The sequence below is a fragment of the Ammospiza nelsoni genome, chromosome 8 (assembly GCF_027579445.1).
Source record: "Ammospiza nelsoni isolate bAmmNel1 chromosome 8, bAmmNel1.pri, whole genome shotgun sequence".
In the NCBI taxonomy this organism is placed as follows: Eukaryota; Metazoa; Chordata; class Aves; order Passeriformes; family Passerellidae; genus Ammospiza; species Ammospiza nelsoni.
This window is the reverse complement of record NC_080640.1, coordinates 8,458,389-8,601,761: the sequence shown is the minus strand read 5'-3', so window position 1 is coordinate 8,601,761 and position 143,373 is coordinate 8,458,389. Positions and strand designations below refer to the sequence as shown.

General features: G+C 40.6%; 4 protein-coding genes across 9 annotated transcripts; 3 read left to right on the top strand and 1 right to left on the bottom strand.

The window, feature by feature from the left end:
• The first annotated feature begins 28,312 nt into the window (after positions 1-28,312).
• HABP2 (hyaluronan binding protein 2) lies at positions 28,313-52,023 on the top strand. The gene is made up of 14 exons (XM_059476824.1): positions 28,313-28,431; positions 36,741-36,777; positions 41,627-41,761; positions 42,827-42,934; positions 43,346-43,462; positions 43,788-43,907; positions 44,553-44,724; positions 45,159-45,247; positions 45,377-45,608; positions 46,498-46,643; positions 46,982-47,116; positions 48,629-48,774; positions 49,640-49,840; positions 51,443-52,023. The coding sequence occupies exons 1-13, from the start codon at positions 28,363-28,365 to the stop codon at positions 49,814-49,816; spliced, it is 1,683 nt and encodes a 560-aa protein (XP_059332807.1). The 5' UTR covers positions 28,313-28,362; the 3' UTR covers positions 49,817-49,840; positions 51,443-52,023.
• NRAP (nebulin related anchoring protein) lies at positions 51,087-99,292 on the bottom strand. 4 transcript variants are annotated; one of them, XM_059476823.1, is made up of 43 exons: positions 99,108-99,292; positions 98,754-98,870; positions 97,643-97,737; positions 96,839-96,926; positions 94,552-94,656; positions 93,924-94,028; positions 93,137-93,244; positions 92,157-92,261; positions 91,498-91,605; positions 90,424-90,528; positions 87,505-87,609; positions 85,660-85,776; positions 84,188-84,292; positions 83,138-83,245; positions 82,332-82,436; positions 80,145-80,243; positions 79,536-79,640; positions 78,207-78,314; positions 77,277-77,378; positions 76,570-76,767; positions 76,247-76,351; positions 73,896-73,994; positions 72,808-72,912; positions 72,267-72,374; positions 71,336-71,647; positions 70,204-70,308; positions 68,081-68,179; positions 66,150-66,254; positions 65,643-65,750; positions 65,097-65,210; positions 63,622-63,819; positions 62,025-62,129; positions 60,906-61,004; positions 59,982-60,086; positions 59,508-59,615; positions 57,596-57,907; positions 56,663-56,767; positions 55,898-55,996; positions 55,676-55,780; positions 54,051-54,158; positions 53,078-53,389; positions 52,682-52,834; positions 51,087-51,502 (listed from the first exon to the last, which is right to left on the bottom strand). In XM_059476823.1, the coding sequence occupies exons 3-43, from the start codon at positions 97,696-97,698 to the stop codon at positions 51,401-51,403; spliced, it is 5,103 nt and encodes a 1,700-aa protein (XP_059332806.1). In that variant the 5' UTR covers positions 97,699-97,737; positions 98,754-98,870; positions 99,108-99,292; the 3' UTR covers positions 51,087-51,400. The 4 variants fall into 4 exon arrangements, with proteins under 4 accessions (XP_059332806.1, XP_059332803.1, XP_059332804.1 ...); XM_059476820.1 differs by lacking the exons at positions 98,754-98,870; positions 99,108-99,292 and adding an exon at positions 98,005-98,246; XM_059476821.1 differs by lacking the exons at positions 98,754-98,870; positions 99,108-99,292 and adding an exon at positions 98,005-98,246 and having other exon boundaries at positions 96,848-96,926.
• A 6,086-nt stretch (positions 99,293-105,378) lies between these two features.
• On the top strand, positions 105,379-125,605 carry CASP7 (caspase 7). Of its 2 annotated transcripts, XM_059477481.1 has the most exons (7): positions 105,379-105,491; positions 109,260-109,313; positions 120,426-120,574; positions 121,448-121,576; positions 122,047-122,222; positions 123,612-123,750; positions 124,305-125,605. In XM_059477481.1, exons 1-7 carry the CDS (start codon positions 105,379-105,381, stop codon positions 124,526-124,528), a joined length of 984 nt encoding a protein of 327 aa, XP_059333464.1. In that variant the 3' UTR covers positions 124,529-125,605. The 2 variants fall into 2 exon arrangements, with proteins under 2 accessions (XP_059333464.1, XP_059333465.1); XM_059477482.1 differs by lacking the exon at positions 109,260-109,313.
• A 1,694-nt stretch (positions 125,606-127,299) lies between these two features.
• Positions 127,300-143,098, top strand: PLEKHS1 (pleckstrin homology domain containing S1). Of its 2 annotated transcripts, none has more exons than XM_059477166.1 (15): positions 127,300-127,400; positions 128,977-129,111; positions 129,531-129,622; positions 129,714-129,820; positions 131,207-131,341; positions 132,520-132,595; positions 133,254-133,361; positions 134,005-134,100; positions 135,758-135,868; positions 136,833-136,948; positions 138,248-138,457; positions 138,683-138,784; positions 139,164-139,299; positions 140,019-140,114; positions 141,799-143,098. In XM_059477166.1, the coding sequence occupies exons 2-14, from the start codon at positions 129,081-129,083 to the stop codon at positions 140,085-140,087; spliced, it is 1,389 nt and encodes a 462-aa protein (XP_059333149.1). In that variant the 5' UTR covers positions 127,300-127,400; positions 128,977-129,080; the 3' UTR covers positions 140,088-140,114; positions 141,799-143,098. The 2 variants fall into 2 exon arrangements, with proteins under 2 accessions (XP_059333149.1, XP_059333148.1); XM_059477165.1 differs by having other exon boundaries at positions 135,755-135,868.
• The last annotated feature ends 275 nt before the right edge of the window (positions 143,099-143,373 follow it).

The following is a 143,373-nucleotide window of genomic DNA, read 5'->3' as shown; positions in this document are numbered from 1 at the left end:
AAAAGAGCTCTGTTATCTTTGACTTGCAGGCAGAGAGCTGAAGTGGGGAGCAAGCAGGAGACCCATCCCAGTCCCTGGTAGCAGTGATCTGGGCTTCCCCAAGCCACAACCCCTTACCCCAAGCACCATTCCCTCCTCTCATCCTCAACTAAACTCTCCACCTGATGCCTTTTTCTTACACAAAGAGAAATGTTTCATCAGATTAAAATGAAGAAGGATGAGAGTCGTGGGTAAGGAGATCTAAGAAGGACTTACTAGCAAAGAGCAGCTGTTAAAAGTGAAAAATCAAGATCTCGCCAATCTTTCATACAAAGATGACATTGTCCAGCCTGTGCCCACAAACACCATGTGGGAGGTGAAATTAGTTGAATGCATCCTCTTCCTCAATCTTACAGCACCCTGGGTGCCTCCCTGGTGGTTATGCATCCCATTCTGCTGTTCCCTGAAGCACAGCAGCGCTCAGTCCTGTGTGGTCATGTCTCTGCTGAATGCCATTCCCCTGTGGAGCATGGCCGGGTGTTGGTTGACAGACTGGGGCTGCAAAGACCCCCATCTTTCCTGCTGCACCCCATATAAAGGGCAGCTGGGCTCATTTCATCCCTGTACATCCTTTGTGGTGCAGCCCCAGGAGCCTGTTTAATCCTTCTTCCTCACTGGGATGGGACTCAGCAACCCCTAAATCCTTTCTGGTATCTTCCCCAACAGCTCCATCGAGGGCACACTGCAGCTTTCTGCTGCTCCAGGGGGCTGGTGGCCCAGACTCAGCATATCTTTATGTCTCTGTGGAGCACAGAGGGTTGTTACTCATTCCTCTCTCACAACAGCCATTCACACGTCAAGGATTTTGCCCTCTCTGCCTTTTTTCTTTAGTTCTAGACTAACCAAACCCATGGGGCTTTTGTCTCTGGTGTGGGTGGGGATTCTCAGAGCTCAAGTGCTTCCACATGCCACCTCTCCATCACCACAGAGCCCATGCCCCACGTGTGCCCTTCCTGTATCTCCCAAAGAGGTTAGGATCCCCCCACCCTTCCCATTTTGGAGATGCCACCAAGGATTTGTGGAGAGGCCAGTGAAAATGTTTCACAGTTTGGAAAAACAGTGAATAAACAGCATTTTTCAATAGGAACAAAAGCAGAATGTGGTGTTCCTTTTCTCTATGGGTGTGGAAGTGTTAAAGGCTGTTAAGCTCTGCTGAGGACGAGGTAAAAGGAGTCCCCAGCACGTCTGTAGCAGTTGCACCGATGCCTGCAGGTACATGTGTTATCTGTAGCAACACAATACTTCTGCAGAGGGCTTTGGGAAGTGTGAGAATGAAACAGACTCTTTTTAATCTCATTTATTTCCTCAGGCCATCTGGATTTAGTAAACACTCAAGACGACTGACAGGAAAAAGTTGAACCTTAGCACTAACAGGTTCATATGTGCATTAAAAGCCAGGACTTTCTGCACTCCAAGCATTGGCTGGATCATTGGCTTGCTATGAAGCCTTAATAGCTTTTCTGCAGTTTATATGTCTTAAAGTAGGCCCAGCTCTGACTCCTTGCCTCATGGGGTGTTGGGAATGTTTATTACTTATTGCTGAGAGTGGACAGCATTACTGAAAAAAAGCTCTCAGACTTATCCAAGGCTCATTAAACCGTTGCGAATTTGGCTTGTGCAAAGTCATTCTCAGGAGTTACCTGTTGATGTTGCTTTACACCTTGTGTGAGAATGGCAGAGCTGAGCCTTTCAAATGGTTTCCAAATGAATCTGCTCTCAATGTGGTCAGGAGAATCTTAAACTGGCTTCAGTGGAAGCATGGGATGTGGTCCAAAGTAAAAGAATCGGCGCTCTGGGAGTTTGAATGAAAACTAGTAACTAATAAATGAAAAGTACTTTTGTTTATCCATGCTGGCAGGCAGCCTGTCTGTAGTGGGAACACCAGTGCCCAAGTATGTTCTTTATCCCTTTGGATTTATACGATGCTAAAATGGGAGCCTGGCCAAGGCAGGAGGTGCCCCTGCCACAAAAAGCGAGCTTAGCTCTGAGAGCCATTTATGAAATCTGTGTGAAACAGAGCTCCCAGCTCCATGAAATCTCCCTCTTTGCCTGCTCCTGTTTGTGTCTGTCTAGCACAGATTTCCATTAAAGAGGCTGCTACGTCGCTGACCTCAGTGCAATGCTGAGTATGGAGGGAGTATTTGGATGTAAATTCTGCAAAACACCAGCTAGAGGCCTAAATGCTTTTTGGTCTCATAGTCCTTAAAGTTCCTTCACTGGGAGGATTCTCAGATGGTTGATTCCACTTGGCTCTTGGCCTTGAAGTAGCACTAGGTGTCCAACCCACCAACCCTTGTGTGACCCTGTACCTACCCCTCTACTTGCTGGTGTCAGAAAGGGGATGAGTAAACCATAGGTTCACTTATGCTCTCTGGGGTTTTAAAGTAAACTTGTAAACCTTGATTTATTTTGATGTGAAGGCAGCAGAAAGGTTAAAGTGGTATTTTTTCTATATTGTCACCTATCTGATGCTTATCTATAGTCCTGCTGTGAGTCTTGTGTAGTTTTATTGACATTTGTTATGGTAAGTGTTATGAGAAGGGAGATTTTCCTCTTTATTGTTCCTGATCCAGAAAACTGACGATGCAAATATTCTATTTAGACTTCAACGTGTATTTTAACATTAGGAGTGTATTAACATTAGGAGAAAGAGCTATTTAATGCCTTTTCTTGGGATTTACACCCAAGATACTGGGTTAAATGATGAAATTGGGTGTAATTATTGTATGAATGAAAAGCTGCTGGAGGGAGTTTTGAGGAATCATTCAGCTGAGCAACACCTTAAATATGTTCCTGATTTTTGTGCCTGAACACACTAATTACAAAACCCCCCACAGCTGAAACTTGTGTAGGACATTTTATTCAAGCCAGGCATATATTAATAGCTGCTACAGCATGATACAATGCAATGATAAAACAATCTTTAGCTGCAGCATCATGGAGGGGCTTTTTAAATTGCAGACAAAAAGCTCCCACCTATTGCAAGGCATCTTGGCCAGCTGCTTCATGTCTTCCACTGGAGGTGGTTTCATGCAGGCTGGTGAATCTGAACCCTGGTTTGACACCACCTCAGTCTGAGGTTGAGCCATTTGAATTTCACGGGTATGCAAAGTGATTGGGATGGAAGGTGTGGGGGGAAGAGGCTTTCAGCTAGTTAGAGCCTTACACTGCTCTTGGTATGATGCCTCCTGATGGGAAGCAGTCTAATAAAGCTTCCATTTTCAAGTTGAGATAAAAGCATTACCTATCCAATAGATCTGTGTGTAGAGACTAATGCCTCCGCACTTTGTTTTCACGTATTATATGTACAACTGGCATTAATTGTTACATTTTCCTTATGTTTTTCCAGTATGTTTTTAATCTCTGCAGGCTGTATTGATTTTTTTCCTGTGTTGCTTCTACACTTGCCACCAGGACCTCCTTGTAGATAAGGTGTTTCAATTCAGCGTGTGATATTTCTTGGGAAAACACTCTAAAACACTTTTTTTTCTTTTTAAATGTGTTTTTTTTTTCTTCTCTCCCCCCTTTTGCGATGTATTAAAAGGAAGATGTTGGAAAAGAATTCAGAGCACAAAGCAGGGACTTGGAATGCCCTTTCTCTTTCAGCAAACCCTTTTATTCTACTGTGAGGAATGAAACGCTCCTGTTACAGCAAACACAGACTTGTGTTTTACAGCAAAAGCTGTTTAAAAGGTTATACACAGACTGTACACAGAGTTGAGCTTGGTAACAAGAGCGTTTCTGTGTTGCTAATATTGAGAAGAGAGCACTTATTCTGAAGTCACAGTTGTTACTGAAGGAACCTTCCTTTTAGTGCTTCTGTCATCTCTTTAATTCAGAGCTGAGGGGGTTCTGGTTGGAGAGCTAGGAGTTAAGGCAACATATTAGGATGTCACAGAATATGGCTTGGGGGCTACAAAAAGGGTGTCCTTGTTCCTCTTGCCTGATGGATGATGATGGGGCATAAAGTTTGACGTGGGGTGGGTAAATCCAATGGTCCCAGATAGAGAAATCACAGTATTTTTTAGGTTGTTAAGGTTTATGATGCATTCCTTAAAAAAATTAATTAAAATTCATCATTACCTCAGCGCATACAAACAGCAGACATGAAACAGTCTGAAAATACTGTGGAGGTGGACTCAGCTGCCATCTCCAGGCAAACAGAGCTGCCAGAGATGGCTTGTGGTGAATTGTGATCACCAGTGCTGTGCAGATGTGATTTACGTCCCTGTCACGCATCTCCCACCCTCCCAGCATCCCAGGCAATCCGAGTGGCTCTGCCAGAAGGCAGCTTTTCCCTCAAGCATGCTGCCCTCACCTGCCCAACCACAAACTGAGTTGTTGGAACTTGGTATGAGCACAATTCTCCTTGGCACAGCACATCTAAAACAATGCGCCCCAAAGTCCAGCCAGAGGCACCCTGTGAAGGCCCCACAGAGGGGCAGGGGTGCTCCTGCTCCCCCACTCTGCTTCCTCAGCCAGCTGCTGTGGGAGCCCGCGGTCACATCATTCAGTGGCAAGTCCTGGGCCATCCAAATCACTGCTGAGCCCTCTTCAGTTATAAATGCAGTGGTTTCATTTGTCTGGGGAGGCAGAACCTTGTTCTGCCCTATGCACTCCCCTGGGCACACAATTGCTGCCCTCTCCCTTTCCTGGTGTGAACTGTGTGAGCCTGCTGCCCTGTCTGCTGCCTGGACAGTACCCTGCTGGTTTCTGGATATGTTATAAACAGGCTAACCCACATTTAGCAGTTAGGAAACTGTGCTTGGAGCATCATGCTGTGCACTTCCCACAGCCTGTATGATGTGCAAGCCAGCAGCCTTGTCTGCCTCAGCCATGAATCATTATCTGGGCCCTTCAGATCCACAGCTGCTCATTAGGTCTCTTTCTTTAGCACAACAGGGTCCACATGTGCACCCCCAGCATGTCAGGGACCCTCCTGGCTGATGCTGCCAGGGTGATCACACACACACACACAAAACCAGGGCTCACCAGAGATGATTTTGGTAGACCACTGGAGCTAGTTCAGCTCCAGACTGATGCTGCTCTGGGGAGTGGAGGACAGGGAAATACAAGCTACTCTTTTTATCAGGTGCAGTAAAGACTCAAACCTGTTTCTCTCCTATTTATATATGCCCTGTGTTTGGGTGTGTTTGGCTGCTTATGGACCCCCCACAAAGTGTGCTGGGAGTGACTGCACTGCATTCACTGCTTTTGCCAGCACTTATGTGGTGATCTCACTGCTCTGGCAAAGTTCTCAGGGCAAGATAGAGCAGAAGAAACTCCCCTTCAAAGCTCAGGGTTCAAAATCAGACCAGTATCTCCCATAGCACTTTATTGCCTGGGGAGCCTATCTCAGCTGTGCCTCCTATGCCATCAGCCTGAGATGCTCCAGCATCCAGCCTCCCACAAGCAGGAGGGGGAGAGGAGATGAACTTCCCACCAAGCACCAGGACAAGGGAAAGAGCAGCAGCCTGAGCCTTTCCCAGTGATGCTCATTCTTTCATGCACAGTGAAAGAAATTGCCACGAGCAGGTCAAAGAGCTGTGCTCTGTTGTCATGGGCTGTACCTTGGGCAAAACGCAGCTGAAGGAAAAATCAGACACCTTCCAACCCAGTCAGCTTGGATCTTAAGCAGAGTGAGCAATGTTAGAGCAGAACTGCATTTCCATCTGATGTCCCTAAATACAAGTGATCCATTTAGAAAATAATTTAATAATAAAAAATTCAGCCACCTTAATCAGAAACAAGCCCTGATTCAACACAGATGTACCAAAAAAATGTTTTGAATTTTTAAGTCTACACCCCAACCCCAGAGAGCTAAACACTGAATCGTCACCGCTCTGAAATGCTTGTTGGCTCCTGGAAAGTTCTCCAAAAGGTGAAATGTGCTGTGGTTTGTTTTGCTTCCAGACTGATCTAACTAACTGTTCGAACTTTCAAAGAAACTGTGTAGGAGTCTGACATTTAAAAGAATGGGGAAGAAAAAAAAAAAAAAAGAAGGTGGGGGAGGAAGTTGAATTTGAAAATACATTTTTCTGCCCCCCTCCCCGAAGGAGAGAGTTTCTGGAGCACTACTGGGCTGGCAGTTCCCCCTCTGCTGTATGCAGAATTTCCATGCATGCATACACATGCAGATATATAATAGAACCATATAGAATATATACTATGATATATGCAAAAGAATGTAGAATATAAGCTTATATATGAATACATGAGCTTATATAAGAATATATGAATATAGAATATAAGCTATGATATATGCAAGTGTTTTCCCCATCTGTTTAAGAATTTCTTCTATATTTTGAGACACATCGTGGATGCGAATCAGTTGTCTGAAAGCACAATAAAAAATTTGCCAGAGCCTATGTGTAACTCATAAAAAGGTGCCCCTAGGTACAAGCTTTCTGAAATTTAGCACAAGAGAGGAAAACTTGCTTTTTCCTCAGGAAATCATCACCAGGCAATACATATTCTTAGAGAAAGTTGGTTTTGTTTTCCCTTTCCATACTGGCATAGACAGACTCACATAAATTATCTGGATTTAGATAAAAACTCCAGAGGTCTGAATGTTGGCATACAAATGGCAAAGTTCCCTGTAATGTTGTTGAGCAGGTGACCATGGGTTGCTCAGCACAGCTTCACTCCCAGGGCCCTTGCAGCTCCCAATGGAAGGTGCAGGTCCACACTGAGTGCCACAATGATGCTGTTATGGCTGGTAAGAATTCAGCTCTCAGAAACTGCAATAAATGCCTCGTTCAGGAGGAATCTGGTGGATGTTGCTGAGGCTCGTGGCTGTGAGGTGTGGAAACAAACCATTAGGTTAAGTCCTCTCCCCTGTCAGCACTGGATGTGGGCTGCTGTCCTCCAAAACTGGACTCACACTAATTCTTCTCACTTATGTCATGCTTCCCATTGAAGTAAAATCAAACTCCAACGCTGTTCCTTTCTCTGAGCTTCCCTCTGCATCCTGTCTCTTTTGTTCCCAACAGAGGTTGGGAATGCAGGCTGCTCAGGATCGCAGCTTTCAGCACCAAGCCTTAAACTGAAAATAGTGCCTTACTGGTGAGGTGACAGACAAAAAATATCAAATAGAGGTTAGAAAATGCCTTTTCAGGGGCTTCAGTAAAAAAATGCAATCCTCAGAGGGTATTAACTGATACAACTATCTGCAGAATTTTTTTAAACTAAGTTAATATTTTGATTTATTGGAGAAATACAAATCAAGATCTCTTTTCCTTAAATAATTTCAATTTTAACATTTTTCTTTCATACAAGAAACTTGTAAATCTCCTAGTTTTATTTTTCCTTTTTTTTCCTCGCAGTAAGATGAGCTAAGAATGTTCAACAAAAATTTTAAAAGATACTTATTTACATGAAGTAAAATTAAATATGTTGTGTAGAAACAGGACAGTAACAGGCTCTCTCTTCATTCCTTTTTTGATTTTTGGTTGTCACCTAGAAATTTTAGGGGTATATGCTGCTAAAATTATTTCAGGACTTACATCTTGCATATTCCAGTTATATTTAAAAATATTTAATATTATCTTAGTGGCATATTTTCTGTTATCAAGAATGACAGTCATTCACTTCTGCGTGTTTTTAATGCTGGGGTTTCTTACGTCTGGTTTATAGCTAACAAAAAGGTGTGAACTGATTTGCACCAAATTCCCTCATAACAGCAAGAGTTTATAATAAAAAGTGATTGTGAAAGTGAGGGAAGCATTAAATATAATGGCAGAACAATTCTTTTGATCATTCAGAATAGGATAAGCATGAAATGCAGCTATAATATGAATGATAATCTGAAGGGGGAAGTAGCAGCTGAAAGACTGAAAGAATTTCAATTAAAACATACTAAGATTAACTGATGGTGCAGATAAAGCCCAGAGATACAGCAATGACGGGCACTCCCTACATGCCAGTGCAGATTCCCCGAGCACACCGAACAGTTCAATTAAAAATGAATTTCGATACAATTGTTATTTTACCCTGACAAACAACCGCAACAGAAAGCCTCATTTCACCTTCCGAGCTCCCGGCGCACAAAGCGTTTCCCTGTCGGGTATTTAGGGCATTTACCCGCCCCGGTTTTGTTCCAGAGCCGGTAAGGGACCCTTGGAACGCGCCGCAACGAGCGCATCCCCGCGCTGCTCCTTTGTTCTGGAATTTTATCCCGAGCTGTCACGGGAGGGAAGGCGGCGGCACAGCCGGAGCCGCGCTCGGCGCAGGAGCGCTCCATCCATCCCTCCATCCATCCCTCCATCCATCCCTCCATCCATCCCTCCATCCATCCCTCCATCCATCCCTCCATCCATCCATCCATCCATCCATCCATCCATCCATCCATCCATCCATCCATCCCTTCGGCTGTGTGTCACTGCCCTCTCGTGGCTCCCGCGCCGCGGGGACACGGGGACAGCCGGCCCCACGCGGGGACACGGGCACAGCCGGCAACGCGGGGACACGGGGACAGCCGGCCCCACGCGGGGACACGGGGGACAGCCGGCAACGCGGGGACACGGGCACAGCCGGCAACGCGGGGACACGGGGGACAGCCGGCAACGCGGGGACACGGGGGACAGCCGGCCCCAATATGGGACACGGGCACAGCCGGCCCCTCGCAGGGACACTGCCACCCGCCCATGGTCCCGCGCCCCACTGCGCCTTTGGGCTGCTCCTTCACCCTCCGGCAGCCCTGGGGACATCGCCGTGACCGTCACCCCCGCAGGTCCGTGTGGCACGGGTGACACCCTGGAGCGGGGACAATCCCGGCCGGGGACCCGCACAGCCCGAGCCCGCAGCCGGCGGGATGAGCGGGGACAATCCCGGCCGGGGACCCGCACAGCCCCAGCCCGCAGCCGGCGGGATGAGCGGGGACAATCCCGGCCGGGTACCCGCACAGCCCGAGCCCGCAGCCGGCGGGATGAGCGGGGACAATCCCGGCCGGGGACCAGCACAGCCCCAGCCCGCAGCCGGAGGGATGAGCGGGGACAATCCCGGCCGGGGACCCGCACAGCCCGGGCCCGCAGCCGGCGGGATGAGCGGCGCTGACCCCGCTCCCGTGCCTCGCCGCGGTGCCTCACGCTCCTGTCGCCTACCCGCGACAAAGGATGCTGCAGCCCTGCCTGCATGGGGCTTCTGCAACAGTCAGGGGTTATGGGCGGTGTGATGGTTACTTCAATACCTAACGGAGCATTTCAAAGTTCCCCTGTGATCTATACAAACGTGGCATTTAGAACATCTTTCATGTCTGTTTTGTTCTCATAATATTTTGGTTTTACCCCACCAGCAGCTTCTTCGTGCCCCTTGCTCTGCCCCCAAACCGAGCAGTGCCTCTCTCCAGCTGCAGCGCTCGGCTCAGGAGCAGTCAGGTCGTGGGCAGCTGCCCAGGGAGCTTCCCCCACACACATCACATCACATCACAACTTTCTCTCAGAAATTTTCTACTTTTCTCCTAGTCCCGAGTGTGCTGCCAGTCACACTGATTTGTACCAAACTGTGCAGTACACGTGCTCTGATACAGAAAACTGTGCCTAATTCTGAATCTCAGTCGCTTATCTAAGACTGGTGAGGAGTCAAGCTGTGACCATTACATTCAGATCACTTATGACATAACTTGATTTAAACACGTATCTCAAGAAGCATAAACCCGTGTCTTCTGACTTTACTACAGTTCTAGATGATGGTAAAAGTCAAAACCACCACTGTAATTACCCATCTATTTCTCATTGTGTTTTCTGTAGTGCCCATCACTGTAAAACCTAGGATATGATGTTTGAAAGTTAAATAAATGATGTGGAACTTAGATCTTTGTTTCAGCCAGGCATTTTTTACAGCATCAGAGCTTGAGTGCAGACTAAGCCTTGTCTGTGCACCATGTCTTTTATTGCTTCCTTGCTTGTACAGTGCAGCTTGGGGATTTTAAGGGAGAGGAGGGTGTATGAATTGCACAGCTCTGTACCACAGATGGAACAGATCCCTGATGTAATTCTGCTAAAGTAGGAGAGCTGTAAATGAGAAGGGGTTTTGCTCAATGTTTAGTATATCCATTTCACCAAGCAGTGCTCTGCCCAGCCCCTGAAGCCTCGTGCTGAGAAAGAGACAGCTGGTGGAGAGCACTTGTAGGTTTTAAAAAAAATTAACTGAGCAAGTGTCATGTTTCCTTCTTCTATTTTTTGTGTCTCTGTAAGACTATGTAGACATCATTTTTTATTTTCAGGGACATAGCAAATCAGAACCATAGCAGGTCTGAGTTTTTCCTCTGATGCCCTCCAAAGGTGTGGGAGTCTTCCATTAAGATGTTGTCGAATCACTGGTTTTATCTTCTGCTGATGCTGAACTGATGTTCCAAGTGTAGGGAAGTTTCTTATAAAGATGTTTTTCCAAAAAACAAAATAAAAAAGGAGGAGAAGAGGCACCATGACTCTATGTTTCTGTGGGGTTCTTACTGGTTGGAAATTATGTGTCAGTGGAATTGAAGCAGCTCATGGAGGTAGTTGCTACTTCTGCCTGCTTTCCCAACTTTTCCAGCCATGTTAAGAAGAAATGTATCTGGTCTTGGAAAAGGGTGGAGGGAAGCAGATGGATCACAGGAGTCAGCAAAACTTCTACTGGGACCATCCAACACATCTGGTCAGGCAGCTCTGCTACATTATTAACATAAAAGTGTGCACACACAGTTCTCAGTCTTGTATTTTGTGAATCATTAAATGGTACCTTTCAATACAAACTAGGATACCTCATTTTCAGTCTTCAGTATTTCAAGTGCCTCTAGCATTGAGTATAAAGGTGTGGAGAGAGGAGTTACTCGCCTGCTTTGTGACTAAAATCCCAAAGGACCAAGGGCTAAGGGATGTTGAGCACCCATTTCAGTCGGTGTTCCCATTGCGGACCACAGAAAGTTGCAGTTGCTGCCATAGAGATGTCAGGTGCATGTCCAGTGGTGGGAAAAGCTGAGGGACTTTGTGTCTGCAGCCCTTTGCTGTGACTGTGAGTTGAAATGCAGCTCCCTTTGCACAGAAAAGGCAGTGAGAGGGGCTTTCTTTATTTGCCTAGACTGGAGTAAATTCTGTGTTGCCACGATTTTGCTTTTCTGTGATTCCTGTCCTACTGAACCCTATCTTGCTACTCACTGACATTTTCTTGAATACAACTGTTACAGTCAGAACAAAAGGTGAATACTCAGAGATGTTTTTGGAAGCTGGTTGCAAAGGCCAGGTTAATGGTTATTGTGTGCTAACACAGACTCTGACCCAAATGGTGCAGCCAGAGCAGTGCAGAGCATGGCTGTCATCTGCTCACACAGCACAGGATGGCACAGCACAGAGACAACCTGGAGTAGTGCTGTCTCCTCACTGCCTCATCTCTCATTAGCAGCAGCCTCTACAGCCAGAGATGCTTCTTTGGAAACTTAAAAAGTGAGCGTGAATGCTGTTCAAAAGCCTGCTTGTTAGAAGACTAGAAATGAGTGGCAGCCTGAGCCAGAGAGATATAGAAGACTTTAAATACATATATATGAATCATATATGCCAGCCTATAAGCCAGGGTGTAGAGAAACTGACCTTTCTCTTTCATCACTGCAGAGCAAACAAACTGCAGAATTTGCTCCATCCATGTGTACTTGTCCCCTCTGTGCTGTCTGTCCCAATGTCACACGCTGCAGCTGCATTTGGCAGCTTGACTCCCTCCCTCCTCCCTCTACTCCTTCTGTCCTCTGTCAGCCAGCACAGCAGGGTACCCATTCCTCTATCCTCCCTGTTTCTTCACCAAAAATATGATCCAGTTTGTTCAGGTGCAGGGGTGAGTCCTGATCAGTTGGGCAGGGGCAGGGTAGATCAAAAGGCATAGGAGCACCTTGTAGGAGAGCTGTCAAGGCAGTCCCAGTTTTACTGGGACAGACAGTACATCTGTCTCAGATACAGAGGTTTAGGTGGCTGGATGCTTATCTGGAAAGGCAGAGATCCTGCTCTTGGTGGAAGAAAAAAAGTTGTGGCCAAGGAGAGAAAGAACAATGTAAAGATCTACCACTAAAAAAAGGCACACGAATGGAGTGCTTAGACCTGGTCTAATTCATGTTCAGGTATCAAGATTTGAGGTCACACTCAATGTCAACACATTTCCACAGTCTTTTTTGAGGATATATCTGCTCCAGCTTGAAGAAATTCCTCAAGAATTTCTTGACCAAATTTCAAATGCTTTTCCATTTGGATTCCCCAATGTTGGGGCACTTTAATATTCAGCTGGAAAGAGTGCTGGGGCATGTTGTCTAGGCTGTGCTTTTGCCAAGCAATATTGGACCAGGCCCTTAATGTCCCCTTCCATCATGGTATTTATGATTCCATGATTTTGTGATTTGTTAGCTAAATTGCACAAAAAGTTAATGTTCTCAAGGCTACAGATCTACATTTAGTTTTTCCTTGAGGTAAGCAATCTCCATCAGAAAATATATGGTTTTCACTCACAGAAGCAAACAAACATTCTACATGAAACTGATGCATAAAATAAGCAAAGAAAGCACCCTCCTGTGAGTACAGCAGCCTGCTAGAAGTCCTGAGTAAGCAGCATTAGAAATCTATTACTTCATGGAGGCTGGAAATGGTTTGCTTAATATTTTTAGCCCAGTTGACAGTTTTGCTAACCTCTCTCCCTTTAGAACATTTTTCATGTAAATACTTTTCAACAGTAAGTATAGAGAAGCAGAGTGGTGAAGGAGCAGGGAAATGTAAGAGGAGCACATGAAACTGGCAGTGCAGGAGCTGAGACCTGTGAAATACCAACTCTGCAGCCTGACCTCCACCTGCTCTCTAGTGGATGCCTGCACGGGGAAACTTCAAAATTCCCCTGCCTACAAATAAACCTGATCTCCTCTGGGCTGCACACACATGCTTCATACACACTGTCAGCACACAGCCCACCTCAGTGGGAGCCCTGGCCCCCCAACACAGCAGCTCTGACCCCTAAACATGAGTAAGAGGAGCCCACGTGTTGCAGACAGGCTCCTCAGTGGTGCCTCTTGTGCCCAACTCCAAAAGACCCAGGTGCCACTCAGGATAACAGGCTTCATTTCAGTGTAACACTGAGATCTAGTCATGAAATAGGAGTGTGAGCTCTTTGTTTGTTCTTGACTGCTGATTTCAGGCATTCACTGAGGAATAACGATCCCAGAAGATGACAGGCAGTTATTTAATCAGCCTTTTTCTCATTGCTCCAAAAGAGATTTTTTTCCTATAAGTTTCCAGATAAAGGTGAAACCATGGCCACTGAGAATTACAGATCACAGAAAGGTCAGGCTGCAGGAACACTCCCACCTGCATGCCCTGAATCCTGCACAAAGTATTTCCTGAGCCTAAAAAGCAGGAAGAATGGTAAAGACTCACTGTAATGGAAATTCTGAACGTGCACTAAACCACCAGGCATTAAGGGAGGTTTAGGTGATGGGGCTGGGGAAAAGCATTATCTGTGAGGAAGTGATGTCATAACTGGGAAAACCATCCCTTTCCTTTGTGCTGAGGAGCAGCCTTGCAGGAGATCAGTGCTGGAAGGGGCTGTGCCAGGAGGCTGAGATGCCTCTGCTGTGAAACATCTCTGAGATCCTGCTAGAGAACATTCCAGCTAGGACAAGGGACAGACTGATGAAAATCATGTGAAGTTGTGTGATATTTGCTGTTTTCTGGCAGATTGGGTTGTTGGATGATTCAGCTATGTGCAAACCTCTGTCTCCTCCCTGCTGTAACATCAAATTACCTTCACTTCTCCTCTCTCCCTTCCTGTGCTGCTTATTTGGATGGAGGTTGATGACCTGGCATCCTTTATTCATGAAAGGAGCCCTGTAATATATGTACATTTGTTCTATGTTCATGGGGTTAATTTATTTTTGGCAAAAAGTGCAGAGAAGCAGCACTGAAGATAGAAATCCTGTATTTTCTTCCCCAGAAACTGTGTTGCCCATGCTGCAGTGGTTTTCCTGCAGAATTTCTCCTGCCTCATCTTGAACTCCACAGGGAATTTCAGCTGCTTGTACAGTCCTTGGCCTTGCTGAGATCAGGATAACAGCACCAGCCTGTTATGCTAGCCTGGTAGGTTTTACAGCTTCTCCTACCTCCTCCAGGCTATAAATTGGGTTGGGGGAACCAAATTTTTTTCTCTGGGGAACCTCAGGGAATCACAGCTGGTGACTGATGTCATCCCCTTCTCACTACCCATGGGCAGAGGATCTGTTGTCTTCAGCAATTAAATGGTGGTTTAAAAACTAGCTATCTATCCCTCTTATAACAGGAGGTGTCTCTTTAATTGTGAAACTTAACACCATCAGAAAACTCCTGTTTGTCCCACATGAGCTATTATGGAACTTTTGAGAAAGAAGCTGCATTTGTCACTGGGGAATAATAACTCTTATTTATAGAGTACCCCATGCATGAAATCCTCTGGGCAACTAACAAAATACAGTCTGGCTTTAAAAAAAAACAACAAGTAAAGTCTGAAAAAATATCTCCATGTAGTCCAATAAATGCCAAGAGGGGTGAAACAGTTTCTTAATGTTTTCAGACCAAACATGGTCAGCAGTAAATGAGTGTCAAATGGATTTTTAACAGGCATTTTCTGGAGTTGCTTGGCTATCCTCTTCCAGACAGTTGGTAGCAGTGTGGGATGATCAGAAAATGAAGAGAGAATACAGCTGAAGAGGTGATGATGTCTTGACCTTCAGCTCATCAGAGCACCCCTTCCATCTCTCAGCAACTTTCATCTAAAACTACTGGAAGAAAACTAATACAGGGATGGCTCTGCTGAACACCAAGTGACATTAATTTTACCCTCAGATGTGGCAAATTAGGAGAAAAGGCCACCTATTTAAAATATTTCCGGGTAAAGTCTTGAGATCCCATCCCAAGGGAGGAAATTTGGGGTTTTCCCTTTAGTTTATGTGAGCAGGGCAGGGCCCATTCTCTGAAGGGGCTGAAGTCACAAGGGGATCTGAGGATCTGCTGGGCCACCCTTGAGGATCTGCTGGTCCCCAGTGTCAGGGGTGGGTGTCACTGAGCATTACACAGAGACAGCACTGGGGGAAAAGTGTGAGAAAGGACAATAAGTGTGAGAAAGGACAATAACATCCAATATTCCTTTTTATCCCTGGCTGGAATACATGTGAAGATCCAGATCTGGGGACCAGAGCCAGAGGTGCTCTCCGTGTCAAGGTTCTCATCTCTACCTGCTTTTTAAAGAGAATAAGAATGAATTCAGGATGCTATCAAAAACCAGATGATAATTTATGCAGGTACAATGCATCTCTTAATATCTTCCTTCCAACCACATTTCCTGTATGTTGCAGCTTTTATTTTAATTGTTGCATTCCAAATGACTTGCCTTTCAGTCAGCAAGACCGAAAGATCTTGAAAGACCCCAGAAGTAATTTATGAGCAATTATCTGATTTTCATTTTTAGCAGCCTGTACTGTTTCGGTTTCTGTCACCTTGGAATATTCTTCTCTGCAGTGTAGGTAATTTAACTAATAGGAGGGACACCCATTTAAAAGGGGGCTTTCTAATGACAGGCCCTGCTGAGCCTGCTGACACTGGTGCTGGTAGTTGGAATTATTATGGTGATTCTCAGCATTTTCATTAATCTCTTCTGCATTCTCTGGGGTTTTTGAGTTGAAATTTGCCAGGCAAGGTCTTAGCAAAGTAACAACTTTTATTCTCTTTCCTTAGGGCCTTTTTTTCCTATTGTGGGAGTCTATTAAATAAGTTAAAAGTAGTTCACGAAACTACAAATGAAGATGGTGACAACAGGCTGAAGGCATACATAGGGAGAGCAATGGCTGTCTGCTGGAGCAGTGAATTCCCCCTTCTCAGACTCTTGTCCTGAACATCTGGGTGGAGGAGGGTGATGGAGTGGCAGGAATGAAATGCATGCAAAGAGCCCTGTGAGGGCTGTCAGATGGGTGTCCCCCACCTGGCAGGACACGCAGAGCTGGATGCAGAGCACTCACCTTCCCTCTCTGCTTGTCCAGGCACAGCTGAGGTGTTCTCCAGCAAAAGTTGGAGGGTAGGGTAAGATTGTCAGTGGGGCAGCACAGTCACATCCATTGTTCATGCTCTCTGTCCACCAAGTGGCCACTAAGTGCAGGGAATTCTCTGGTCTGACAGTGTTGACCAGCCCTGAGAGGACAGGGAGCTCATGGAAGAGCTGGTGGGACCAAAGCTGTTGCATTCCTGAAGCACAAGGGCTCCAAAGGGTTCCCTCTTGGACAGACAGCCCCACAGAGGTGGTGGAACCCTCATATCCCTTGTCATCACCTGCTGGGCAGAGGGTGCCCACAGCTCTTGCAAACCAAGTTAACCAGAGATGCCCTGGCAAAATGAGCATTTCCTCATGCTGGTCACTGACAGAAATAATCTGTTTTCATCCTCCTTGTGTTAAGTTTGCTTATTGAGACTCCTAGTGATTGAGAAGATGAGAAAATCCCACTTTTTACCTGTACAGCACAGACTGCAGGAGGTCCCATTTTTGTGTGGAGCATTTGGGAGCTACCACAATCCAAATCACAAATAACATTTTTGTGTTTATCTTGTCTTCCCTTTGATCTTTCCCACACTGTGATTGCTGATAGATTCAGCTAGCTTAGAAGCAAATATTTTTTGCAGCTATGCTCTTCCATAAATAGAAATTGTATACTTTTAATTTTATGTTTTTAAAGTGTATATCTGGAAGCAAAAGGGAAGGAAATCACAAGCATTTAGAGGGGCACAGGATGTATGCATGTGTCCCATGTCTGCACTAGTGCCAAGCTGAGCACAAATACCACTGCTGTTCTCAGCAAACATCAGAGCCTTTAGACATTTAAACATTCAGCATGCAGAGGAAGAAAAGGCATGGCAGCTACAGCTAACTGGGAGGTTTTGTTTTATTTCTCTCTCTGTTCCTCTTGAATGCGCTTAGAGGGGATGGCTCAGAGGATTCAAACTTCCTTGCTTGCTTGTAGGAAAAAAAAATCATCCCTGCTTTGGGAACCCAACTTCTCTACCCAAGTAGGAAGTCACAGATGTAACACATCAGTAGGTAAGAGGAATGCTCACCTTGCCCCCACCCTGGCACATCAGAAGTGAAACCTAGGTCAAATCTTTTCATGTGTTGCTCATAGTTTCTTTAAAATAGTGTTTCCATTGATGCACACCAACGTGATGAAGATTTTTTCATGTATTATTAATGCATTTCTTTGTACCATGTTCCCAAAAAAAAAAAAAAAAAAAAGTTTTGATTTATTCTACACCTTAAACCCAATGTGACAAACTAGTGAGATGGCAGCAGGCTGCCTCTTTCTTTCTCCAACATTTGAAAACTGAACTTAAAAGTCTGGAATTATACTCAGATGCATTCTACTCTTGTAATATTAACATTTTTTTTATTACCTGAACTATTTTCCCTGTCTCCCTTGACTCCCACAGCAGGGACTCTCATATTATTTCCTGCAGTGTTCCACCCCCACTTTCAGAGACCTGGATTTGAGGAGCTGCCCTACCGTTTATCAAAGCTTTTCCCTTGGTCATCAGAGAGAGTCTTGTCTGGTTTGGGCTCTATGAAATTGTCTGCTTCTACTTTTTTCCTTGCTTTTTCTTCCTCTTCTTTGTATCGAGTTATCTGTTCACAGCTGAGTAATCTCAGTAGAACTGCGGGGATGGAGATCTTCTTGCCTCACGTCAAAGATACAGAACCTTTTTCAGCTGAGCCAGGCATTGGCAATACAGACAGGTATTTATAAGTGCTCACACAAAGTAGGCATGAGGTGTCCTCTGTGGCAATTCCTGTGCAATATTGTATTGATCATATATACCTCTGACCTCCTCTCCTGCCCTCTAACCCTGCAGTTCACCTCCAGCAAGACTAACTGCTTTCTGTCTTCTTTACTGCTCAGTGCCTCTCAAGCTGCAACCATCTTTCAGGGAAAAACAAAAGAAAAGAAAATAAAACTCAAACAACACTCTCAAATCAGAAAAAAAAAAAAAAAAAGCTCTTTGTTTCTTTTCTTCAAGATGTAGGATTTTCTCCCAAACCAGGGCTGTAAAATATATAATATCCATTCCTAGCTGAGCTGATATATTTAAATCTCAGTGGATTGTAAAACACATTAAATCATCACTATATTTATCCCACATAGATTTGGAAAGCATTTGTTTGACAAGAGAGAAAAAAATATTAAGATTTAGGTAGGTTGTGAGATAATAGATTAAAAATTGCCAGTATTGTTGTACAGAGAAAAATCACAGATCATTTCTCGGTGAAACCAGTGCTACTAAATTTATAGACAGTGTCCATCATCAGTAAATATTTTAAGGATATGATATTAGTTTAAGTGATCCAACTGCAGAGTGGTGTGATATGACTCTAAGCAAACATTTTTGTTAAACTTGCTTGGGGGCTAAATTCTTTGTGAGCTTTCAGCTCTCCTGTTGGTGATCTTTTCTTCACAAAGCAAAGCCCCTTCCCTGCCTGTGCTTTACTTCTGAAGCTCTTTAAAACCATTTCTCCCTGCGAGCCTTTCTGTGGTGCAGGGATGGATTTCACACAGGTGGAAATTTTCGTTTGTCCCTAATCTCTGTCCATTTGTGTGACAGTCCCCTGTGTGGGAGCTTCTCAGAATAGAAATGAGTCTCTCCTTCCTGAGAGTTTGGAAATCATCTAGCCCAAATCAGCACCTGTGATAAAGATGCTGACACCAGTGTTGCAGATGGCTATTATTTATTTATGTTCTTGTAACAGGGTAATGGAGTGCCCTCACCTAATATTAATAGAAATACCTTTTTACAGCAACTATATATATATGAGTACACATAATGGGAACACTACAAACTTCACTAATTAGGTCCTCTAATATTTTCTTAAACAGAAATCAAAATCTCCTTTATCTCTATTTTTTTCCCAGCTATTTGGGGAAAGAAAATAATTTTTCCCCATAATATAATTGTCACATTTACTTTAAAAAAATAGAGGAAAAAGACCCCTCTTCTGCTGTGTTTTTATGTTGCAGCCCTTTCCGATCCTAGGCACTTGTGGGGAAGCTAACCACTTTCTGTGGCTACTCCAGGTGACAACTGCAATCGCAAAACACTGATGTTTGCTTGAGATCCTGAGATACAGGCAAAAGCAAATTTGGAATGCTAAGTGGAATGCAAGGAGACAAAATCTCATTCTAAGAGCAACACTCGATCTGCTAACCTGACACTGAAAAGGAAACTCATGTGAGCTGTATATACCAAACCAAGATTTACCAGCATGGCTCTCTTACCAGAGGGTTGAAGGAAAGTGTTTTGCTCATGGTTACAGAATACAAAATCTGCAAGGTATTAGAGCACATTTTGTAAACATAAAAAGTGGACAAATCTATAGAATAATTTATACATACTTTTTCCCCCCTTCTTTTTTCTGACAGCATAACTCTGCCCATACTGTGCTGAAAAAAAGGGTTTTCACAGATTTGTGATGTTAACTGTTGAATCTATATTTATGAGTTTCCATGATGTTTCTGTAATAATAAGATTATTAACGTCCTTTTTACTTAGTATGAGGCACTAAGGCAATCAATGCATGAAGCTCACCCGCCTGTAACAGTGGCTGGTTCATTAGCCAGGGACTGCTGTAAAGACTGGGGTGAACATTATGGAATCTGCATTTATTTTTAGCAGGGACTCGATATTCTGTGCAAATCCAGCATGAGAAAGGGGAGTGGATTTCTCCTTGGCAAAGAATCCTTTCCAGAATGGCCTCATTCAAACACTTTATATCTATTCTTTCTAGTCCTGCAGCCTAAGGTGCTGGTGAAAAAGCATGAAAAGCACAGAGAGGGTTTTTTGGTGAAACTGATCCTCTGCTTTGAGTGATGTCCGTGGAGTGTGGTTCTACCAACAGCTGTGCCCATTGAATGCTTTGTCTGGTTGCCATTTTTGGCAATTAGCTCACCAGAACATCATGTTGCGTTCTTTCAAAAGCCTCACAAAATCTTCAGACTTACCTTGCTCGTGTTGAATTCTGCTCTGTCTTTAGTATCTCCTTTCCTTTCAAGTGAGACCAGGTTAGATGGGGAGGCAGCTCCCAAATCCTGGATCTCACACCCTTTTGAGAATCCCCCACCTTGGTGACACCCAGATCCCTTGGTGGGCATTGTGTGGTCTCACCATCAATGTGTGGTCACAAGGGCCCTGATTCAGCACTGGAATCCCACCCTGTCACTGTGTGGGGCAGCCCCACACCAATGGCACAGTGCTGAAAATGTTGCTTTGACAAGGACAGGTTGTGAACATTTTCAGTTTTTAAGCTTTAATTAATCAGATTGGAAGTCGACTTGATCAACTGAGGAGCTTGCAACAGCATGTGAAAGTGACAGCTCTGGAAAATGCCATCATTAGGAGCATTTCCATAGTGTCAGTGGCTCTCCATCAGCAGGCAGACATCCCAAAGCAATGCACACAGTATTTTCAAATTAATATAAAGTGTATATGAGCAGCCTTTGTAAGTTTGCTGTATATTCAAGGGAAGCTCAAACTGAGGCTCTGACCTGAATTTGGAATTGAGTGCTCCTTTCAGTTAAGTAAAAGCTCATTTTTCATGACTAGAATCCATTTATTAGGTGAACCAAAAACCCCATAAGCAGACAGTTTTAGGATTTCAAAGTGCCTTCATACAGGTTCTAGGAAACAACTTGCAAAACATGCAGGAATTTATACAGAGATGTTTAATAAATCAAAGAGACACTTACAACAATGAACATCACTCAGTTTAGGTGATTAGTTCTTTACAGTCATTAGGATTGGAGACCAGAGTGTGTGGACTAGTCTCTTTTTATAGATGATTGATGGGATGAGAGAGATCAGAAACAATATTGTAGACAACAGATGAACAGAGAATATTAAAAAAGCAATGGGGGGAGGATTGAAGCCCTGCTGAAAGATTAAAGAATAGAAAGAAGTACAAATGAGCAAATCAATTATTGTGTGAAGATTTCTAGGATGCTGTTTAATTCATATTGGCCTGTTCTATATTTAGTTTCCTCACAGTTTCTTTTTTTATTGATGTTTCTTTTAGTTCCCTCTCTGGAATCTGATTCTAAGATGCATCATTGAATCATCCTTTGAGGGGAAATGTTACAAAATGAGACCCAATCTAGCAAACATTTTCTGACATGAGCCGTCTTGCCTTAACTAAGCAAAATTCAATGGTGCTGTTTCAGAGTATGAAAATCACTCAAAGAAAAAAGTTTGGAAATATGGGCCATTGAGGGGGGTACATTTTTTTTGGGAGAGAAGGGCAGAGAAGGAAAGAGGAGGGGTAACTTCAGGCATACTTTTTCCTTCCTCTAGAATTTAGTTGAGTAGCCAGTATATGGGGCAGGATCCTGGAAGGATGGACCACAAACGTCCAGAGTAAAGTGGATTTATGTGCAGCATCTGTCTGTCAGACCCCCTTGCTGGATGCAATGCCAGGAGCTGGGCAGCTCCCCCATGGGAGCATCTGTTCAGGACCAGCTTCAGGGGACAGGGAAAATGGGGTTTCCAGCTTCTTCTCCTGCCTGAAACCTTCATTTCCAGAGTATCCTGTACATGCTGTGAAAGATCCTTCCCTCAAGGAGGGTGTTTGCTGTGGTTTTTTGGGGTCCAGCTCAGGTGCACAACTGAGGATGTCAGAGAGGAGAAACATTTGTGCTAGGGAGGCGCCATGGTAAAGAGAAAAGTGAAAATAAATACAGTTTTTAAAAATTATATACTGTTATAACAGACCACAGACTTTAAAATAATGTAACCATATCGCTTTGCTGTCTTCAACATGTCACTAAAGAGCTGAGATCAGGCTGTTCAGGAATCAGTTCCACTTTGGAGCACATTTGCATTAGTTTTAACAATAAATTATTCAGTTTTTCAATGCCTGGCTTAGGAATTATAACATCACTGTAATTACTTTTAATGTAAACACTGATACATGCTGCCATCCAAACTAGCACCTCCACATTCCAAATTTGCAGTGAAAGCTTAGGGGCCATCTAAACCTACTGTATGAGAAGGGCTGCTTTACACACAAAATATAAACTTTTTCTCAGAAGGTTCTTTTTAACAACAGCCAAAAGAATTCACTGATATCCTTCTTGTGAAGTATTTCATAGGGACATAGTGACTCTTGACTCTTTTCTTCTTGCTGGAAGACTATGATGCTTTACAGGGAGATTGTCAATCAAGATGTTCATGTTATTACCAAGGGTTAGGAAAGGAGGAACTTGACAGCTCCTATCATGAAACATTGTCATGGTAGGTTCATATAAAAATTTCTCAACCTTAAAAATGCTCAACTTTTGAGCCTTTGAGGAGTCTGGAGTGAGAAAACCACAGTGAGTTTCCAGTGAGCTGATACAGTTGTTGGCTCTTAAGAGAAAGCTCACTGGACACTGTCTGCATTTCCCTTTATGAACTCCAAACCCTGATTTTTCATGGTGCTGGGTCTGTCCATTCCCAGTTTTTCCCTTTGAAGTTTGTGCTGGTGGTGTGGGCACAGAGACCCACTGGGCTGCAAACACCTTGCTTCCATCACTTCCACCAGGTCTGGCTCTTCGTGCCTTCCATCAGTGTATCTTTAAAGCCAGCAAGGTTTGATTGCAATGGGAACAGAAATTGGAGATTGGAAAAGGTAAAAAAAAAGATATTTGGTAGCTGCTTGGCCAATAAAAGGCTGGTTAAAGAGGACCAGAGGGAAGAAGGCAAACTGTGCTGAATGCAGTGAACTAGGGGGAAGAACAAGTTGAAACCTTACAAGTAAGGTAAAGATAAATTAAGTGGAAACGGGGCACAAAATCACTTAAGATCTGCTCACAATTCCAGTGACCAGCTTACAAAGTATTACCCCTGTGGTTATTGATCTGGTGCTCACATTCGCATTGCTGCTCAAGAGACAACTTTATCATCTGAGAAAGTCTGATAAAAGCCATGATCAGTTTTATTTGTGGTTGCCACTGCTATATGAAGAAAAGTGCAAACTATACTGTGTTGTTTCTGTTACAAGTTTCAGAATCTTAAATTACAAAAAAAAAAACCAACTTATTTGACTTCAACTATGTTAAAAATGAGCTTGAATACTGACTCAGTGTCTACAGAAAAAACAGCTTTTCAGAAAGAAAATACAGGTCAAGTATAGATCTGAGATGAGGCAACAAAGAGAGAAATTGTAACGTGGGGAATCTGAGCTTGAAATAAATCAACATCTTTATGCTCAACCAAATTGGCTCTGCTTATCACACCAGGCTGGCCAAGTTGAACCTGAAACCAAGATAAATACTACATAAGGCTACTCATGTCACACTTCCACAAGGAGAGCAAAAAGTTAAGGCAGAGTCTGCCACCATGTACAGTCTTCCAGCTGGCCATTCAGAGGAATAATTCTGTCTATATGCACTAATGACCATTAGACAAGATATGAAAATTTAAAATCTGATTTATATACTTCTTTAGTGTGCTGCAGAAAGAAATCTAAACATTTTAGGAGAATGAAATATTTGCATAGCTCTTACTGAAAATTCTTTGGCTCTGTCAGAACTGCATAGCTATGCTCATGACATTTGTGCATCTTTGCACCTGAAGTTACTTGTCTCTGTTATTTCAGTCATTCAGACAATTCATTGAACAGCATAATTAATTATTCTGCTGAAGAATTCACAGATATTTAGTATGTGTATTACTGTATGAACCTGTTGGATTCCTTTCCTAAAAAAATGATGACTCAATGAAAACGTTGTGAGTCCTTTTTAAAGTAATAACATTACAGCAAATGGGAAGAAAAATAATTTTTAAAATTGCAGTTATTATTTAATGATGTATTTTGGCGGCGTGTCTTGGGTTTTTTTTTTAACTCAGGTGTTTTCTAATTTGTGATTGCCTCTAATGCATGCAAAATAGCATGGGGGCCATATTTTATTACATTTTTACTTGTATGAGTTCCCTCAGATTAAAGTTCCTGCTCTCCACTTTGTCTGGAGAATCACCAATGGGGCTTGTGGAGGAGGTGTTTGGTAACTGGAGCAGAGAGACTATATTAGCTCTACCTTTGAGTCTAAAAATATCTCTGTTTTAGGATGGTTGGACAGAATTTGGCCCTTGGGATTTATAGCCTAGGCAGGTTAAGTGAGTGCTGTGCACATTAAATGCAGACTTTGAGGTAGGCCATCGCATCTTTCCTAAAATGATGTTACCCTACGGTCAGATTTTTGTTTGTTTTTAATACTCTGTAAATTTACTACAGGGGCTTTGATGCATGTTTTTCAGCTTGAAAGCAAAACTGTCTTCCTTCATCCACCACTTTACAATTTTAATGCTTTTAGCAGGCAGCTCCAAGACACAGAAATGGGCTCAGAAAGCAGCACAGCTAACAAGAATATCTGGAGCTCTTCTAGGGAAGATTTAAAAGAGAACCCAAGAGGCCAGAAGAGGACAGAAAATCTTTTAGCTGGGCATCTGTCAATCTTTGAATGAGTGCATGGACAATGCTCCACCGTGGCAGGTTGTTCTTCAAGGCGGTGTTTATGCACGTTCAGAGGAAGTTTGGTACCAAATCAATGCCAAATAGAGGCTGCTGGTCCTGGTGTGCATCCCTGGGGTGGGATTGCCTGTCTCTCCAACCAGCTCAGCTTTTTGCAGCAGCTTTGAGCTAGCATAAAGCCTTTGATGAGTTACTTCTGGTTTATAGCAGGATGGATGAGGAAAGAGCCCTCTTACACTTCCAACAGAACTTTCTGCTGCCTGCACTCATTCTGTTTTTTGCTTGTTTGATTGTCTTGAAATTTTTAACTGTGCTTTTGATCTGAACCCAAGAATTGAAACCATCACTGGGAATGTGCTGCTAGAGAGAATTATGAAGAAAAATGCAACCACAACACTTTAAATGTTGATTTAAGGGATGTCTAGACCTCACGCTGGCTTTCTGCACCAAGATGAATTTCTCATAGAGAATACCCCTCCTCCACTTCCCAGATTTTATATTAAAAGTCAATTCCCTATACTCTCTCTCAACTCTAGTCCTTCTGTGGAAAGAGGAATAATAGGGCTTCTGCTTTCTTATTTTCATTTGCAGTTTGGAAAGGGCTTGTATTTAATGGAAGTGGAGGGAACACTAAAGAGGAAGCATGAACATGTGTAGGGCTTTTGAGTTATTAGGTTAATTAAAGAAAACCACAAAATGGTAGCAGTGTAAAAGACCAAAGTCAAAGCATCCATATTCCATGGCATTGCTGTTGACTCTGAAGAAAGATGTTCTCACCCTTGAAGAGTGTGGCTTGTGCTCCTGTGGGCTGATGCCAGCAAGAATTTCTAGAACTTGTGCTTTTGTTAGATTCACATAGTAGATGTTTTCATCTTGCTTTTATCTTTGGAATTTTCTCTCTTCTCTCACAGCTGTGGTGATTTGTTTATTTTGGTGTTAATAACTAGATCTGCAGTTAGTGTGTCTAACAGCATAATAATCCACATGCACCAGAAACACAGAGGTAGATTCAGCACAGAATATTCATTTGTGTTGGAGGATGGAGAGGAGTTCTCAGCCAGGAAGGGTTTGAAATGCTTTCCAGGATCAGAATTCAAGTGATCTGTACAGTGGCAGAAAAATATCCAAGAGTAATATTTTTTCAGTGGAAATTCCCATTTTAAGGGGAAAAAAAGAAGGACAAAGTAATGTTTCTGCTGTTTATTCTGGCAACCAAAGTTGCTTAAGCATTATAGACTATAATATTCAGTAGTAATTCCAAATAAATCATTTGAGACTGCAGTCTTTTAGGCTGGTTATTTTTTCCTTCTTTTATACTAGACATTACAGCTAGGACAGGGTATGTCTTTTGCCTGGAGCTGCTCATTAACACAGGAAAAAATAGTGAGCCAGAAGAGTTTATTATCTAAACAGACAGGACATAGTGAAAGTAGAGAAGTTACTAGCCACACTCTTATGATGGGAATGAAGGAGTATTTAGAGGAATTATTTGTTCAAGGAGGTATCAACAGTGATGCAGAAAAGCCCCAGCCCACCATAGTCCTGATCCAGTACTTCAAACTTTTGTTTTCATCTATTTATTCTCAATTTAAAAGGATTTGATGGTTTTTATATTTTTTCCCTCCATGTTTATTGTTGGAAGACATCTAAATTGTCACAGAGAAATGCTTCATGTCTGATGTGCAAGCTAGGATGGGCTTGGAGATGGAATAGTCAATTCCCCCAAGAAAAAAGAACACCTGTACCTGAGTCCTGCACCACCCTTGAAGCCTTTTGCCATGCACAGCAATACACTTTATGCATTCCCATGCCCAGAGGGGGTGGCCATGTCCTGATGGGCAAGGAAAGCAAGATGTGCGTGTGGGTTCACAACTTTGAAGTGTCAGAATGGTTCCAAAGCCTATTTTCAGTTTCTTGAAGCTCCCTACTGAAAATATTTCTGGATATAGGAAAGTGAAAGAAGGATTTTCACTTGTTTAAACTTCAGTCCATCTCCTAAAGCCAGAAGGAGTTGCAGGGAGGTTTGCCTTCCCATTGGGTCTGACATGAGGACCACTTTGGCACTGTCAGGGGGCAAAATAAAAATGGATCCACTGAACATTCTCACTGGTCAAAATCCTCCTGGCAACACAGAGAGAGCAGCAACCCTGTGTCTTGCACCTTATTGTGTAGATTTATGTGGTATTAAAGGACCATGAGCATTGTGCTAGCTCTCTGCACATGGAGGATTTCATTCAGCAGCTTGAGAAGGTCAATTAAGTATTAAATAGCACCCAGGATAACAGGGTAAGATCACTAGGTGCCATGTAACATTTTTTTACATATCATGAGCTGTGCACAAGGGCATATCTAACTAAAATGCATAGGAAATAGCATCACACAAATATGATCTACATTTTTTCTTGATCAAAGAGGCTGAGGAAAAAAATAATTAAAAAGTAAAAGCCTTATGCAATGAGATTTAAAAGAAAACTTCCGGGGCTGATAAGACGCATCTGGCACAACTTCAAAGTCCATCAAAGTACATATAATCAATGTTTGTCAATAGCAGTTTTGCATCCTTTAATTTATCTTTCATGGATATAAAGCATGATGTTATTAGGATCCAGTCCATACCTTAATTCTGTTTGAGATTTGATGAATCAGGGCTCTATTAAAATTCAGTGCAAATCAGCTTACTCAAGGACACATTACATAAAGTCACGTGTTATCTAACTCCTTTTATCTTTTTGTTTTTCTAACTAGTTAAAGAATCTGGAATTTCATAAACTTCTCTTTGTGGCTGGCCACCAACATACTGACTCAAACACATATTGCTTGTAGGCACCTGCTCAAGGTATGCACATGTGGCATAGTCAGGATACCAAATTTCTTTGTGTATTTTTTGGTGTATGAAATCTCCTTTAGGTATGTTCATGCTCCAGAGCAAGGAATCATCAGAAACAAAGTTCTCTGGCATACAAATTTCAGCACCTGCCTCTGTAATCAAGCACTCACAACTGTTTCTTTCACCACAGAATCACATTCAGGACGGGAAATTTTTAAGCCCTTGGGATTTCACTGCTTTCTTCCTTATATTTCAATATGTGAACACTATTTTTATCACTTTCTGCCTTTTCAGGTTCTAAACTGTCTTGGAGAAAGAATGGTCACTTCATTTGTTTTTGTGACATGCAGCACAAACAATATCTGATCAGCAAAAGTTTGTCAGCATTTCTGCTACAGGGGGTTGTTTATTCTTGCAGAAATTCTCTGATTTCCTGAGTTGCTACCATTGTTACAAATGCTTCAGCCTCAGGACAATAAAGGTTACTCAAGAATTTAGATTTTTTTATTAAAAAAAAAAGTCCTGGTTCTCACATTAGTGGAATAAATCTTGAGGACATGAACTCTGATTCACATTTGAAATTTAGAAAATAATCAAATAACACACTTTGATGCTCTTAAAAATCATATATTATGTAACAAGATCTCAATGTTTTTCAGGTGAGAGAGAAGTAAGTATGATTCATACTTTTTTCCAATTTAAAATAATAGATGAAAGATAATTCTAATACAAGGTAAATGCTTGTTTTTATTGTTAATTTAAACTGTTCCCATCCTTGTTACTTACTGAATTAAAACATTTGCCAGTGGTCAATACAGTGATTATCTGGACAGGATGTAATTATTTGATCAGGGCAATCTGTTGAACATTAAACAATATTTGAAGCACGGTTAATTATTTGCACTGAATTAGCTCAGCCTCAAAAGACTCTGACTCGTCTGAAAAATCATAAGCAAGAAGAAAAAACTAATTTCAAGAAAAAAACAAGGATGGCTAACAGTGCTTTGACACTTCAGGTTCTTCCACTGGTTATTCTCCTAGGGACCACATGTTTGGGTGTGAGTATGTTTTTATTCTCCTTTTCTTTCTGTGTGGTAGCTCTGCTGTATCTGCATTTCAGGCCACTGAGGTGACCAAGTTAATGCATCATAAGAGGGGAGCCCCATGGGTTTTTTTTGAAGCAGACATCTAACAGTGTCTAGGAATGGCTCTCCTGAGTTTACTGAGTGGCCACACCACTCCGGGTGGTCTGTGGTGGGGAGCATGGTCCCTCTCCTGGCCCTGGGCACTAAGAAATGCTCCAAAACCCTGGGCTGCAGCATGGGCAACTCATCTTAAAATCATAGAATGTTTTGGGTTAGAAAGCACCTTAAAGATCATCTTGTTCCAACCCCTTTGCCATGGACTGGGACATATTCCTCTAGAGCAGGTTGCTCAGAGCTCCATCCAGCCTGGCCTTGGGTATTTCCATGGATGGGGCATCCACCATCTCCCTGGGCAACCTGTGCCACTGACTCACCTCCCTCACTGTAAATTTCCAGTCTTCATTCTGAAGGGCCTAAATGTCTGGTTAAACAGGTCAGGTAGGCCCTGCCTTGGCAGTTTTGCAAACTCTTCTGTAAAAGGTAGAAATTCCCTCAGCCATATGTTTTGAATGACTGAATTATCGTTGCTGCTAATGTGGGAGGAAGGTTAATGGCAAAATATTCAACACAGCTAGGGGTGACCAGAGCTCTGCTCTGGCAGAGCTTGATATACTTTCCTACATCTATTCATCTCCTCTTTAAAGAAGACTGGAAGAATGACTTGTAATCAAAGGAAAGTTAAAAGTCAGTTTAAAAAAAATTTCTTTTGTTCTTCCAAGCAATCAAGTAGATTTTCTCATGAAGGAATCTGAAGTTCTTGAAAACATCTGCTTTCTTAGTGACTTTTCCTATGTGTACAGGTTCATATTTACTGAAATACATTGCAAAAATTCAGATGTTGACGTGTTTAAATTGAATTCTTTGGGAAAAATATATAGTGAGGCTGTTTAATGGATTTTTTTTAAAGTCTGGAATTTGAGATCAGTGATTTTCATAACTCAGTAGAGTAATTAATAATTAGTGTATTACCACGACCCATGCCACACTTGGTCCAGTATGGATGCAGGATCTTACTGAGGGGATCAGCTCTAGGGTACTTAAATGCCAGTTTTACAGACTTTGTGGAAACCCCATCTAGTACCAATAAGCTCATCATGAATTGGGCAGTGGTAATTCATGCTCAGTTAGGAAGATATGGGGCCAGTCTTAGACAACATGAAGTTTTGCCCAGATTCTTTCTAATGAGTCCTAAGTGTTAGATTGATTCAATGCTTTGACAGTCTTAATCTAACTTTGCTTTAAAAATTGCTATGGAAAATGTAGAGTATATCTCCCCCTGCCCCTGAAAATTCATTAACATTGCTGAAATGCAAAAGCAATTCTGCTGTCACTGAAAAGTAGCACGACAGAATATTCAGCAGGCTAGTTTTTAATAAAACATGCTTTTTCTTCATAATTAATATAACAAGGTTTTCTGGCTTAGCACTTGGCATGGATCCCAGAAAAAAAAAAAAAAGAGGGAATGAGTTGCCATGATGTGACCATTGCATGACAAACAAGTTATGAGAGGATATATTTGTCTTAATGATTTATCCTGAAGAAAAAGTTGCACTGAAATAGCTTGAATGAAAAGATAATAGATGCACTTTTCTGAAACCACAGAAAACACTCTAAAATTACTAGTTTAATCCTTTTCTAGAACTATCGTTTTTATTTAAATCTGTTTTTAGAAGTAATAAGATGATTAACAAATATTATTGGTGAAATATAGCAGAAATCAAACATGGGTTTAAGCAGTAGTTCATGCTGAGTCAGTGATAATCGAACAAGAAAATACTTGGGCATCCATGGATCTGACAGGTTTGGAGCAGAATCCGAAAACGAAAATTTTCATTCAGTTCTTTCATACTACCTGAAAATAAACTGGTTCCATCTGCATGAATGTGTACTATTTCCATAAAAGGCATAAAGCTGCATGGTGAGCACTGAATTTCGTCCTTTACTTTAGCATCTGTGTTGCAACTGCACCAAAGATTGTCTTCAGACATGGCAGGTCTTCTTGGGTTGGGTTTTTTACCCTTGCTTTTCATTCCACTTTTGCCCAGCAAGATACTGTAGTAGAAATGTGCCTGCCATCAAGGTACTGTATTGTTAAGTATTTCTTAATTAATTTATTAATTCAAAGAGAAAGCCAAAGAACTCTGCTGCAACTGAGCCTATCCTCAGTTATCCAGACTTGTACTGAAGCAACTTTTCTGGAATGCACTCAGATTTGAATGCCATGCTTAAATGTTGTGCTGAGTTGGGCTAGAGAAGTCTAGAATAGGACAATAGGAAGTTGGATCCCACAACACTCCAGTGACAGCTCTTCCCATACACCAGCCTGCAGCTCCCACTTAGCAGTGCTCTAAAGTGATTCAGCACATGTTTGCAGGGAAAAAAGTTATTTTTAAATCTACAAGTGTTCAGATCAGGCCTTTTCCTTGTATCAGATATCCCTGCAAACTCACCATCCCTGGCAGCAGGGAGGAAGGCTTGCAAGGGTCAGAGTAGCAGAGGTGGCTCTTCACTGAATATTTTGGGACTTCAAAAAATTGATGTCCACTTAGTTGTGATGGAAAGTGTTTTGAAATCACAAGCCTTGTCCAATCCAATAACCAAGTGCACTTAGTAGTGGAAAGGGAAGGATAAAAGTATCACATTAAGATCAAACAATTGTAAAAAAGAAACCCTTATCATAAGGGCCTATGGAGAGCTCTTGGCCCACTGTTGCCAGCAGTGCAGGTCTTTCCTTGCTTCAGGTGCTTGGAGACCGACATTTTGGGGTGTTCCGAAGTCAAGTCTGTCTAACATCTTTTTCTGACCCCCAAGGGATCCATTCTTGTTGTAAACCCCCTCTGCTGCTTCCCTTACCCTCACTGCAGGGCTGCACCACGCACACAGGGCTTCACTATCTGCTGTGCTGATCACTGTGAAGAGAAGTGAATGCTGCCAAGCCCTCCTGGATTTGTGGCCCATAAGGTGTAATGCACTTCTGCAGTGCTCTCCTAAATTTACCTGATGCAGCAGGAAAGCAACAAAGCCCTGGGAGCGCCCCCAGCTAATTTTGCACGGTGCTCTCAGAGAGGGAAGCGTTCCTCACTGACCCCCCAAGGCAATCAGCTTATGCCCTGCAGCGTGCAGGTTGATATCCCGTGTAACTAAAGGGACTTAATGACTTTGCATAAGCTTTAAGTCTAGCAGTATAACCTGCATTCCCAGGACTGGCTGCAGGAGTGTTTGATAGCACAGGCACTCTGTTGGTGTGACTAGCTGGCTCCTGCAGCCCCCTGAAACACATTTTGTAGCTTCCCTGTGCTGTGGCATCCTAGGCTGACCCCATTTTTCACCTGGGAGCACGAGTGCACTTCAATCACCAGTGAGCTTTGAAAACATCCAGCTGCTACCAGGCCACCACTCACAGAGCAAAGATTAATTTGGAAACTTTGATCTCTTGGAAAACGGGAGCAGGTAACTCCTGAGCAGAGGACCAAGCTGGTTTCAGTGGCGCCTCTGAAGGGTCTTGCTTTTTTTTTGGATCCCTGTGGGTTTTGTATGAGTAGCTACCATGGGAAAGGTTCACCACTAAATAATCAGCAAAATAAAGATTTAAGTGTGAACTTCTCTGGGTACTCTGGGACTGGTTGATAAGGAGCACACCATTTAGTCTGATGCACAAATTGCAGTTCAGTGTGAAGGCAGGAGATGTCTTGTTAGAAGTGAAGAACTCAGAGGCTTTGGTGGAATCCTTTCAGAGAATGGTTTCCCAGGCTAAAAACACAACATGTGTTGCATGTGTGCTCCAGATGATAATATGCCCTGCTTTCATTATCCTGCAGCCATGGCCTTGGCTGAGAAATACAATGTCATTGCTGGAAAAGCCACTTTCCCTTGAAGTTCAAAGACTGTCACTACCCAAGATGGTTGCAGGCAAAAATCTGGCCGATTGTAAGAGCATCAGAACTGTCGATTCCCTCCTCCTTTGGCAAGCAGCCCAGACAAAGGTTCCTACTGAGAGTTGTCAGCAGGATCAAGGGGTTCACTACGAGCAGGCAGTAGCTGTGTCTGCCCTCGTGGCTCCTTCATGGCTTGTGTCACTTGTGGATGGAAGTTGATCAAATATCCATCTTCATTCTCCAGTTCAACCCCATCCCACCTCCTTCATGGCTGCAAAGCTGTGACTGCACAGATGAACAAATGAAAGCATAATCTTTGTTTTTCTGCCACAGAGGCCAGTTCATGACAAGTTGCAGGAGAATTTGCAGGACTTTATGCAATTGAGTGAAAAAGCCAAATCCTACCAATGCAGTTTCATACTGGAATTCTTATAGTGCTTTGTTGCAGAGTCTGTGTATGTATAGTGCTAGTTTTTGTCTCTCTTGCTACTCTGTCATGCAAGCTTGAGTGATTTCACTGTTTTCTCTGGAAGTCTATTTTGCACACATATAAATTCACATCATAACCCTGAGTTGTCACCTTTTTGCTCTCCTTCTCCACCTGCTTTTGTGTTTTAGTGATTCATTTTTACTGCAATAAGAGGTAGCAATAGCAAGACACAATAAACAGTTCAATTGCAGAATGGCCCTGGCAGCCATAAATAACTTCCCTTGAATTTGGGGCCAAATCTTTCTGGGTTTGTTCAGAAAGAATTGCTAGAGATTAACTGGACATTTTTGTCTGAGAAAGAGCCATAGGATTCCATCCTGAGATAAAGAAAGCTCATGGTTCTGTCATTCCTGTTTGAATCTATTACATTTCATTGGCCTCAATTTCTTTAGGAGTTGAAATGGAAACATTGCATGTATCATGTATGTGCAATGTAATTAGTACAAAATCTATTTAGCAAAATTTTCAAGTTTCTTTTTGAAGAAATGAACTTTTAGTGAAGTGCTAATCTTTACAGTGACAAAATACAACAAAGGCCAGGTGAAATTAGGATATTTTGATTTTCGCAATTTTTGTCTTGGAGACCTATAAATGTAGTTGGCTCCATAGTCAGCAGTGCACTGTACCTATGTAAAATGTCCTTTCTTTTTTTTTCTTTTTACTGTTTGGGGGTTGTTGTTATTTTCTTTCTTTCTTTCTTTCTTTCTTTCTTTCTTTCTTTCTTTCTTTCTTTCTTTCTTTCTTTCTTTCTTTCTTTCTTTCTTTCTTTCTTTCTTTCTTTCTTTCTTTCTTTCTTTCTTTCTTTCTTTCTTTCTTTCTTTCTTTCTTTCTTTCTTTCTTTCTTTCTTTCTTTCTTTCTTTCTTTCTTTTTTTTTTTTTTTGGTAGGGTTTCTTTTTTATGAGCCTGAAGTAGTAAAATTTAAAATTGCTCTCTGCAAATTCTTCCAGCTCTGTCCCTCATCACTGCAGAACTGCTATGAACAGAATCCAGTGGTTTTATTCCATCTTGAGAGAGCACACAAAGTATCGGTGTTGAGCTGCAGCAAGGAGACCGTTTGGTGAAACCAGCCCACGGTCCAATTTCTTCTCCCCCCGCCCCCCTTCCTTTTGTTCAAATCCTGCTCCTCCTTGGGCTCAGTGTTGCACCTCGTCGGAAGGACAAGATCCTCCTCTGCTGGCCACGAGCAATACGGCACTGCAGGCAGGAGGCCCTGCCTGCTCTGCCCCTGCCTGCCTCCCTCCTGCAGCCCCCTCCTGAACGCCCACCCTCTGCACCCCTTCTTCTTCTGTATCCATCTCTAACATCCTGCATCCCCCATCCTGCATCCCCCATCCTCTCCTGGAGGGGATGAAGGGGAGAGCTCCAGCACACAGGAGGGAAGGAGTGAGCTCTTCCTCCTCCTCTGCTGCACACCACCATGGCAAGCTTCAGGCCATGAGTCAAAAAGTGAAAATTTGGCCCTCTCCTGGCTAGCAGGGGTGAAATTGCTTCAAAACCAGTGTGGGCTGGTGAGTGGTCCAGGGGACCCCAGGACAGAGGAGAGAACTCTCCGTGCTGAGAAGTCAGCTCTGCCAGAGGTTTTGCCCCCTGTGGCTCTGCTGCTGCAGTTTGTGACAGGCACACGAGGAGGGAGAGCTGCAGCACAAAAGGAGATGCAGGAGCCTTCAGTAAAGATTGTGTTTAACTCCTGGACTCTATGCTGAGTGCTCCAGAAGCCTTTGTTCCCAGTAATATTTATATTGTGGCAACAGAGTGCTTTCATCCAAAAGCAGGAATCAAATTCTGAGACTCAGTCACCAGCCACCAAGCCATTGCCTGCTCTGAAGTGTGATACTGTAAACCTGCACATTGATGAGGGCACCACTTTATTGCAAGAGGGAGTTTAGGGTACCTACCTTTCTGTGGTCAGCTCTACCCATGTTTGGACAGAGCAGCAGATGAATAGCCTAGGAAAGAAAGTAGTGTAGCACAATGCTGCATCATCTCTCATCTTTCCTATTTCCTCGGGGTATGAGCATTGTGAAAGTGATCTCCACCCTATAGCTGGGAAAACTGAGGCACAGAACAGCCTGGTGCTCCTCACTCTGCCTGGGCTGAAACCCTCCAGCATTCCCTGGAGTGCCAAGGGCTGCCCCCAGTGCAGGGACAAGCTCACTCAGTCAAACCTTTCAGAGCCAAACCCTTTCCAACCCCATAAGGCAAACATGACAGCCGGGCAGCACAGAGAGCTGGAAAGTGAGATGAAATGTTTCTTGCATCATCCTGCTCCCAGTGCTTCTTCCTTGTTCTTTGTTTCATCAGATCCTCCAAAAGAGAAGAGTACACTTGCAGAGTTTGTTTTGGTCTGTGTTTATGGATGAATGCTATCACTAATTGTAAATAGAGCAATTAGACCTTTGCTTTATGTGGTCTCCATTGGGGTCTGGCAAAGGATCTGACGAATGCTGTACCTGCACTCAAGAAACATATACACCAAGGACAGAGCTCTTACAGCCTTCTCATTTACCATCATCTCCACACTCATTCAGGAGGGGCAATTGTGTGAGGATGTGTGTCCTTCCAGCTGCAAAGGATTTAGTTCTGTATGTGTGTGGCTCACTCAAATGCACCTGGGAAGGGGCTCTGCTGAGTGGCTCAGGGGACATTGCTCTCATTAAAGTCAGTGGGGAAGGGGAGAACTGGAGTTTCTGTTCTCCCTGGCTCAAACACAAGAGGGATGCAAAGGCGCCTGAAGCAAAAGTTCATTTATATATTCCAGAAAACATTCACAAATGTGAATTCTAAGCTTTTTATTTTGTCCTGTTTCTTATTCATTGCTTCTGATTCATTTGTTCTTAGTCTTAACCAGCATTATCTGAGAATGTCTCTCTTCAATGTATAATGTGCAAGTAAACAGGGCATATATTTACAACTAATTGTATCTGTAGCAATATAGAGGTGCACATAATAATTGCATGTGGATGCTGTCTTTGCTATGTGTGTTAAATTGTTTGGAAATGCATTTTACTCCCTAAAATTATGTGAGGGATGAAGAATAGCACTTCAAATCTCCTTCACACCCACTGTTAGGATGTGTATCCTCACTGCAGGCAGGTAATCCTGTCCTCAGCTGGGATTTGGAGCAAGAGGAAAAGCAAACGGAAATTGTCACGCTGGGGATGCGTCCTGGTGTAAAGTCAGTGCCTTTCCTTTCAGACGAACCTCACTCACACTCTTCAAAGGCTAAGAGCTGTTTTCCTTCTTCTTCTGTTCCCTTTTGTTGCTTGCCCTTGATCATGAGTCAAACAGGAAAGGCTGGAGCCCCACGTTGGAGGTGGGACACAGAGTGCCAGAAATATTCTCCTACATCCAAAGATTGTTAACAGCCTTCCAGCTCAGGGGTCCAGGTCCCACTGGGCGCACCAGGTGTAAGGTCCTGGGCCGTGCTGCACTGCCCAACATCCACTCTGCCATGCCCAGGCACCGCCCAGCCTCCAGCTTTGGCAGCCAGCTGGAGTGTGGTCTCTGTCAGCATCTCAGAGAAGTTGGACAAATAATCAGTTTGCCACCACCTCATAAGCAAAGAGGAAACTTAACCCATTCAGGTCATGTTTGCCCCAAATCAGACCAGCCCAGCAGCTTAGGTGGTATTCTTGGAAAAGCCAGACCTCTCTGGTGGGTTGTTGACATTTTGTTACCCTTTTGAAAGAGCTCTAAAAATCTAGGTCAGTTGGCTCCAAAGTGTGTGTGGGGGGGAACAGCCTTATCTGGATGTCCAACATTAGGGGCAAACAGAACTTTGTGCTGTAAGCAAAGCTCTGTGCTGGTTTCCGTTTTAACCAGAAAATGACTCTCTGACCTTTATTATCTCATGCAGGCTACCCATTCTTTCCTCTGGGCCAACACGATGGAAGGTAAGTGGTTTCAGTTTCATCATTTCAACTTCTGCCTGCCACAAAACTGAGAGGCTGGCAACCTGGTTCATCAAGACCCTTTCCTAGTGCCCAGTGCAGAATTATTTTAACTTCATGATGAGCCTTTTTGTGCTTAAAATATGGTCTGTGATCAAGTAGAAAGTCTGTTTGACTTTGGACAAGTAATATGGTGAATGCTTTCAGACCTCCATGTGTGCTGCAGGAGACAGCAGTGCATCATGTCCCAGCCAGGAGTGTGTCTGACACACTGCAAACAAAAACAGAGGTACAGCAGCAGTACCAACATACAGCTGATCCCAGGGTTCTCCTGGACCACACCTGCAATTCTCAATTCTGTCCCAAACCATGACTTTTCTGCCACTCTCTGCCTTCCTGTGCTTTGGGGACCAGTAGGTGACAGTGGCCAATGGTCTGGAGGAGAGGTCATGGTGCTGGGCTGCAAACCTCACAGAAGGACGAACAAAGACCATAGTTGGGGATCAAAACTGGAGGTCAAATAAATGAAGGCTGACTTTCCCCTGCAGCATGCAACTAACTGTGGAACTTATCTCTGCAAGGCTTTGCCGCAAGTGCTAGAAGATTCAGAAACAAGCCCATGCAAGTAAAAATCGTTAAAGGCTGTGTCGCATTAAGATGTTGATAAGGGAAAAGCTGTGATGAATATTGTGTGAGGATGTGTAGGATGTTTGAGGATTTGTATATCCTTTCACAGTCTATGTGGGCCATGTAGAAGATTATGGTTTTATTAAAAAGTTCCGTATTTTTGCAGGTAAGCTCTGCTCTTTCTTCTCTTGATTTCAATGGCTGAGTTTATAATGCATATCTAATTAAATATCACAATAATTTTGCTGATTTTCCTTCAAAAAAATATGGTGAATGTTAGTATACCATTATTCATTTGCATTCCTGTTCATTTCAGTGGTATTTGGGCTTTCAGGTTAAACCAGAAATCTTATCTCTCATACAGCAGTGCCCAAATCAATGTTGCTGTTTTGTGTGTAGAAAACAAATTTCCAAATCATTTTTATGTCTGAGCTCAGTATTTGGGCTCTGCAAATATTTGATCACAGTCATGCACTTGATTCAGGGTTACACAGCCTTGTGCAAACTGGTTGATCTGCCTTTTGATGGTAGCTTTAACAATTTCTTAACTCATTCCCTGCCTTATGGTGCATGGTCCTTACATCTGTCCCCCCACTGTTCCCACAATCTTCTTCTCCCCATCCCCCTTAAAGTTTCCACTCCTTCAGCCATCACGATTCCCCTTCACCCGCATCCATCCCTCTGAGGAAAAAAGTGCTGCAAAACTGCTTTTAAGTAACAGCCACAAAACTATTTGAAAGGCTTTCTGGCTTTGTTGTTAGCTGGTCTCCCTTCTTTCTGAAGCTGCAGCTACTCCCAGCCACAGCTTGCTTGGAAGGGAGGAAATACTGTGAGGTCTCATCTCTGCAGAAGTAAATGGGGAATATCTCATTATTTAAAATACAGTCAGGATTTCAGCCTCATAAAAATAACACTGCAATAATCTCAGAGCTGGGGACAAAAAGTATTTAGGGGGGTGGTAGGAAAACTCATCCTGCTTAAATTAGGCCAGATTTCAGTCAGTCTCCAGAGGTTCAGAGAGCTTGAATAAATGCTGGGTACTTTCTGGCACTCTTGATGTGTGTTGGTAATAGGCTTTAACTCTGCACATCACTCATCTTGACAACTGCAGTCCAACAAAGTTACCTCGCAATTCAGGTCACCCGATGGCATCCTAATGCATCACTTTCCCACTTGGAACATTAGTCATCACTTGATCCAGGGAAGGTTTTGAAACCAGTGTGACTGTCGGCGTTGGGGTATCTGTTCTCTCCGTAACAGAGAGCCCGTGTCAGCTAATGAACAAGGGGATATTGATCAGAAATCCATCGCTTGATTGACAGCTCTTGGCAATGTGAAAAACTGCAGATGAAAGCTTGCACAGTTTAAAAGATCACCCAGACCTCAAAGCTGATTTGAAGCTTTAAAAGTCAATCTCTGTCTATCAATTACGGGGGGATTTTTTGTACTACACAGAGGAAAGTTATTCTTTGAAAATTTGCATGCAGGATGTCTAATTTAATTTCATGTAATAGTCACATTTCAGTGACAAATGTCAGATCACTGCTTTTTTAAGCATGTTAAGGTTTTCCAGCACTTACAAAGAACGAACACTCTGATTTAGTAATATGTTTAAATCAACCAGTGTATCAGACTTTGTGCTTTAATTATGTGCTCAGATAAAAAAAGTGTTGTTTTTGCTTTACTAAACCTATGGCTTGTTATGAATAATTTAAAAATTTGGAATGGGAGCACTTCTTAAATAAGAGATGTGGAAGCCAAATAGTTATTTAGTGTCAAAACAGTGATAAATAAGAAGACATCTCTTAGTTTGATATCATATGCCCCAGTGAGGGTTTTCTGGTCTTTGTTTTTCATTGCTCCATGCAGCTGGAGCAGCTGGGAGGTGGGAAATATCACTCATGTGACCTGGAGGAGCTATGTCTGTTTCTCAATTTCATGAAGAGGAATAGCAATGGGAAAAGCAGGGACGCTGGTCATTTCTCAGATCTGCTGCACTCTTACATTGCCTTGGCTGGTCTCCTAGGTAGTAGCCTCAGCTTCCTGACTCCCATATCCACATGGGGGACAGGGTACCCAAAAGGCTTTGCTCATGTCTTCTGAGCCCTTTCCACATGCACCCTGAACTCCATTCCTTGGCCATTAAATTTCTTGTAATGGTAATGCCAGCCCTTGAGGGGATTGCCCAGGGTTGCCTGCTTTACCTCAGCCCTGGCTACCTGAAGCTGCCCTCCTCAAGCGCAGCTGGGTGCCAAACTCAGCAGGTGTGTTATAGCCTCTCCCAGAACTGCCCCATCAGTGTACATGGGGGATTGTGCCCCCAAACCTTGTGAATTACATCTTGGCCATCTTGTTTACAGAACAGCTGAACTCAAAAATCATTCATAACCTGTCAAGTAATTACATAAGTATTCTTAATAAATGATTAATCTGTTGCTGAGAAATCATGCCAAACAAAAGTCAAATTACAGTAGTGTCATTTCTTAACAACACACACAGAGCAGTTGGCTTAAAAACCAGGGTAGATTATTCTGCAATGGCTTAGCTATTTGTCCTCATTCAGGGCACTAATTTTTCCTCTGTTGACTCAGGAGAGTCCTCTGTAAAGCATGGTGGCATGTTTGCACTGTGCCTTTCTCAGCCGTTGCTCCCCTGTTCATCCTTCATAACTTTAAGCAGGTATATTTTTCCATAAAAAGGGATACCCCATCCTTCAGACAGCATCTGTGGAAAAAAAGCCAGAATGCCCCTCTAAGATTCTGAAAATAAACAGGGGATACAAAATCAGACTACTTCAGACAGTTCCCTCAACCTCAAGTCGTTTGCAAAATCTCCTCTCCAACAAAGTGAACTTGGAGGCTGCATTTCAGGCAAAACTTCCTTTTTGTTTTTCTTCCTTAACTACATCACATTAATTTTAATTTTTTTCAGTGTAGACAATGTCCTTATCTTTCAGCAAGATCCTTCTGTTCCTCAGCAAGGCGTACACTTCTGCAACACTTGCACATAGTCGAGACTCGGCTCCTGTGGAAATAATGAGCTGAGGAAAAGGAGTCTTGACTTGACATAGCAATAAATGAGGTGAAACTTTCCTCTATTTTTTTTTTTTTTGTGAGAAACGAGAGTTGGCATGTAGGAAAAAAAAAAGAGAAGAAAAAAAGACGGTTCTATTTTAATATGAAATATAAAACACCCATTGTACAAACGTGGAATTTCTTTCTTTTTTTCAGAAGCAAAGAAAGAATAAAGATAAAGGCTGCAAGTGAATGAATGAGGAGAGAAAACTAAGATAATGCAGTCGATAATCAGTTCAAGGCAAAGCATTATCCATGGGGCCATCGGTCCGGCCCTAGGGGAGAGCTTTTTAAAATGTCTCTGTACGTAGCTTAGCTTTGCTCATTACCATAGCTTGTCTTTGAAACACTGGAGTGGCTTCCACTGGCAAGAGCTGTACCTGTGGCAGGAGCCGCCAGTCCACTTTAATCAAACACCCCCTGTGTGGTTGGCAGAGCCGCGCTCCCTGCAGGGTCCATGAGGGCTCCGGCCCCTGTAGGCCACGGCTGCCAAGGCAGGGATGGGCTCCTCAGCCAGCACATGGCTGCAGTGCCAGGCCCTCACTGTCAAAGGCTGCTTTGTGGGTGAGAAGTCACAAACTCGTGCAGGTGGATGACTGTTCCCCCAATTGCTCTTGGGATGGGACTCTGTGTCCCCTCACACAGCAGGGCCTCCATGCTGGGGAAGGCCCTGCCTCATTCTCTGCAGCAGCGGTGATAGTCAGCAAAGCAGCTGGACAAAGAAAATCTCTTCTTCTTATAGGAGCCTAAATCTCTTTTTGTGCTGGTGCCAGCCTTATTGTCAGTCCTGGCTGTGGTACCACACTCCTTACGCCTTTGCCTGGAGACCCTGGCCTGCATTCCCTCTGGGGCATCCTGGCTGTCACCACTGGAGCCACCTGGGCAGCCAGAGCCCCAGTGCCCCTCAGGAGCATCCTCGAGGGCAGCACTGGGGCCAGCTGTGCTCAGGTGAGCTCTGTCTATGCCGAGGAAGAGCTGAACAGCATCTTTGGTCCTCAAGATGGTTACTAAACCCACTGACATCCCAAATCAGCTGAAAGGGAAAAGTATCTCAGGAATAACTTCTTTCACAACTTGTCTCCTTCCAATTTTAATTCCTGTTCCAGTTTTAATCCTCTGTTCTTTCACTCTCTTCTCACCCCTCCCTGCAGATGAGACTGAGGACTATGAGAACTACGAGAACTACTACTATACAGAAGCAAATCAGGACACCAACCTCCAGCAGGAGCTCTCGGAGGAATTTAGCTGGATGGAGACATCTGTAGGCGACTTCACTTACAGGAGAGGTACCTGTCAGGGGTGGGCAGGAAGGCAAGGAAGGGGTAAAATCTCAACCCCGTGCTTGAAGCATGAGTGTGGCAGGCCTGGCTGCCAGCCTGCTCTCGAAATGCCTGCATCAAAGGGATGAGTTAGGAGAATTGTTTGCAATGTTCTTCTTTGTATTTCCCTTGTAAGGATCCTGTGTTTTATCTCCAGGTTTCACAGGCTGGATTCTGATCATGCAGAACATTTCTGATTGCTACTACAAAAAAGCACAGGCTTATTTGTCTATAGACACTGTAAGATGTAATTGCTGTTTTCATGGGATATATGTTCTGTATTTATGCTAGGAACCAAATGTAGAGCAGGTTTTTTCTTTTTTTTTTTTCTTCTTTTATCAGTTGCAGACGTTTTATTTCATTTTCATTTTTTGTTTTGCTAAACTTCAGGAGAACAGGAAAGGATGCTAGAGATTGCTCAAGGGACTCAAAATGGGAAGCCAGGGAAGTTGCCTGTAACACTCTCCCAGTTATCCCCTGGTACAAAGCAGCAGAGCTGACTTTGGACTTTCTCCAGTACCAATTGCTCCTGGCAGCCTGAACTGCAGTGGAGATATTAAGCACTGTGTAAGGAACAGCACATGAGTGACTTTAGCATGTGCCAGCTCCCTTTAGGCAAGAGCCACCCAGAGGTTTGGTAGAGTCCAATGGTAGTGGTGGCTTTTCCAGAGGAGACTTAATGCTATGTTCTGAACAGGACATTGCCAAATCCACATCACTCCAGACTCAGTCCATGAAGGCAGACTCAGTCCAGAGACAATGCCACAGAGACAAATCTATCTCTGATTAAAGGAAGGAACTTGCCCCATTACAGCTCTGTAATAGGGGGGTAGAGGATGTCCAGACCCAAAGCTATGAGCCACTGCAGCTTGAAATAAACTCCTGTGGGTGCTGAGTTGATGCACAAGCACAGCACTTGTTACAGAGGATGCTGTGCCCAGGAAGACAGACTCTGGCAACCACAAAATGCAAGAAGAAAGAGCATGTGATGAAGGTTGAGATGCTGAAAGATCTCCATCCTTACCTCTACAGACTCATGCTACTCCAGCCCCTGCAAGAATGGTGGTACGTGTGAAGCCAAGGGAAGTGACTTCAGCTGTCACTGCCCCAAGCCATATGGTGGGACTACATGTGAAAAAGGTAATGGCTCTTTTGCTAACCTACACTCCTCATTTTGGCAGGTAATGCTATTGTTGCAACTTTATAAACCCACTGTTTGTTGAGCTGAGTGCTTGAACAGCCCGGAGCACTCATGTCCATAGCTCTTAGGACCTCATCCAGGCCAAAGTCTGTCCAAAGAGCATCCAGTGAAATAAACTTCAGGAGTGCAGAGAGTGCTCCTCTATGCCCTGCAAGGTGGGCAGTGGGGAGCTGCTCATTGGTTTTTTGCCATAGATGCTGCGAACAAGAAGTGAGACCCAGAGTCCACATCTGCCAAATGAAAGCTTCCTTAGAGCATCAAGGGAAGGAACATTCCTGTGATCCCTGCAAGGGCACAGCTCCTGTGCACACACAAATGCTGATGATGTACTTTATGTGTGTTTTCCACAGTGGAGGACATGTGTCTGGAGAAGAACTGCCACTTTGGTGACTGCCTGATTACATTAACCCCACCCTATTTTAAGTGCAGCTGCAAGCCTCCCTACAAGAGACCCTCCTGCCAGCGTGGTGAGCACTCGGCTGGGCACGAATTGTGGTGGGGACAGCACCATGGCCAGTCTGCAGTGGGAAATCACTCACTGCAGAGGGTGGTCCTGCCCTAGAAATGCTGCTGCTCCCATCCATCACTGGCCAGTGATGAGTTATGCTTGTTTTGCAGGGTGGTGGTTCAGTCATTGGTAAAACCCCCAGAGATATGTGTTTTACAAGATTTCATGAGAACTTAAAGCCAACAGGCTGAGTGGGAGCTCTCCCCAGCTTCCACTGGGCATGTGAGTGTCTGTGTAGTGTTCAGCACATTGACAAGGCTGTTCTGTGTTTTCCACATTGACAGCATCCAAACAGTGCAGACCAAACCCTTGCAAAAATGGAGGCACCTGCATACGGAACAGATACAGATCAAAATTCACCTGCAAGTGCCCTGAACCCTTCAGAGGGAGATTCTGCGAGATCGGTATGTCACAGCCCCTCAGGGGGAGGAGTGAACCTCCAGGGAGCAGGGGCTGCTTCCCCCTGCAGCCAGACCATCTGATGCTATTGCTGTAGCATCCTGTGGTGACTTCCTGTCACTGCTCCAAGAGCCTGACTACACCGGTGCACCGGGGACCTTGGAGAGAGGGTTAGGGGAAGAGGCTGACTTCTGCTGCTACTTCTGGCAAAGGGGCTTGAAAGAGTTCCCATCTTGGTGTTTTCTAAGTGTGCTTTGGCAAGGTCCCACTGGTGCGTGGTTAGTGAGGTCCAGAAGTCCTCAGAGGTTATACATCACAAAGAGAAGAAATGTCAGGATTTCCTTAAACATTCAAAATCTGATGTAGTAAAGATGCCTGCCTGTTTGCCTGTGACTCCCCAGGCTGAGGGGACTGCTTCTGATGAGTGACATTTAAAGTCAGTCAAGGTAGAAGATGGGCAGATGTTGGGACATTATTCGAATTTCTGGCCTGTGCACAATATGGAACATAATTACTTGGTCCAGTAGGTACTTTTGATCCTCCATAAAATGAATGTAGGACAAGGAAAGGAAGGAAGAGGAACCACTTTGAGCAAGGAACAACACAAAAGTCATTTTCATAAGTTCATTTCAGTCATTTTCTTTCTACAGGACCAAATGATTGTTATGAAGAGGACTCCTCTACTTACAGAGGTAGAGTGAACCAAGCAGAAAATGGCAGGACCTGCCTGCACTGGAATTCCCACCATCTCTTGGACCATCCTTTTAATGCCTTTATGGAGGATGCTGACACACATGGCATTGGGGAACACAACTTCTGCAGGTAATATTTTGAAGACGCATCTGTAGAGGTCTGTATCAAAGAGATCCTTGAGGACAAACTGCTCATGAATTTGAGAAACTAATGGTGTTAAAATCTTGCATCTTTTTAGACACTACCTGCCCATAAAATACCAGAATATTAGAGATACCTTCTCTAATCATGCTGATATGAGGCTTCCAGAGCTGCCCTCTTTGTTTTGAACCAGTCCCACATTTTTCTTATGGCTAATATAGGGAATAGACATGGCAATAGTAATATGGCAGTACTGTATGCCTTGCTCAGGCATCTTCTTTGTCAATCTTATGAAATACTATCTTTTGTTGATCTCCCATATGGGAACATGAAGCTTCTCCCTTAGAATCCTCAGCTCCTTCACTAGTTTCATGGAGATTTCCCCATTCCTGCTGGCTGATTCTCTCAACTGTTCCCTTCAGGAATCCTGATGAGGATGAAAAACCCTGGTGCTACATCAGGAAAAATAATGAAGTGGATTGGGAATACTGTGATATTTCACTCTGCGCAGGTAAAGAATTAGAATCAAGTGATTTGGTAGCACATAGGTGGTCTAGAGCAGTAGGGGACTCCCTGCTGCTTAACTCTTCCAGTCTGATATTAACTCTGCATTATACATCTGCTGTCTCTTCCAATGCAGCTGAAGAGACCCCAACAGAACCCCCTACAGACCCCCCTGAAGTATTCCAAACATGTGGACAACCAGAAGTTCGTAGGACACTCAAGAAGATTTATGGTGGATCCAAGGCTACACCTGGAAAACATCCCTGGATGGCATCTCTGCAGATACAGACTGCAGATGGGAATAAACATTTCTGTGGTGGAGTGCTAATTAAATCATGCTGGGTTCTTACTGCTGCACACTGCCTTGAGTAAGTGCATGTCCTGTCATTATGGTAGACAAATGTATAAAAATCAGGATAGCTAGTAAAGGCAGTTTGGTATCAAAATTATTTGCAATCAAATTAATTGCTGGGAGTCAAATTGAAAGGAAAACATATATGTGGACAGAAAAAAAATAATACATGCATAAAAATGTTTATATACTTGAAAATGGTGCTTGCTGAAATAACAAACTTAGGCACCACTTACATAAAATGAGCTGCAAAAAGTTGTGTGACAGGAAAAAAGGAGGAAAGTAGGAAGATTTTGCAATGTGTAAAAGAAGAACTCTATGCAAACCTCAGGAGATATTGGGATGCCATAAGCAACATCACCTATTACATCAGAATTAAGTTCTTCAAAACAGTCAAAATATGTGTGTAGCTTTAATTTTTTTCCGTGTCAGCTAGCTTAGAATACTACATTTCCTCCAACATTTGTATTGAATCAGTTGGAAACCACCACCCTAGTAAACAGGTAAATTACACACTGGAAATAATTTCAACACATATAATTTTAAATATACTCAGACACTGGCAAGCAACTCTACTGCCATGGCTACATGAGCTGCCCCTCGTCATCACTGCCACAGTAATAGACTGTGTGCATGCTGCTACTCTGCCCTAAAAGGGAAAGAAAATCAGCTTAATTACAGCTGATTGCAGGTTAAAATCACTTTATTTCATGACTGCAACAAGTTAAGAGAACATGCATTTTCCAATACCGCTACTTTCCTATCTAAGCCTTCCTATAATGATTTTAGGAAATCTTCTGGCCAAGCTTTACAATAGAAAGAAATATCTTGAGTTCCTGTTACTAAAAGTGCACCCCCACTGATAAAAAATGTCCATACATTAAGGACTTTTTTTTTTTCCGCAGAAACCTAGAAACAAAGATCCAAGTAGCCCTTGGCAAACAAAACCTCAAGAAGAAAGAGGATCATGAGCAAATATTTGATGCAGTGGAAGTAATTTTACATGGCAAATACAGAGAGGAGACGGGTCATGCCCTATACAATGATATTGGTAAATCCTTTATTTGATACTCACATGGCTCACCTCCAACCTTTGTTGTTTGAAGTGCCTCTCTCCCACCAAAGTGAATGTAAAATTCTCATCGATGCTATGCTCTGCAAATAATCAGGCCAAATTTTGACTTAGACCTGCTTGAATCTCGGGATGTAAATTGTGATGGGCAGACAGAAGTCACTGCTCAGGAGGAGCCAAACAATGGGAGCAGGTCCAGCATAGGCAGGCAAATGGGAGGTTGGGTTTATGCAGCTTGGCATGGTAACAACTGCTCACAATAGTTAGGGATCAAAATTAGCTCCAAATATTTTTGTAATTGTTTATCTCCTCTCCAGCACTGCTTAAACTGCAGCCTGTTGATGGTTACTGTGCAGTGGAAACAAAGTATGTGAAAATAGCATGTCTCCCAGACTTCTTCCTTCCTGCTGGGACTTCCTGCTTCATTGCTGGATGGGGTGACACAGAGACAGGTACTTGTGGGCTAACTGGATTTTGGTGGGTACTCTAGTGGCAAGGTGGGCTGCTACTTTCAGTAGCAATTTCCAGACACAAATGAGGATCTAGACACTGGTGAAACCAAGACAGGGAATTAAAAAATAAATTCAGCTAAGCCATGCCACACAAATTACTCATTAGCAGAAATCTCTAACTGCTAAATCAACCAAACCTGTTAGAATTCTGATAAGATGCCTGATGAATTTTTTAGCCTGCCATCCAACTCTCCATGTCATGGTTTTATCTGAAGCCAGCTACAGAAGCAAAGAAGTATCAAGAGAGGCTATCATATAGCTTGTGTGTTTCAAGACAGCACCAAGAAAGACAGGAATTTTCACATGGTTTTCCAGCCCATTGGGTAGGATAAAACTTTTTGGAAGCAGCATCTGGACCCTCAGATGTACTGAAAAATAAAAAAAAATTTCCAAGCTTTTCAAATTCAACCAGCTCTATCCAAAAACCTTTCTTGCCCATGGTAAATCCTAAGGGGAGAAATTTTTATGCTTAAAAAATGATAATGGCAATTTTCTGAAAGATGCATTTTCTCATGTTCTTCTGATTGATATTTTGCTGTGAAGCAGCAGAAGGAAAACCTGTCACTGAGGCTGCAGTAGGAGTCCTAGTGCTTAGTGACTGAAACAGCCTAATACAATCCATGGGACTGAACTCTCCCTTCACATAACTCCCATTGAAGTGCACAAGAGACAAGTGTGTTCATTTGATCAGAATGCACCAACAGAATTTAATGGACTTTTTTTAAAGCTCCAAATAAAGTCTCTCTTAAAAGGGTAAGGGGGATTTTATGGCTTTTCCCCCCAACAAAGAATATCAAGTACCCTGTACGTGTTCAAACTAAATGGCTCCTTCTATGAGCAGAGCTATTATTAGCATTTCAGGAAATCACTGCAGAAATGGAATATTTCCTGAAACTCAAGCAGAACCAAACTTATAAACCACCTTTAATTATCTACAGATGTAGTATTTTGAAACTAAGGCTATTGCCTTTAGATGTCAAGTTATGTCTTTAGATTCACTGTAATTAATCATTGCCCTTAAATATTGTATGATTTTCAGTTTTCATCTGTTTCATTAGCTTGCATGTTAAAGCATCTAATAGAACCAGTCTGAGAAGCACTGAGCAGCTCAAAATCCCACGGGGACCTCTGGGAGCTGCAGAAAACCAGCACCTTGGAAAAGCAGGATTACACAGAGAGAGCTGATTGGAACCAAATTCTGAATACCTGACTTAACTTTAATTTAGACAAACACTCTGTCCTGACTGAAACTTCATGCTCCAGCTCATTGGAAGCACATTATTTCAGCCAGACAGTTCTTTCCTTCCCAGGCTAGAACATGCATCATCCCCCCTTCTCTTCCCCCATCCCGTCTTTTTGCCCAGCAAGCTTGTATTTTGAATAAAAGACAAATTTTGAATATGACAGGAATGAGAAGAAAGTGACTCCATTTTTTTGGTGCACATCCTGTAGGTGGCCCATCCAATCAGCTGTTAGATGCCAATGTCAGGCTGATTTCACAGAGGAAATGCAATGAACCCAACTTACATCAAGACAAACTGGATGACAGCATGTTTTGTGCAGGACGTCTTCGGAAACCCGGAATTGATTCTTGTCAGGTGTGTGGCTTTTTCTGTATTTAAACACTATTTTTTTTGTGTAAAGAGTCAGGCTGTGCAGAACTTTGGCAATGTGCTGCATATGTACCTGTTCTCACATCAGTTTTTCAACAGCCTTTCTGCAATACCCTTTGAGCTGTACATCCTTAGAGCTAATATTGCCAGTGTCACCTACAGGCAGATCTGTGGAATCAAGATACTTCTGAGGCAGTTTATCATAATAACATGAAAACTTGCTCCTTTTGTTTTTCCTCAGTTTTGTTATGGCCTCTACCTTGACTGCCAATTCTAATCTGATTTTCACTATCAGAGCTAAGATTGCAAGGAGTCAGTATTGATGATTCTCTTTATTACAGCTAACACAAATGTGAAACAAGTTCATACTTATACCATTGAAAGGTAGGAAACAGTTTGGACAACACTTTCTAAGGTGAAAATTACCACTGTAAAGCATATTTTGCAATAGAAATCAGAAACAAAACAAAAAAAAATGCAAGTAAGCAACTCAGGCTATTTTGAGGAGTGTGAGACAGCTTGGGTTTTCATTAATGCCAGGGATCCCATCTTTACCTTTCTGAGTTCAGGCTCTGAATTCCTGATACTTTCACACCTGGGAAATTTCATATGACCTTGTCAGATTTATGTCACAGACTGGAAAAAAATTAAAACTTACGGCCAAAAAGTCCGGTATCATTTGACCTGGTCACAGAACTGCAAGTCCACTTAGGGGCTAAGCAGCATCTGATGGTACATCTGTCAGAAAAAAACCATCATTACAGCTTCAAAGTCTTGTGATGAGAGAAGCATTCTGATTTTGGTTACTATTTTGCTTCACACTTTGAACATGTGTGCTTTTCTTCCTCAGGGAGACTCTGGAGGCCCACTGACTTGTGTAGCAAATGGCTCCTACTACGTATATGGCCTTGTGAGCTGGGGAGAGGGATGTGGGTTAAAAAACAAGCCAGGAGTTTATACCCAGGTGACAAAATTTGCCAGTTGGATTAAAGCTGTAATTCAGGATTCATCAAGGTCACGTCAGTAGGAGAGAGCTTTGGAATGACAAATGGTAAGTAAGATTGAGAGTTTTACTGGTTTTATTCATTCCCTAAATGCCTCGTCTTTGACAAAAAATATGGCTGATATTTTCTTATGGCCTACATGGGGCATCCTACATCACCATCTTGAAAATAGCCTTAAGAGTGTTAGCTAGAATGTCAGTGACAGTTTTTCTGTTGTGGGCTTTGAAATAAGCCCACATTTTTTAGCTGAACAGATCAGAAAGTAAAGCTACTCCATTTCTTCCCCAAACAATGAAAGGGCCTGATATGTTTCTAGATCTGCTTTTCAAGCTGTGAAAATTCTCCCAGCTCAGCTGCTGCCAGACATTTCCTCTTCTCCTCATGCTCCTCTCTAACATGTGTTTTTTCTCCACTCATTGGACCCTGACACCTCAAAGCTATCGGTGTGTGCGCTTAAAGCCAGTACCATTTTTCACACACATAAGAATCACCATGGGGCTGAGTTTGCAAAATTGCAGCCATTGGAATTTCCTGAGGAGAGAGGATCAGTCAGGATAATTATTTTTAAAAGCATTTTGTGAGTAAATAACTACAAATTTTATTAGTGATGCATTTCATATTGATAAACCAAACAAACTTTCAGTGCTAGAATCACCCACTTTATTCCTGACTGGAGAATAATGACATGCTATGCTCCAGATCTACAATGGTTTATATGTCCTTAACCAGTGAGAGCTAGTAGTACTAAATGCTACTAAAAAATCTGTCTAAAGTCATTGGATAATTTGAGAGTTCTCATAAGATGTACCTGTCAGATTGTGTAACTTTTGCCCAATGATTCTGCACAGAAATTTGAAAAACAGGATTGGTATTAAATAAGGATATAAAGAACAGACTTGTTTGTGAAGAGCCATTTTCTTAAAATAGTGATGTCATTCTCACTTGAATTCCAGGGTTTACAACCTTCTCTAAGCAGCTACCTAATCTGTCAATAGCTGCAAAGAGTAATTCTGAGTTTTTACTACTGCAAAGAGTAATTCTGATTTTTCACTTGGGAAGATTTGGAAAAAAACTGAAGAACTGACTGTGACCTGAATCCATCCTGATAGTCTAGAACAGATTCCCTGAGTCTGCTAGAAGACCTGCCTTTGGCAAGTCAGTGATAACTTTTCTCCCACTGGCCTTTGACTCGTTCATCTCTTAAACCACCTGAATTGTGCTTTTGTATTCCCTTAGGTCAACGGTGTCAATATTCCAGGAACATAAAAATCTCCAAAAATTACAAACATGGAATAAGAGTCACCTGATTTATTAATTATAAATTATTTAATATTCTACCATCCATGATACAAAGCTGAGCCTGCCAGTCATCTAGTACTAATTTCATTTACAGCTTTAAATAAATAGCAGAATCTGTAATACATTCAGTGAGAAATGACAAAGTATCCACACAAAATTAAAAAGATCAGTTATAAATTGCAATGTTTTGGTTACCTCTTAAACCAAAAATTCTTAAATGCCATCTATTGTGTTTCACATAAACCTGAAAAAGCTACAGGATTTGCAGGACAAGATGAAAATCTATTTATGTTATGTCATGTTTCTGTTTACTTCTGATAAAGCTGCATTTGCCTTCTCTTGACTTGCAGAATTTCTGAAGCATCAGGATTGACTCCAGCTTGCTGAGATCCTTCTGTCCCCAACTGGTCCTGTAAAATCACAATCCAAAAAATTGTGAAACCTGCCAGTGGATAGGGGAGGGCTTAAATTATTATTCTATGACAGTATTTTCAGATTAAAAATTACACAACTGGCAAAAAATAGAGGAAAATCTAAATCACTGTTCTGCAGAGAGCGGATTTCTGCTGTGGAGAAGTGCAAAAAATGGACCTGTTCATGTAAGTTAGATACCTCACATACCAAAGGACAAAATGTGCTCAAGTCCTGGTTTCTGTTTTGAAATCAGAAGCAAACCAGCAAACACCTGAGTTCCACATGGACTGCACACCTGTAGATTTCCCTGGGACCATCATTATCATACCTTTGACTTATGAAGATACTGCTACTACTCTCAGTAACAGTGGCTCCCACTGCCTCCATTACTCAACCATAGTTTTCACTTATTTCCTGAGTAGCTTTTCAGATGGGAATGTAAATCATGGGTACGTGCTGTTTCTCTTGGTCTGGATTTCTTACCAAAGTTAATAATTAAATGATCAAAATATTTGAAGTGCAGTGCTTCTCTTTTCTTGTAGCTGAATGGTTCCTAACTGTAAGGGCTACGAGATTCCTGTATGGATTTCTGCTCTCTTGTACTGGGACACTGCAGACTGGGAGTCATCCCTGTGACAGAAGGAAAGCCTGGAAGATTCCTGCTTGTAATATCTTTAACCTTGGGCTGGACAGAGGCAGAGGAGGCTGGAGCATTGCCTCTTTGCACAAAGCCTCCCACAGCACATATTATCTGTCAGGAGCCTACACTCAGCCTGTCAATACGGCTGCCAGTGGAGATTACACGGCAACACTGAATTACATGGCAACATGTGGTTCCTGATGAAATTAGGAAAAGAGAATGGGAGTCGCATGGGGAGTCCCTTCTACCTCTGCTTCTGCTTTCCTCAGTGGTACTAGGACACTTGGAGATGTGACATCATCCACAAGTTGGGGAAAACACATCCTGACACGACACTGCTGAACTCCCTTCAATGGTTCCTTCAAATTAAGATGTGCACTAAGGCACAAAGCTTCATGAGAGAAGTGCACATATCCTGTTCAGGTAATAGGGAGAGCTGTAGACTCCAGGGAGCATTCAAAAGTGTTGGACAGGATGTGTGCAGGTAAGGAGCAGAGCTGTGGGGATTTGTGACAAGATGGTTTGCTCTACTTACAGCTCCAGGTCTGTACTGAGCAGAAGGCTGCAGCAATCCCATTTCCCGAAGGTATGCCAGCTCAGCAGCTCTTCTTGCCATTTCAACTTTGTGGGAGCCTGGGGGAGTCCAGCCAATGCCTCTGAGCCAGTTCAAGTCAGATTTGTATTTTATCTGAGAGAATGAAACATACACCAGGATGTATTATTTTGTTGAGCTCTAACCAAATCACATGCCCTGGGTATTCAAGACAGAGCATATAAAGGAGCAGCAGGGTCAATAATAAAAAATTGTTCATTTTTAGCAAGCAGACTGTGGTTCTTTCAAGGTGATCTTGTTGGCAGGTAAGGTTAGCAAAGGAGATTGCACAGACAGCCCCCAGCCCGGGCAAGGACCATGTCACTCAGCCACACTTACATCACTCTGCAGCTTGTAGGCCTGCTTTGCGTGTTTCACATTTAGCTGCTCAGGGTCACAAGTGTATTGGTGCAAGGGCTGCCTGTAGTTAACATTGCTTGCAAGCTGCTGGCTTCTCTTGGCATGGAGGAATCCTGGCTGGTTGAGGTGACTCTGGAACTGTGCCATGTTTAGGGCACAATCACTCCTGTACTGGAGGTCACTCTGGAGTTTCCCCACTCTGAGGACATGTCTGATTTTGGGATCATCATTTGCACTGAGGAGTCCAATCTGCTGGCCTCTGTCTCTCAGGAAGGCTTCTCTGTATTTGTACTGCAGGAAGTACAGAGGAAAATCTCATTTTCACATTCAAATTACCTTCAAATTCTATTATGAAATAACTTATCCTCCTCTGCCTATCAATCATGTTTCCTGTAGTGCACAAAGACTGAGGGTTTGTTTGATATCAAACCACATCTCCTAATCTAACAAGACACTTTAGAAGAATTACTTTTGTGCTCATTTTTAAAGGAGTGGAAAGACTTAGGGGGCCCAAAATGCTCATCTCTCAAAAGTAATCAGAGATCCTCCTACTGTTGCACTCTTGGGTACACACAATACAGAGCTCAACCAATGAAGCTCCTCCATCTTTAGCTTTCTTGCCAGCTGTGGTCTTCTGTGTTCAAAGATAACCCACTTTATCCTAGACCATGCTTTAACTATTCATAGCCTAGTATCTATATTATTTGATTAAATCATAATATGTCTTCTTCCCAAGAAAAGCTCTTGGCACATAAGAACAAGCCTGGTATTGGACATTATTAATGGTAGATTTCAATTGGAAATCTTTGCACTTAACCAGCACTTTGTTTCATTGGATCACCAATTTTCCATACCAGAATAATGTTCATTCATGTCAGACTTCGGCCATTTTTGCAGGATGGGGTGGCTTGGGAAGAGGGTTGGGAAGTGTTTGAAACAGAACAATTCTTACATCACTAGCAATCTCTCTTGAAGCCTTTGCTGTCTGGAATGGGATGGCGTCAATCCTAAAATCATAGCCAGATGCCCTTGTCTGTTCCCAAGATGTTTTATACAATTTCTGTGTTGAAAAGAAAAGAACAAAAAAGTCATTTCCCCCTGCAGTTTCTTAAATGCAGTTCCATAACTGCAATAATAAATGTTTTATCCTACTGGGCTTATTTGTATCAAGAGTCATCAGTACTATCTCCAAGGTTTTGATCCAGTTCTATAGCACTTCAACTTCTTTTCTATTCACCATAATGATAAAATGCATCATCTGAAAAGTGCCACCAGGGTTTCCTTTTGTACTTGAATGTGGTTGTTTTTGATGTGATTTAATTTCTATTAGAAACTGTGATGCATCAGTCACATCAATATTGCATTGATATTGCCCTTATTCTCTCTTTTGATGCATCCACTCACAGTGTCTTGGGTTTCCTGGCATCCTAATTTCAATACCAGTTATTTCGAGCTTTTCAAATGATCCTCATCTCTATCCTCAGCCACATGTGGCTTCATTAACTCATGTGGAATAACAGCCGGTTCTAATGTGACTTTGAGGCTGTGAATCACATTTACATCCTGAAGAGAAGTTGCTCTAGATTTGGTTCTTCTTCCATTAGTAGCTTTCTTAAAATAGCTTCCAGTCTGCAGTTCGTACTACACAGCCATGGTATCTTAGCTGACACTTTCAGCTGTCCCCTTCTGATTTTATTCATTTGCTTTCTGTAAGTCTTTGATTCACCCCTCCTGGGGTTTGTGACCATAGGAAAAGGAGCACAAAATCCACTCCACATTTTAAGACAATCTTCTGTTTCACTGGTGGCTGTACTGCTAGGTGGTAATAAATTTAAAAGTAAATTTAGATGCCAGAAATCCTGCAAGACAGCCAGGGCAGAAGCAATATAAGCATCACTGTACATCCTGCTAACAGGGATGACCTTTCCTTTGTGTGCAATCCTTGCACATATTATTTGACTTTTTACATTTTCCTTTATTGCTTCAAAATTTAATTTCTACTTGTTTCTTTCACCTATCTCAAAGCTCCTAACAAACTAAAGTCATTCTGACCCTACAGGTAAAGACAACAGCTATTTAGTCAGGGAACAGGACATTAGGAATAGACTGAGTTCCTCTGTATGAGATAATGTGGAAACAAATTCTTTTTAAACTAATTCCCCTCACTGATTCAGTTACATTCAGATTGATGACAACTATGCCTAAGGGATCATTTCAACACAGTGTTGCAGCTTCAGAAAGGTAGAATACATAGTCTAGGAAAGAGGATTCTCCCTCCTCCCTCACCCAAACAAAACAGAAAAGATTTTAATTTGTAACTAATCATATCTATAATGAAGGTTTGAAATCCTTAATAATAGCTTACTGCCCTAGAAAATTAAATGAATGCTCAAAAGAAAAATTAGCAGACTTTACCCAACTCCCCCAGCCCAAACCTAGCAACATGTTGGCTGTTCACTGCCTCTGGCTTATTTTAGTTCTGGTCAGGCTCAGAGAACTTGGCTTCTACATACATGAAGGTTTTTATTTCCAGATGAGTTTACCAAGCCAGCTCCCCAGAGGAGAAGGTTTACTTACATCACTGATGTAGAGTGCATTTTGGCGGGCTCGGATGAAATCCAGATGATCGGGAGGCAGGGTGTACCTGTGCCTGTCTTCAGAACCTCCAGCCTTGTACAGCCTCTGTGGGGCCAAAAGTCATTGAATGCAGGTCATACTGGAAGCAATGTCAAGAGCAATTCTTTCATCCATCATGGTACAGCAAAATTAAGGTCACTTATACATTAGAAGGAAACCTACGTCATTGCACTGGAGGTAGCTGTTTTTGGCATGAATCAAACTCGGAGAGTCAGCCACAGCAGTGAACTTCAGACTTTCTGGCTTCTGACGGTACTTTATCTGAGAGGGGCAGGAGGCAACAAAAACAAACAAAGGAAAAAAAACAGGATATGTTTTTGTTAATGATATATGACAATTCCAGGAGTGTGTTAACTGGGGTAAAACATAAAAGACACTTTCCTGAGGCTGCTGTTCTGCTTTAGTCTCAGTTGCTCTTTCAGCTAGGGACTGGGGATGCCTTTGTATCAGGCACAGGACTTTTTTGTGATTGTGTCTATGTGAGTGTGTGCACAAAAGACTTCCCACTAAAATTGACATGCAAAAAGCTTTTGAACACTACGCTTTTGACAGCTCATAATTTTTCTCCATTAATGCATGATACTGAGCAGGCAAATGCCCCTTCATTGTGGTTGTCAGTGCTGTATCTTTCTACACAACTTCCATAACCACCTGCTTAGAATTTCATAATGGAGTTTCCTGCATTTATTTATTCCTACATGTTTTGCCTATACTCTTGTGTTTCATTTGGAATGGAAAATATTCAGCAGGTGTCACACAGTGGACTTGCGTCTCCCATACTGCTTCTTGGTAACTTACACCTTGTATAAACAGGCTCCCACATCAAAAGGAAATGATAAGCTACATTCGTAAGTGTCATGTAACGAGGAGCCTTGATGGTAAACAATTCCTACAGACTTGCTATCCCATGAAAGATTTATCAGTTACCTCACTGATGAGCTCTCCAGCCTTCTTTACACTTTCTATCTGCGGAGATCTCAGAGCCATCCAACCAACTCCTTTCATGAAGTTCAGGTCTGATTTATAGCGATGCTGTTGAAAATGAAAATTGTTAACTATCAGTTTTGTATCCACAGCTATTAAGGTTTTTTAAAAAACTCCCTGGTTCATATTCACATTTGGAGGTATTTCATTTGCCATGCACATATCAGATCGTAAAGCCAAACTGTTTGCATTTGTTCGTTCCACCAGGAATTAAATAATGTATCATATGCAAGTTACAAGAGAAGGCCCCACGAGTGAATTAGTATGACTCAAAGCAGTAAGTAATAACCTGTTTGTACTGGGCGTAAAAGAATCTCTTTTGAAATAATTTTATGAGGTGAGTACAAGTCAGGAATACTAATTATTTTATCTGGTTCATGGTTCCTCGTTAACCCCATTTCTAGGAGGACACATTACTCTTTCTTTACTTACATTAAAGGCTTGCTTTTAGCTCCTAATCTATTAAAGAAAATCAGGCAGACCCAATAAAAAGTGAAAGTCAGCAAAGTGCCCACAATCCCAACAATCCTGACTTCACTTCAGAGTCATGGTGTCTCACTGTGTGACTTTAATCCAATCATCCAACCTTCATTTTTGTTCTCCCCTGTATGTACAAAGGACATGACAATCAACTAACTCATGTGTGCCATACATTACTCTACTAGGCAGTGAGGGTATCAGGCAAAACCATCATCACCATTTGTTTGGATTCCTGATTTGGGGTTCTAAAGGTGAGAGCCAAGTGGTGAGGCTCTCCCTCACATCCTATCCAGTCCCTCATCCTATCTTGTCCCTCTCTAGTCAGGATCAGGAGCAGCCTGAGCTGCTGGTACATCCTATTACTGAGGCTGGTAGTGTCCAAAAGAAAGATTTTACCTCACTCTGCAGCATGTGGGCTCTTTTGGCCCACTTCATCTTCATGTCTTCGGGAAGTGCCGTAAATTCATGGAGTCTCTTTCTGTAGTCTTGATCACTTGCTAAGGCTTGGGCTTTCCTGGCATGGACTAGATTGACCATGTCCATGGGCAGATGAAACTGGGACCACACATCTTGGGATCCCTTCTTATACTCTTGTTCACTCTGTAATTTGGCGGTGCGCAAGCAGTGCAGCAACCTGGCGTCATCCAGAACACTTCTGGCACCAATGCATTTTCCTCTCTCCATCACAAAATTGTGTTTATATTGGTACTAAAAATTTAGAAAAAGGGGAAAAGAGAAAATGTGCCAAACTTAGACCAGCTATTCAACATAAATAACTTAAGATAAATTACTAAAACATCTATGTTTTCTGTAATACCAGTCAAAGTATGTAGCAGTAGAAAGCAATTGTTTGAATATCTCATTGCTCTCAAATTTAAATACCACAGGAGCTGCAACATTAAAGTTAAGTGCATCTCATTGCATTTTCTGAATATGCCCAAAACATTGATCGTGTTTAACCTCAAATCATGTACTTTTATTATCCCTCTAAGAATTCTATTCCCATCAGAATAGGGAATGAGAATATGAGAGAAACAAACAAAAGACAGAAGAAAAAGAAATCTATACAAAAGCAAAACACCATGCACTCTGTAGCCTTCAGATTTGCAAATGCCACCCAGCTATTTTAAAGAGTAAATTCAGTTTTCCTGGAAAGAATAAGAACCAGCAACCCCTCATTCTCATCTTAGCTGGGACTATGACTCTCCCTGTGATCTTGCATTTATCCTCTCTGTGAAATAGTGATGATGATGATAATGCTTATTTATACAGCATCAACAGGGTGCTTAGAACTTTAAAGGGAAGGCCTGGGCCCTGAAGAGTTCATAATGTAGTTGAAATGGGATAATAACACTTATCTACCACACAAGAGAGTTGTGGGGATTAAATTACAGCATCTAATGTTTATAAAGTGCTTCCAAGATGAAGGGCCAAATTCAGATCTGTTGTAAGTGGATGTAATTCTATTACAGACTTGTACCCTCTAGAGCAGATCTGAAGCTGTAACCAAAAGCACTCTGCAAAATATGGTTAAGTACATATTATAAATTACAACTAGAAATGGTTGCTTCATTAAAGAAACAGGTGTGAAATATATTAATATTTTATCATGTAAGAGATAAAGTATGCAACTAAGTACCACATAAAATGAAGACTTTTTCTATCTTCTTAGAATTTATTAAATATCTTGTGAAGAAGGGATGAACTTAGGCTTTCTGAGAAATGGGTATCACCATGTCTGAGTGTTTTGCATACAACAATCTAAATTATGGGATATTTATAAGAATAAGATTACTTGTTTCTTCTATTTTAGAAGTTAAGGGGATACATATTTACAGGAATTTGCACTGATTTTTCTTCTTAACCAGACAGGGAACTCCTGATTTTTGGAGATTCAAAGAACCCTCAGCTTTTTCTGACTTCATTTCAATTTGGAAATACTAAACAGTTCCAAAAGTCAGCTCAAAACAGAATGCACAGAGTTAGTGGGCACTTTATGTTATGAGGAGCCAACTGCCTGAAAAAGGGCAGAATCCCTTTTCTTTCTGTTTGCAAATACTTTAATTCATTTGCTATTTCCCACTGGAAGATGTTTAACCTGGCTTGGTTCCCGATTAGCAGCAATTCTTCCTCATCTTTTTTTTCCTAATTCACACAAAGAATCTCATTCATAAGTAATATATTCTGTCTCACACTTGTCTCACATGATTATGGAGTTGCTTTAATTCAGTAAAATCTGCTTTAGACATTGTTTTACATGAAGTTAACAGAAATTAGGCAAGAAGGGAGGTTGAATCATTCAACTCACATCACTGGCAATTTCTCTGGAGGCCCTGGCAGTCTGGAAGGGGAGTGCTTCCATTGTCAGCTTGTAGCCTTGAGCACGTAGATTATGCCAAGATTCTCTGTATTTTGCCTAAAGTAGGAAAGGCACATGTAGACTGCTGCTTTACTTTTAAATGCACAAAGGAACAAACAAAGGAACCATCTTTCATTTGTTATTCTGTGTTACAGTCTCATTCTTTATAATCAAAGGAATTTTTTTTAAATTATCTTTGGGAAATCCTACTAACTCAGACAAAACATGTCTCGTTCTTTATGTAGATTTAATTTACTCACAACTGTATACATGCTAATGAAGATTTAATTTGATTATAATCAAATCAAGGAAAGCATAAATAGAATAGACCTCAAATTTCCTCTACTTATTCATCTTCCTTGCCACTGCACAATTCATCCTGCATCTGAAATAAGTTGTAAGAAATACAGAACAAATTCTTACATCACTGAGGTTGGCTGCATTTATTCTTGCCCGTGTAAACTCTGGCAGACCCAGTGTTGGTGTGTAGTGATGCTGACTGTCCTCTCCTGCTGCTTTATACAGGCGCTAGCAAAGAGATGAAAGAGACAACTGAAATTAATTTTCTGTCTTGTTTCAATAATACAACAGCAGTACTTAAGTTGTTAATGACTGTGACAACTGTAGTCAACCATCACTGAAAATAGCTGAGGATATCATTGAAACTGTGAAGTTTTTTTCTGGGCATAAAGATGTGGGGCTTTTGCTGGGCATAAAGGATATTTACACTAATTTTTATAAATATATGATGATGCCAAACCACTACATTCTCAGCCCGGCATTGTTATATTCCCAGCAAGGCGAAAGTAGACCTAAGAATGTCAAGGGCAACATGAATGTGTGTGAAATAAAAAGGCAAATATTTCTGGTAGACTGGGAATATTTTCTAGCTTGAATTTTTTTCTTCAAGTTATTATATATGACTTTGATAATTTTTCTATAGGTTTTGGGGGTTTTTTTCCGAATTTAGACCAGTGATTCTTCTCTAAAAAAGAAAAGGCTCTTTGAGAAGCTCTCAAAGATGGATCATACTATGCAAATGAGTTCCCTCTAGAACACCCCACAGTCCTGATTTTTGAGTCTCCATTTCATACAAAAAACTTGATAATGGAACTCTGTTGTTTGGATACTATGTGAGCTTTTTGAAAGAGATTGAATTGAAAACTGTATTAAATACTTGGGAAAAATAAAAGTGATCTAACTGTGAAAAAGCACAAACCAGTGATGCTTTCACCTTTTTTTGATGCATTTTGCTTTCAGAACAGGGTTGTCTCTTTCCCAGTTCTCCATCCCCAGCTTGCTGCATTTTGAAAAGCATATTTTCTGATTCACGTTAGGAGAGCCTACCTCATTAGCAATCATATTGCTGAATTTTGCATGAAGGAGGCCAGGAGAGTCTGTCACCGATGTGTACTTGAAGGAATGTGGCTGCTGACGATATTTACTCTGAGTTCACACACAAAGAAAAATGAGCAGAATAAGTAAACTGCCTTGTCAGATAAGGGATTTTTTCCAATTCTAGTGGAATTCCACTGCTTCTTGTGCTTAAAACTCTAGTTTGTCTATTGATCCTTAGACTAATTTACCTTTTGCTATTCTGAGTTAGGTGCATTCAAATTTCACAGGGAACATGAAAAGTAAATAAGGAAAAAGACATGAAAGAAAAGTGCTGCCGTGCTGAATATGCTGAAAACAGTAATGAGATTATTTCATCCCTTGGTGTCATTAACCCAGGGTAGTGGAATTAAAGCAAAGGCAATCCAGTCCAGAGAGAGAAGAAGCTGCACAAACCTACTGGATTTTTTGTGAAAAGGTTTCACCTGGCCTGTGGTCTGATGCCAGAATTGTGAACTAAACGACTACAAGATCACTGCAAGCAGGAACTTGTTCCTTAGAACACAATTCCTACTTTTCTTCATTTCACATCTATGTGAATATAGGCAAAAATGCAGGATTTAAAACTATGAGAAACTGTACGAAGAGAACAGGACAGATGAAATAAAAGTCCAGTTACAGAGGAAGAAAAATGACAACGCACAAAAGCAGCAGGTGAACAAGAAGACTGACTGTAAAACAGGTGCAGAGATGAGGACTCTGTAATATTCTGGGCACTGCAAAGCTCATTCTAATTTTGGAGAAATAATACAAGGTATTTATTACAGATAGGCACAGCTTTACTTTTAGTTGGAAAAGCCCATTTAAATTCCTAAATAAATAACATAAAATAAATACCTCCTGGGTCTGAAACACAGGAGAAAAGACTTGCAAAATAAGTTAGCAAAAGTTTGCAAAGCCTAAAACTCCATCAGGTTCACCCATCTGCAGTTAGGACACGAGTGGAATGATCAAACGCAAGGGGAGGGAGTCTGGCATTATCCACTGAGTCACTTTGCCAGCCCAATCTAATAGAAAGACATCTGGCAAACTCTTGTTCGTAGTGGAGAAATCAAACCCCTCTTTTGTTACCTCGCTGATGAGTTCAGAAGCTTTCTTCTTCCCTTCAATCTCCAGGGCCCCTGGGGTAATACATCCAACGCCTCGCATAAAGTTCATGTCAGAGCGATATAAATTCTAAGGAAAACCAAGCAGAAGTAATTACGAGCTTGCATTTGAGATGCCCTATATTTATTCACCCAAAAATATGCAATAACTCCATTAAAATTAGTATCTACCACAGAGAGTTTGTACACATTGCCCTAAGATCTTGTGTTTATGAATGTGTCTGTGTGAATACAGCCCTGGCAGATCTACAGCACAGATGCAGGATTCTGAGGACTACTGAGCCTCATGAACACCAAATGCTACTTGAACTTCTGTCTTCCATTTCTAACCTTGAAAAAACTTTTTTCAGGTACATGAATTTTCTTCATATATAATACATAAATCACAGGTAGATATTATTGATTTATAAATTTACATAAAATGAGACCAGTTTATAAAAACATAGGAAAATATGGGTTTTTTCTTTCTCTTTTAAGTAAGAGAAACTGCAGACAAACTAACCTTGATTTCTAACAGTTCTGAATGGTCATAATATAAGCAAGGAACACTAAGGAAAAATAGCACTGAACCACTGCATACACATCATTAAAATATTTTCCAGACCACCAAACCTATCACTGACTTCCTGTAAATATTAATATTTCAAAAGTTACCAATTGGTTCCTGATAAATACATTATAACAATATTATTTCATTTCATAATGAGATGGATGAGGAGTAGGATGGATGGAAACCTGCCTCAGAATCTCTGATAATGTGTAATCCAAATTAGGATTACACTTGTTTGGACACATCCTGTCATCTCTAAGTCTGTTTGCTGATATGTTAAGGTGATATATAGTAGCATTTTGTGGCCAGGTAGGTTTTTAAGATACAGCCCCTCCTGAGGACTGAAGGGGCAATGTGATCTATGAAAAGCCCTTTGTTCAAGGCTCTGCCTACAGATTTGTAAGGCATTATTAAGTTAATTTTACTCAAGACTATGTAGGGAGTTAAGCTCATCCTTAGAATTTCAATGGATGTGTCTTGGGCCAGAGCTTATAAGTATCCTACAAATTCAATCTTTCTTGTGAAAGTACACATGAAATTTCACCCAGATCCAAATCAAGTTGTAAACACCAGTTGGTAAAGGGTTTGCATTGTTAGAAAGACCTTAAAAAGGGTATTTTTACCAACTGTCCAATCATCCTCACTTGCAAACCCTTCTCTACCCAGTCGTCAAAGTCTACTTTATCTCTAGTTTCTACTAGACTTTATTCTTTCTACTATTCTATTCAACTATTCTTTCTTTATTCTTTCTACTACTTTATCTCTAGTTTCTCTAGTCTCTACTAGACTTTATTCTCCAGTTTCCACTAGATACTCTAGTAGTATCTCTACTACACATTGTTCCACTGCGCAGTGAGACAAACGCCTCATTCCTCCACGTAATCGAGGGGGAACAGCCATTGTTTACCCCTCAGCTCTGCCCAAACACTTGCTGCCACTTGCTCACGAGCTGGAGCAGAGCTGCTTTGCCCCAGAACCAGCAGGAAACATGGCAGTGCCACGCTGCAGTCACCTCACTCTGCAGTCTGTAGGCGTTCTGGGCGCAGCGCAGCCTCACGTCGTCGGCCAGAGCCGTGTACTGGTGGAGCAGCTGCCTGTACTCCTGCTCGCTGACCAGCGACTGCGCCCTCCTGGCGTGCACCAGGGGCATCATATCCAGAGGCAGGTGGAACTGAGACTTCGTGCCCTCAAAACCTTGCTTGTATTTCACCTATCAAGCGAGAAAGAGATCACATAGATATCACGGCAAAGTAATTAAAATTCAGGTTTTGATCAGGAGAGACGTTCCTCATATTTCTTCCATTTTGCAGTATAAATTATTCTTTTTAGAACAAGCTCCCAAACTTGTTTAACCATACTGTGAAAGATCAATAATTATAATTAGAATATGTGGCAGCCTATACTTCATCAAAAAGTAGCCATCTATATTATATTAAACTGAGATTATTTATTTGTTAAAACTTGATACATTGAATCTATAAAATTAAGCAAACTGGCAAGAGAAGTCCTAATTTACTGCATTTTTTTAAAGTACCACAAGAAGAGGCAGCTACTGCCCAAGTAAAACATGCAAGCAGGTTATTTGTTGATTTGGCCAGTTTAGTTTCATAATTCTAGACTAATATTTAGTGCTGGGTTGGTTTTTTTTTACTTCTTGTCTCTGTCCAAGAGAAGAAAGGTGCAGAAATCTTCAAAAAACTTTTTTCACATGACATTTCCCAATCAGATTATGCAAATTTGAGATGTTCAGGCTGTTCACCAGGATAATGAATATCCAGAGTTATTGGAGTCATCAAATGACTTAGAGTAACCTGACAGATGGATGAATTCTTCAAACACTTTCTACTAGCTGTTCGTCCAAGCCTGCCATCAGTACAAGACCAAGCACTTCTGAGAACCATGAACACACTCCCATATATTTCACTGCTTTCTGGATCAAGCCAGTCTTCAAAATGCACTGAAGAGTTACAATTCTTATAAGCAAACTACAAATGATGTCATTCTTAGCACATGTCAAGACCAAGTGGGAATCGTTCCCCAACCAAAAAAGTCCAGCTTGAAATTCCATAAACTCATTCATCCTTTGGTCTTCCAGAAAAACAATAAATTGAAAATCAACACTGAATTACTAATTTCATTTACTTCTGTACAAAGACCAGTGCTAATTCTCATTTAGACCTGCTTCTGAGTGATGCTTTCACAGAGTAAAATATTCTGTGACAGGCAGTGGGGGTATGAAGCAGAGGAGTGTGAAGATGGAACAGAGGCTTCTTTTACTGTCAAATTAATGTTACTCTAAATAACGTAGAAGAATGGCAAGAATATCACAATTATATTAATATATCTGGAAAGTGGGACAGAAAGCCTAAGTTTAAAATAAGTAGGCTATTCCACAGCTAGTCCACAGCTATGTGCATCTTCCTTGAGGAACTTTTCTCAGTTAGGAAACCAATTCAAGAATGCCCCCATCCTCTTCCTTGTACTTACATCACTCTGCAGAGATGTTGCACGGACTGAATGAGCAATATGAATGTCACCATCCAGGCCACATGAGCCAGCCATCTGCCCTTTCATTTTCTGAAAGGCCTCCTTATATTTGTGCTAAAAAGGAAGCAGGAAGAGAAATGTGGGTAGGAGTAAAGAGAAGTATTAGTCCAGCTGTTAATATCTGAATAAAAGGGCTTCCATAAGATAGCCAATTCTGACAATATTCAGTACAATAGTAAATCTGAATGAAGCTTTAGTGGGCTCTAGGAAGACCTCACCCAACTGCAATTCCTGTGACTGTGCAGTCTCTGCAGCAGGTAAACTGTTCAGCTTTCCTTTCACAAACCTGCCTTTGCTTATTTAACAAGAGCAAAGCATTTTGGAGGCTGCACTTCCGAAAGCAACACTAACTAGTCTGAGGAGATGTCTCCCAGATGCAGAGCTGGCTGGACATGCTGTTCCCATGAAAAGTCACTCAGCAGGGCAGATGCAGTCTGGAGTGACTGGCATGTCCTACTGGACAGCATCAGCAGCAGGTTCACGTACATCACTTATGATTTCACCCGAAGCCTTTGCTGCCTGGAAGGGGATGGCATCCAGTTTCAGCTGATAGCCACCATCTCTCATCCTTCTCCAGGACTCCTTGTAACGAGTCTAGGAAATACAGAACAGAAATTAAGAAGAGTTGCTGTTCAGAGGGTTGACATTGCAGCATTATTGAGACCCTAGAGATGTTACCAGATGAGTTTCATTCTATTCTAATGCAGAGGGCAAACACAAATGAAACCATCAAAGCACAACAGGAATTATTGCAAGACAAATGTCCATTAGCAAATACTATCTATTTGATCATTCTTAATCTTTCTAATGTAGGTGAAGTTGAATAAGAAGTTTGATTTCTCACATTACTTCAGAAGTATTTAGAACATACCATAGAATGATCATATATGGGGGAAATGAAAGAAATCTAGTATGATTTCCTATTTAGGAGAAACAGTGAAGCACTATCAACATTTCCACTTTCCTTTAAAATATTAAAAGTCAGGTTTATACCTCACTGATATTCATAGCATTTAATTTGGCCTGCAGGATTTCAGGAAGATCTGTTGTTGGTGTATACTGATGCTTTATACTCTCTCCATGCTCCTTGTACAGCCTCTGCAAACAGAGATGAATTTCAGTAGCAAGTACTCTCTACATGTTCAATCATTAGTTCAAACAAAAACATTAACAATTAAGTTTATGGAAAGCAAACACTACAGAAAAGCAGCAGAGGCTTAATAAATACAGGTATTGTATCAGTCAAAATGGATTCAAAAGCCTTTGGGATCTGATACACTTATCAGCTAGAGTGTGCTAGAGAGGAGCTCCTTGAAGTTTTGAGTGTGTAAATCAATGTATATGAAAATTTAGATATTTTAATATTAATTTGATAAAACTTCTAACATATGTGGTTGGGAAGAAGATAAATAAACAGTAGTTATTAAGGGTATGCAGCAATGAATGGCCCACTAACACTTTGAAATTCCACAGAAATACAGGGAGTTGAAGACTCCCAAACACCTCTCCAAAGGTGTTCAATTTTGGCAGATAAATTGGATGGTAATTATTTGTGCAATTACTCCAAATTTATCTCCAGAGTCAGTTGCAAAGGGTGCTCAATAGTCAATGGGAAGAGATTGCAACACCTCAGAGTGTGATTTATCCCATCACAGAAGAGGTGTCTGTGTGTGCCACTCACATCAACCCTTGGAGGAAGAGCACAGAGCTGGCCCAGGACCAAATAACTTTCAGATGTCTGCAGACAGGTAAGAGGAGTTCCATGCAATTAACTGGAGCTGGAACTTCCCCTACAATGGCTATGCAGATTTCTCCTTCTCATATTACTTTTCCTTACTAGCCTAGTTTTCTTCTTTCATTGACACCACAACTTTCAGATGGGTACAGACAGACACTTTCCTTTCCTTGGCCTTAGATCTGACCCATGTCTGCAGCACCTGACTTGCCTTTTGCAGGCTATTATTTCTCCAGGAGAGTTTGAGACCCTCTGGATTAGAATGGACTCCTCCATTTCACCTGTCTGACACTTTTTTAGCAGCTGGGCCCACTTGTATTGCAGCTCTCTAAGAGGAAAATTAATGAGAGCTCCATGTGTGAAGAAGTAGAGCACCAGACTGATTTTGACTGTGACTCAGTGAAACAAAATTACTTATATTTATCCTGCCTGAGATGTAAGCCTTTTGGATCTTATTAATTAAACCAAAGGCACAGACGCCAAAAGTATTACAATAGCATGTGTTTTACACAAAGTCTTTCATCTTCTCCTTCACTTTAAAAATATCTATTTTCAAAATAAAACATCCTCTCATGTTTGAAACTTGTCTTTTTTGAGTGACTTTTGCTTATTATTCACTTCTGTATTATCCCAGTTAAGTCTACAATATTTTTAAATCGCTCTTCTATTAAAAATAAACATGTTTAAACACCAAACAGCCTCAATTCTTCCCTTTAAGGTTTCCCCTCCTGGATTTCTCTCTCAGCAGGATGACAGCTTGAAATAATTTATTTTTCCTTCCTTGTCATGCTGCCTTATGTTTTGTTTCCAAAGAATACACAGAAACTGAAATTTGAAAGATCTGTCTGAAAAAGGGAAAGAACCCCAGACATGTTCTTCCTTAATGAATATCAGAAGGTCAAAATTCTTTAAAGGTCAAAGGTCAGTCTTACTCCTAAATTTTACTTCTAAAGATAAGTGGGACAGAAAGTGCTTTCTGTATGAAAATCCCATTCACTTCTGGGGGATCTCTTCCCAATCTAAGTTAGAAACATGCTCTTTGTGGGATGCACCACACCAGAATACAGAAGTTTCATGGTTCCAAAGGATAATCTCAGAGAAAGAAAGAGAGAGAAAGCCAGTGCTTCAATCAGGTCGTTCAAAGAGGATACCACTCTTATAATCATAATGTATATACATTATAACTTACATCCACAGCCTGGTTATAACTAATTCTAGCCTGGATCATCTCAGGAGTGTCTTTAATACTGGTAAACTTCAAAGCATATGGATGCTGACGGTACTTCTTCTGTTGAGCAGAAAAAGATCAAAGCTGTGAATTTTGTGCTGCTCTTTCATGCTATTTGAAAGAGAAAAATCATAGGTTGCTGGAGATTAGAGTGAATTTGTGAACATAATTATTATTCCTCTTTCCTCATCTTTATGTCCTAGGTACTTTCAGATTAATATTTGTTTCAATTCAACAATAACCTTTTGCCAATTAATATTAATCCTTAAATATAAGAAAAATATTTCAAAATCAGGTTCTGCTTACCTAAATACTCCAGAACTCAGGATTTTAAAATCTTTTCTACATTACTTCAAATAGAGTATGACCAATTGTATTTTTCATTTCCAGTTCCTTTAGCAAGGAATGATAGACAATTGTAGTGTTTTAATAATGGCAACTATTTAACTTATTGGTTAGGGGTTTAGGTTACCTCCTTAAACCTGCAGCCAATCTGTGCAGTGGTTGACACAGTACCTAATTGTTATGGCATATCTTCTAGATAATGACATTAATTTTACTTGCTGTTAAGAACTCATAGTAGCTTCTGAGAGCTTCTTGGTTTTGTTATATATACATAATTAAGGTGTAGGCAGTGCAGTGGAAAAAAATGACAGTTTTTCCATTTGGACACGTCACTAAAAGCTACCCTTCCTGCAGGAGTTGTCTTAAATCCATCAATCCATACCTTTATCACTTCTCCAAATACCACATAATAAATTTTCCAAATGCATGAGATAAACTCATGGCTTGTCATTTTCCTTTAAACTGAGCTGTGACCCACACAAGTTTATTTGAAGCAACATCTTGACCCTTCGAAGACTAAAAATACCAATGTAAAACACACAAACACTTTAATGCATTATAAACTTATAAGTAATGTTTTGGTTTCCAAAAGTAATATCCTAAAACTGAGCAATCTTACTGAGTTTAACAGGGAACAAAACTGGTTTATGCCTTGTCTTAATCAAATTTGGAGACAAAGCAGAGTTGACCAGAACATCTCTGCAAAAAGTTGCTAGAGAGGCAATTGTTTTTTATTATATATGGTCACTATATGTATGAAAGGACAAGGCTCAGAGCAACCTAACATTACTTAGTACTCACAAAAAGGTTGAGATGAGCAGCCTAGGGAGTCAAATTTCTACTCAGCAGTTTTCACTATTGAAACACCCAAATGGAATTCACAGTTACTATTCCAGCTGGCATTACTGTGGAAGCTTTTATAAAGCTACCTTGCTTGACACTAGCTGAGGATTTCATTTATTGTGCCTAAAAAATCATCCTTCTTCACAATGGATGATTACATGGGGGGGAAAAATAGTGTTAGCAATCAGCCAGTTGTGAAAGGATGACTATTTTTCTGAGACACCACAGACTGAATGGACACATGGTTTCTGCATTACAGTTATTGAAAAATCACAGGATTCAATCTCTTACAACAACAGATTTGGCCAGCAGGACTACCTCTGAAATAACAGAAACAGAATACTATGAACCTTTTAACCATTTACACCAGAACTTCATTTGAAGGCCTCATTGGACAGGCACAAAATATTCTGGAGTCTGACTTCTCCTGTAAGTGATATTGGTTATAGGGAGAAATAAAGGGTTGATAGATAACTGCAGACAGAGATATCTATATGAATTTCAATGAATATATATGAAAAACGAGCAAGAAAGAAACGTGTATCTGTTACAAAAGGAGGTTCTGGGTCCAATGGCTCCATCTTTTCATCATCTCTCCTGTTTTGGTTCATTAAAAAGGTAGGCTAGTGGGTAGCAATTGAGCACTGTTTGATTGCCATTATTATTCATAATATCATTTGTCACCTACTTTGTTTTTGCAAAGGCTATATGGACTCCTACTGGCATGTGTTTGGTATCTGGTTTCCCTCTAATTACCAGTCCTATCCCTGGTTTTGAGGGCTTTCATGTGGTATGCCTTTTTCTTTCCCCTTTGAGTGGAAATTATTTTAATTTTATACAGACATTTTGCACGCATTATGCAGCAAATTCTGTTACATGCTGTCATGAAATCTCACCTCACTAATGAGTTCTCCTGCCTTCTTAGCCTGTTCCACATTTAATGACCCAGTGGCTATCCATCCAGCTCCTTTCATCCAGTTCAGATCTGCTCTGTATCGGTTCTGACAAAGAAAAGAAAATGTCCTATTGTTGGTGTTCACACACTTAAAATGCTATTAAAGGATTCAGACATCTCCAGAACAACAATGAAGTCAAATTAGCGCCTGCTTTTGTTTTATTCACTATTGCACAGTTGCAAGGAAAGCAAAAAAAATACAGAATGAAATAGAAGTATAAGGACTCACCAGCAATTGTGCAATATGCCTTGCAAGGTAATTTTTAAAAGTGGTCTACACCTTACTGTTGGTTGCAATTTTTACTCTAACTACAGTTTTATTGCATATGGAACACTCTTTAAAAGATCATCTGTGACTTGCAATAAAAAGAAAATGACACAGCATTTCCCAAAGCATACCCTTTTGTTTTACTGGAGAGAAAGCATTTTGGGTTGTTGTTTTTCCATACGTCTTTAAGGAAAAAGAGTACAGCAGCAATTCTCACTTTCCTCACAAAATCTCTCCTACCAACAGTACTGCATTTCAAATGTAAGTCAGGTTTCTCAAGGATGTCACAAAGGTTTCAGCAGTCATACCTCAACAAGGCCTTACACATTTCTGTCTCAGTCTTCTTGAAAAGTTCTGACTTACAACCTCAGAATGGAAAGCTTAACTTAACTGTTTACAGTATCAGACAGCTCATCTGATGGTTACATGTGGTCTCCATATGGAATTTTATCACCAATTTTATCACCATACATTATTTAACCTCCCTGCACATTAGGAAACAAAAATAAATGTACACCATATAGGAATCCTAGTGTTTTATTGGCATTTGAAGTAGGCTTTGAAGAAGCCATGCTCATAAACAGAGTTATAACCCTCCTCAGAAACATTGCATAATTAAGTACACCTCTTGAGGAAATAAGTGGTTAATATTTACTGTTAATATTCACTGTTTAATAGCTGAAAAATTAGGTGCATAAAGGTGTCATGGCATTACAAGCATAAATGTCTGAATAAAGCCAGCGCTAAGTGGGCTGGGAATGGGCAGGATGAGAGAAGGTTGAAAGAGGGGAAGCTTTGGACTTACATCACTTTGCAATCCATAGGCCCACTTGGCCCATGCCACTTTCCTGTCAGTAGGCAGGGCTGTGTACTGGTGGAGAGAGGTCTTGTATCCTATATCTGTGGCCAGATTCTGAGCCTTTTTGGCATGAACAAGGTTAACCATATCCATGGGGATCTGGAACTGGCTCTTGGTGCCCTCAAAGGCCTTCTTGTACTCCAGATCACTCTGCAACTTTGACATCTGCAGGGAGTGAGCCATCTGCGAATCTTCCTCCACAGCCTTTACTCCAATGAGCTTACCCTTCATCTTCTCATAACCCTCCTTATATTTAACCTGTGAAGAAGAAAACAGACCAAGAGTTAATGATTTAGGCTGCCAAACTGACAGCTCTGCTGGGAGCAAAGCAATGGTCTGCCATTGGTGTGGCATGCTGGGTCCTCAGTACAAAGATCATTTGCAAACAAGAAATGGAATGCCTTAGAAATTAGTGTCTATAAAGAATAAGCCCTTTTTTGATAATAATATGTTCACAAAAACCTGTAAGAAATATTTTCTTTTTGATTCTCTCTAGGAAAAACAACATTCTTCAGGCATAGAGGTCAGAAGGTTCTTTCAGGAATTTTCTAGCCAGGCAGAGGCAGAGATGCATTAAGTTATGATGTTTCACAGGAGATTTCCACTTCATTCTGAGTTCTAAAATTCACCCTCAGGTCAAAATGAGAATAGGAAAACACAGTCAGCATGTGGGAAAAAGCTCTGAATTGCTCAGAGCAACCCTTCTGACTAATTACAGAATGCCAATCACCCAGACAACTCCTCCATCGCTCCTTAGCATGAATCTAGTGAGGGTGGCTCAGGGCACTGAGACATATGTGACACATCCCCAACACTAGCAGCAACCTGGACTGTCAGCTGTCCTGAGAAAAAGGAGGCTGATGGAGACCATACTCACATCACTTGCCAGATCCCTCTTTGCCTTAGCTGTCAAGAATGACAAAGCATCCAAACGAAGCACAAATCCTTTTTCCTTCTGCTTCTCCCAGCTACTCCTGTAGAGTTTCTAAAGAGATGACAACAGCACAGTTTCTTTACTATTTTCAATCCTTTCTATTTCTTCTATAGTCACAGTGAAAGCTCTCAAGTAATGAGTCCCTCCTGTACTCCATGCCCAGAAACAGTATGGCTACAGATCAGAACCTGGTGTCCTCCCTTAAAAATCCTGTAACTGTGGATGCTGTGGTTACTGAAACCCCAATATCTCACTGGTTCCAGCAAAACTGTCAGTGTGCCACTTGCCTGGAAGAGTGTGAAAAATGCACAGCTCCAAACTCTAGAAGTGGCAGGTCTTCAGAGCAGCAGATTTGACCACGATTTATTAGGAGTGTGGGATTAAATTTCAAGATTTTAAATCTAAAACACGAGGACCTTCTCTGAGAAAGAACATAACTTTTACATGCATAACTATTCACAGGAGTGAAGGAATCACACAGTACCTCACTGATATTGGCAGCATTTGCTTTGGCCAGCATGAAGACAGGGTCATCTTTGCTGATGGTGTACTGATGAAGAAACTGCTCTTTCCCTGACCTGTAGGCAACCTGAACACAGGAAGCAAAGCAGAGTCAACAAGCAGTACTCCACATTTAATGATTAAAGAATAGTGGTTAAAACATTCCAAATATCCAAAGATTTGTGAGGGTTAACTTATTTGGGAAAGTTATTCTTTAGCATCTTGAACTTTTGTGTTAAATATAGGGTTAAAAACTGACCTACAGAGTCAGGTTGACTAAACTACTCATGGTTAAATTTCAAGGAAGATGTGAAACAGCACATATATCAGGACATTTTATTTCCCAAAGTTAGCTACTTATCTAGCTATAAGGCTGACAGCAATTCATACTCTATACAAAATGCATGCAAGAGCATATTTCACCCAGTGTTAAACTGCAGCAACTTCTTGTTAATAGGACACAGAAACAGAGAATTCTAGGCATGAAATGAAGAATACTATCAATTGAATCTGCAGAGAACATTTGTGACCTAAATGTAATTGCTGACACAACACTCCATGAGGACTAACATTACAACTTTGAATGAAAACATCAAGGACCTTTTATGTTTTGAGTAGAAATCATCCCCATTTTATATCCCAGGGCTACAACAGCAGAGAAATTAACTGCTCTGTTTTAGCCCATGAAGTTCTTGGAGGAGCTGTTGAAAACTATGAAAATATGCCCCATTCACAAAGTGCTACATTTCTTACATCCCAAAGAAAAAGAAGCCCCTACTATAAAGCTCAAAATCTATGGTTACTATTTTGTTTTCAGCACACAAGAGATAAGCACACAAGAGATTCCCAACGGTGCTGGATTTTTGTTGCTGTTGTTCTAGTTCAAAGAATTCAAGGAGAGAATTAATCAAATAAACGAATAAAACCCCTTAGAATTAATCTGAAGAAACTTTATACATTGAAAGGCTTTATGACTGGGGGCTCTCTTACCATCACACTGTGTCATATGTCAGGAATGACCACATTGTGCCTAAGCTGCTTGCAAAGAGACAAATTCAGTCAAGGACTCACATCACTTTGAAGTTCCTGGCTTTTCTTGGCGTGCTTGATCTGAGAACTGTCAGCCACACTGGTGAACTTCAGAGCATCAGCCTTCTGCCTGTACTTTTTCTGCAGCAAATTAAAGCAAGTTACATAAAATTTTCTACAGTACTTGCCCTCCCCTAAAAATGTATCACTTTTAAAAAGAACATGAGTGACAGAGCCCTGTAAATTCCCAGGAGAGTTTTAGCACAGGAATCAATAAGATAAGCTTCCAAGAACTACCCACTGCTGGTATATTGAGGTGAGGAGGGCAGTGCACAAGTGTGTGCCAAATGCACTGCTGCTGACACTGCAGGAATGAATATCTTTGGTGTCAGATGTGCTGACTACATCTCTTACAGGACCTGGGCTGCACACCAACCAGTGAGTGGTGTTCAACCTGGGCATGACTTAAGTCAGGAACCAAGAGAGCTGATAGGCCACACAGTCATTGTTACTATCTCATTTCCTTACAAGAGACTTCTCAAGCACATGCATGGATGGTTCAAAACACAGAACATATCTTACTGAGATATTTTTATATTATTAAGATGATAATTAAATTAGAGCGAGCAGTTTCAGAGTCCTGAAAGTAACTTGAATTCAAAATCTTGCTCTTTTCAAAGCAGAGCTAGGCATAGACATTGCAGTCAAGCCCTTCTGGAATGAACAGCTATGAGACACCTCCACAAGGCAATATTTTTCCCATCTCTGGCTCAAGTCTCAGAGATGGGAAAAAATATTGTTCTTTTTTCATCCTCTGGTGCTTATATAAAATCTGTTTGAATGGACAAATGTGCATAGAAACTAATATTTTTAGTCTGGTAAATAAGACTGTCCATAGTTTCATTCCATTTTGCATTTTGTTTTACATCTGAAACACACTGAGGTGAATGGAAAACTTTAATTCACTTCATAAGGCTTTAGAATAGGCCTGTTTTAAATTGATGTCATTGCCTAAACCTTTTGCACCCCTCATTTGAAAGCAAGCTAAGCATCCTTTCTTTCCTTGACATAGTACAAGGAAAGGCAGGACTCTGTTTCAAGACCACATTGTGACAGGGGAGACCAAGCAAAGTTGTGTTCTCTAATTGAATTCTCATTCTACCAGTTCAGTCATGAAGTGGGGCATTCCACCTAGAAAGGGTATAAATGCAGTTTTTTTCTTTATCTGGCATTTCAGGAGAGAAATTCTTCTGTTTGAACTGATGGGTGAACAGATCAGTTTGCACTGTGTCTCTGCCAGGGGAACACAAAATAGAAGTTAAAAAAGCATGCAGCACTTCAAAGAGGTGCTCATCGCTTTATTTTAGAAACCTGGAAGGGAGGGCGGCAGATTAAAAACAGCATGTTTTGTCACCTTGCATGGAACACAAGGTAGTGACATCCTGCAAAGAAATGACAAAACACCAGGCTTTGTATGGCAGTAGAGATCTCTAAAATAATATCCACCAGGCTCCAGTTCAGGTGACTGGCAGCCTCTCGTGGCCTTGCGCAGCGCTGGAAGGAAAAGGCAGATCATTATGGATTAAATATTTGTGGAAGTAATTACTACCACAGCACACCCCAGAAGCAGGTGTCAGTAGCAAGACACCAGATCTGAAGTTGCTGCTCTTCTTTTGTTTCTAAGATGTATTTTTTCCCCTTGTAGGAGTAGTGAGAGGATGTCAGAGACCCAAGGTGTCAGAGTGTGATCGCCAGTAACTAACTGGCTTCTGCTCCTCCTTCCAGAACTGAGTGGGATTTTATCCCTCTTGTCAAACTTCCCCTAATTTATTCTTCTTTCTGTTCTCTAGTTTTCCCAGCACTAGTGAGGCTGCTCAACCATAGTTAAGAAGCTGAGGAAGTTTACTTCCATAAGGTTAATGGCAGTGCAAAGCCATGAGTTAATAAAGCAAAAGCAATGAAAAGCAGGAAAAGCTGAAGCTATCAGTAAAGTCACAGCCCCTACTTGCCAAGGAGCAAGGAAATTTTCAACTATGGCTGATAAATATCTAATTTTTCAATACTGCTCCTTAAAGCCTTTTTGTACTTCATGCAGCACGTGAAACTCAATGGAAATTTAATGCTGATCTGCAACATGGACAGGAGAATGAAAACAGGTGGAACCACAAATACAGGGATGTCTACCTCACAGATTAGTTTGATAATTATATAAAGGGAAAATGTCATTTTAATCTCTAACCCAGGATCTTTTAAACTAAATTATGCCCATCAGTTTTTCCATTTCTCAGATATTCCTTGTTAGGAATCCTGTACTTATTCCACACAATGTAACAGAGTAAGTGTGCATGAACCTTTCAACAAACGACAGCCAGAAGCCTGAGAACTTTGCTTACCTCACTGACTAAATCTCCTGCCTTTTTGGCTTGCTGGATATTAAGACTTCCTTCTGTGATACATCCAGCTCCTTTCATCCATGTCAGATCTGCCCTATATTGGAGCTGCAGAGGAAAATTACATTTATTGGCACAGAGAACACAAGAATAATGTTTGCAAGTGAACATGCACCCATTCCAGTTGCAAAGTCATTGCAAAGACACTTTAAAAGCCATAATACAATGAGGCAGTGTTCATATGAAACAAGAATTACCATCAAATGGAAAAGGTTATAATCTCTCGTGCTGTTTTTAACAGTTAAGCTGGCTGTACATCATCTTACATCACTCTGGAGATCATAGGCCTTCTTTGCCCACTTGGTCTTCATATCTTCTGGCAGCACAGTGTACTCATGGAGTCTTGTTCTGTAATCCAAGTCACTGGCCAGTGCCTGAGCCTTCTTGGCATGCCTCAGGTTTATCATGTCCATGGGCAGATGGAAATGGGCCTTGCTCTCCTCAAAACCTTTTCTGTAGGCAATCTAGACACAGGAGTGAAAATAGATTGTCTGTATCAGATATTACAAAGCTGTCTCAAGTCCCCTCTCTTCTCTGGTCTTTATGCAGATTAGGCAAAAAAACCCCAAACACATTTAGAAATCAGGTCCTAGGAGGGACAAAACAGATGTCAGGGTAAATTTTCTAAATTCTAGAGACATTTTCTCTATTATAGTAAATCTTACTTTTAAACATACCATTACAGACTTAAAAGTTCTGTGTAGAAGTTTATACTGAGGTTTTAATATGATGATATTTTATTCATATTGAGGTTTTAACTGGATGTTATTTTTCCTGCCCCAAAATAAGGGTGCCATTGCCCAAAATCCCCTGCTGTCCAATCATTGCAGATTAACAGATGGTGAAGGAAACCAATTTTGTTAAATGTTTGCAAGAATTTCTTACAGTAACAGCAGTAACAGTGATAGATCACACAATGTTGCTGAAAGTTTCATAATTATGAAAACCACCTTTTGAGTAAGAAATAATTTACCTCACTACTCATCTTGGCCACCTTCAGAGAGTGCAAAAGTCTTGAATCTTTGGTTTCAGTTGCTTTTCCTTTTGTTTTTTCATATTCTTCTTTATATTTAATCTGTCAAAAAAACCAGCATAAATCTAAGAATATTTCCAATTACCCATGAAGTAAGCAATACGTTTTTCACTGGTGATTTGGATGTTCAAAATTTAGAAGAGCTTTGTCTGATTCTCTCATTGTCACTTCAAATTTCCCAGATTTTCTCAGAAATTCCAAAGATGCAAGATCAGTCTCATTTATGAGATCTTTAACCTCATTCCTTAAGGCTCAGCCCTCTGAGGTGAATATGCTTTAATTCTCCTGATTAGCTAAATTATCTGGCTCTTAGAGGCAAAAATAAGAAATAAATCCAAGTAAGGAATTCAAGACTTAATTTTTTTATGAGGTGGCAGTTTAGAATCCCCACTACTGATGAACATTTTTCAGCTGCAGAAAAAGTATCTCTCTTTTCTCCCTCTCCACGGGTTAAAAATCTTGATATAAGTTGTTTAGAAAGCTTTTGTTTGGCTTTTTTTTTATATACATGTGTTTATGTTAAGGAAGCAGACTAAAGAAATATGCATTCCCTTTGTAGTAGATGATAATACTATTTTTGAGGCTATAAACAATTCAAAACACTGAATTTCACTATGGGTTTATTGTGTAAATTTAGCTTCACTCTGTACACATGATTTTAAAAAAAATAATTTTCGGCAAGTGAAATTTCCCATCAGAATCTCAACTGCTCATTAGCCATTGAGAAAGATGGACAGCCAAATGCAGGATTTAAACATCCAGATGAAGTGAACTATGCTTTATTTGTCTGTGCTATAGCTACTAATAGATAAAGAATAAAGAATGAGAAAGACATAAAGAATAATCCCCAGGTAACTAAATGTAACATACATCACTGGCAAGATCCCTGGAAGCTTTGGCAGCAAGCAAAGGCAGAGAATCCAGTTTAATTTCAAAGCCCTGGCCCTTGCTCTTCTCCCAGCCTTCTTTGTACTTAACCTGAGAAAGGAAAGACAGCAACATGTCACTAACACAAATACACAGGAATTTCAAACAAACATGGAAATGACTCAGAGAAAAAGAGAAGCAGAAATATGCTCAGTCCACAAACTGGAACCTCCTTAAGTCACAGTTCATTGTCATTTTGAGCTAATTAATTGTCTAGGATTGAGTCAAAATTTTATTCTTGGAGTTCACAGGCACTTAATGTCCCAGAACATCCAGCAATAATTCTCAGTTTCAGACAGATAAGGAGGAGGGAGGGTTTTTCAAAATTGCTGCTGGTTATGTCTACCTCTGAAAATAGTATAGATGTATAGGAGCTGATCCATAGGCAGAACATCTAGTGCTGAGAACCTGACAACCTTCCACTCATTTCAGGATTTTTCTTTCCCATCCCCAAACTATAACCAGTCAAGCCCCACACACAGAATTTGAAGGTGCAGTTCTTTACATGAGAAAGCATTCAAAGGGAACCCAGCTGGTGTGCCCTGAGACCACCCCACAGGTGAAGCAGAGGTCAGGGCAGCATCCCTCATAACAATCTGATTTTCTTCACAAGCACACTCATGAGCTACACTATCTCACAAACACCATGAAATGCATGAGAATCACATCCTTCACTTCTGAAAGTTGGTGGAATAAATAATAGTTTTTTTAAGTAATATTTTTTTAAGTAATAGTTTTTTAAGCTCTTTTTCAAGATTCCACTTGAAATTCCATTAAAGCAAGATCAAGCATGCCTTCATCCATACTCTGTACGCACCTAATGAAGGTAAAAGGTTCTCAGGAAGACCCAGTTTCTGGATTTGGCTTTTTGCATGTTTATATTTATCCTGAACTTTATCAAGCCCAGCAGTGAGCTTGATCCAAGCTGGCTGAAGTCACTATTTCTTTCCACTGACTTCAGTGGACTTTGAATTACTGGAATTGTGCAAATGTTGGTTCTTCATACAAATTTCACCTCAGAAGAAGTTAATTTTGTTGAGTGAATACTGATTTACTGATTTAAAGAAATTCAGATCATCAGAAAATATATTGGAAAAAAAGTCTAGAGGTTTCATTGCCCTTGAAATTGGATGTCTGTCTATTCTGGGAACCATATTTAATTTTGTTTAGTACAAAGACAAATGCTTCCAGAAAGTGTGTCATCATCTTTAAATGAATTTCAGTCTATTAACAGCACCATGAATGCCAGTATTTCCCCAAGGCTTGACTGACCTCACTGTATAATTCAGCATTGGCTTTGGCTTTCACTAACAGTGGTACATCCTGAGGTAGAGTGTAATTTGATTTTGTCTTCTCATACTGGGCTCGGTAGTTCACCTGTGTATGTTGAAAAGGTCAACAAGAAACTCAGTTATTTTTAACTTAAGAAAAATATAACAATTAGACTGAATGATTGCTGTTAAATTTCAGGTTATTGATGCCATAAATTATAAATACATTCATAGGAATTAGTGATGCAAGCATGAAGGCTGTAAGGCTAACTTTTACTTAAGCAGTAGGAAGTAGAAATTTACTCTATAAATAAAAGAGCCACTGATTATCTTTAAGTACAAAAGATATAATTTAAAACTTTGCCTTAATAAATACACAGAAAATAATTTCCTAAAAAAGCACACTGATACAAATCTTAAAAGTGGAGACAAATCTACTGGTATGCTTGCCACATTTTTTCAAGTGATTTTATTTAATATATATTCTTGGTTTGGCTATGCATCTGCTGAAGAACTGTCAAGAATAAAACACATAAGGATACAAATGCTATGAAATTAAATTATCTCATCATTCTAATGAACAACAGGAGCTAATGATGGGAGAACTTACATCACTGAGCTGCTGTGCATTTATTTTGGCTTGAGCAATTTGTGGAGTGCTGGCCACAGAGCTGTACTTCAGCTTGTCTATGCTTTGCCTGTAGTTTACCTAATTTAAAATTAAATTTAAAAAAAAAATTAGTAAAGGAAGAAATGGTCAGACCAGAAAATGAGAGATTGAATAGATGAAGCTTTGCTAACTAATGCTCTGGATAAAATATTACTTAAACCATAATAAAACTCATTTTCTTAACCATCATTTAGTCCATTTTTGTCTTTAGCAGACAAGAATTATTGTAATTGTCTATGAAGAGCTCTATACAGTGTACCACTGGGTAGAGCAAATGAATTCTCTTATACTTGGTCTTTACTGAGTTTTAATGCAATAAATTAACCACAGAATTTCTCTGTGTGGTCAGAGTTTTGTGTGGATGTTGAGAAAATAAAAATACATACTTATATACAAAAAAAGTAATTTTAATGTCAGCCAACAAGAGGACTGAAACCCATTAAATTACTAACACAATAATATGGTAGCAACAACAATAAGTTATAAAAGAAATATGTTAAAGCCCCAAATTATGCAGGATAAAAAATCACATGATGCTTCCTTTCAAACCTGTTGCAGCAAAAGAACTCATTGCTATACTACAAAACACAATTATTATTCTTTGTAGGCCCTCATTAATATTCACTGTAGTTAATCACCACTTTGCAAACACTGCAAATCATATTGTTTAAAACTAGTTTCTTAAGAACACTTCTTTCCAGTAAAGTGGAGCATATTTCTGGAGACTTTGAGTTACTGAAACTATTTCAATGCAAACCTTCTTATCTCCCGTATCCTCACATAAACTTCCTCATTCTGCCAGAATGATAAAAGCTAGGAAAAAAGGCCTGAATTATCTCACAGGTCCAAAGTGATTAAGGTACTTAAAACAGTGCATTTGCTTCCTTAGAAACAGAGAGAATTTTAATTCCATGGAAAGGGATCATTTCTTTTAACTGAAACTGAGTATTTATTGCTACTTGTGATTGCTTAGTGTATGAGAGAGGTGTATTCCTAAAAGAGCTCAGAGTGAGCATGTTGGTTATTTGGGAGTGCACCAGCCCCTGGGAATAATGCAAAATCCTAGATCAGGACTGGTGAAACTGTGTCTCTGTGGCCAGTGGAATTGTGTGTTTCAAACCCTGATGCTGATGCAGAGCCACTGGAATTTCTGAGATTATTTTTTACATTTTGGACATGAATGTATGTTTACCTTGAACTCTTTAAGAACAGAGCTTTCTCACACTGTAAGCAATCAAACACTGAATTTTACTGTTTTCAGCTTTTACAAAGGCAAAGCTGAAATTTATGCTACAGAGGCAAGAGTTCATCTTAAGAGTTGAAGTGTACCCAACACTTCCCCAAAAACATCAGGGCTCCCAGTTCTAGCTCTTCATGCTACCATCCTTGTCTGGGAAGAGGTGTTTATGCCCAGATAAATCTCACATAATGTTAATGACCTCTCTAAGGCATAATGCTCCTGGATTTTTGTAATTTCAGTGTAAAGACAGGGTGTACCTGCCTTAGGAAGTCAGAAATGCCCTGCAGAGCTGCTGCTCTCCTCTGCTGAGTTTGTAAGCAATGCCTGGTGTCTGTGCTCCTGACTGAGGCACAGGGTGAGCCGGCAGAGGAGATCAGCCAAGCTTTTAATGCCTGTGAGCAGTGAGGGTATCATCCTTTCCCTTCCTACAGCCAGGGGCACAGGGGCTCCTCTCTCAGGAGCTGGAAGGTTCTGTGACCAACCCATTCCCCTCCAAAGGGGAACAACAGTCCCGGGGAATTCACAATGGATTCACAATTGAGTCTCCCTGTGCTTTCAGTGCTTGATGCTGCTGCTGAAGCTGCCCCAGGGTGGTGAGACTTGTGCAGCACAGAGCTGGGATAGGGCAGAAGTCACAGATTTCACATCACTCCACAATCTGTGCTGAACTGACCCAGCAACAGGACAGGGCAGCACTTTAAACTGCTCTGAGACCTCCTGACACTGCACTTTTTTGGTTTAGCTTTGTTAGCAGTGTTTGCTCCTGTCATTAAATCATCATTTGACACATGCAATCTATCACAATCTCTCCTACAGACAGATGATGAGCTATGCAAGTCACAGGAGGGGGAAAAAAAACCCAAAAACTAAAACATAAAATTATTTACATCTTTCAAAGGGACCAACTTTCTTGTTGTCTGGTATGAAGGAGTGAGAGTAGCTGGGTAATTGTAGTCAACACCATCATGTTTGTAATCAGACTTATAGGCTATCTGAAACACAAGGAGAACAAAAAAAAATAATTCTTTTTTTTTTCAGCTGTCATTTGTTTGAATAATTATCAGTCAAGAGGAAAAGGGAAACAATAATATTAATATTAAATGCAAGAAACAAAGTAAGTTCAATGTCATGAGTGACAAAGAAAATGAAATTATTTGCATAGTTTAGCCACTAATTGATTCTTTTTCAGCTTCTCAATTAATCCAATGCCAACAGTGGGAGCATTAACTTAACTTCCACCTATGACACATCTCTTTTATCTTTCTGCTTAGTTCTCAAGCTTCTTACAGATTTGTAAATAATGTACTTGAAGGAATGGTATGTAATGAAATAGCTTCTTGACTAACCCAGTAAATTAAATTGGAATCCAGAAATCTTCATTAAAGACTGTTTTTTCCAGCAAAGGTCTGACCCTGGGGGTGGTGGCAAACAACCTTCAGCATCCTACTGATGTCAAAGAAAACTGAAGGATCTCAGTATGTTGCCAGATCACTGAAATTTCTTATTTTAACTTCTTCCACACAGTGAGCCATAAAACAGTGCAAAAGGGTTTCCAGAATTTCCCCTCTTCTCAACACATCTGTCCATCAGATCCCCAGTACAGTATGATCTAAAGTTTTCTATCAACTTAATTCTGGAAAAACTGAAAGACCAGGATGCCCCAAGCACACAAGTGTGATTAAAAGGGACTCACATTGCTTGCCAAGCTGCCAACCTTCATGGCATGGAGCATCCTCTTGTCCATGCCAACACCCACATAGTGACCTTTCATCTCATTCTGGTAGGTTTCTTTGTACTTAAGCTGTACCAAAAATGAAAAAAAAAAAAAGAAGATAAAAATACTCTGAGAAAATATATTCAGCTTTTCCAGTGAAGAGTTTCAGCTTTTAAGAGTTTCCATATTTTACAGCAGGGAGACAATTTTTACAGCTCTGGTCTACCAGTGCTGCTCCAATACAGGAACTCATTAGTCCACAACAGACTTGGTATTTGAAAAAAAAAAGCTAAAACTCTCAGTGAGTTTCTTTTACTACCAGATATCATTTACTTGCTCTTCATATCACCTAAATGCCACATAAATAAGATACATCTGTGTTTCATTAGGAACAAATGCTAGAACAAAGTCCCAAGCAGACAATATTTGTACATTAAGAAATGAACAAAATTGGGTTGTTTTGGTGCATCTTTCACCAATCCCAGAGTGGGGGATTTGACAAGAAAAATTGATCATTCAGCTACCTCAACTGTATGGCAAAATATTTACTCCTCTGGGATTTTAGAGAATGGTAAGAGGCAGTATGAAACGAAATTGTATTTCGTGAGAAATCAGAGGTATAACTATTAACACTGATAATTTTCACACAGTAATTATGTTCCTCTCTGGCACTTCACTCTGGTGAAGTATCTTCTGCCTACTTGTCCAGTCAGGAAATGGACATGCACAGTGAAATAAGTAATAATTATGACAGACCAGAGAAACAACTCTGCTACTTCTCTAGATCAGCAGTACCTGATAAGTGAATTTTCTTCCAAATACCATAATAGTTCTTTTCATAATCCTAAATGAAATGAGCCCCAGTTATACATCAGGACACATTAGGATGAGTGTTGTACAAAAACGGTCTAAAATGAGTTATAATCACATTTCCAGCACACATTTATATGAAACACACACTCCCAGATGACCTGTGATTCCAGCAGCTACTATGGCAAGTAAGCCACACACCAGGTACTGAAAACTTACATCACTGGTGAATTTTGAGATCTTGCTCGTATTCTTGAATTGTGGAGTGTCACAGTAGTTCATGCTGTAGCCTTTGTTGTTTCCAAGATCCTTCTTGTACTCCACCTTAGTGACAAAAATGCACAACGGGAAGCTATGGTAAAACCTTAATCTGCTCTATCAAGTTCCTTCTCACACTTTTTATTAGGCAGACCCACTGTTCAGAGATTTTGACACATGGTGTTCATCAGATGGCATATGATGAAAATTAATGTGAAGAGAATATTCATGTACTCAGTTCTCATTTTACAGGCAAAAGAAATGCAATTTCATCCTCTGCAAACTACACAAGACAGTGGCAGGAGGGAAACTATTAACGAAAACAATGATATACAAAGAAATTCTGAGGTGAGCATGCAGCAAATGAACATGTACAAATGTGCCATGTACCAAATTCCAGCAAGACCTCAGCAAGAGCTTTTGTACTCATACAGCCATTCCTGTTTAAGGAACTGAGCCTGTAACTGCTGCAGTGAAAGACTCAGAGATGAGAGGAACTCAGCTTGCTTGGCTGAGGAAATCAAAGGCAGAGAGAAGAAAATGATGTATTTGTAAACCTCTCAGAAAAGTAACCATGCAGGGAGAAGAACTTTTTAAACTAAAGGGCAACGCTAGCACAAAACACAGTGGTAATAAAGTGGACAGGAATAAATGTAGGCTAGAAATTGGAATAGGAGGATTATACAGTGCTGTGTTGAAGCAGCAGGAGCCAGGAATCATTGGCCCAGGAGGCCCCTTCCAGCCCTACTTCCAGGGGTTTTTCATTATTGAAGGTTTCATACTTTGACATCTCAAGAGTATAAGTTTTTTAAGTGCCATAGGGAAGTTCTAGAAACTCACATTTATTAATAGTTTTATAGCTGATATGACACTATAAATAAATTAATAATTCAGAATCTACTGAGCATTCTCTTGCAATCTTCCCTTATCAAGCAGAAAAAGAATCAATTATCAGTGACTCACAGTCTTTCACAGGATGGAAGAAAACAGAAATCTGCATAACCAGAATGGTTTAAATTTTGTCTCTGTTCTTATTTTTTTATTATTAGAATATCCTCTGAGACACTCTAAGATACACACCAAATTAATCGTAAAGCTTTATATATTAATATCATATTAAGAGCACAATTCAGGTTTGGGGTGGGTTTTTTTCAGTTTTCAATTTTTGACGTGGTCAGAACTAAAATCACTCTCCTGGGGTTAATTTCCCACAGTTTCATAGAGATGATTGGAAGGGCCAGAAGGCTGCACCTAAAGATCTGTTCTTGAGCTTTTCTCTCCAGTTGCTGTGCTACACACAGATGCTTTTTTTTATGTACAATGCAGGAAGAACAACAGCTTTATTTTTTTTAACATGCACTCCTTACTCATCAAACACAGATGTTTGTATGAGCTGCTCCCAAACTTGTTAAGAGATCGATTCAAGCCCTTACCTCACTGACAAGCTTGTTAACACTTTGGGCTTGTTTAAGGACCAAGTTGTCTTCAGCTGTTAGGGAGTGAAAGTGAGCTGCACCTTTCATCTTGGAGAGATCTTTCTTGTATTTTATCTGAAAAGAAGTAGGGAGAATTATAAAATAGATGTGCATCTTTTCATCCTTACTATTTAGACTGGCTTCATGAGTCAGGATAATATCTTCCCCGTGTATGGTTTGATAAGTAAATGGAATTGCCATGCTGAAACACTGTATTTACTACCTTGAATAACCCAAATATAACTCCATAGCCCTGCACAGTCCCTCTCAAGACATTTTACTAGATAGCATTTTTCATTAATTTTTGACATAGACTGAACAGCAGTGGTTGTTGTTCATAGCTTGAAGAGATTACTAGCAGAATCTTGGCTGGAGCTTGTGTGCTCTTCTATTAATGAAGTTAATCCTCAGTACTTAATTTTAGTCAGAGGATTACAGATAGTCATCAAGCAGTCTGCAAACTTTTCCTTCTGTAGAAACCAGCTTTTTTAAAAAGCTCTATCTTTTTGTACTTTCAATGTGTTTAAGGGAATTATATTTCTCTACAAAATCAAGATTGAAATAAGGGAATTCTAAATTAAATTTAGACATCAGGTTTTTGACATAAATTGGACTTGGATGGGTGAAGAGAGGTAGTAGTTGGCCTTTTATAAATTATTTCACATGAACTGACATGCAAAGTGGTTTGGCTTTTTTTATTTTCCAAGTCTGCACACATTTCCTCAGGCTTTAAAACTACAAGGAAAGTTGCTAAGTACTGTAGTGTGCAAATGTTACTTCCATGAAGCAATCCTCCTCTTCACTCCATGTATTATAAATTAATGAGGAAACTACTGACCATTAGCATTTTCAAAACCTTTCAAACTTTATCTGGAAAGGTTAAATATTCCATGTTTAAACAGGGGATCACTGAGTTTGTCCCCAAACTGGGATTGGTCACAGGGGATTTTTGGTGTTTTATATTGTCCCAGTGATTAGCTCGGGTAACAGAACACGACTGATCCTTTCACTCCAGTTTACTGCTCGTGTCTAGCCCACTCTAACACGAACTGAAAGGCTCCACCATCTGCTCTCTGCCCACAAGACAGACTGAGCTCATCAGCCCAGGCAGCCCCAGCGGGGACAGGTGCCCACACTACAGAAGTTGTCACTCACAGGAGCCCTTCAGAACAGCCACAGGGTACTGACCTACAGACTGACCCACTGTTTTGTCTCTGCCAGAAATGGTCCTCCCAAATAGGGCTGAGGCTGATGGGCTGGATGCAGGAATCACACACCACCACCTCTTTGCCAGCTCTTCAGTTTGCCACCCAAAACCAAAAATCACATCCCAGAAATAAGCTCACTTTTGTGAAGTGACAGTGTCACACTCTCTGCTTCTTTTCCTCCATATGACTTGCTTTGTGCTGGAGGCATGATACATCAAAATATCAAAACCAGTACAGTTCATTCATCCTCCATTTATTCACTACTGGGAATACCACAGTAGTCCACAGGATGATTAAGGCAGTTGAAGATTTCATTAATAATACAGGTGCAGATTTGCCAGGAGGGTTAACCTAACAGTAGGGATCCCCATTAGTTGCTACATGCATCTCCTCCCTCATGCAAGTTGGAGCTGTGCCCCCTTCTATTAATGGATATTATTAATCCCCTGAGCCGTCCAGTTCCCAGCAATGCAGCAAAATGTCACTTTTGTTTACTTCTCAAGTGCAGTTTTAGCATCCTCCTCCCAGGCACTGCTCTGACAAACTGCTGTTTTTAATTGTTTATGAATTGTATTGATTCAGGTTTCATACTTACATCACTTGCCAATTCATTTGCTTTCTTGGCATTTTGATAAGCTGGAGTGATCATAGCAGGAAAGCTTCCTTTCCCTCTGCGTTCCTCAAACTCATCCATATATCCCTGAAGAAAATTCAGATGTTTACTCATCACACATGAGCAGGTGGGGCCATGGGTTATTTTACAAAGCCCCACAGTCCTTGTTAGTAGGAAGGTTCACAGCTTCAATGACTTTTTTTTTTTTAATGAAAAATGACCAAAATATAAGAATAACTTGACCTGTTAAATTACCTATGCCTCTGAAGCTACCTGTGCATCATTCCAAGAGAAATTTAGGTAGCTCTTAGCTGTGGTAAAGATAGCATTCAAGTGTACAATGACACACACCATTCTGCTCTCACCTCATTTCCCACAGAGATGATATCTGCTTGACTCTCTGTTTGTCAATACATGTTTTCCTGGAATTTTATAAAAATAGCTAATGGCTTGGTTAGCCAGGCTAACTTTAAACTTTACACTTTACACTTTAATGGCTTAAAGTTAACAAGTTTAACATAGGATCAGCCTTTCTTTGTGGTGTTACAGGAGCTGTTTGATCTTTCCATGGTCATTTTTCACATCATAATTGACCAAAAATAATAGTTCACTAGTGCTGTGATGTATTTTGAAGAGGGATAAATAAGTGAGACAGAGATACCTAGATATCAGAATGCCAAACTCCTTAGTGAACAAAATCAAAAATTCCATTTGTCTGATTAAAAAACCCAATTGTTGTGGAAGTATCACCCTTAAACTCATCTATAGATAAGTCTATGCGTAAATATCTGACAATTTGAAAGCCATTTAGATAGTTTAACTGCAAAATACTGGGGAATTTTTTTTTATTGTAATGGACAATAATAATCTCAATGCCTTCTATGGCAAGATCTGGGGAGAACTTGGAGTACAAACAAGAATACAAACAAGTGAGATAAAGTGTAATGTGTCTTCTCTGCAATATTTTGTAAATCTTTTGTAGTAAAGAGGCAGTTTGAGCAAAAATAGAATGTGCCATGAATAGGATGCATGCCAAGAATGCCATGGAAAGCACAGATAGGAATGGCTACAAATATCTGGGATATCTCTTTTGTGTGTTCTCAGTGCAAAACCATCCATTGTAGGTCATTTTGGGCACCATCAATGCTTTAAAATAGGCCACACCACAAGTTTGTGGACATTATGATGCACATTGGTGAACAATAGTTACAATGGCATTAAATTATTCTATAAACAGGCACTGAAAAGAAAAAATATAGTGGAATAATCAGCTGAGTTAGCTTCTTAAAATACTATTAATGAGTTTGAATTCTCCAGACCAACCTGTCTTTCGCTTCTAACTTTCTTAAATACATTTTAATATAATTTCTAACATTGTGCATATATTCAAACTATTCATATATTCAACTATTTTAGCCACTCTTAAGGTTTTTAAACACGAACAAAAAGATGTTCAGCACAAGAATTTTACAGTAAGATTCTTTAAAGTGTCTCATGTTATATATATAAATATGCATGTACATATATACATATATCTATATCTATCTGTCTGATGCACACTCAATTCATTGTTAATGATCTCAACAGTTAGAAATCTAATCTCTTTACCCATGTTAAGTCACAATTTACTCAGAAAATTCCATTAATTTCAGTGACTCTGTGTTATTTTACTAACAATATCAGTATCCAATCTATAAAGATTAAAACTCAAATCGAATTTGAAGTCCATGACTGAAGTTTCAAAGACACTTTCAAAGAAAGAAAACTTAAATTAATTCTAAAACAGAATCATTCTAATGCTTGGAAATGTAATTAGTGCTTTTTCAAATTCATTTTATTTGTTTATTCCTATTAAAACTTGTAGCAGTTCAAAAGACAGAAGTAATTGAAGGCTCCACTGCTACAACACTAAACTCATATTCTTCAAGGACGGTTTGCTTTCCACAGAATACTAAATGTAAATTTCAACTGAAGAAGTGAAGAAATGTAAAATACCAAAGGTTTTAGGAAAATACAGCCCCTATTCCTTCATTTCTCCAAAGTGTATGGACCTACTGAGGAGCAGAACAAAAACCCCTGAGATTAACCATATAGTTTTCTTTATACATAAACACCACTATTCAATTCCTTTCAAATTCCATTTAGCTGCATTCAGTTCTATATAGCTGTGCTATTCCCCCAGTCTAATTGGAATTTGGGTGCATTTTGGGCAACCACAAAACCAATTGTATTCCCTTAAAAATGAAACATAAGCAAAATGAATGCCACCGAGCAAAACAGAACTAAAGCCTATCTGGTTCCACAAATACAGAGCTGCAGCTTGTCAGGTTTATAATTCCTCTTTTGTAGAGGAGGTGAAATCTAAGAGATTGTGTATCTAAGAGATTCAGTGCTGTTCACACATATTTAGAGCTGCAAAGCTCCTAAGGTTTGTGAAAATACCCACAGGGAAAAGGCACCTAACTGTCTGCCAGCTTTCTACTGTTTCACAACCCTTTAGCTTTTCTCCTGACTGAATTTCCTTATTCATAGAATGGGAATATTTCCTCGAGTAAGCACATTTCAGTGTGATACATAACAACACCCCAACAGAAATGCAGAGTGCACACAGATAAATGCACACAGATAAAATTTGCCGAAGTCAGTTTTCAGCAATGGCCCTACCATAAGGGTCATGCAGTGACAGTGCAGACACCTTGCAGTCACATCTTCAGGTGCCAGTTACAGATACATTACATTTTAGGAGCACAGTACTGTTTGTACACCATCCTTTCCCTTGAAACTTTGTTTTCTCACACAGGAAAACAAAGTGAAAAGAGGTGCCACCAGTTTCTGAAGCCTTGAGCAACCAGCTCCAGAAATGATCAACACCAGCATGACTATCCCTTGGATGTTCCCTACCTGTCCATACTGATCTGCATTTTCTCTTGCAACAGCAACATCTGTTCCAGCTGTGTGGCTGGCTTTTCCCTTGATCTCTTTTTCATATCTTTGATGATACTTCACCTAACAGGAGAAAAAGGAAATTAATAATCCAGGTGAGTTTAGTCTGGTTCACAGATGCTGCACAATAAATTACAACCAATGGCATGCACATGTTGTCAATAAAGGGTTGTCGAAATTCCCATTGCCACCAACCTGCACAAGTCAAATATGCCACTTGAAGGTATAAAAACAGAACTAGTGGTGCATTAATAATGCACTAGGAACACAGGACTTGCCATTTCAACCCAGACCATTGGGTCAATGTGTTCAGCACCACCTGCTTGACAGTGGCTAATCCCTGATGCTCCAGCAGTTTAAAAAAATAGAACTGATTGTAATGCAAATTCATGGTTACCACAGAGCACTTTTTTACCACAGGGTGACCTGAACCCCATCAGTAAATGGGTTTGTTTCTGAAGATGCTTTATCCCCAGTGATAAAGGGAATTTTAGGCAATCAACCTTCAAGTTTAGACCAAGATTTGCTCTACATTTACTGAAGTCAAAATAATGCCTGTAACCTGATGCTGCCCTTTAATCACCATGTGTGTTTGCTGACAAAAGTGAAGGGTTTTCCATAGATCAAAGGCAAATAAAAACATGTAATTGTTTTAGAGTCAGTTGCTTTTACCTTCAAAATTATGGATCTCTTATTTTCCTCAATGACTCTTAACAATGTTTTAAATTCACTTCCTTTGAGTTATATGTTCTTCCATATGATACCTTCTCCAACAAAAAGAGCTTTTCTTTTAGTTTCCAATAACAAAGCACAATTAACTGTACATTTTGAAGGAACACTGATATCTTTTTATGGTGCTTATTAAAGAGTTCAGGGGTGTTGTGGTTTTGTTATGTTTGGAAAGGAAAAGAAAGCCAGTGAAGATCAGTATGCCATGCTCATGGAATTTCTGCCAGCAAATGTTTTAATTCAAAATTTGTGTGACAGTTTAATATTTTCTTTCTCAAAAGAGACTTTTCTTTGGACACTTACATCACTGGCTAATTCATTTGCTCTCTTGGCTATTTGATAAGCTGGAGTGATCATAGCAGGAAAGCTGCCTTTCCCCTTCCGTTCTTCAAAGTCTTCTGTGTATTTCAACTGTAAAAAATCAAGACAGTTCAGGAGCAATTAGAGCAAATATGTCTTGATTGCACACCTAATCAATCCTTAAAGTTGCAAAGTCAAGTGCTCCATGGCTGTCACCTGCCAAAAGGAAGATGAACCATGAAGTCTGAATCTTTGCAATTTGGTCTTTAACTACACAATCACACATCTTCTGCAAGGCCCCTTTGTCTTGTTCAGGGTGTAGGATGAAGAGATTCATTTAAAGAAAATACTTAAAGTCTCTGCAAGACACCTTCTCTATTTACATTAGAGTCAGGCAGCTTCTTTCTTTAATTTTCATGGCAGCCAGTTGCTAGGTATGGACCAGACTGGTGCCCCAGCTTCTGTTCTGACAGCCTAAAATGGCCTCAAATTGAATGTGGTCTTTGCAACTGAAAGTATTAAATGCCTAATGGTAAAATGAGTCTGCCTTTAAAATATTAATTTAAAATTTTTCTTTGTGTTCATATTTGCAAGTAATTTATAAATACCCTAGGAACCACTTGCAGAGCCAAAACCAGATCAATCTATTTTGTTTAACTTACATCACTTGCAAGGTGTGCTCCAGCCTTTGCATGAAGTATATCTGGGGTGTCTACAACAGAGGTGAACTTTGAAACTCTCTCCTCATGTCCACGCTTATATTCCACCTGAAGAGGAAAACATATATATCCATATTCCACCAAATAAGCAGCAAAAGTACATTTCCTATCAGAAGGCTTCAAGAGAAAATGAGCAACAGCAGTCGTGACACTCCTCACTCTCCACAGTCAAGCTATCCATATATTTAAGGTCCAATTTCCTTAAAGTGAATACCAAAACCAGACAGAAATGGACTCAGGTGTTCACATTTTCACTTGATGTATGTGAGCCACACATTTGATTGAAATACCATGAGAATAGTCATTAATGTCCCAAGATCATACTGCAATGATCTTGGGATATGTAGATATTATCTGCACAAAACAATACTATAAAACCATTGTTATGAGATTTATTTTTACTTATATTTTCATGTGAATAGTTCTCAAATACACAAGCAATTTTCTGTGCATAAATTTAAAGTAGCTTTTATGTGAATTAATTTCGATCTTACAGCTGTTTGATTTCACAGAATTCACAGAATGACTAGGTTGGAAGAGACCTTAAAGATCATCGAGTCCAACTTAATTTCAAATAATAAAATGAAAAATGTCAAATGTAAATAATTTGATGAATACAGCCCTAAAGGTAATGAATTAAATGAACATTTCAGTGCAAGTCACAATCTTTTTCAGATTGTGATAAATTATGCAAAAGTTGCTACATTTTCCAGGAAATATCTACATTGTCACTTATTTTATATTATTGTACTCCCAGGCCAAGTACTTTATTAACCTTGTTTTCTGCATCGTTACCATTTTCTCACTTTGTAACAGTATAACAAATATTCACCACCGAATCTAACATCTCAAGTGAATGGCCTGAACCCAGGACTCTCCAAAATCAGAAGTGTAAAATATAATTAAAAACCCTTGTGACTTACATCACTGCTTAGCTGGCTGGCTCTCTTGGCAACCTGGTAACCTGGAGTGATCATAGCAGGGAAGCTGCCTTTGCCTCTTCGTGGCTCAAACTCTTCTGTATATTGAAACTGGAAGATGAATTTGTTTATTAGAGAAGAATCCACTGTAGTTTTTACAATTCTTCTTTTCCTGCCTGCTTCCTAAAGGTATATATCACTTTATTTAAAAGAAAACAAATTAAAGAACTTCCACTTTGTAAGTTGTTAGTTACAGCTACTTCCTACACACAACAGAAAGCATTTCTCATTTGTATCAATTATCCACTGTTAACTGCCTACGCTGATTAGGTCACTAGCCCATTGTATGGACACAGTCATAATTTAGAAGTGATTTTCATCAGTCATGGAAATTCAGTCAGTGAAAAGTCTGGTCTGTAGAAAATGCAACACATTTTTCATCATGAGTCCTGCTCTAGTGAGAGAAAGAGCACTGCCTCCTAGATCAGATCACCTCAATTTGGTCAGCAGCTGAAGTGTTTTTGAGTTATATAAATATATAAATGTGTGATGGCAATAGAACTGTTATGTGACTTTAATTCCTTACATTTTTTTTATTGTTATTGTATTGTTATTGACAGAAATAAACATGTCAGTCTCTCCTTTGGCAACATCTTGACAGACAGACCCTCCAGATACCCCTCCTGAAAAGCCTGGAGGTGACTTCTTACCAAAGACTGACTTTCATGTATTTGTAAGTCTTCAGAATAGGATAGACCATGAAAATAAAGCCAAACATCAGTCCACTTACATCAGACAGAGCCTTCTGTGCCTGTGTTATCTTGACCATCTCAGGATCTGGGATTGTTCCTGGGTACCACGATTTTCCTTCCTCATAGGCAGCATAGTAAGCATTCTACAAAACAGGAACTAAGTAACTACCTATCTTCACTCTGGTTTTGGCACTCAAACAGATGATCTAACAGGAAAAAAAAAGGAAGCACACAGAGCAGTGGAAGTGAAATTGTGCAGCACAAGGCCTACATTCCACATCCCTTCAGAGTGCCAAGGCAGAACTTGTACAGCAAGAACTGACATCAAGATGACAGGATCCAGGATCCTGGAGTGAAACTCAAATAACACCCCCTGGGAATCAGATCTCCTGCTGTGAAGCTCCAGTGCCAGTATAGAGAAGACACACAGACTGTGGCTGTACATGCAGCAGCCCCAACAGCTGACTACAGACACTCTTCCTTCCCCACCTTCTGATTATTCTTTCCTAAGCTATAGTTGAGCTATTTTGTCTTGAAAAGCCAAATGAAAAGCAAAGGCTATTTTTTTTTTAGCATTGAAATGCCATGGTTAAACCCCTGACAATCAGGGCCAATCCTTGGTGTCCTTCAGGCTGCTGGCTGGGAGACTCAAGGGATATTTCTTACCTGGGTAGCCAATTGTTGGGCTTTATAGACACTTTCAATTTCTCTGGACCTTACATCCCACTGAAAGACTGATTTGATTTGTTCACTCTCTTCTCGATATTTTATCTAAAAAGAAAAGATAATTACTTGTTTTAGTAGTTTCTTAGTGCATACCAACACTCACCCCCTTTGGAGAAGAATAAGAGAGGCAGGGTGATGATTGCATTTAGCCCCAAAGCCAAAACTCTGTTTTCTAGTCCACCCCAGCTTCTCCCTAAGATTTCTGCCAGTACAGGAGCTGCACATCTGTAAAGGAGCAGCATATTACACCTGAGACCTGGCATGACATTCTGAAAGAATAATTTGATCTTTAGATAGTCCTTTTGGGGGAAATAATCTGTTAGAATTGAAATCCCTAAGAAATTTAAAGCAGGATGTGTCAATGCATTACATGAAAAAGCTATTACCAAGTAAGCAGTATTAAAATACTCTCCTATTTCCCTGCACAGTGTCCAAGAAGTGTCATATCCTAACTGTGCAAATGTAAATGACTACTATATTTGGTCCTGGGTCATTATGTTCTTAGTGCTACTTTTATCATGTTAGCATGTAGAAGAAATCCAACTGAAATCACAGATCTGTTATACAACTCACTCTCTACCCAGAGTAGAGAATTTAAACTGACTGGACAGAAATGTTCCTGAGCACATGTACCATTATTCCCATTTATAAATTAAGCACAAAGGAGCAGAGAGCTGAATGACTTGCCTGATAACACAGAAATTCTGTATAGAGAAACCTAATTGTTATCTCTGCATTCCAGTTGATGTCTCAAGACTTATGTGAGAACATCATATTGGGATTGAAACATTCTATTTCCTGCATCATCAGAAATAAACTTCAGTTAAAAAGTTTATTTTTTTACTGAACAAACTTCCATAGTAGCAAGAGAAACCTTTTCCCAAGTTATCATTTTTTATACATTTACTAACAAAACATTTTCCTGCTCTCAATTTTTTACAGTACTCCCTTTAAGCAGGTACTGCAGATTCAGCTTCTTTACTACCCTTAGCAGTTTTCTCTCTGGAAGAGAACCTCATTATGTGATTGAAAAGGACAGAAGGTGTTTAAGGTGTATAAAACAAGGGAAAGTGATCTTTGAGCTATAATTTCTCTGGCTTGTGTACTCACATGCACTGGAAGTATCAGTCTCATATCTCTGCCTAAACCAGAAATAGAACCTGCAGTAATCCCAAACTCATTCCTGAGCAGATCTGTCACACACAGTTTAAAGTAAGTGTGACAGTCATTGCTGAAATAGTTACAGCCCATGATACTGCAAAAACTGAGGCATTAGAATGCTGTACAAAATGATAAATTATAGTATCTGACAAAGGCTATTCTTGTGCATCAAGGTTTTACAGCTAATAGAGGACATCAGAATGAATTCAGCATGCCATAATCCAAGAAATACAACTTTCTTTGTTAATTTTAGTGATGGCTAATCACACCAAAACACATTGCTTTGCCTGTGAAATACATTCACAAGTAATGTTATTTTAGGATATAGAAAGACTTGGCATTCAAGAAACCAACATTAGGCAGAGTAGTGAGACAGCCTTCGATTATTGGGCGTTCCTGTATTTTTTATTTCACCAGACCCCTCTCAGTGCAGGTTTGTGGATGATGTTTCTGGAAGGAATCAATGCAGGGGTGGCACTGGGAACGCCCACAGGCTGGAGCATTCCAGCTGCATGGGGCAGGGCAGAGCCCACAGGGAGGATGCTCCTCCATCCCCAAAAACACCTCCAGCAAAACCCTGCCAAGCTCCCTGGACCGGCTGCTTTACCACCTCAGGTTCAGCAGAAATACTCAACAAAAGTATTTATGGGAACTTCTCTGTGCTCACCACCTGGTTATAATTTATCTGATGTTTCGTGGCAGTTTCTGATGAGACCACAAAGCAAGTGGGTTGTTCTTGCTCCCAGAGGTTGTGAAACCCAGCTTAGTCACCAAGTTTGCACAGCTCTGGGCAGTTTAGGTGAACTGTGCTTCCATACAGGTTATCAGATAAACTGGTGAGCAGCTCCAATCAGTTTTTCCTTCTGAGAGAAGAAGGAAATCCAGATCTAAGATTGCTTTCACATGAGTAATCGCATTGAAAAAATTATGACTGAAACCCAGCTGAGGTTTGAATCATACACAGGAAGGTGAGTAAAAAGCACATATTTATACTTACAAAACAAGGGATGTTATCAATATGCTATCAAAATGTAAAACAAACACATTTGACCCTCAAGCTTCTTACCTCACTTACCACTTCTGACAGTTTTTTTGCATTCATATTTATTGGTGTTTCAAACACACTCGTGAATGCATTGTTCTTTGGATTGTGCCTAGAAAAGGGTAAGTGCAAAAGGATATTAGGAATGTACCAGACAGCCCACCAGAAAGGTTCTCTTTGAGCACTGAAAACCACAATATCAGCCTCCACCCCTCTATACACATCTCTTCCCCCACTCACACAGAGATCTTAGACTACATTCAAGTTATTACTGTAAGGAGTAGGTGCCTAGAGCAAAATTAATTTTAATGATCATCATATCAATGCTGTGATTCTAATAACAAAAGAGAATAATAGAATAAAAAACAACTGTCATCTCTCCTTTTTCTGCTGACAAATTTGACAGGAATTGATCATTATAAAATAAAAACTTCCTAGAACAAACCAACTCCAAAATCTGCATTTTATGTATTTTCCTTATGATTAGTTCAACCTTGTTAACTCTTAACCACTGATTTCGAAAGCACTGAATTTTGTGGTTGGTTTTATCTTCTTCTCACAATACTGAAAGGGAACTTGATTTGGTATCTTTTAACACACTGGCCAAACAAGGAAGCTTTATGAATGGTAAAAAAGAGTTTCCCACCATTTGTGATTCACGTAAATCCAAAGATATGCATGAAATCACCAACAATAACTAATTTCACATCACACACAGGACAGACTGAGTCCAAATGGGGATCTTCCATTATATTAAAATTACTAGCCAAATTAAACCTTTGCTTAAAAAAATAAAATGGAAGGAATAAAAAAAGGAAATACACTTACGCTTGACAGTAAGGCTTTTTCTCATGGCTAACAAAGTTGTTTACAGTTAACATCATCTTGCATACTTCACAGTGAAAACAGGCTTTATGCCACGTCTGGACACGCCACAAAAGAGAAACCAAACAGACATGATTTGTATTTCATTATTATTATTCTGCTAAGTTTAAAATCTCACTATTGATCCTTACCCTTCATTTAATGAATCTATTTTTTTCTTCAAATATATACATGTTATTAATTCATTTCAGTTCTGAACCCAGTTATGAGCAAAGAACTTTTAGAACCGAGAGATTTGCACTGTGTTAGAAGTACCAATCTGTACATTTATTATAGTCCAAAAATGATAAAGAAAGAGAACTGACCTGATCTATACAGTTAATCTTCTCAGCAGGGTAAACCCCATAGCCACATCTAGCACACGGCTGCACATTCATCTTGAAATCCACAGAGTGAAAAATATATAGGTTTATACAAAAGGTTCAAAGACTATGAAAGTGACTTTTTGGCCTGTGCAAAGCACACTCTAGACACTCCAGTCAAGGCCTTTTGCTGTGGTCAATGGCTCCCATTAAAGCTCTGAATTGAAGTCTGTTGCTCCCTTTGCTGACCTTCTGTTTCAAAGTCAGCTGCAGGCTGGCTTTTAAAGCTGCCAGTTAGTAAGAGTGGTTATTTTGGCAACTGTGTCAGTGCAGAAGGGAGGGCAGCAATATCTTTCTCTAAATAGAAGAATGAACTCACAGAAACGAATCACATCCATGTGAATGTTAGAGCCTGATCATTTTGTATTTCAGTTTTGCAGTCACAGGCCCGGGATGAAGAGAAAAGTGCACACAGCAGCAGCATTTACCATGAGTTCCTCCTCACCCTGATAAACAAGTGACCTCATGGGGGAGCGTTTTGTGTTTAGGAGCAGCCTCACAGCAGAAGGAGGTACCACCAGAGATGGAAGCCAGAGATGGGTTTGAAGATCCCTGGCCCTTGGGCGGATGTAGAAGAAGTTCACTGCCATTGTCCCAGACAAGTTATTAATGTTTTCCCTTGGTGACAGCTCAGTTTCACCTTGCATATTATGTCAGCACACTCTTTTCTCATATCTTCCTGTTTCACTCACCTGTCACTCCATCTCCAGGTGTAGCAGGATGCACTGTGAAGCAGGCAGAGCCTCTTATCTCAAAGAGCTCTAAACATGATGGGTACAAATCCAAACTTCTATCTCCTACAGGAAAAACTTCAGAAAGGAACCATTTACTTTTTAATAGAATGAACAAAGCATCTATTTAACAGTGTTCACCAAGAGTAGACTGCAATAGATCAGAATATAAAAATTCCTTCACCAAAAAATGATAAGGAATGTCTGATATTAGGATTGAAGCAAGCTATTAGGGTTGTGAAGTCTGCTCTGAACAAAAGAAGCTATTAAATTCTACCAGCTACAAATGGTCAGGATTTAAGATTTACATCTTACCTAATCATAATGTCTCCAGCTGCAGGGCTCCATAACCCTGGGACACAGCTAAGAGTTATCTCAATCTGAGTAAAAGTCTACTTAGTCATCTCTGCATCTGCCCCACTGCCTGCAGCAGTCCTGGGACATTGCTAAGCACTTCCCTTTTCTATAAATTGCAAACAATTCCATCAAAATAGTTTCTGTCTAAACCTTCTGGGTATGCTTAGAGAGCCTCCTATTCATCTCTCTATTGAGAGATGCAGTTCTGCCCAACTTATTTATTGCTACTTATACTGAATGCTGACAATGTACTGGCACAATGTCCTGTCAGCAACTGGTCTGCTGAAAATAGAGTCTCTAATCTAAAGAGCAGTGGCACTAAGTCCTGAAAACACTTAAGGCCTTTCAAAGTAACTAATATCAGTATACAAACAGATGCATTTTCATTTTTTAAAAATATCCCCAAAACATAATTTCTTATACTAAAATAACTGCTGAGTTACCTTATATTATTCTTTTTGGGATCAAGAGAGATTTATGTCGACAATAATATTACATCACAATAATATTTATCTCACTTACTCCCATGAACATAAGTAATTTGGAAGGCTTCCAGTTCCCTTCTCACACAGCTTTGCATCTTGTCCCAGATTGTCATTCTGTTTATGCAAGTGACCTGTGTTAGGGTCACAGTGGCCAGGCTGTCTCCTCCTCACTTAGCACTTGGCACACTACCAGTTGTCACCTCTTTGTGTTCCACTCCAAGAGTCATCACACTGTGTATTTTCTAGACAGTCCCAGAGGTCTCCATGCTGTCTGAAGCCCATTTGGAGCCCTTGTCTCCCACTTTAGCAGGAATAAGGGTGCATGATCTGGTCCTGGCCCTGCATTGCTTTAGACCCTCCTGAAATGAGCTCAGAGAAGTGGCGAAAGCAGGACATCCATGAACCACACCAAACTGCGAAGACTTGGCAATTACAGAACAAATAATTAATCCAGGAGTCACCCGGACACTGATCACGTGGAGAGGACTCCAGCATGGATGATCATGCTGTCCCTATGCACTGGGTACCCACAGAGCACACAGACATCCTCGAAGGCAATGAGACCGTGTGCTCCTTCCAAGAGGAAGGAACAAATAAAGCCCTTTATTTCACAGATAAATCCCACTTCATTTCAAGACATACAAAGCCTGTTTTTCTCTTTTCACAGTGACAGATACTACCAGTTTGGCTGGAAGTCAGCAAATGCATTTTCCAAGTTCTGCTTCTCCCAAGTCACAGCACATTCAAAAGAAGTGTGGTAACACACAACATCCTCCACAGCCACTGTCTTTCCCAGCCACACTACTTCCCTCACATCCATTGTGCACCAGTTCTGCTGGAGTCTCTTAGAGATTTTCCCATTTCTGAGGACCCCAAAGCTGTCCTGTTCTTCACCACCCTGGATTAAAGCTGAGTTGCTAACAAAAAAGGGAGTTTATTAAAAAGTAAATATTGAATGGTCTCATTACAAAGTACACGCTGCATTTGATCATGCAAGGAATTAAATCACAAAACCAGTGCAAGTTTGTTATCTTGACAAATCTTAACAAGACATTTTCTCTTCAGTTAAAAGCTCATTGTGGCTTTTTTCCTCCTTTAGTAAGGCCTCATAAAGGCTTTTTGATATCAATGAAAATCTTGAAAGGCTTTACTTAACAGTAGAACCTTAATCAATGTGGTTTAAAAGTACTGTGGTTACACATAAAGTACAAGGAGACAGTACCTTGAAAGTGCAAATTAGTGGGAAGAAACATTGTTACCTCTCCAGCCTCCTAAAATTCGTTGAATTAACTGCACAGAAAACTTGAAGCATGTCTGCATCCTCAATCTGATTGTAAAAAAGCACATATTAGTTACACAAAGTAACCTCTCAAGAGACATTCAAGTCAGGGTCACCTCCTCTGTCACTCCTGAATTGAAGCTGTGCCCTTCCAACCGCATGAAGGACAGGAAGACAAACATCACAAATTATGACAACCCCATCTTCCGTCTGTTTGCAAAAATATCCCAGAGGTGCTGGTTTACTACAAAAAATGGGAGTTTTATCCACTGGTAAAAGCTGCCTGTAAAATTTCAAGCACTCAACCAGCCTTGTCTATGTTCACCTTCTCTGAATGCTGTGGTTAATTACTTACCTGGGCTCAGGGCCTTTTGCCTCATACAATCTCTCCATGCTAATCAAATTTAGCATGGTAGGAAATACAGCTTGGAAAAACATTGAAAGAGAACTGGAAAAGATTTATCAACTCCAAAATCTCACAAGACTTGAATAAAAGCTTCTAAAGAACCTTCCAAACTTATACAGCTGCTTTTTTCATTTTTTGGAAACCAACCAACAACTGTTTATATTTCATGATTAAAAAGTTCATGCTTACACTTTCCCCTTTTTGCCAGTGTCAGGAGAACCTGAGAATGTAGGGATTTTGCAAATGCTTCTAACAGAGTGAGATAAAGTAAGAGAGAAATCAAAAAAAGAGCGAAGGGGCTAAGAAGATATCACTGTTACAGAGCAGAGAAAGAATGGGTCAGGATGTGCTACAATCTAAGCTAAAAGCTTGAAGAAAAGTGTGAAAAACATGTAGAGCACAGCCCACACCATCACCAGTGTCCAAATATGCCCATTCATTGTGTATTATAACACAAATAAGACTCAAGTTTAAAACTCACAAAATATGGCATGTAGAATATTCTCATCTCTGCCTGATTACAGAGAAATCCCAACAAAACACATCCATCAAGCTGAGGTGTATTACTCTGCAGAATTCCATAAAGTTGCAGTGTGCCAAATCACTCTTCCCTAACCCAAATTCCTCACAGCATACCAAAACCATCCATCCTTCCTTGCAAAACACAGGAAAATCTAACAACCGTTGTTTGGAAGGGAACACACTGTGAGTCACTCAAGCTGTCCATCCTAAAAGCATCCCCACACCTCCCAGGTCTCACAAAAGCCCATCCTTGTTTTCATAGCTGTTGTGAGAACACAGGACACAGTTGTTATTCCAGACAGGTACTGTGCAGTTGCCTCAAGCCTTCTGGTTTGTACCTGCCATCCACCTTCCAGTTTCCCAAAGGCACACCCCATTTTCATCCTGCAGCTGCATGCAGTGGCTAAACACTTATTTTCCTCAATGTAAATATCCAGTCAAAAGCTCCATTATAAATGTTTTTAAGGAGGAGGCTGAGTCTCCAGGGCAAAGGAGATGAATGGTGATGCTGTAGGTATTATATTGCTGGCTCTTTCCCCTGCCCAATAATGCACACAGCCAGCTGTGTCATATTCTACACGAGAATTCTTTTCCCTTTCTGACCCTTTCCTAGGTGGCAATCACTCCATGCCCTGAAGCAAGATACTTCCTTGTATTTCTATTATATTTCTTATTTTCCCCTTACTCCATACTGAAAACAAGAAAGATTTTCTGAAAAAGAAGTCTAGCACCTTGTACTGCATTAAAATTAAGATGTATTTAAGAAAGGTATTGCAGCACACTGCAGAATCAAACTTTTTCTTTGTGAAGGCCAGAACCCAACGTGAAAAGAAAATACAAATATAGAAAATAGAAAGAAAATAGAAAGAAAACAGCTTGAGTTTGAGAAATTCCCCACAACCAATTCTAATAGTAAACTCTTGAAACTTGGCAAGCATTATCAGACCACTTTTTTGATAGCAATACAATGATGTTTAGAAAAAAGACATTTCTTGGTCTGCTACTTTGGACGTGGTGACCAGATGGCAATGGATAAACATTTTCATGAAGGTATAGAAGCAAACAGTTTCTGTATTTTTAGGTGACACCCATACATATCATCAGAAAAGCATATTTGGATGTTCTGAATTTCAGGTGCCACTGTCAGTCACCACTGGTGATTACAGAGTTCCTCTCCTCTCCTCTCCTCTCCTCTCCTCTCCTCTCCTCTCCTCTCCTCTCCTCTCCTCTCCTCTCCTCTCCTCTCCTCTCTATACATTTGATCTCTACATCATGATCTGTACATTTCCAGTGTCCCTGCTGTCCATGGTGATCCATTATGGATTTGGAAGTGACGCTGTCCCCTCGAAAAGAAGCAGCTAACAGATGGCATGAGAGGAACCATGGGATTCTGCTAGTTTGATTTTCAGGAGAAAACTTTGGCTACACACCCAGCCAGGAGCCACAGGCACAATCCCAGGGAGCAGGGAGCAGTCCCAGCAGCAGCATGCAGGCGCACGGCAAGAGCTCCTCCATCACATGGAGGCACTGACCTGTCGGGGAGCCAAAGCCTGTTTGTTACCATGCCTGTGTTTTGTGCCAATTAGGAGGCATTGCACTGAAAAATGTCTCTTTGATGTAAATCTCTTCAGGTAGTGAATGTTAAACACCAAGCACCGCTGGGTAGGTGTATGATTTTGCAGGATTGGAGCCTGCATCCAGGAGTAATTAGCAAGACTGTGCCAATCTTCAGTCCATGTACTGGACCGCTGGGCCTGATGCTAGGGCTGCACAGTGGGATACCGTAATTAGCAGAGATGCAACACGCACAATAATTGGGAGGATAAGGAAATGCCCCTGAAGTTTATATAAGGGGGAAAATTTCCTTAGATTTAGACAACCTCCTGTCACCATGAAACTTTCGACTCTTCTTTGGCGGGGGTGTGCCGGAGCACAGCTATTAAAAAGTGATAATTTCGGTTTTGCTGTGATGGGGCCATCATTACCTGGGCAGCGGGGAGGGCCCGGGGTCTGGGTGGGGACAGATGGGGACAGGGATGGGGAAAGGGATGGGGACAGGGATGGGGATGGGAGAAGGGTCAGAAATGAGGACGGGAAAAGGGTCAGGGGTGGAGACAGGAACAAGGGTCAGGGATCGGGACGGGAAAAGGGTCAGGATGGGGATGGAACAGGGACAGGGATGGGGACGGGACAGGACAGGGAGCAAAGGTCAGGGATGGGGACGAGAAAAGGGTCAGGGATGGGGACAAGGGTCAGGGATGGGGACCCGCCAGGGAGCCCGCCCCGCCCCGGCGCCGCCCCGGGAGCACCGCCGGCCTCTTTCGCTTTAAGTGTTGCTTTAAGTTTCGCTTTCGCTCCCGCTCGGCCGGACCCAGCACCAAGGCAAGCCCCGGGCCCTTCCCGGCCCTTCCCCTGCCCCTGCCCCCCGCGGCCCCGCTGCCCGGCCCCTGCCCTGCCCCGCTCTCCTCCCCTCGGTGCCCGCTCCTCGCTGCCCGGGCGGGCCCCGCACCGCTCCCGGCACCGCGGCCTGCACGCCCCGCTTGCTCTGTGTGTGTGTGTGGGTGTATGTGTGGGTGGGTGTGTGTGTGTGTTTGCCAAAGCCGAGGCTGGACACGGATTTGGGAGCTGCTCTTGTTCTGGGGGAGCTCCCAAAGCTCTGCCAGGGCCCCGCTCCCTGGCTGGGTGGTGCAGCCATGGAGCCACTGGTGGGCTCTGGGCTGCTGCTGGTACCGGGGTGGTTTTCGATGTAAACGTGTGCTCTTTCCAGTAAATGGGTGATAAAAGCGAATTTAATCTGCCTAACTATGGGAAAGGGGCAGGAATCGGTGCTGATTTTCTGATGAACGTCTGGAAGCAGAGACCCGATGTTTCAGTCCATCCCACCCTGAGCAAAGGTCCTGCGTGTGCCCTGTGCCTCTGCTGAGCTGGCGCTGCTCCTTCTGCTGTGGTTTCCCCATTGCTTAATGATGAAATTAAAGCTACCCACAGGAAACACACAGGACTCTTTCACTTACACGCATCTGACTATGTATATGCAAATGAAAACACTGGAGCCCTTGCTTTCATCCCAACATGCTTCTTTACAGACCATGGGAAACTATCTGGGAATTACTTGTGTGATGGGGACAGCTCACTTGGGCACATGGCAGGGTACTTGGGATTACCAGGTGCTGGACTTTGATGATCCCAGGGGTCCCTTACAACTCAGAATATTCTATTTTATGATTGTATTCTATATTCTGTGATCTTTCACCATAAATTATTTTTGATTTTGCTGTAATCTGCATTTTTGAGAGTGATTTCAGACAAGTTCCTTTTGGTAACTTGCACAAGAAAAGAGAGATGCCTGAATATGTGCAATGCCACAGCAACTCAGGACCAGAAATCCGTAGCCACTCTTTCTTCAGGAAGTATTGTACAACAAAACTGACTGTATCTTCTGTACACCAGACCATAAACAGTCTGGTTCACAGAAGTATTTCTAAAATGTCAGTGCTCACTGAGGGACACTTAACATTCTTGTACTTTCATTTGTAGATGTCACTGGATCAGCGTGGTGATCTCCCTGCTGGAGAGGGAGAGGATGAAAATGGCTGTGATGTAGTTGATGCAAGGCCAGACAGAAGCAGCAGGTTCTCACTTTTTGGAAAGTAAGTTCCTACTTGTATGCCTGTTCTTCTTGTATCAGCTGCCATGGTGCCCTTTTAATCAAAGAAACATAAAAAGGCTTGATTTGGTGTTCAGTTTGCCATGTCCACAATGTTATTGATGGTCTGGATGGAAAGATGCTTTATGTTGTATGAATTTAATGTATCTTGTCTGTACCTTAAAGCATTTCTTTGTAATATCTTCTATAGGGAAACCTATAATATCTCCCTTAAGTTTTATTTGGCAGCTAAGAGACCACCAAGTTAATTTAGCATCAATTACAGCCCCACATCTTAAACATTGACCTTTGGTGGAACTGGGAATTGAATATGCCATTAATTATCTATTTTACTGCACTCTGCTCAGCTAATCTCCAGCATCACTGGAATCCCCTGCTGGCTGTCTAAGTTACTTTAAAGCCTGGATGTGCCATCTAGGCTGTAGCCTCACCAAGTCTAGAGATGTAACCCCTTACAGAACACATTAAAAGCCTTTCATTTTAAAGCATAGCAGTCACACTGAAGCATAAGCTTGCTTTCATTAAACCAGTGGGAAGCAAGAACTATTTACTGCTTGTCCGTGCTCCTGAAAACAGTGGATAAATGTGATTGGAAATGCAAAAGATGAAAAATGAACATGCAAAGTTTATAAATACTGTTGAATGTTAGCAAATGGTTACTTCAGTTGGATTTGCTGAGATTTTGCAAGAGATATTTGGTGCAAAGTCTAATGCATTTACAGAGAGGTTTTGAGTTTTTAATATTGGAAATTTACATTAAAGTGAGCAGTGTAATTCAGAGAGTACATGGCTAATATACTTTTATTTTTGCTGTTTATTCTATGAGTTTAATGGGGGTAACAAATTTGTGAGAGAAGTGAAGATGCTTTAGTTTTGGAAGACTTTTGGTGTGCTGTTAAGCAAATCACTGTACTTTGTCTCATTTTATCATTCCTCAAATATGTTTCATGATGTGTATGTGTATTATTAATTGTAATAAACAGACAAATGTAACATTTGTTTCTAAATCTTATAAAATATTTTTTCAAAAGTTTCTTTTCAACTTTATAAAATGTGTATTTTGATATTTGATTTGGTCTTCTTTATAAGAGGTGATATGCTAATACTATTACTAAATTATGCAACTCAAAGTTAATAATTGCCAAAGAAAAGGCAATAATCAGCATTTCTATGACTTTTTTCCATAAGACATTTTTCAAATAATTTGGCTATTCATCAGTTTGAGGCATTCATCTTTTGGGTACTCCTTGAAGATGCAATTTGCAACACTTCTCTTTAGAAGTAAAAAATTGCTCAGATTAAGTATGAGGCAATTGAGAGAATTCAACTTAGATTTTGTAGGAAAAAAATACTTTTGAGAAATCCAACAGAGTTTCTTGAAGAAAGTAGTGATTTCTTAAAGAGGAATGAGATGCTTAACAATTAAGTTGTCTTTGTCCTATAGAAACAAAAAGCCTTTGGTCTGAAGGAAGATAGGGGAGGAATGTGAGAGGATAAAGGAAAATGGGATCTGATCTAAACTATGATTGTGATAAAGGAGGAAGTGAGGAGAGAATGATCAGTCTTTGTGCCTCACAGGGAATTTTGGGGACATGCAATGAAAAGTCATGCAGTAGGTTTAAAACAAGTGTTAATATATAATTTTAACATAGTGCAGAATGTCGCTGTAGCCAGGGGATATGCGCGTGTCAAGATTTTAGGTAAATTCTGAAGAGATTAGATGTGTGTGGAATAAAATTCCAGATGTTAGCATCTTTGGTGGAGATGTTCCTAAGTCACATCTCTGTGAGGATATTCTGTATCCAGTTTCTTTTGTTTGCTTTCTTCAGACTTATTCCTAGTCAGTACCAGGTACCAGGCTAGATGCATTTGTACTTGGACCAGTGGGGCTCTCTGTCCTGATTGCCAAAGCTTCAATTTAGCAGCATGAAGAAATACATCTTAAATAAGGTGTCCAGAAACCTTTGGAGAGACTACAATTTTATTGTCCCTTTTTATTTGTTTTATCCACCCAGTCTTTTACCAGTTGTGCAGCACCCTCAATTAAATTCTTCACTGTATTTAATGTAGCATTGCTTAACATAAGTAAGTTCAATAGGAAAGCAAGGAACTTGTGATGTTACACGAGCACGTTAATTTTAATTTGAGAGAACAGAGCAGTGAGAAGCCAAATTGAAAGCTGTGCAGACAGACCAGCTGTTTCCAGGAGCTTCACAGCTCCAATTTGCCACTCTCTGGCTGTGACTGGAGATCTGCCCTGTCACAGCAGTAACTAGAAGTAAATTAAAACCGGTGGGGAAAAGAGTTGGAAGAAATTTTGGATTAAATGTACCAGCCGGGTTTTTACTTAGCCACTAGATGGCAGGAGGGGATTAATTTTGTGTACTGCAACAAGAGCAAAAAATGGGCACTGCTGCAGCTGAGCAAAAAGTTATGTTCCAGAAAGCAAATGGTGCACAGGCACATTTTTGGTGCACAGCCTTGCACATTCTGGCAAGGCTGTGCACCAAAAATGTTTAAAACACGTTTAAAGAAAGATTCAGCTAAGGATTTCAAATGTGTATTTTATTTTTTTAGCTAACTAATAGAGTTTTTCCTATACAAGTTTGGGCTTTTTTATTATGCTATATGTGCTCCTTTGACACTTTCAAGGCTTTAAATATAGTCTTGCTTCTCTTCTCCACAGAATGATTTAATATCTTCATTTAGTATCTTTTGGGTTTTATTGGGGACCTCCATTAGGGAGATTGATGGCAGCAAATGCATTTTAGCATCCAGGAAAGCTAATGTGACATTAAATGGAATAAAATTGAAGTTGCACTTTGCTAAGTAGAACTAAGATTTCTCTTAATACTAATTAAAGTTGGCTTTTTTGAAAAGCTGCATCCAGAAATTCCCAAGACTTACATTTGCAGTCAAAAATTCTGACTGCTTGTGGGCTTCAGTGAAGGAGCAATGCAGAAGAGTTTTGTTATGAGTAGTATCTAGGCACCAGTTTTATCCTAATTTAATTGTATAGAACCTTTTGTCATCTGGTTACTTTTATCTGCTCCAGCCCTACTGTCTTGTTTTATAGTCAATATTCCCCTTCTCATCTGGAGACAGAAAACACAATTTAAATATCTATTAAACAAATCTTTACAAATACTTAGTTACAAAAGGAAGTGTGTGATTCTATGGTGCCCTCAATGCAGACACATTATATGGATTGTAAGAAAACCCCACTAAGAAATTTCAGAGGTTCTGTGGGGCTTGTAGTTGCCAAGAATATTTTAGCTGTTTAACATTGCAAATCCAAAATATCTGTAAGATATTTATTTCTGTCAAGTCCCACCACTTAAAAGTTTGAGACTTTCGAGTAATTTGGAAATTTCCTGGAAATGCCACCTTTCATAGTTCAGTGGTTGTGATAGTTACATTGTTAAGATATTTACCAGGTTTGTAAATTAGTATTTAGATGAAAAAGATTTATGGATATATACCTTTTCTTTCCATGTGTTTCCAGTGTTTATTTGGGTTGTAGGACATCAAAGTGAGGAAGCAAAGATGTTACCAAAGGCTGTCTGTTTTAAATTCATGACCCTTGGTCTCAGTACAGCCATATTTCTCAACATAAATAACCTTGTCCTTCAAAGGATAAATACTCATTTTTGAGATTCATCCTCAGCTGAACCTCAGGTCTGGAGTTGTAAAAGGTGTAGAGAGTTGTCTTTGTTTCAGCTTAGCTTTTCTGGTGTTCCACTTTTCACAGTATCACATTCATTCTGAATTGGAAGGGACCCACAAGGATCATCAAGTCCAGCCCGTAAGTGCCTGTATGGGCATTATCAACAGCTTATTTTTATATTGATTTATAAAAGAAGCTGCTTTTCAGGTAAAACTTTTATGGAGAATAGCTTCACAATGATGCAGATACTTATGTTCTCCAGAGTTGTCCATTCTATTCCACATTTTTCAGTGTCAGAATATAATAGATCTTTCAAAATAAATATTGCTAAGAAAAGTATCTCTTTTATCCTTAGATAGACTAAAAATAGCAAGCTACTTTAAAGCGACTAACAGCTGATGAATGATTATCTGAAGTTATGTTCTGGGCTGCAGCTCAGATGTCTGAGCTGACCTCCTGTTTCAGCCTCATGTTTCCTTAATGTCTCGAAGGAAGTCACTGTCACAGCTCCAAAATGTATCACAATATAATTTTAACTTTGCTTGGAGTTTGCTTGTTCTGCTTAGCACAAGGTAAATATCAATTGTATATGTTCACCTGAAAACACCAAACATAAAATTTCAGAAATAATTTATAGTTTGGAAAACTTCCTACAAAGACAATTAAGAAATTGTAACAAAGAAAACAGGGATATTTCATTTTTATTACTCTTTTTTAAGTCGGAGGTTGTTCTGGTTTGTTTTGGTTTTGTTTTGTTCATTTGTTTGGGGAGTTTGGTGGGGATTTTTTTTTTTGTGTGTATGTGTGTGTTTCTGTGTTTTGGAGGTTTTGCTGTTGTTTTGTTAAAGCAGTTTTTGTTAGATCTGGAACCCAGCTTCTGGAGAACACTGCAGGAATATTTAACAATGGGTGGAAACTGTGGCCAGTGCTTGTACTTTCCCTTGGATGCTTACTGCATTTACCTCATAGGAAAAGCCCAAGTATCTTGAAATAGTATTTAGTCTATATTACAAGAACTCATTGATTCACAGTCAATATTTGTTTCCAGTCTCCTTGGAGCCTTTTTAATGTGAAGTACAGCAAACACTGTGTTATCCAGGAACTGTATCTGAAGTAATCACAGTCAAGTATCCTAATTAAGTTTTGTAATTAGTGTAGTAATTTATTTCCTTCATTACAACAAACTCTGGGCTGTATCATACAGAATTTGGAGGACAGCTATTTTGTAGGGTGACATTTAAGCTTTCAGAGCAATCCAAACAAATTTAAACCAAATTTATAATAAACCAAAGCTGTTTGAGGGTAAATATGTCTCGGGATCTTTTGGGTCCCCCCGAGATTGTTGAAAGTCTCTTTTCCCAGCCCGGGTGCTTGAATAATGAGCCAGAGCTCTTCATTTCTCGGTCTCAGGGTTGTTTATTGTGTCTTATCTATAAAATTCTTTCTCCTGCCCTGCTGAGGTCCATCCAGCAGGACAGTTCCAGTCACTCTGCCTGCCCCCAGGGTGGTGTTATGTCTTTATACTAAAAACTACCTATACAATGTTTACAATTACTTTCCAATACCCATCACCTATGTTAGACAGTGAGCTTCTGCTCCAAACCAATCTGTAAGTGCCAACATCGCAGCAGAAGATGGAGGCCAAGAAGAGGAAGGAGAAAGGCTGGACACACCCAGATCCCTCCATCTTGCCTCCTTAACCCCCATATCAGAAACCCCAAAATCGGCTTTTTCACCCTGTGATAACTTCACTGTTATTCTATCTAGACTGCTGTGGCTTGCTGATCTTCATATAAGGCTGGTGATTTGCTCCACAGGTCATAATCAAACCCACAGGTGTCTGGGGCTCCGTGCCAGGGCTTCTGAGCCCCCTGGCAGGGGTCTTGGCCATTCTGGCATGTTCTGGGTTCCCACAAATATGTAGGAAGTAGTTGTATTAGTTAAATATAGAGAGGCTTTGTAAACTATGCATGTTAATTTGCATTATTTTGCTGGAAATATTCATTGTGTGAATATTGCAGCAATGGTGAATCAGGTTTTGACAGAAGGAAGACGAGAAGTCCGCTGTCCCACCTCCATCCCAAAATCTCTTTTCCTGCACTCTTGCACAGGAGCAGAGATAGAGTGAGTGATGGGAGGGTGTTTTCTGCCTGTCAGCAAAGGTGGCCGTGGCTGCATGAGCTCAGCTGGCAGGGTGCTGGCTCGGGGGCTTTGAATGGCCCCACAGAGCAGAACAGTCCAGCGTGACCCAGCGCTGACACAGGCGAACGCTGGGGCCCGGGCTCACAGAGCATCCTGCTCTCTCTGCAATGCTGCCCCAGCATGGTGGGCTCCTAGCAGTGCCACACAGCACCAGACTTGCTCCCCAGCACGGGCTGAAGCTGCTTTCAGATGCAGTGTGGAGTACCATTTGATGATGAGCCAAGGTACTGTGCGATGTTATTTGCCTCCTTCCTTCTCTGGCACCTGTTTGGAAAAATCATGAGTTTATAGCCTAAAACAGTTCTGTTTAGCTAATTCTAGCTCCGCTGGCATTTTGCAATTGCTAATCCTTGCCAGAGCGTTCTCTGAGCATTAGTGTTTGGTGGGCTTGCTTTATTTTGAGTCATTTTCCAAGCAATCCATATGTACTTGTTAATTTCTCTTAGTACCTATGGAAGGTAGAAAAACCTTAATTTTTTTTTTTTTTTTTTTTTTTTTTGCATATAATTGTCAGTTGCCTATGTACACTGTACTGCCTAGGGTATGATCATACAAGATTTCAGTTTCCAGAACACCAATGGAAGGTATGGATGTGCAGGTTTTCTAGAAAGGAGCAGAAAGCCTTTCAGCAAGCAAAATTCTTTATTTGTAAAAATTTACCTTTTGAATGCTTTTTGGCTGTTATGTTGCATACAATATTGTGAGGCCTGCATGGCAGATATCATGTAGCTAATTGGGAAGCTGGATCTCAATTATAAAGTGATGATTGAGAGTTTAGAACTCTGTTTTGCAGGCATCACACAACAAAATTGTCATGTGTGTTGTAAGTGAACCCTGAAATATTAAATGCACAAAACTAGGGCACTGCCACCTGTTTTTTTTCTTTTTGTTTTTGTCTTTTTTTAACTGTTGTGAAATGTGGACAATATTAATTTGTCTGTTGAAACTTCTTGTCCAAAGTGCAACTGGCTTAGTCCCAATGCACTTGGTCTGCTTCATTTGTCTATAATAAATTAAATTGCAGTTGTGGATTTGATTTGAATTAGTTAAGGCCATCACTAACACATACTTAAAAAGACAGGAGGCATATTTAGATTAACTATCAGAACTTCAAAAGATATTTACAAAGTATGCCAGAAGTTGTAGTCTGAGTCTTGTTCTTTCAAACAGCTCAACTCTTACATTATACTGTGAGTTGTCTTGGACTGAGTTTCTCAGTTTTTTAGGTTTTTAGAGAAGATTCTGTCTCCTAATTGGAGATGGATCTGAAACTAAAATGGGACAAAAAAGCTACAAGAGTAGCTTAGGGTCTGAAAAATGTCTTATAATGAGGTATTGAAAATGTATCCAGTGTTTCAATTGATGTTAAATAGTCATACAGGCACTAGCATTGTTCTCTCTTCAGGGAAACTAATGTGTAAGAATCAAAGTTAGGAATTTGCTTCTGGACTGAGATCCACTGCAAACCTCCATGGTGGATGTTTACAATAAGAATGCAAACAATGACTTTACAGTAAGGATGGTTTGTTCAATGCCCTTTCTTTCCAGGAGGCACCGGTCAGTAAGCTAACCCACACACTCTAGACATAAACATGGCACAGATGGACAAAATATGAATTTTAAAATTATTCTTCACTTTACTGGGCAGAATCTCTGAGTGGGTCAGGTTGGAAGGGACCACAGTGGCTCCTCTGGTCCAAGGTCCCTCCTGGAGCAGGGGCATCCCAGAGCACAGGGCCCAGGATTGCCCCTGAGATTGGCTCAGCTGGTTGGAACATGGGGCATCCATCAGGTTTTGTACTACCCTCCCCCTGGAAAACAGCCACATGATCTGCAATTGCTTTGTGAAATACCTTTGTTTATACTTCATTTTGTGATGGAAGAACTGAGACCAAGAAATACAGAGTTACTTTCCCTAAGTTATTCCACAGCAGAAGCGCAACTCATTTTGGTTTGTTTAATAATTTTCATCAAGTTAAATGGGCAAAGCAGAGCTAGCATGTGGTCTTAATAAATATATTTTATTCTCTGTTGTACTCTTAGATGTGGTATTAAAAAATGTAGGGAAATGCCAGGATTTCTTTAAGTAAATTGAAGAGGTTTATTTTGCAAACTTTCTGTGAAATCTGTTACACTACTGCTTCATGTGTCATATCAAGAACAAAAGTACTTTTTTAGTATGACATTATTTGTTTTGGATGAGTGAACTCAGTCTAGTCTTGGAAAGAATTTTTTAATGATAGCTTAGGTCCTTCCCAGCTCTAGTATTATCTTGATAAGTTCAAGGAAATAATCACATTGTTTACCTAACTCCTTTCTTTTGATACTTCTTCAGCAATATTTTCTGTTCAAAATTACTGTGTTTACCATTATTTCAAGGGCCGTTGACATGAGTTTCCAGATGAACAAGGGGCACTGTCCTAGTGGGTTCCTGACTTCAGGTTCATTTAAAGAAAAGGCTTTGCCTCTGTTGGCTTTGTTTAGTCAGCTGACAGTCTGATTCCAAAGATGCCCTTAAGGGGTCATGAACTAAGTCATGGGCAGTTCAGAAAGATGCTGAAGGCTGATTAATCCTATGGCCCTGTTCTTGAGAGCATTTACAGTCATTATTTTATTGCCTGAGCAGTCCTGTTGCTCCCAGGAGGAAAGTGGAGTGGGTTTGTTGGGGGCTGTGGTGTTCCAGGAGCCACACTGGCCATTTCCCTTCATTCCAACCATTTCCAAAAATGACTTTCAAAGTTCAGACATTTCAGCAAAGCAATATATAAATAGGCAAGGGCAGTACAGACTTCAAATATAATGAATAAATATGAATTTCAGACTCCAGTATTATCAGCTTAGCATGTTTCACTGAAATTTTGAATTTCTTTAACAGATGAAACAAGATCCTGACAGGGAACAGAAATCTAGGAACACTGGGGGTTTTTGTGTGTGGTATTGTGTTTATGTTTGCTGTTCCAAATTGCAGCTGTCAGTTTTCATGCCTTTTGTGTAGGACATCTGTGTGCCATGGTAAGCAATGTAGGTGAAATAATATTTAAATGCTTTTTAGGGAACTTCTATGTGCAGTTTTGTAGGATCACTTTTCTTCTCTCTGCTAAATGAAGACTTTCTATTGTGTGGAAAATATCCTGACTTTAATATTAGAAATTTTTTTTCAGTTTTCTTTTGACATCTATCTGGCATATATTTTAAAATAACCTTCTAAAGACTGGTGATTTTGTTGGTGCTCATCTATCAAAGTCAGCAGTCCTTTGCTAACATTTGCTAATAGGGAAATTGAAAGTATGCAATGCTTACTTGAACTTCCTGCTATTCACTTAGTATTGCCCCTCTTTCCTCAGGAGTCTTCTGTTTCAGCTATTCAGCTTTTTCTTTCAGTTTCTCTCATGGCACATAATTTGCAAGCCTGAGTGTGCACTTTCAAATGCACTGTAATACAGTTTTAGTATTTGGTCTAGACCTTGTGGTTTAGTCTTTGTCCCATAAAATTTATGTTTTCTGATTTTTAACAGTAAAGGAATATTCATTTTTATGAAAGATAACTCAAGTAGTGACACACTGTTCTTGTCCAGAAATCTTGCTGTTCTGCCAGCCTAATGCAATATTAATGGGAAAAGGCAGCAGGATAATCTGTTATTTGTATGCAGTTCTAAATCTGTGTGACACTACCAAAACAGATGTGACAAAGAACAAAGAGTGTGGCTTAGAGAACTCAAGATCTAAAAAGCTCTAGTCAAGTTTAACAAGTGTTTTTTGCTTGATATTGCCCACAGGGTTCAATAAAAAAAAATACGAAGTGGGGAGAGTGTACAGTAATTAGAGGTGTATTAAATACAGTGAAATTAGACTGGATGAAGGTATTAAAGCTGAATAAAAGTGTTAAAGCTGGTAGTTTGAAGAGCAGTTTATGTAGAAGTAGGAGATCCTAATGCATGATCATCAGAAAGCATCAAAAGTATGAATTATGGAGCCCACATCAGACCACTAATTATTGAGGCTAAGATAAAAACATAGAACAAAATATTGAACCTTGTTTTGGCTTATTTATAGATTCTGTTTCGTGTTCAGTTTGTTTTTTATGAATAAATCTAAATTGATCTCCAGCACACTCAGTGTTACTGCACATAGCTTAGTGATGCCTTGTGAATTCAAACACAATTGTATTTGCATTTTCATTGTTTTCTGTCTATCCTTTCACTGTCTTTTTAAATAAATAAGTCCAGTCCAGGATTTTTCCCCAGGAGAGCAAACAGCATTTGTGATGAGCAGTAGTCACAAACATAATTCATATTGTGCATGCAACAATGGAAGGAAAGTGGGAGTTTTTAGGCAGAAAGGGCAACACAGCTACACAAACTGCATAAAAATAAATCAGCAATATAGGATTTGTAAGTTTCTTTAGAGGCCTTAGAACTAATGCACTGTCTCATTTATTCCCCAATACTGTAACTTAATGGGAAACTTCTTCTAATGAAGCCTGTAGAGAGTCCCCAAATATCAAAAGTCCTAAGGGAAACATATCAGTTGTTTGTAATTGATTAAAGAGCGTTGCAACTTAAGACACCTTGCATCCCACAACACTTAAGGGTATGAAAATTCTGGTGGTTGTCAGTGGAGAAAATGTTTATACTGTCCACTGCTTTGAACCTGCCCAGACTCAACAGAAAGGCTGAGAATGTGACAGAAACTGGAATAAAACTATTCACCAATGCCAGAAAAGCATTTGGACTCCAGAAGGTGTCCTGAAGTGATGTGTTTTGCAAAGACACCATGTTTTCAAGGGCAGATTTTCTTTTTATTGGAAACAAGTTATCAGTTATTCAAAAATTATATTGCAGATTGTATACAAGAAGGAAGCCAGAGTAAAACTGTCAATGTTTTGAGATATTCCTTTTCAATGAAAGTCAAAGTTTACTGAACTGATAGAGCAAAGTAAGACACAGTTCTCTCCTTTTGTGTGTTTACTTCTAAAAGAAGTGAATGGAATCAGTGTGGCCTTTTCCACCCAACTCTGAATGTCAGCTCCCTTAAATTAAATAGTGTAGAATTGTAGAGTTTTTTTAATCTGCCTACATTTTTCAGCACACCAGCAAAACGCCCTAATTTTCCTGGGGGAGAAGGGGACCATAGCTTTTTTTAAAAACCTACATATCTCTCTGTAATACCATTTTTAGAGCTTATTTTGAACAACTCTCCCTGGCCTTTGTCCTGCACATGGATTCTTAAATGTTGGTATGTCACACTAATATATGGTAGCAGCAGGGACTGAGGAAGGTGGCTGTAGAAAGGAAGTCAAAGGAGAGAAAATCACAGCTGCTAAGAGACACTGCTTTATTTTTTCTAAATAATCTTCAGGTATAGTTAAATGTTGTTGGTGATATTTTTATCCTTAAATCTTGAACCATATTGAAACAATAATTTATTCCAAGTGTAAGAGAAAAGAAGGTTTGTTGTGATAAGTACCAGTCCTTTATATGATCATGTCCACTGCTTGTGCAAGGGAGGTATTTCCATTGAGTGACAGAATTTTAGCCACTCACGCTGATAGAACACTTTACTACTACTTAAAAGTTCAGTTTACAAAATGATAAATAGAATAGATAACTTTAGTTTTTTTGTTTGAAAAGTGAGAAGTTGATAATAATGATTTTCTCAGGGTTGATACTGACTGAGTCTAGACTTGCTGCAATCACATTCCCAAATATGCAGTTGGCAAGGCTGAGGCCTGGATTTAGAGACACGGTGAGGATGAAAATGTGCAGCTATATGAGTGCCAGAGTGGAGTTTCAGTTTTTATGAACTTCTAACCAAAGGGAGAAAACATGACATAAATAATGGGGAGAATATTTCTGCATAAGGGAAGGATCAGTGACTACTAATGGTGTGAGGAATAATGACACAGCTGTAATTAAGACCTGAAGAATGAGTAAACAGTCGTGAAATTCAACTTTCTGTTTAGTCCAGACAAGTTTGAATCCCAAAAGAGGGAAATTAAAGTCACTAGATGTCAGAGAAGCAGAAACAAATCAAGCAGAGGGCACATAGTTTAAAACATTTTATAACAGCATATAACTAATCAGTGGAAACCCTTTTGGAGAATACAGTAATTAGAAAGCTTAGTAAAAGCAGCAGGAAACATTTATACTAGCTGCTGTCCAGTTCAAAGTTCAGAAAAAAAGATATAAGCCTTCAATCATAAGTGTGCCTGTCACTGACAGGAGATTTCCCTTAAGGCCTGATTATTACTTATTCATAACTTTATTAGTTATCATTACAAGGTCTGATTTAGCATGTTGAACATGAAAAGTTGGGCATTGTGCTGTCAGTGTATTCCAGTCAGGCAGTTCCCATATTGTGCTTGGTTTGCACAGGAACCAGAATCTTGTCTGGGCTGCAGCTCCAGGCTCAGTGCAATCCACAGCCTTTGCTCCCTTATTTATTCACTTGGCACTGATGCCAGAAGATTTCTGGAACTTTTTATTGTCTGCCAGTAAGGAAGTGATGGGCGTGCCCATGCTGTGGGTTTTTGGGTATCTCATTAACCTGTGAGGAATCATTGGAGTGAAACCACAGTGTCCTGTGGAAGGGAATGGGGAAATGAGCTGCCAAGGCTTGTCTGTGGCGTTTGCCATTGACTGGCGCAGAGCTGCTGGCTGCTCCTGAGAATTCCAGCAGCAGGAATTACATCCCTTAAACTCACGAGTGTTTCTGCATGAATGAGTGCAAACTATTGACCTTGGGAGTGAGGTGGTTTCAGAGAAGTTGTGTGGCTGCATTGCTGTGCCACTTAATTAACCCTTGCTGCTGTTTTCAGTGGGGTTTTTTGTGGGGTAATGTGGCTGCCTCATTTCTGGGCTGGATTAGGTCACTTCCAGCATTTTAGAAGAGCAGACAGTGCAAACATGATACTGCTCAAATGGGTCCATCCCTGAGTGCTGACAGCTGTTCATGGGTTGGACATAAACAGAAATGTGTGCACAATGCCCTTGAAAATATCCCATTTTCTATAATAGCCACTGTTGAATGGTTTCTTCGGGAAATCACTGAAGCCAGATAAATCTGTAAAAACTGGAACCTGTGGGCTGAGGAAATGCTTCTTCATGGACATGAGTGGTTTATTTGTTGTTCTGAAGTTTCTTTTTCTGTCTTTCACAAAGAACTGTCTGGTGATGGAGGATCGGGGGAAATTTTAAGTTAAAATAAGAATCCAAAATCTCTTTGAAAGTCAAATGTAATATCACCATCATAGAGTTCTGACTGATTCTTTAAAAGAAATAGTTAAGAATTGGTTAAGACCTTTTCTTGAGGCAAAGCATATTTAATTATTGCTTCCAGAGCCCTCAAGAAGCATATGCAAGGAGAATATCCATACTTGCAATTTGTCAGGAAAAACCCCCTGTATTTCCAGACATAATCCTCAAGTAGATACGGTTCAATATCTTGTTTTTCAGTCTCTAAGGGAAGTCTAAAAGAGGACATGATATTAAGATGGTCACATGTGAAAAGAGTATAATGGAAGCCTGCCAGGTACAGCTATTTAATTTGGCCCTTTATAATAGAATGTGACGGCACTCAAAGATAAGAAGAAGCTGTTTTGAAATTGAATTGCAGTAGCATTTATACATGATGAATCATTTAAAGAAGGTTTATTATAGATTCCAATTGATCTTGTCCTTTAGTAATAAAAAAGAGGACACTTAAAGCTAAACCATTGTTAAATCAGGCAGGTAAGAAAATAGATTACCTGAACAACATTTAATCAGTTCATAACAATCTCATGTCTACCAGTTATTAATGAAGCAAATAAATTAGTATTTCTTTAGGAAGATGTCAGGATGAGAATAGTGAAAGTACTTAAATTAATTGAGGTTATAGGAAAAATTTAATATTATAACCAAACTGTATTATACAATTCTTTGTGCTGTGAAAGTAGTTTATGTTTTCCTCTCAGACATCAGCACTAGATACTATTGGAAGCTGGGTGCTGGAACAAATAAGAGAGGTGCCAATAACAACTTCTGCCCTTTCTGAGCATTGTTTTTAAGTGGGCTCCAAAGCTTGCTTATAATTCTGGGATTGAATCAGACTCCTTACAGGCTCTTACCGTAAGACAACTGGTTTCAGTCTTGCTTGAGGAAATCTTAACCATACCAGAAGCCCCCTGCTTGGACCAAAAAGTCCACCTGTAAAAGCGAGTACTGCTGAGTTCCTCGTGCTTGTCCATCAGGTGTGCATGCTGGCTGTAATTGATTTGGTATTCATGCTTTATTTAGATTGAATCTGTGAGTAATGTCTTTGCTATCCCTTGGCATCTTTTTCTAATCCAGTGTAAGGCTCCAGTACACAGCAAAAAGATCAGTACCAGAGAAGATTTATTAATATAACCCATTAACATCATTATTTTAATAGTTTGATTTGTTTTTTCTTAGGTTTTATTTTACAGTGTTCAGGTATCAAAGATTACATTGAAATGTGCTTGGGTCTTTGCATAGATTCAGACTGCTGTTTGGCAGACCAAATTAACACATGACTTGTTCTCGTCTGTAACCTTTTTCAGTAGAAACTACCTACTTCTTAGTCTTAATCTGCACAAAATGTAGAGATGATGGGGATTCAGTAAACAAACCACACAGTTGGGTAAACTGCATATCTTCATGTTCCTGAAGAGGCTACTGAGGGAAATATGTCTGTCCTTACATTAATTACTTACAGTAAAAGTCAAATATGTCCAGAAGCAGTTTGCAAAAGGTTGCTGGCAGCCTCACTTCATGCAGACCATTTGTTTTATCTCTGGGTCAGGATCTGTGTCCTGCTTTTGGCTGCAGCTCACTCCAGAGTTATTTCACCTCGTCAGAACCCATCCGCACACAATAATCACTTCATGGAAATCACAAGATCTTTATCCCGCAATCCAAAATGTAAATGAAGAAAACAAATATTGGGGAAGGAGAAACACTGGGCGGGGCTGCACAAGTGGTTTGAATTACGGTAAATAGGCCATGCATGTGACTGGTCACTAACAATAATTTCATTTGGTTCACCTAGAAAAAAGAAGAATGGAGAAGAAGAGCAGCCAAAGCCCTCTCTCAGTAACCAATACCGAATTGTTACACCCACATTCCAGTATAATATGGATTACAAGAAAGTTGGCAAATGTATTATTATAAACAACAAAAATTTTGAAGACAAAACAGGTAATGTTCTTTCTTTGATGATACTCATTACAGACCATAGAATTTTTATACTTTTTTGTTTTTATACTTGTACTTTAATCAATAAGTATTCTATTTTTAGGACATGATATTTTAATGAATGTTTTTATCTTTTTTTGATAAATAGTTGTTCCTAAAACTTTTCCTGTTCTCTAACACCAATGTTAGAGTGGCTCTTTTCAACATCTTTTCAGTATATGTCTCAAACACCATGTCTCCTTGCTGTACCAACTTCAAACTAAACCTTTGTTCCAGAGTTTAAAACTATGTTGTTAAAATTTGAACTTTGGCATCTGCAACCCATGTTATAAATTCCCTGTCCCTGAGCTGCAGCTATGAGCTACAAAAGCTGATATCTGTAGGTGTGCTCTGTTCACACTCCTGCATTCAGCTTTCCAGACCATATGTGGTTTCAAGGTAGACAAATACTTGTGTTATAATCAGGTTTGTAGGATTTTTCCTGTACACTTAGCAAACACAGTAAGTTGTTTTCCCCAAAGATTCTGTGTCAGTTCCTTTTACTGGGTATAATAGGGACACTTTTCAGCAGGTTTCCCGTGGGGTGCTTTGTGCCTGCATAACCAAAAGGAGCTGGATCATCCTTAGAGCTCCTGTGTTGCAAGGTGTTGGGGGCACGCCAGCATTTTTCAGGATAAGACATGTTAACACTGAGCATTGCCTTGTTTTTTAAATCTCACAATTTGTTTTCAGTGCTGCTAGAGGATTATTTTAAAAACATGTCACCAAGATATTGTTTAATTTTATCAATGATAAACTTAAACATTTGCCTTTGGACACGTGAATCACTTTGAGTTGTGTAACGTGCAGTCAACCATGTTCTTTGTTTCCTGGCAGGAATGGGCACACGCAATGGCACTGACAAAGATGCTGGAGACCTTGCTAAGAGCTTTAAAAACTTGGGCTTTGAGGTTGATATACACCATGACCGAAGCCGTGATGATATGGAAAAATTACTGAAGAAAGGTAGAAATTCAGAAACATAGAATAATTTAGAGGGGAAAACCTTTGGAAATCACTGAATCTACTCTCTGCTTACAGCAGGTTAAATTAGAGCAGATTGCTTAGGCCCCACACATACAGTTTTCTGTATGGAAGGGTGTGTTTTCTGAATGGACTGGGCTTAGTTCCCCACCTCATCCCCCAGCATCAATTCAGAAATGCACGGTGTTCTTGTGAAGCAATTGTCCTGTGTATTAGCTGAAGAGCCTTCATATTAGACAAGGGGTTCAGTCTGTTGATTCCAGTGGGCTAAACTCTGAGTGAAGGATGCATCCATGTACTCAAGGTACTCACCACATTGTAAAAGATGATCCTCTCCTCATGCCTGACAGTAGGAGCCCAGTGTATATTTAGGTTCAGAAAAATGTGTTTGTTAAATATAATTTCCATTTAAAATGTGGCTTCTTTTTGACTCAGAAGTGTTTGCCTTGCAGCTGCTGAGGAGAACCACAGTGATGCTGCCTGCTTTGCCTGCATCCTCCTGAGCCATGGGGAAGAAGGGCTCATCTATGGCACAGATGGACCCATGGCTATCAAGAGTCTGACTGCCCTGTTCAGAGGAGACAAATGCAAAAGCCTTATAGGCAAACCCAAACTGTTTTTCATTCAGGTAATAGCCCTGAGGTGAATACAGTGTCCTACTGCTGCAGCAGGGAAAACATGCTCTGTTGGTTGTCTGCCCTAGAAAAACCCTGTAGCTTCACTTACTGAGTGTTGCTGGAGGTTTGTGAAAAAATGTGTTGACAGAAGTTGTCTGTGGGTCAAATTATTGTTTGTTTTTAAAAGATAATTTATATACGAGATTGACAGGTGTAAATAATATTTTCATTGTAATTTTCTACATGGTTTTTCTTGGTAATACATGAACTTCAAAGTGAAAAGATAAACTCACTTTTCTGCAGACAAAGCTAAGGGCAGTACCTGATTTTCCATAGCAGTAATACTGTCCAGGTCTCTTTGAATTAAGGCTGACTCTACAAATCACTGCTTAAAGAAACACTTTTCTTTCCCTCAGTAGCCTAAATATTTATATTGCATTTTTAAACTAGCATGTAATTAATTGTACTAGTTAATACAATTATTAGTTAATGTATTAATTGTATTAGTTAAACTTTTAAAGACAACTGTTTCAAACAGCAGTAACTGACATATCATGGGTCTGAATTCTCTTTTTTACATTATACATAGTATTATTTACACACGAGTTGCAGCAGATGTGGTTTTCCCTAGGCTATTCCATCAATTAATCCTCATCCTCAAAGTGAAAACTGTTTTAGACTCTTCATACTACTGAAGTGATGTTTCTTCTAATTACACTTTTGAAATGGTTGCTTTATAGACTTTAAAATTATCTTAATAAAGGCAATCAGCCCTCTTACATAAGCCAGTCAGGCTTGTTCTTTTGCAAGAGCTGTCAGTCAGAGCTACTGATCCAGGGCTGAAAATTACCCACCAGGACCATTGTCCCAGTGTGCCCTTTAGCTAAACTCATGATTAAGAGAAAATTAAGAATCAAAGAGATAAGTGGAAAAGTATTAAAAACACAATATACTCATAATGGGTGGTCAAACACTAGACCACATTGTCCACACTGTAGAGTCTCCACCTGCAGAGTCCACTGCCAAGAAATTGTCCTAAAGTTACACTGGACACAACATTATGTAATAATTGGGTGCTGAGAATGACTTTAGACTGGTAAAATTAACCATGGTTAGAATAAATCAGTGCTGACATAGCACTTGTTGGGAAACAGCTAAGACTGAGGCACAGCCTCAACACCTTTGCCTCCCTCTCCTTACAGGATGTATATTTTTCAAAGGGTAAGCTAGTAGCTTTGTCACTGAACAATTAGATATCCCCCAGAATTGCATCTCTGCTTTTAATACATTCAAAGTACTGCCTAGAACTGAATCCAGTAAAAAACTTTAATGAATACCAATTGTTATAACACCTTGTTTCTGCTTTCTGGAAACATTCTATTTATATACTCTGCTTTCAGGCCTGCAGAGGCTCTGAATTTGATGAAGGAATACAAACTGACTCTGGACCTGCCAATGACACCCTGGAGACAGATGCCAACCCGAGATACAAAATCCCAGTAGAAGCAGATTTTCTGTTTGCTTATTCCACAGTGCCAGGTAAGGAAAAGAGGGTCAGGATGGGGGTGGAAGCCTGAAAACTCACCATCCATACTGACTGGATTGGAGATGGACCCCCTGATGATACATTTTACACTGATGGACAAAGCACAAAGGCTTGGTGTACATTGGTTGTCCATCCCTTCTACACGGGCTGCAGAGGAAAAGAGAGATTTCAGATGGCAAAGGCTAAAGGATTCCCTGTGTTCTGGGAATCTTGCACTTCCATGTCCTGGAGTGCTGAATGTGTGATGAAGGCAGGAAGAGGAATAGTTCAGTATTTATTCTTAGTACAGTACTTATTCTCAGAAAGGAAACCTGTGTAATTTTACTTCTTGCAGATTCACTAATGCCAAAATGTAGAATGGCACTTAAGCAGTGTGAGGTTTGGAGAGTTAATACACATTATTCTCAGCTTTAATGAAGTAGGATGTGTAACACAGCCATTAAGAGCTCAGCTTTCAGTGTGTGCATTGTCAATCTTTGCCCAGAGTCTTTCACACAAAACAGCAAAAATCACTCCCTGTATTTTCTTCCTCTTCTTTTCCTGTCAGGTTATTACTCCTGGAGGAATCCTGGAAGAGGCTCCTGGTTTGTGCAGTCTCTGTGCTCTGTGCTGAACGAGCATGGGAAGCAGCTTGAGATCATGCAGATCCTCACCCGGGTCAACTACGTGGTGGCCACCAACTTCGAGTCGCAGTCGGACGACCCGCGCTTCAGCGAGAAGAAGCAGATCCCCTGCGTGGTCTCCATGCTCACCAAGGAACTCTACTTCTGACAGGGCACTTCAGTGCAGCCCCTGGGGGAAGGTCAGGCTGTGGTTTTGGGTGGACATGTGGTTGTGGAAAGGAGGAACACGTTTTTAATAACAGACATGTGGTAACACGAGGTTTTTTGTAAGATGGGGTATCTGATGGGTGGAGAATATGCAATATTTTAAAGAAGCTGTGGGCCAGCCTGACAGTTATCATTAATTATTGTGTCTTGATTTCTCTTAGTGTGGCTGTCATGGTTTATGGCTACTGAAGATGTTTTTTCCCAGAAAGCAGATTGTAAATTAAGAATAAAAACAAAAAAATCTCGTGACTCCTTCTCGTTTACTGCTAGCTCATGGAACCATAACCTCCTTGGAAATTTCCAAAGACCATCATATTATGGGTATGTCCAGTAGTAAAACAGTTTGTAGGTATTTAAAAGGGTGTTTCTTAGTCTAATATATTAATTTTTTTTTTAATGGACATTATTCATGAAGGCTTATGGTTGCTCTGTGCTCAATCTAGAAGTCAGTTTACTTAGTCATCATTCTAGCATAAAATGAATGTAAAAAAAAATCAATATTTTTAGATTATTACCTGAACAGTATAGGAATGTAACAAATAGAACAATCAAAATTAAAATCTTTGTGAAAGACTGGCAAATTTTACTTAGATGGAACCATATTAAAGTGCCTTTGTAAAGATATTTTGCCTTGCAAATGACAATTGACTGAGAGAACAACCTGAAATGGTGGTATTGCATTTCTTCTGCTTGCAGAAATAAAAATGTCTGCTTCATGATTCAAAAGTTAATGACAAGGCTTTAAGACATTAAAATTTTATGTTAAAAAAGGTAGAATTACATGTTCCAATGACAAATGTATGTTTAGATTTAACTTCTAGTTGCCAAAACTGGAAATGGTTACTTGAATCAGAAACCAGAAGTGCCTTCTTAGTTACTGTATGGTCTTGATTTTGTGTTTTAGAGTTTTGTTGGTGATCTTTATATTTCTACTTTTTATATTTCCTTTAGTTGGTAGCTAGGTAAAAAAGAAAAGTAAGTTTAATGATTTGTTTAAACTGATAAAGAATTAGTTGTTCACCCTTTTCCCAGTTAATGTACTCTATGCTCCTTGCAATCTCCTGAGAAAATGAAAACCAAGTTAGCAAATTGTTGTTTATTTTCTTACAAATACTGTGAAATAGTGAGACATATATTTTTTTCATAAGTCAAATTTACAGTTGTTTGAATTAAATAAATGATGATTTATGGAAATATTGAGCATTACATCAATAAAGGCCTTTTGTAAAAAATTTCTTGTGTATATCTTGTTTGTCACTTGATCTGGTAAAACAAAAACCAACCAAGATATGTCCCAGTCCTTTTCTCTTTAAGGAATGCAGGTGGTCTCTGCCATCTTTTCAGGAGGAGGTTTACAGTGTTATTGGAAAGGTAGATTAGAGAAGTGATTTGGCATTGGGTGACTTGGGTTGGACAGGCCTCGTCCTCTCTTGAAGTAAACCAAAGGTAGTGGAAGTATTTTATTGGAAATACCATGTTCCACCAGTGCTTCATCTTGCCCTTTATACAGTAAATTGTACAGTGCTCTAGCAGTGCATGTGAAAGTGTTCTCCCTGTTGCTTCTGCTCCATCTTAAGCTATTTTCTGGAATTAAGGATGTTCCAGGTTTACCATGGACAGCCAACATTTCAGTATTTGTTACTTTTCTAGAGGGTCTTTCATGTCTTTTTAGTTCATTAGTGTTTATTTGCTTGAGGTCTAGCCTGTTTTTAAATTTCTGTGAACAATATTCCCCTGTGTCCAGAACTTCAGGACAGTTCCAATATATGAGATACAGAAAGATCAACATAAAATACCTGAATACAGTGCCTGAGAGGAAAGGAGCATGGAAAGATTAACTTAGAGAAGAAGTGAAAGACAGACACACATCCCCTTGTGTCAGGACCAGGATCTCTGCTAGATAAGATTGCTTTAGATCATGTCCAGATAAAATTAATATTATTTAAAAAGAAAATTGTGTACCACCAGCCATCAGCCCTGAGTGGTGATGCTGACAGAGCTGGGAGCTGTGCAGCCCATGAGCCCACTCAGAGTGAGGAGCCCCTGAACCCCTTCACTCCAGCAGAACCAGCTTGCTGAACAGTGATTTAAAAAGCTGCAAAATTTTTTCGTTTTTTTCCCTGGTCAAATTTATGACTGTTTTCTATGGGAAAGCAATTCCCTTGCCATCTGCAGGATTAGCCAGATGGTTTAGTGTGTAAATCCACTTTCATTATTGATACACTGAACGTTTCTGGAGAGAATCCCAAAAATTCACTTTCAGCCAAGATTAACACTGAAATTACATTGTCATGACAGAGGCAGCACAAGAAATCCTGCACCACCATTGTATGTTTAACTAAATGCTGTTTAAATCTGAAATTGGTTTCAATTTATGATACTTTTATGATCTTTTAGGGTTCTTACTGCCACTGTATATTCCAGCCATGGGTGGATATTATGATTTAGAAACAGCTCAGGAAATGAGGGGACTGTTCAGAAAGCTGAACCAACAAAACCAGGCTGTGTCTAGGTTGTTTTTCTATGTGGGAGACATTTATCACTGCCTCAAATGTGCATATTTTTCATTGCTTCTAAGTGAATATTAATCTTCTGGATTTCCCCTTTCCAGAGCAGTCTTTAGTTACTTCCCATGCAGAAACAGGAATTTCCTTGTGGGTCATATTTCAGGTGTTTGTAGGACTATAAGAGGGCAGTCACAATGCAGGGTGAGGACTCGTCATGTTTTGCTGCAGGAGGCAGTGCAGGGAATCTGGATTTACCTGAAAGTGTGTTTCTCTAATAACCTTCTTCACCATGAAGACATTTTGCTTGTAAGTATTAACACAGTTTGTTTTCCTTGTCTTGGAAATTTTTGAAGTTTTATAACAGCTTTCATCATAATGATTTGAGGCATTTTATTTGCGTTTTGACTGAAATGTCTCATTGCATTTCAAAAGGTTTGAAGCAATCAAATCCCTTAATGCCTGGCATACAAAAATCTGAGGGGGTATAATCATGGAATTGGCATTTTCTGTTTTGAATTAGGCATAACCTGTTTACAATGTTGCTTTCAGTTGAAAAGACAATTAGATGTAACAATTAAAAAGTTTTTCCCAAAAGGCAGAGTGAGATAGCACAACTAATCTCACGGGTATTTGTCTTCCTACATGCAAATCTTGACTTTTACTGACATCCAGAAGAGACTTTTATCCTGCCAGAGACTCTTGGAACATTGTTTTGTAGTAATTGCATTGTTTGCCAGTTGAGGTGACTGTCAGTCACACTGAACAGAACAATACATTGCCTTTCATTGCAACCCCAGGTGTGTGCCCCTACTATTGACTTTGTGTACAGTCATTTTTAGTTTTGGAAATTGCTTTTTTGTCCTTTTATTTTTCTGGTAGGCAACAGATGAAAACTCTAGAAGCAAATTTCATAACAGTTTATCACGGCATTTATACAACAAATCTTTCTTCCCAAATGGCAGAAATTGCAAAGGTTTCCCTGAAAAAACAACTCAAAAAAAATACAGACAGAAATGTGCAGAAACCTCTGATGGACCTAAGTTTGCAGTGGTTCATTCCCATTTACAGCCTGGAACAGGAGGAATGAAAGTCTGTAGCTTTAGGTGTGCCTCAGGGGTAAAATTCCATGTGTAACCCACTCTACTCCTGACTGGACCATGTTTACTTTTGGCACCATGGAGCAAATCACTGAAGAAAGGGAGACAGAGGAAAGCCCTTAAATCTCTCACTGCAGCCAGGGTTCTCAGTAAAGAGCCAGAGAGCAGCACTTGTAATCCTTCAGAATTTCCCAGGAGAGGCTCTGTGGCTTCAGGTGGCACAAGAGGGTCTGTGTAACCTCCTTGTAGGTACAACAACTTGCAGCCAAGACCTGATTTTGCAGGGAATGAGAGTCTTGAGGTAAGGCAAAGGGAACTTTTGAAAAGGCATTGTATGAATAAAACAAATTTTCAAATCATTAAAATTGCCATAGTAACTTAACTGTATTTTCTACATATGTTTTAAACTCTTTAGGCCAAGTTATACCCGATTTGTACAGGACTAATCATACTGGCAAAGCAGTGTCAGAAACATACATGAGTGCAGTATTCCTAGGTTACAGGTGTTGTGACTAGTGCAAAAGAAAGGGACAAATGAAGTTCTCTTGGCAGTTCTCATCGCTTCTAAGCAAATTGTCTTTTTGGCTTATGAAAGTAGATAATATTTGTTATTTGTAATTTTGTGATTGTATTATAAAATAACAAATATAGCACACAGTGTATAATTTAATATTATATAAAACTATTTCTGAATATATTTAAATTAATAGTTATTATGGCTGTTTTATGTATTTTGGTCATCAGTATGAAAATTAACCATTGTAAGATTTTTTTTTTCTCAACAGTAATTGTGTGTGCAGTGAAATGCTGTTCTGCAGCAAGCAAACTAAAAGGAATTAGCTTCAACATTTTTGCTCTTTTTGTTATCCGAGTGAAAGAAACAATCAGGATGGCTTCTACAAATAAAAGAAATTCTGCAGGTACAAAATTTCTTATACTAAAATTTGTCAGTGGTAAAGCTGTGAGATGATCTATCCTTACCTGAATGCCATCTATTAATTTCTTTTGGGGTGCATTTCAGATCACTAATTATGAAGCTAAATAAGACCAGACCCCAAAAGTTAAATAAGATCAATTAAATAATGCAGCAGCTCATGATATCTTCTAAACCCCTACATTTTCACTACCATTACTTTGCAGTTTGGGCCAGTTGTCAGCATTAACACCAGGGAAGCAGGGCCCGGCTCTATATTTTATAGCCTTGATTTATGTTTGTTTTATGGCCATTTAAGCACAGAAACCCAGTGCTAAGCAACAATTTCCAGTTCAAACAGGTCTTTTTAAAGAGATTAATTGGCAGCAAGTTCAGTAATGGTGCTGTTCATTTCTCTTTGATTAGTGAGAATTCAAAATACATTTTGCCCTGAAGGTGGAGTCTGCAAGCACGGATTCCTCATCAAATCACCACCTCTGCAACTTTTCAGCTCACAGGTATACCAGCACAGATTAGTCATATTCCAGCAGTCCCTCATATCTGCTGTCCTGAATTTTAATGAGACACAAATTGCTTTCTCTTTGGCAGAATTCCTGGAAAAGGCGTCTGTTTGTCCTGTCCAAGTCCAGCACAGGGAATTACATCCTGAAGTATCTAAAAGGCCAACACGTGAAAGGCTCCATAGCTGTTGATCAGTATGTAGCTAAAATGCATCACCTTTTTTATTTTGAGTCATGTATCAGCACTCTGCAATGGCCACTGATTGTGCAAGCACTTGAACAAGTCAAGATTGGGTTCTTGGTTCAAACCCAATGAACTCCACAAAAGAGTCCCTTGGGATTTGTAGGCTTTGGGTGTAGTTATGATAAATGTAGAAGTGAAAATCCTGAATTGCTTTGTTGTGATTTGCTTTTGTGTGAGTGATTGTGATGTATCTGCCAGTGAGAAACCTGGCCTGGCTCCACGATCCCACAGGCTGTGTTCCTGCATCCCAGGCTGTGTCCCTGCAGTAAAACACATTTCACCTCCTGTGAGACAGTGCCATGCTTTCACTCACAGGTCAGTCAGGACAGGCTGTGCCACTCTCAGCTGTGGCACACACCCTTTCCCAGCTTGCAGCTCCACAAGGTGCTTTGCAGCTTTGTGCAAAGGTCTCCTGACTTTCTCATAACCCTTTGGGCTGATCATGGTTGCTCACTGCCTCTTATTCTGCCAAGAAATCGCCCTGCTTGGCCCATTTAGGTTGTTTTTTTCCATCCTGTCAGCACATGCCTACTGCAGCAGGACTGAGTGTCACTGCCTTTGGACTGGCGCCCTTTACCATGCCAGGGGTGGTATGAAATATGCACAAGGGAAACAGAAAATTTAATGGGAAATGTAAATATTTCCTGTCAGATCTAGAGGTTAATACTCCAGGCTCCTGGAATTGTTAGGCAAAGAGGTCACTCACCACATTGCTGTTGTGCTTCTTCCATTAAAAGAATTTACATTGTGAAGATTTCAAAAATACTGCAGCTTGCTCAGTGGTCTGTGGTTACATTATTACCATAATTATTGTTGTTATTACTTTTATTAATTTGGCTTATTGGAGGTTAATGGAAGTAGTGCTTCAAGTATCCATTAAGAGTACTTCTGTTCCTCTTCCCCTCCATTAAAACTCTATTAATATACAATTAGTTTCAAATCGTTGTTTTATAGTGGTTAAAAAACTTCCACAATAATTTTTTCTTACTATTGTTTCTTTTCAAGATTCTGAATTAAACCAAAACCCCCTTTTTTCCAGAAATGAAGATCCATAGTCTGGGGACTTGGGAAAAGTTAATTTTATATATTTTGCCTGGAGACTTTCTTTGTTGAAAGACCACCTCTTTTGAATGTGTGCATTTATTTTCTTGAGCAGTTTTTTCTGTGGAAAAATGTTTAACTTTCCCCTTGCAGATCTCATTATATATATTATGCTGTGCTCAGAGTAGAAGCTGGACTTTTACATACATTTGTATGTAACTGTGTAGAGTTATTTGTATGTAACTGTGTAGAGTTATATAGTTATAAAACCATGTTTCCTATGGTTATCTTCACAGAATCATAAGTATTCAAGTTGGCATAAGTAATGCTGAAATTATGGAAACGGTGAGGAAGATGTTTAAATGCCTTCCTGAGCAGGTGATGTCCATCAGCACTGGAAACAGATGTTACTACCTCATTGGGGACAGCAGGTGGGCAAAAGCAGTGGGACAGTGCTGTTAAACCACTGTAGCACTAAGCTGTGCCCCAAGGAAAGGTCCTGCTCCATCACAGCCTCTCCCTTCCCTTCTGTGTCCCAGCTACTGATGGCCCAGCTCTGGGATGAGGGGATTCAGCTGCCTGGTCCAATGGAAAACAGCTTTTTTCTGTGGCATAGCCTCCATTTACTCATGGCTGGGTTAATTTTTTGCTGGTCCAGGCAGGTGCGCTCCCCTTCCCTGCAGCCACCCGGTCACAGCAGCCAGCGTGTGAAAGCAGAGGGAGCACAGGGATGGCAGGGGGATGGCAATGGCAGTGCCATTTCAAACTGTGCTGCTCAGGGCACAGGAAAGAGCAGAGAGCTTTGTTTGCCTCCTCACCCAGAAGCTCCTGGGAGGTAGAGAAGGTTCTGCTCCTCATGGATAAACCACAATATTGCCTGAAATCTAGGTTATTAATCAAGGGAAACAGACTGAAGGCAAAACTTCTCCTGAAGGAAACAGATCCCCAAAGTGCTGGCTGGGGCTTTTGCTGCAGCAGGGGCGTGCAGTTTGTGCTTTTTCAGGCTGGAATTGAGTCCTGAAGAGGGGCAGGAGCTGTTTCTGTGGAGGTGATCAGCCAAAGCTCAGGTGAGGGAGGAGGATGTTGGTCACCCTGCTCCTGTACTGCTGGTTCCCAGCATCTCCTATTCAGTTTCCCAGTCACGAGCACATCAGGGGGAATTTTTGCTTTTTTTTTGCAGAAGAGCAGCTGATGTGTGAAATTCTGATAAGAAGAAAAACACATACCTGGGTGCTGCTTGAGCGTGGCATCCAAAGCTTCCCCCTGGGGCGCGGCTCTCGCAGCCCACGCTCCTGGGAAGCATTCCTCAATTAATCCAGCTAAATCCACTGCAAGCATGAAAAACAGCTTCAACAGCCCTTCCATGGCAGGTTTCTCATCCTGGTGGCTCAAATGCATTCATTCCCAAGCCTTGTTAGCTCTCTGAGTCAGACTTTGCCATCTGGCTATGACCACACAAGCACTCCTTCCTGAGAGGCAGGTACAGGGTTTTTCCCCTTGATCTCAGGAATTTTTGGTTTGGGCCCCGTAGGAAGAAGTAAGTAGGCAAAAGAATTGGCCTTGTGTGTTACCTGTCAGTAAGTTTTCACTCCTCTTGTTCCCACTTCAGGCAGGAAATAGATGACTGGGTCACTCTGATATCTTCAGTCTGCAGGGAGGACACAAGAAGTGGATGCTGCCCTCAGGTGACATGTTACTGTACTTTATTGTAGGGGAAAAAAAAGGTATTTCTCTTTTTCATTAAAAAACTGTGCAAAGGAATTTTCCTGATCGTTGCCTTGCAAGTTGCCTCTGACCTTGGTTATTCAGAAATTCATTTTCATATAAATCCTGTGCCCTGGCTTTACGCATCAAGCAGGCATTGCTCAGTCTGTCTGCACAGGGATTGATTTTACATTGAAGAAATCTCTTTGAAGAGTTGGCTATATGGAAACGAGGGGAAGGTTGATATTATGCTGCAATGAACCACACCTGTGATGCATCAGAGTGAAAACTTGTGTGTTATACTTAGGGTGTAGATTTCAGATATATTTACATGTTGTTTTACATCAGTCAATGTCATGAATCAGCTGGAAGCCCTGGTAGTTCAAGCTCAGGCCCAAGTTTCTGCACTTTGTTAACCAGCCAGGCCCACCAGCTTAGACTCAGCACTAAGTGCTCACATCCCTGCAGCTTCCACACAGCTCAGAATGCAAGCAGGGCACATTTATGTCTGCCTGAAAAATGCCATGCAGACAATGCCTCTGAGCCATTAGAAATAAAATATTCTCTAGTGAGATGTGTCAGTACATTTTAGCCCACACCCAGCAGGTGCCTGTTTTCTTATACTTCCTTTATTTCTAGAACCAAGGTCTTCCAAATCCAGAAGTCAGAAGTCGGACTTCCTCTTTGCCACTATTCTTGAGTTCTGTAGACATGGCCAGCTTTCCAGACAGGCAAAGCTGCCAGGAGGTAAACAAATTAACTGTCCTTCATCATGACTCTGTGCCTAGGCATGACTGTGACATTTCTTTTGCATAGTTGGTTTTTCTCCATCAAAAGTTGTTCAGAGTTTCTGCAGTGGGTGCCTGGGTGGTCTCTTCTGGTGGGGTTCCTGAGCAGGACCTGGTGTAACACCACAAAGGAAATACTTTAAGAGGCAAGTCTGCATGTAAGTGGGGGCAATGAGAGATAGTCCTCACTGGTTGTCTCAACTGACTGGCAAATTTTAGTGAACATTAAGTAAACTCTTGAAGATTTGCTTTGACATGCCTTGGCAGAGGCATGTGATGATTGTTTTGGCAGCTGCTAGCCACATTCCTCCTGATTTGTGATTGTGCTTTTATTTCTTTCTCTCTTTTTAGGCTGTAAAGCTTAGAGGAGAGTTCAGATCCAATTCCTCTCTGCCTTTCTGACTTTCCCCTCAATATTAAAATAGAAGGGATAGAAAACATTGCTGCTGTCCCACAGCAATTGCAGTCCAGTGTCGGGGTGGAATAGCAGCCAAGGAATTGCTGAGTTTCTGTAGTCACAAAGCTCTGTGAGGAAGCTGAATGTGGGTCAGGCACCTCCAGTGTATCTTTATGAGGAGTGAACTTTTTTGCTTTTCATCCAGGAGAATGGTTCCTCAGAAGACAAGAACAGGCCTTATTCAGATCCTGGCCCCCATCAGGCTCAGTGTGACTCGCCAAGAGGAGTTTGTCCAAGCCTGGTGAGCAGAGCAAATCAAACAGCTCTTACCTTGTTCCATCTGCACAAGTGAATAATTTGCTTTTATCTCACCTGGCTATCTGTGACTACAGATTATCCACCTACTTTCCCAGCACATCGAGTTGATTTCCATTATTAAAACTTACTAAGTATTTAGTCTATTTTCTTGTTTACCACTGAAAATGATCTTCTAAAACTTGCTTGAAATACCTGTGTTCAGGTGTTTTGGAGTCAGAGCCCCAGAGTTTCTGTGCAGCAACTGCAAATTGTGGCAGCTCTCACAAACTTGATGAAGAAAGCTCTGCACTGGTTGAGGATTTGTCCCTCCCTGCACATTTCTCAGCTGTGCCACAGTTGTTCCTAAATGGTTTATTTCTTCAGCCTTTGCCAGTAGCAATCGAGTCAATGTAACTAAATTACAGAACAAGAGCTTGTTAAATTGAGGCACGTCTTAGAACTGACCTTCTGTCAGCATTAATATGTCCTCAAGTGATTTCACTTCCATATCTAGCAGGAGCGATTTGGAAAGATAAAAAGACGAATGTTATCTTGTATTAGTGGCTAAGTGTTCTGACCTGTGTTCCCTGAGCCAGTGCCTGCAGCAATTTTCCTCTGCTGTGGATTTGCAGCAGGGCCAAGAGGACAGAAGGCACAACCAAGGCTCTTCCACACCCCTCAGCAGCTCAAACCCATCTTTAGTGACAGCTTATGCATTGAACTCTGGCCTGGAGTGGCTGGGATGCAGGGCAAAGAGTCTGTTCTGCTATCACAGCTAGCAGGGTGGTAAATCACACGCTGCAATCACCATCCTTGTATATAGGCTGACAGCAAGTGTGAGATAATGCAGCTAAATTTAGTGGAAAGAAGTGAATAGTTGAAACTACATTGCAATGCCATGGGCAGTCAGCATAGCCCAGCTGATGCACAGCACTTTATAAAGTTGCAGTAATTCACTTGTGAGTCTGAGCTCTGAAATGCACTGAGTTAACCCTGGGTCTGATTTTAACCAGTCCTGCTCTGGGTATATGTCAAGAATTTCTTTGTGTCTCTTCCTTGTGCATACCTTTTCTGTCTTATTCATTAATTCTTCTCATTCCTACAATGCCTCTGAGAGCAGGTATTATATGCAGCTGTTCAAGCTGGGACAGGCTGACCATGGGGGTTGGGAGATAAGGAATTTGGATTTTAGCTTCTTAGCCTGAAGCAGAGGGAATGGCACAAAGCTCATGTTTCTGGTTTGGCATGTGTGAAAAATAAATACACTTGCTGTATAGAGAACAAGAAACAACAATATTTGTCCATTGGATAAAAATATTTCTCTTGCCTCATAAGTTTAACATCTGCTAACATCTCTGGACCTATTCTCTGCTCAGTGACATGCAGACAACTGGCTTCCTAACTAATCCCTTGTATTTATTTCCTTTTAGCAGTGTGAGTCCCCATTTCAAGCATCTGATGTGTTCTTATTGGTGGTTCCCTCATCCAGGCCCAGATCTTGAAAACTCTTTGTTAAGTAATTGTCACTCATGCAAACAGGAAGTATCTTACCATGTTTTCTGTGAATATTTGCTGATTCTGTTACTTCTCCACAAAAAGGGGGAAACGCATGTTAATCTGTACAACTGAGCCTGTTAAATACAAACCCATTCTTTCAGCAGGATAAAATTCTGGGAGGAAGTGAGGAAAACCTGCTGTTGTCAGATCCAGAGGAAAACATGCAAAAGGACGAAGAAGATTATTACCAAACTCCCAGCAGTGTTTTAGCTAAGGTAGTTTATCAGCTGTGGGTTCTGCTGCCCTGTTAACATCTCCAAGGACACAGGAGACATTTAATGAGCCAAAGAGGAGCTGGTAGGAGGAACCACTTGTACCTTGCAAAAGGAATACATAGATAAAGCACTAGGTAATAGAGCTTTCATTTATACAAGAAAACAAAATACACTAGACTCATTCAAAGGATCTTCCTGGTGGAAAGTGGGATTTGGACAAAAACATTGCTGATTTTGTTGAAATTCCCCAAATTGACTGTTTCATTGTTAATGGCTTTTGCCTGTTGTATAATGGGGTAGGGTTGGGGTTTTTTCCTGAAATTGGAAGCTTCATTTAGAGAATGTAACAGTACATTAGTTTTATGTATTTTGAAATGTAATTCTGTTGAAAAACCAGTACACTGCATAAAAGCAGTACTTTTAAAACACTGCAGTACATTTTGGTATCTGCATTTCACTGTGAAACAAGGCAGCAGGAGAAATCATGCTGTTGATTTTATACAAATTTTGACACCCAATTTGGGAAGCTGAGGAGAAGATAAGTGGTCAGGAGAAGTGGTCAGTTTTCTGCAGAAGTCACAGGCTGTACATCAGACTGAAGGACATTAAAAATGGTGATGTGGTGACATAATCTAAGTGCTTTAAGTCAAGCATACCCAAGTACAAGTCTCCTTTTTCAGCCTGCTTAAATTAAAAAGCAACTTTTTTTTTTTTTTTTTTTTTTTTTTTTTTTTTTTTTTTTTTGTGGTAGTACTTCAGAATAATTCCAGCATTAACTTTTAAGTTTCGAGCACCTTTCTAGCTCCCAGTTTCTGGGAATTGACTGATTTGAGGAAATCCAGGCTAAATTAGCCAATATGTTTAAACAGCAGGAGCAGAGAACAAAATAAGGAAATCAATGGGGGTTTCTTCTGTAGGCAGGGCAGTGACATTAATGTCCTCTATTGCTGTGTGTTTCTGACAGTGCACTACTGAAGTATCAAGGCCTGACCCTACAGCTGAGCCTGATGTCCCTGAGCAAGAGAAGCCAGAGCAGAACAGCCCAGTAAAGGAGAACATTTATATGTCAATGAAATCAATGTAAGTAACAACTTCATTAAGGTTTTGGAAATTGAATGTGGCACAGCAATAGAGATAGAGCTGACATCTCTGGTGTTTGTGAACTAAGACCCAACAAGGACTCCTTCAAACAAGATGCAGCCTCTAGATCTTGTTACACAAAGTTCAGCATTCATGGAAACACTGGAGTCAAATTCAAACTCCTTAACATGAAATTTAAGCTCACACTGCAGACTCCTGCATTTTCAAGGCTCTAACTGTACAATGCAGCACCTTTTGTTGACTCACACTTATTCTGAGTTTTCATGACAGCCGCTCACCACTTCACTGAGTCACTGCAGCCGAACTCCAACAACCTTTCAGACCAGTGCTCTCCAAAGCAGGCAGCATATCTAGAGGTTAAAAGAGAAAGGTAGAGATGGGGCATTAGCTCCCAGCTTTTCCATGAAGAAGTTGTGTGAGTTGGGACACATCCTCCCTTTCATTTTGCCGTCCAAAGAGCAGCTCTGTTGCTGTGTGTTTTGAAGGTACAGTGTCACAAAGAATGACCTGAACTTTGTGTCGCAGCTCTAGGGCCACAAGGAAACTTTACAACCTCCACAATACAGCACTGAATACTGAAGAGAATTGTGCCTGCAGGGTGAAGTTCCTCCTGAGCCAGAGGAGGGGTCAGTAGCTGTGTTAGCTGTGGCCTGACACCTACAGACAGTCAGATCGTGGGCCACATGGAGGGAGGCAACTGGAAATGCAGACCCACTAACCAGACAATCCCAATAGATTAATTAAAGCTTGTCTGTGTCTCTGGGACCCCTCCAGAGGGAATAACTATAAAAACTTCACAAGGTTAGGCCATCTGAGTTAAAATTTACAAAGAACAGCTTTTGCTACTAACCCTGGTCTTGTTTGGGCCACAGTGGGGAGTCAGCTCCAGGCAATATAAGGCTTATCAAATAAAACTAAAATTATTTCAAGTAGTTCTCAGTTATCACATCTCTCAAGGGACAGCTTTACATCCTTGCAGAACCCAGCACAGCAAAGGCCAACAATCTGTACTCAGTTTCTTTGTCAAGGCATGCTGTTAGCTGAAATGTTTCCAGGCTTAATAAATAGTTTTTGCATACTGAAAATGTTTATTTTGAGATTTATGGTCCATTTTTAGAAGGGCTGTTTATTTTACTTCGGTTTTATTTTGTCCACTGGATATTCTACAAGAACTTGTTATTCTTTGCTTTATTGAGGGCTGCTTGATCCCACTTCAAACACAGCAAGAGTGCCTGGAATTGCCAAACCCCTTAATTTTTTATCATCATTCCTCTTTAGTAAGCTGCTGGACGAGACATGCCAGCTCACGTGCAGGCGTGATGGGCTCCCATCCCCTCCCAAATGCCAGAGCAACAGTGCACGTCCAAGAGACCTGGGAGCAGAAAAAGGCACAAAATTCCCAGAAAGCAACACCAGCCTGCAGCCAACCCTCCAGAGAAGGCAAAGCTCATTACCCCTCTCAGTGGTTCACTTGTCCATACTGCTCAGGTAAGTGTCTTCTCCAGCTGGTAGCAGAGGAGACAGACCTGTTCATGGGTTTCACTTTGCCAAGCCTGTCAGCATTTCAGAGGCACTTTAGTCATGCTTTTAGTCATAGCATTCAGTTTTAGGGGGTCTGCAAGGAGCAGGGAGTTGGACTCAGAAATCCTTATGGGTCCCTTCCAGTTTGAGCTGTTCTGTGATTCTGTGGTCTCTGATGTTTTTCTCTCACAGTCAAGTTACAGATGAGATGCAGCTGCAGAAATTGGATATTTTCGTACCCCTGGCTGATATTAACAATTACCTGAAACTTACTGAAGCAGCAGGACGAATATGGTAAGTCTGATGTCGTGTGGCAGTGCCTGTGAGATGGGAATAAGTGTCAGGCACAGAAGTGTTCAGCTGCAGACACCCATGTGCAGTTTTGGCAGGGCAGAACAGGACAGAGGCAGGGCTTGCTGGCACTTCAGTGATTCCTTCTGCTCTTTCTGATTCTTTTTGTACTGGAGTTTGTATTTCAAATGCTGTTGTAAAGAAGAATCCAGCATGCTGTGGAATAATTAGTGATGGTTTCAACCAGAACCAGATCAAAAATGTGCAAAGTCATTGAACGTGTGTGTCATTTCCAGGGGGCAGCCCCATAAATGCAATCCTGTCCAAAAGTGCAGTGACACAGGACATCCTGTGTGTTTCCTTTGCTCTCTGCCCTCCTCAGTGTCTCACAGTGGGCTGGTCCTCTCAGGCTGGGGTGCTTGTTCAACCACGGAGACCACGTGGTGGCTGTGAATGATCTGCAGCCTCAGGGTGTGGAGGAGGCTTTCTTCTTCATCAGCAGGTCCACCAGAAAGGAGGTAAGCTTGACTAATCTTGACTCAAATGTATGAGCCAAATGAGAAAGCAATTCCCTTTTTTGCATTTCAATTCCAGCCAGTTTCCTCTGGTCTAGGTTTGGCATGGGTAACTCCAGCACCCAGTATCTCCTCAGCATCAGTGTCTGTGGGGAACACAAGCACTGCAGAGTTTGAAGAAGAGTTTGAGCAACACCAAGAGATGTTACTGGGCAACCATAAACTGGAGTTACTTGGGATATTTTTGCCTAATGCATATAAATTGCAAGTTTTGGGAAATAAACCGTTGCCTCCAGGGATGTGTGGTTACAGTGGTTTGGGTATTGAGGGCAGAGCCCTGGACTCCTATGTCCCATTGCTTATCAAGCACTGCACATGTCCTTGTGTGAGACTGGGTTTTTTGAAGAACATGGGACATTTCTAAGATGTTCTTTGACCCAGCTGTGATCCATAACGTGTTTCTGAACTCATATTTCAGTATCAGGTTCATGACCTATATCCAAACACATTCATATTTGAATTCTGCTGAGAAGGCTGAGGTCATGAGATGCTGTTGCCATCTAAAGAAAGGAAAGCCAGTCTCAGCAAGGAAAAAAAAAAATACTCATCTCTCTTTATGGAGAATTTTTATTTAGCTAGTTCAAACACAAGTCAGATAATTGCACAAATATTGACCAGATATAAAAAGCTATAAAAATATTCCTTTTTTTTTCTTTTTTAAGGTGAAACTTACTATATGTAGGATTCCACATTCAGATACCTTTCATGCTAAAGGCTGCTCATGTTCCTGAAAAAAAAAAAATGACCTCAATGATTAAGTAAGTGCCAAAACTCAAGGGGAAAGATCAGGGAGGAAAAGGTGATATATGTACAGATAATCATCTTCCTGAGCTGCCAGACATCTTTTGTTGCTGAAGTACAAAGAACAGAGAATGTGGATTTTGATTTATGTCCTAATAACTTATTTTGTGCCATGAATGGCATGTATTTGGCTTATATTTCACGTTGCCATGTATTTCTGTTACCTGGAAGAAAATGAGGGTCAGATCATTTACATGACCTTTGCACTGTGTATACTTTTTATTTCAGCAGGAAATACTGGTTTGTATTTGTATTGCCTCTGCTCACCTCTTTACACTGAGTTACTTTGGTTTATTACTGAACTCCTAATCACGTATAGGTGGGCAAACAACCAGCATTTGGACTAAAGCTGTGTTGTCCCTGGATTCCCCTTAGCTACAGCAAGGCTCAAGTGAGCTGAGAGCTGCAGTGCTTTAGGAAAGGCTGGTGTATAAAATGTTGTGCAGTGATTCAGTGGGGCCTCCTTTTGTCCCTCCTTTTGCCCCTTTTATTATCCAGCCACAAAGATACATCCAAGGGATGACAGGAAGAAGAGCTGGTTGGAGAAAGAATGAGTCTGGAGCACCTTTGGATTCATTGACAGCCAAGATAAGCCCTAAGTGAAAAAGGAATGAATGGATTTGAGAGTGGGAAGGGCTCACCTGATGTGTGAAAAGTAAAAGTAGCTGGGAAAACCACAGAGAGAAATGATGTATCTGAAGGCATGTGCCCTCACCCCAGTGCAAACAGTTCAATGTTTCTCACAGAGAATGTTTTGATGCTACCAAGCAGGACACAGGGATGTCACTGGTGCAGCAGGATTTCCAGAGCAAATGCTCATTTGTTTCCCAAACAAGGATGTTTCCTGTAAATATTTATTTGTGGAAATGCCTTCCTCGCATTGCTACCATAGAAACATGACCAATTTTCAGCTGATAGCACACCAAAAGGAAATTGATAAGGAACTTCAGGAGAGCTCCAGGGGGTGCCAAAAGGGAGTTTTGTCCTGTCCTAGAGTGACCTCTGTCGCTTACAGCACCATGGTGTGACATGGCAGAGCACATTCCTGTGCCCTGCATGAACATGGACACTTTGTGTGGGAATTTTCACACACCCATACTGCTGTAAAATAGATACTGGCAATATACAATGATGTGGCAACAGACAGAATCACTGGGTTTGAGTACTGATCATTTCATCTTGGCAGACACAACCAAAATAACTACTGGGTTTAGCAGGCACAGAAATACTGATATTAAGAGATTGATATAAGTTTGATTAGGGTGAATTTGGCTCAAAGGAGGTATTTATCCAGCCTCCAACAGAATAAGGCCAGGTTGACTATTACAGTAAGGAACTACACTCACTAAAAATGAGCATTGGTGTAACTTACTTCAGTAGTAAATTTGACAAATTTGCTGGGCTTTAAAAAAAAATTGTTATAAAATTTTATTCAACTGAAGATGAAAACAACATCATGTAACTCAAAGCAGGCAAGCACAAATATGTATATAATCTATTCAGACTCAGCTCCTGTTCAAAAGATTAATTTCCAGACTGAATGTTTCCACAGCCTGTCACTCCTGCCTTTGAGATAAGAGTGTTTGGGACGTGCTTGTTTCTCAAGGTGGAAAGGATCACATTTTGATTTTTCTGTTTCAGCGCTGTTCAAAGGCCTGTTTGTGCTGAATTCTGCATAAGTACAGATGGAACTCCCAGTTCTGGAACTACAGAGGCTGAAAATGGAAGAAAACACATTCCTTGGGAGCTCTGCTCCCAGGCTGCCATGGGAGTCCTTTGCTCTGCTGCTTTGAGCACAGCAGATCCATTTCTGCCCAAGGAGCCCCTGAGGGATGGGATGGGATGGATGGATGGATATCACTGTCCAGGGCTTCTTCCAGCCCTGAAACTCTGTCAGTCTGCTAGGACAGTCCTCATGGCCTGAACCCTAAAATCACAGATCACCTTCTTCAAGAGCCTCTACTGAGGATGTCATCCTCAGCCTTTCCTGGCCAAAGTTTGCCTCAGCTCTTCTGAACTTTGGAAGAAGAAAGTCCAAACTTTTCTGTCTTGTTCCAGGACTCATCTCTCTGTAAAATCAGGAAATTATTTTTTAATATTTATCCTAGACAATTTTTTTCAGAAAATTAACTTGATTTTTTCTTGCCCTATTTTCAGTGGGCATAGGGAATATTTGGATTGCCACTGTCTGCACAGAAATCTTCATTATGGAAGATGTTGTTTCTACCTATTCTCCCTTCTCTTTTTCTTAGACCAAACATTCTGCATTCTTCCATCATTTTTTCAAATACTTCCTGAAATTGGTAATGCAAGACAAATGCCTTTTGTTTCCAGTTATGGATGAACAGAGGAGGTGAGAAATTGAAATGCAAAGAATTAAATTCAAATTGAATTCAAAGAATTCAAATTCTTTTTGAATTTCATCAAAAAGAAACCCAAAGCCATGAAGCAATTTCCTAGAACTTCATGGAGAAACATTTCTCCAAAGAGGTGAATTAGTGAAGATGGTGGTGGGAGGAGAGCCACCTGCATGCAACCTGCTTGTTGAGCACTGAATGCTGCACCTCTCTGCCATGGAAGAATGTTGATTTTGGACAAAACCAGGATTTGGTTAGATATAGCATGCACAGAATAATTCCAGAATATTTTAGAGTACTGGGGGATTAATTCTGAACTTTAGTAAACAGTCACCCCATAATGTGTTACTCCATAATTGATCATTATGTCAGTTTGTACAGTGCTAAATGCAGATAATTAATGTCACATATTGGCTGATTCATAACACTTACAGAGGCACAATATGGAAATGACATTGGTACAGTAAATTCGGGTAGGATGTGTGAAGTTGTCTGCCCACATATGATAAATAAATGTCCTAACACTTTACAACACATTGTATGCTGCAAAACGCCTCATTTTCTCCTAACACAGCCCCTCCTTGCCCTGCAAAGATTACCTGTAACTTCCCAGTAATCTGCAGCTGAGTCACTTAACAGCCTATTTTTAAAAAAACTACACTTAAATAAAGATTTAGGTTGTTTCCCTGGCTGTTAATTCGTGGCAGGTTCCCATGCTGCTCTCACTCATTAGTGGCTGCTAATATTTCCCCTTGAATTCCCAAACTTGACTCATGCTCTTTCTACTCCAGCATCCAGGAAGATGGCAATTGCCCAGGAGAAAAGCAACTCCTGGAAGAGAGATAAAGTTGTGGTAAGG

Excerpts from the sequence above, each read along its gene's own strand:
- HABP2 (XM_059476824.1), top strand. The coding sequence starts at position 28,363 with ATGGCTAACAGTGCTTTGACACTTCAGGTTCTTCCACTGGTTATTCTC. Across the intron at positions 28,432-36,740 it reads TAGGGACCACATGTTTGGGT|GCTACCCATTCTTTCCTCTG; the intron begins GTGAGTATGTTT and ends TATCTCATGCAG. Across the intron at positions 42,935-43,345 it reads TGGGACTACATGTGAAAAAG|TGGAGGACATGTGTCTGGAG; the intron begins GTAATGGCTCTT and ends TGTTTTCCACAG.
- NRAP (XM_059476820.1), bottom strand. The coding sequence starts at position 98,076 with ATGAATGTGCAGCCGTGTGCTAGATGTGGCTATGGGGTTTACCCTGCT. Across the intron at positions 79,641-80,144 it reads ATGCACAGCAGCTCAGTGAT|GTGAACTACCGAGCCCAGTA; the intron begins GTAAGTTCTCCC and ends CAACATACACAG. Across the intron at positions 61,005-62,024 it reads CTTCTGAACTCATCAGCGAG|AGTAAATATCGTCAGCAGCC; the intron begins GTAACAAAAGAG and ends GTGTGAACTCAG.
- CASP7 (XM_059477481.1), top strand. The coding sequence starts at position 105,379 with ATGTCACTGGATCAGCGTGGTGATCTCCCTGCTGGAGAGGGAGAGGAT. Across the intron at positions 109,314-120,425 it reads AGGATCATCAAGTCCAGCCC|AAAAAAGAAGAATGGAGAAG; the intron begins GTAAGTGCCTGT and ends TGGTTCACCTAG. Across the intron at positions 121,577-122,046 it reads GGAAAAATTACTGAAGAAAG|CTGCTGAGGAGAACCACAGT; the intron begins GTAGAAATTCAG and ends TTTGCCTTGCAG.
- PLEKHS1 (XM_059477165.1), top strand. The coding sequence starts at position 129,081 with ATGGCTTCTACAAATAAAAGAAATTCTGCAG. Across the intron at positions 132,596-133,253 it reads GAAGTGGATGCTGCCCTCAG|AACCAAGGTCTTCCAAATCC; the intron begins GTGACATGTTAC and ends CTTTATTTCTAG. Across the intron at positions 133,362-134,004 it reads ACAGGCAAAGCTGCCAGGAG|GAGAATGGTTCCTCAGAAGA; the intron begins GTAAACAAATTA and ends CTTTTCATCCAG.